At 38.6% G+C, this 144179-nt stretch overlaps 3 protein-coding genes across 7 annotated transcripts in view; 2 read left to right on the top strand and 1 right to left on the bottom strand.

Annotated features, from left to right (window-relative positions):
- LOC134205551 (protein lozenge-like) overlaps positions 1-39880 on the top strand; it is a 187910-nt gene extending 148030 nt beyond the window's left edge. The window contains exons 6-7 of the mRNA XM_062680877.1: positions 38550-38705; positions 38761-39880. Of these exons, the coding sequence (XP_062536861.1) occupies positions 38550-38705; positions 38761-39332 (728 nt within the window). The 3' untranslated portion in view covers positions 39333-39880. The remainder of the gene's footprint in view (positions 1-38549; positions 38706-38760) is intronic.
- Positions 39881-65083: 25203 nt separating this feature from the next.
- On the bottom strand, positions 65084-142969 carry LOC134205549 (neutral ceramidase-like). Of its 5 annotated transcripts, none has more exons than XM_062680874.1 (5): positions 142764-142969; positions 81640-81939; positions 66554-67411; positions 65562-66490; positions 65084-65507 (listed from the first exon to the last, which is right to left on the bottom strand). In XM_062680874.1, the coding sequence occupies exons 2-5, from the start codon at positions 81781-81783 to the stop codon at positions 65330-65332; spliced, it is 2109 nt and encodes a 702-aa protein (XP_062536858.1). In that variant the 5' UTR covers positions 81784-81939; positions 142764-142969; the 3' UTR covers positions 65084-65329. The 5 variants fall into 5 exon arrangements, with proteins under 5 accessions (XP_062536858.1, XP_062536856.1, XP_062536853.1 ...); XM_062680872.1 differs by lacking the exon at positions 142764-142969 and adding an exon at positions 142422-142748; XM_062680869.1 differs by lacking the exon at positions 142764-142969 and adding an exon at positions 137317-137476.
- On the top strand, positions 83873-106070 carry LOC134206764 (uncharacterized). Its single transcript, XM_062682491.1, has 3 exons — positions 83873-84281; positions 84549-85137; positions 105995-106070. The coding sequence occupies exons 1-3, from the start codon at positions 83873-83875 to the stop codon at positions 106068-106070; spliced, it is 1074 nt and encodes a 357-aa protein (XP_062538475.1).
- Positions 142970-144179: the final 1210 nt, after the last annotated feature.

The raw sequence follows: 144179 nt of genomic DNA, 5'->3' as shown, positions 1-144179 counted from the left end.
GAAGACTAAAATATAAGAGTCCTTTGAATGATTTTACTTTACGACCTCCAGGCTGCCGGTGAGAGCGATGACCCATTCTCACCCCCCCAGACCCATTGTCACCCCAGATGGCAGGTATTCATACATGACCAAATTTGGTCATATATGAGTTATTTCAACCAAATCAACGTGGATTGTGCCGATAGGGTGGCAACATGCGAGGGGAGAAATTTCCTCACAGATAGACCACTTGTTGATCGACGTACGGCATTTCTCGGATAGTATAGATGTAAGGTCTTTCAGAAGCCCGAGCATTGACTCGGATCACTATCTTGTATTTGCAAAATTTCGGCGCGACTTTCCAGCATCACGAATTCACGAAACAACAAAACATTGCGTTTCAATATCCAACGCTTATCAGTTGAAGGAGTTGCTGAACAGTACCACCAGAAGCTGGACGAGTGGATAGGAGATGTCACCGATCTGATGACGTCAACAGATCGGGAAAATATCAACGAAGCTGTGACTACAATAGCGCAGGAAGTGTTAGGCACTGCACAGCAACGCCAACGAAATGGTTGGTAAGTGATGAGGAGTGCCAGCGAGTGACGGATGAGAAAAATGCGGCTAAGAGTCGAATACTAATTTAGTGGCTCGTTCCAACAGAGAGCGGTACAGTGTAGCAAGCACAGAAGAGAAACGAATTCACCGCAGAAAAAAGGCAACACGAAGAGAGTGTGTTAGTTGAAGCTGCACGAGCACATAGGCGAGCGATATGCGGAGGTTTGCGCAACTGTCAATGGCGCGTGGTATAAGACTGCACCAGTGCCCACCATGTCCAAAGACCCTAATGGACATAGTCGGCGACGGTCAAGCTGTGGAACGACCAATTATAGAGGGATTACCCTTCTGAATTCGGCGTACAAAATCCTGTCGCGTATCCTGTTTAACAGACTGATACTTCTTGAGGAGTACAACTTGCAGACTCATCATCTGTTCATTGATTTCAAAGCAGCGTACGATTCAGTGAAAAGAAATGAACTGTGCAGATAATGTCCGAACATGGTGTTCCGCGAAACTGATTAGATTGACAGTCAACGCTGGATGGCTCGAAATCAAGTATTCGGATTGGAGACGAAGTGTCAACATCTTGTGACCTAGACGGATTGAAGCAAGATGCACTCGAATTTTTTGTTCAACATTGCACTCGAGGGCGGAAAAAGTTCGGAATTACATATTTGGAAGCTTAGCTCAATTTTTTGTATTTTTTCTAAAAATATATCTATCATACAGTTGGGAACTTTTTCCGTATCATATATCAATCAGATTTTAATTACATTTTGTTTAGAATTTATTACAAGCATTTTAAAATTATCTTCCTATGCTGTGCTGTAGGATCTGTCAAAGTTAACACCGTCGTGTGTCTTCTTCTTATTTTTACTTACCATAACCTGCAGTGTTATTAAAGGAATTTTATACATTTGAACAAAAATGAACATTAATAGGTATTAAACTAATTGATCGACTTAGCATTAGCATTTAGCATTAGCATTTAGCAGTTCGCACAAATTCGTAAGTGGTATGCTCAGGACTATTGTATGAGTTGAGCACCACTTTCATCCGTTACCACAGATATTGATTTGGGACCAATCACTAACTCTTAGATGAAGCAATGCATTCTCCAATAGTCGGATCTGTCCTGGTCACGTCCTGCGAATGCTGAGGAAGGGGAAGTGGTTTGTTGACACCTACTAAGAAAGATGCAGAGAACTCTACGACCTCATAGGTGCCACGGAGGTTTTGTGGATGTGTGGAAGGTTATAACAGTAGGAACTGTTTTGAGAACGTAAACAAGAAAGAACTTAGATAGAAATACAAAGTAGGAAAGGGACGAGCCTAGAATTGAACCCACCTTATACAGAAGCGGTAGCCATTAGACCACGAGGAGTTAAACTAATTGACGACTTACCTATTATTCAAGCCCTTGTTTATTTGAATTATTTAATCTAAAGATTCAAACGCGTGAAATTGATATCTAAAGTAGATTGAATATTTCATTATCATTTAGCATTCAACTAATAACTTATTTCAGAGACGAAATCTGAAAAGTGTTGTATGGCGGACTTTCTAGCGCTGATTCCCTTACAACTTTGTTCAGGTACATTGCTCTAGGTCTAATATTCACCGCGGGAAACGCGCTAGAAGTCCGCCATACAACACTTTTCGGAATTCCACTTCTGGAAAGAGTTATTGACTGAATACTAAATGATAGTGAAATGATAAGTTCAATCCCTGCTTCAAAGACAGAATGCTCTGAAAAAATAATGCATTTCGACTAAGGTGAGGTCTGTATGTGTATAAACAAACAAATCAAACACAATTTTGAATTTCAAATTACTTTATTTCCAACTTTTGACGAAGGAATTAGCTTATTTCGACACGGTTGTTTCATAAGGGCCAATGTCGCAAACGTAAACAATGCCTTTACCTACAAATTGCTCAACAACTAGGATCGTTCTCAGCTAACAACCACTTGGAACTGGTGGCGCTCCACGTTTTCTATCGAACGGAAGTGGAAAAGAAGTTCTATCGCCAGATGTTTCTAATCTTCCTGAAATCAGCAGAAGAAGACAATGGTTACGTTTGCGACTTTCGCCCTTTTGAAACAACAATGTCGATTTGTTTGGTCATTCATATGAGTTGTATAGTTTAAATCGTTTGATACAGATTAGATAACCATGTGCGTAAACTCTTCCCTAGAGTCGGAGGCGGAATAATTGTGGTATTCGAATAAATCGAACAGATTCAGTGTCGAATTTAAAGAACCAATGAACAATGTATTTATTCGACACCCTAAAATTTAACCCCTGATAAATTTATCAAGAGAAACTCGGCTTCGATTCAAAACATCGTCTCTCATTTGTGACCTTCTCACTGCTGTTTATGCAAACGTGAAACAAAAGCACTGTTGGTATATTACATCACCAGCTATAAATGTCGTGATAAAATTAAAATACTATCCAATTTAAGATAAATGACGATATAGCCGAAACGTGTTACAAAAATTATGATGTCCCAAATTATATGCAAGGGGCCCCATCTCCCGCATTATATAAACTGATGCACTTTGCGACTGCATCGGCTTTCTGTTCAGATGGAAAATATGATATTCAAGTGCAAGTTTGCGTTACCTAATGACGGTCTGTGATGGGCAAATCGCTTTCCATCAGCCGAAATCAGATTTTCAATTTCCAACTGGTTTCTAAAAAATTGAAGGCTTCGTTGACAACGCTCCCCGAAGATTGTCAGATATCTCAGGGCCATGCCTATAGGAGACACGATTTATATGTGAATGAAAATTATATTTCTAACATTCAACTTAGGGATATTGTGCCATGCTCAATGAAAGTGCGGGCTCACAACAAGAGTGCAATGGTGCATGCTACTCTTTTATTCCACCGTTCTATCTCGCATCCCTGACCGTTTCCTTCCAAGCTCCAACCTTCACTGGCAGTATAATTGGCATCCTGATGAAGTCTTTCCTATCATGTCCAGTCCTGCCGTATGCAAATATGAGCATGCACCCAACATCATCGTATGGAAGCCCGAATATAGTGGGAGGCTGGTAAAAGTGCCATCAACAGAATTTGTACAAGGGTGATTATCTGATTTTATCCTGTATTTAAAATTAAACAAGTACCATTCCATTACGGCTTTTTGGTAGCAGAGCATGGGATTCTCAACCAGTTGTTCTGGCTTGCTTCATTTAGATGTTTCTAATATAATCCGCCCGTATGGTCTTCTAGTGTAATAAAATTTGTCAATTTGGATCTCATTTATTCAAATTTCATAAACATTCTAGATGTTGATGTGGTTCCCTGAATCACGGATGTACATTTCTTGTGTGTATTCCTATAATATAACTTCATCAAGGAAATCACAAGAAATCCGTAAAGATCTCAAAAGCTTCCAAAGTTTTGTAAAAGTGGGTAAAAACTGATTTAATAAATCTGAAAGATTTCAAGTAGTCCGAATATAATTCGGTCTGAATGGGTTTGATGGGATTCTATCTTAGACGTGTCAATAACTCATTTCAGTGACTGGATTGTAAAATGTCTTGTATGGTTTTCTGTTTTCCTACATCTCTGCCAAACAATTCGTTGTTCGAATTCCACTATAGTTAAAGCGATTAACAAATATTCCAAATGATTTTTTATTTTCAAATTGTTACTGATTTCGACGATGCTTGGTTGAATATAACGCCGATCACCTCAGATAAAAAATACAAAATCGACACTCAAAGACATGAAGCAGGTGTAAGTCATTTCAAATTGACCTCCTCCATACAGATGCTTAACTCGCCTCATTATCAGACTGATGCCCAACACTAGAGAGGTCATGTGCATTATGATTTTCCATGCCGTACCTGCAGCGAGATTCTTTTGATGTTCCGACCTTCAATCGTTCATTTTTTTGTGAAAATCGAGGAGCACAAAAAGGAAGTCAATTATGTACCGTGTAATTTCGTAACAGGAGAAGATAGGTACATCCGCGTGCAGTGTGTCGTGATTGTTTGTTTTCGGCATTAGGCATCCTGCAAGTCGAAGTTAAGACGTTCCAGCATTAAATTCTCATCAAATAGTTTTGCCTCCACTTTGGCAGAGAAGATGGTTGCCTGGCGGTTCCACCGGCAAAAGACGGCGAAACACGGTCGGCAATCACTCCAAACTGTCGATGATAAATGAAAGTATTTCCGAAATCCATTAGCGTATGCTTTGGAATCCTTTTCGTATGATGAAGCGCTCGCGGCTTATCAGAGGGGTAACGAAGTCTACGTGAACAATCTCGGAAATTTAATTTGATTTTGTTAATTAACTCTCAATCTATCTAGGTAGCGTTATGTTAGTGTCGTGAATCAGAGCAAGATTTTCTTGCAGAATTCAAACGACACGGAATTTGAAACCTGTCGATGTCATACCAACACATGCGACGCTACTGGTTTGTCTTTGTGAAGTTGAAAGAAGCAAGTAGACATGATGGTGCCACTGTCCTTGTTAAGGAATTTTATTAAAACTTTGATTAGCTTTTATTTCATATAAGCGTAATTAATTTTGTCCCGGATTGCCTTTTATGGACAAATTATTTCGGTTAATGATGATTGATAGAAAGAGTCGGCTGATTCATTTCTCTGTTAAAAACTAGAAAAATGAAATCAATTAAAGCAAATGTTTTCATGTACAAAATTTCGCCTTTTGTTGTTGCTTGTAGTGGTTAGTGACAAAAAAACAAATAATTTAATTACTTTATGCATTGTTTTATTCGTCGTCACGCTGGGTAGACACCTTTGCGTGGTGTGTTACGGTGTAAGATCTACAACGGTCACATTTGCAGCCAGGCAAATCCTGACCCAACGAATACCTTCCCAATATCCAACCCGTACTTATGAGGGTGTCGAGTCGGGGCCCTCGTTAAAGTACAATATCAACACATCCTTTCCTCCCAAGTTACGGTGAAGATATGTATATGAGTAGTAATCTCATGCTTTTGTGATTTTCATCCTAGATTGAAATCAGACCACACCCATTGATTTCTGATAGCAATCTGAATTAGGATTTCAAAAGAAAACATGAGTATCACTAGTGTTCAATCTACGAAGTACACCGTAAATGCTCAGATAAAATATGTTTGCTTGTAAAATTCAATTAAATTTTATTGAATATCGAATGTTAATTCGTTTGATGGGATAAGGCATTTATCGTCGTTGAATTTTCAAAATTATTTGCTGCTATGCTATGTTTTATTCGTCGTCAATCAGCTTGTAGAACGTTTAATTAAAATAACGTTCAATACCGCTTCATAAGTTTTGTTTGAGGGAATGATATATGTTAGCTTATTATTACATAGTTTAGAATTTCTCCTGTCGATAATCTGACGATTACTACTATGTGCTATTTCTATTTTGAGTATGTTCACTGAAGTCAAAAACATTTCAGTTGTTATTATAAAATGTGAAAACCATTTGCAAATGTAGAAAAAAAAGTGTTAACTATCTTCAGGAATAATTCAAAGAGGAGATCATTATCCAAGAGGAAATTCTCCCAGGAATTCAGTAGGTTATGTTTCATGACGTGGGATACTTCTGTGTGTAGTAATTAAGCTCGTTTTGTCCCAAAGACCTGTGCGCCGATCATATAATCGGCGGCGGCGGCGAGGTGTTCACTTTTGCCTCGGCGGCGGCGGCGTAAACCGGCGTGGATGAAAAAATCAATGACTGGAAAAATCAATTTCGTATACAATCGCCCGTATACAAATCGACTTCAGTGGATTGAAATTGCAATATTCTACGTTTGCCGATCATCAGCGATATCAAATAGTACAATTGTCGGCGACAATAATCAATACCTGATTTTAAAATGTTATTTATGTTAAAATGTTATGATCAACATAAATAAAAATAAATACTAGCTGAGTGAGACTGGGGAACCAAATTTAATATTTTCCAGAAATTTGGTTAAATATGCCAAAAAGTTCTTGGTGAGTCCCTGAAGGAATTTCTGAGGAAACTAGAATTTATTTAGGAATTTTCACAGAATTTCTTATTAAAGTTCATGAGGAATTCCTTCGTAAAATTCTATGAGAATTCTACACAAATTTGGTAATTCCTTTAGTAGAGTTATCATAGCAGGAATTATCGAAATTTATTCAACAATGAACTAATTTCCGATGGAATTCCTAAAATAGTTTTCCAAAGGAATTTCCAAAGGATTTCCTGAAGTAATGTCGGATCAAGTTTAAGGCAATCGGCAAGATTTTTGAAGAAAATTTCGTAAAAAAATTGGGAACTGGATGAATTCCCAAGAAAAATCAGTAGGAACCTTCAGGAAAATTTCAAAAATCCTCACAGACATTTTCAAAGTAATTCCTAACAGAATTTCAAATAAATTTCCGAATAAATTTGTTTTAGAGCTTTATGAATATCTGAAGGACCCTAAAAAACAAAAGAAATAGAGAATGTCGTAGGGAATTCCTGAGGAAAATGTCCAAAAATTCATTTTAAATTAACCTATATCTATTCTGGTGCATTCCGTAGGAAACCGTATTTTATTTCCTATTCCAGGTTGCTCGTTCTTGGGCCGCCAGTCCCAGTCTCCCTGCACACCAGCTGCACGAGCATCTTCCCTGATTGCACTGCCACCGAGTGCGGGTCTCCCCGGAGGCCAACGCCCTCTTCCAGGCTCTCGAAGGTTTTTGCTGGTCTCCAGCATACACAGTACATGTTCAGCCCACTGTAATCTGCCATATTTTATTAGCCTGCATTGGTCTGCATTTTATAAACTTGTACAATCGTGATTCATTCGTTCGTCTGCGCCATTTACTATTCTCCACCGCGCAGTATTTTCTGCTAAAATACTTCGAGAATTCGATACCGTCGTCGGGGGTCTCGTCGTCGGGGGATTCGATATCGTCGTTAATGGATCAAATGGGGGTGAGAATGGGTCACTGTTTCAACTACTACAGAATGATTGTTGAATGGATTGAATGTGTCTGAGGGCAAGAAAACTGAAATATAAGAAACCATCTTGAACGATTTTGCTCTACGACCTCCAGGCTGCCGGTGAGAGCGATGACCCATTTTCATCTCCCAGACCCATTGTCCCGATGACGGTAGTTTGTATCATTTTACCAATGTCATTTGGTCGAATATACCATTTTGCCGAACAGACCATTAGGCCGAAAGTCATTTGGACGAAAGGGTCGTTTGGCCGAAAAGGTCATTTGGCCGAAAAGGTTGTTTCACCGAAAGGGTCGTCCAGCCGAAAGGGTCATTTCCCCGAACGGGTCATTTGGCCGAAAGGGTCATTTGTCCGAAAAGGTCGTTTGGCCGAAGGAGTAATTTGGCTGATTAGGACATTTGGCCGAATAAGACATTTGGCCTAATAGGTCATTGTGCCGAATAGGTTATTTGAAAAATGAGAAATAAGGAATGAGAAGAGAGACGTCTCAATTTTCATTCCTCATTTCTTACTTCTCACTGTAAAAAGTGAGAAGCATGAGGTGAGTAGTAAGACGTCTCTCTACCCACTTCGCACTACTAAGTTTTCACGTCTCACGTCTCACATTCTACAATGAGAAGAGAAAAATAAAGAGTGAGAAGAGAGACGTTTTACTATTCACTTTACTGTGAAAAGTGAGTTGTACGAAGTGGGTAGTGAGACATCTCACTATTCATTTCATGCTTCTCATTTTTTACAGCGAGGAGTGAAAAGAGAGACGTCTCAATTCTCGCTTTTTTCAGGGAACAGAGAGAAACTGAAGTGAGTAGTGAGACGTCTCACTTCTTTTTCTTAATTTTTTTCTTCTCACTGTAGAAGTTGAGGAACGCGAAGTGAATACTGAGACGTCTCACTACTCATTTCGCGTTTCTCATTTTTTTAGTGTGAAGTGAGACGTCTCTCTTCTCACTCCTCATTTCTTTTTTCTCACTGTGAAAAGTGAGTAGTTCGAAGTGGGTAGTGAGACTTATCACTACTTACTTCACGCTTCTCTCTTTTTGCAGTGAGAAGTGAGAAAAGAGGAATGATTTTTTTATGTCTTTATTTGTGTGTTTTTTTAAATATTACATTAAGCTCAACACAAAAGAAATGAGGAATGAGAATTGAGACGTCTCTCTTCTCACTCCTAATTTCTCACTTTTCAAATGTTCTATTCGGCCAAATGACCCTTTCGGCCAAACGACCGTTCCGGCCATATGACCCTTTCGGCCAAATGACCCTTTCAGCCAAATGACTCTTTCGACCAAACGACCCTTTCGGTAAAATAACCCTTTCGGCCAAATTACCCTTTCGGCCACATGACCCGTTCGGCCAAATGACCCGTTCAGCCAAATGACCCGTTCAGCCAAATGACCCGTTCAGCCAAATGACCCGTTCAGTCAAATGACCCGTTCAGCCAAAAAAAACCCGTTCAGCCAGATTGGTTTCGGCCTAATGGTTTGTTCGGCCAAGTGGAATTCGGCCAAACGACCCTTCCCCTTACAGAGTCTGTAGGTAGCGTAGCTTCCTAAAGTAACCAAAGAATTTACTGGAAGAATTTTCAAAGGATTATCCGGAAAAAAATCTCTAGAAATCGCTTAAGGAAGATTTGAAAGAATCCTTAAGGTAATTTCAGGAAAAAATGACAAGGAGCTTTCTCAGGAACATCTAGAGAAATTAAAAAAAATCCAAAAAGTATCTTTCGCTAGAACTTGCCAATTAATTTTCAAATAAATTCCTAAGCAAATTTTCAAAACTTGATGAAATTTCCAAAGTAATCCCTAATTGAATTTCTGTAGGAGTTTTTAGAAAGTTTTTGGAGGAATTCTGAAACAATTTCCTAAGGAACTCCTCAAACATTTTCCGTAGAGATTCCAAAAAAAATTTGTGAAGGATTTTCAGAAGGTGTATCCGTGTTTCTGAACAAAACTTGACGAAATGTCCAAAGGAATTTGTGGAGAAATCTAAGACTATCAGAAGTTCCTTCAGGAGCTACTTTGAAAAATCCTTCAGGAGTTTCTTGGATATTCTTTCTAGAACTTGTTCAAGAATTCTTAAGGAAATTTTGTCCTAGAACTTTGCAAAGTATACCAAAGGAGTTCTTAGAAGAAATTCGAAATTTTCGGATGAATATCTCAACGATTTTCCCTAGGTTTTCCTTAACAAATTTCTGAAAGAATGCGTGGATGAATTTCCGAACTAATTCCTGAGGGAAATTCCACAGAATATCCGAATAACTTTCTGGAATTCTTATCCGAAAGAGTTTTTGTAAAAAATCCAAAGGAATTCCTGGATTTATCTAAAAATTATTTCAGACATACCAGTAGGCATTTCCTCTAAAATTCTGTTAGGAATATATTCATAAATTCCTTCAAAAACACCTTCAGGGCTTCAGACATTTCTTTATGGATTTCTCTGTAAATTCCTTTAGGAATTCTTTGGGGAGGTCTTTTAGAAATATCTTTAAAACCTTTTTTTAGCAGTTCCAACGGGAATAATTTTTGAAAATCGATTCAGGCTGGTGTGGTGTGTATCAGTGGAGAACACTCAACGGCTGCAGGTGTTCATTAACAGATGCCTGCGGTATATAATTCGGGCCTGGTGGCCTCACAACTGGATCTCAAACAACGAGCTACATCGTCGTTGTCACCAGAGGCCGATAACAACAAAAATTCGGGATCGGAAGTGGGGCTGGGTCGGCCACACTCTACGTAGGGGCGGAAACGAAATCTGTAAACAAGCATTAGACTGGAACCTAGCGGGACATCGCAGCAGGGGCAGACCCAGAGGCTCATGGCAGCGAAGCCTCAATAAAGAAATAAAAGAAGTCGACCGAAATCTAACCTGGCAACAGGTTAAAGCGATAGCCGCTCAGGTTGGAGATCTTTCAAGTCGGTGTACAGGATCAGGATCCATAAGTAAGTAAGTTCGAAAATTCATTTGGAAACTCGTACACCCTCCAGGAATTTATTTAAAAACTCCTCCAAAAATTCATTTGAGAACTCCTCACGATTTTTTTTTCTAAATCTAAATTAATTTCTAAAAAAAATCCGCCAAGAATTCCTTTTGATATTTCTCCATAGATTTCTTTAAAAGTTTCTTCGAAAAGCCTCCAAGATTCCCTCGTAGATTTCTTCAGAAATTCTTTCGGAATTTCTTTCCGGAAATCCTTTGAAAAATAATTAGAGAATGAAATAGTTTTCGATTTACTAATTGAATTTTCGAAAGAGTAAAACAAAAAAATAAACAACAAACACTAAAAAGTTACCATAGTATTACTGAAAGAATCTCGGAATTAACTCTTGAAAGCATTTTCGGAGGAATTCCTGCAGGAAGTTCTGGAAGGATTCCCGAAGAATGTTTTAAAGGAACTGCTGGAAGAAGTTCCAAAGAAGTTCCTTGAGAAAATTCCGAAGCAATTCTTAAAGAAATTTCCGAAGGAATTGCTTAAAAAAAGTGTTGATAAATAATTTCCGAAGAAATTCTTTTTAGAATTTCCAGAGGAATTCCTTTTTCGTAGGAATTCCTGATTTTTTTTTTTCGTGTACATTCCATAGGGAATTTCCTAAAGAAATTCGTAAAAGATGTTCTGAAAGAAATCGTAATGGAAATTCTGAAGGAATTTTCGGAGAAAAAAGAATTCCTAAAGTAATTTTCTTTGGTTTTTTTAGAAAAATTTGGAGGAATGTACAAGGAAATATACCAAACGGTTTTGTCAATAATATTCAAACATTGATTTCAAAATAAATAGTTATATTGGACAAAAATCTAGAAAATCATTCACAGTAGGATTTAATTATTTTGCTGAATTGGTTTCTCAAATAAGTCAACTGTGCTCATAACACAAATCAAAAAAGAAAGAAAACTGATTAAATAAGTGGCCTGGTTGATTTTAATTTAAAAAAAAATAGCAAGATAATTAATGTGCTAACTTACCTTGGAATTCCTGAACTGCAATAAATTAACTGCACAAATGCCAGATTCTATAAGAATGGTGGTGCTTTGGGCATGTATCTAAGCCATCACAAAAGCCACATCAAACATAATTTGCGAGTCACCTACAGGTTTATGAGCCCGACTGAATGCCAAATCCAAGGCCTGGCTTAGACGAATTCCAAAGATCAGTTGAACATTTTATGTGTTATTCTGCTTGGTAGACAAAATCCACTAGATAAAGCCGCATGCAAACTCATAAACTAATCAACCAACATATTTCTTGATCCAGCAGACAATGTATTTCTCCACACTGACTTAGAGACACCATCTTGTAAGGTAGATTTGAAATTGAATTCTGACGATTTCCACCTTTTCACCATTTATGAACTATCATAAAACGAGTTTAGTACTATTCCAATTAATTCCACCACGTTGTATTGCTTTACAGATATGTATTTCGTCTTCAACTGTAAGGCCATATTCAGTGTCTTGTACTTTACTCGACTCGACTTAAGTTGATTGATTTTTTTATTGCGATTAGTCATCGGCGTGGCAAAATTATGATCGGCGGCGCGCCGACCCAAAATCGTCGGCGGCGGTGGCGTGAGTAAAACGCACAGGTCTAGTCCCAACGTCTTTTATATCACGGCGGTTCATATTTTTCGCCATTTTATTTATTTTATTTTATTTTATTCTATCGAACAGTAGATTCGAGAGTGCATCACCCTGCTTTAATCCGTCTAAGGTAACAGATGACGTCGATATTTCATCCGCAGCCCTTACACTTGATTTCGATCCATCCAACGTTATACGAATCAGCCGTATCAGTTTCACCGGAAAACCATCTTCAAGCTTAATTTACCATAATTCATTCCGTTTCACTGAATCGTATGCCGCCTTGAAATCAATAAACAGATGATGTGTCTGCAAGTTGTACTCCCGGAATTTATCAAGGATTTGTCTCAGGGTAAACATTTGATCCGTCGTTGATCGGCCCTCACGAAAACCTGCTTGGTATTCGCCGACGAAGGACTCTTCAAGCGATCTCAATTTGTTGAACAGAATACGGGGCATAATTTTGTACGTCGAACTAAGGAGGGTTATTCCTCGGGAATTGGCTCACTCCAGTCTGTGCAGTTTCTTAAAGAGAGGGCAAATGAGGCCGTCCAACCAGCAGGCAGACATTTCCTGGTGCTGCTCACTGCCACGTTTGAGAAGTTCAGCCGGGAACTGGTCCTTCCCCGCAGCCTTATTGTTTTCAGCTCTTTAACAGCTTGTTTAACCTCATCTAATGTAGGCGACTCCACAGCTTGTCCATCGTCGCTAATATTTATTTTGTTTTTTAGAAGTGAAGAATGAGAAGGGAGAAGTGAAAAGTTAGAAGTGATAAGTGAGAAATTCGAAGTCAGAAGAGAGAAATTTGAAGTGAGAAGTGCGAAATAAGAAGTGAGAAGTGAGAAAGGAAAAGCAATAAGTGAAAAATTAAAAGTAAGAAGTGAAAAGTTAGAAGTTAGAAGAGAAAAGTGAGATATAAGAAGTGTAAAGTGAAAAATGAGTAGTGTGAAATAAACAAAGAGAAGTGAGAAGTGAGAAATTCGAAATGAAAAGTTAGATGTGAAAAATTCGAATTATGAAGTGAGTAGTGAGAAATGAAAAGTAATAAGTGGAAAGTGAAAAGTTAGAAGTACAAATTGATAAGTGAGAAATGAGAAGTCAGAAATGAAATATAGAAAGAAGAAAAGGAAAAGAAATAGAAGTGAGAAATTCAAAGTGTGAAGTGAGAAGTGCAAAATAAGAAGTGAGTAGTGGGAAGTTGAAAATTAGAGGCGATAAGTGAGAAGTTAGAAGTGAGAAATTTGAAGTGGTAGTGAGAAGTGAAAAGTGATAAGTGAGAGATGAGAAGTCAGAAGTAAGAGGAATTCTGAATGAGAAGGGTGAAGGGAAAAGTGAAAAATAAATGAGAAGTGTGAAGTGAGTTGTGCGAAGTGAGAAATGCAGAGTGATAATTGAGTTGTGAGGAATGAGTAGAACGAAGTGAAAAGAGAGGACCGAAGACTTAGAAGTAAGAAACGAGATCCTTTCGCATTCCTTCTTTCTCTTTTCTTTTTTCTCCCTTCTATCTTCCTTCTTCTTTATGTCTTATCTCTCCACTCACTTTTCACTACTCAACATCTCGCTTCTCACTTCCCAATTGTCATCTCTCATTTCTCACTCCTTGCTTCTGTTTATGTCACTACTCACATCCTTCTTCTCACTTCGCAACTATCAATTTTCACTTTTCACCACCCACTTCTTGCCACTGACTTCTCACTTCTCATTCCTCACTTTCCACTACTCACATGTTACTGCACACATCTCACTACTCAATACTCACTTCCGTTTTTCAGTACTCGCTTCTCACTACTCTGTACTTATTTCGAACATCCCATTTCTCAGTTCTCGCTGTTCACTATGCACTTCGAACATTTCATTTCTCACTTCTTAGTTCTCGCTGTTCACTATTCACTTCGAACATTTCATTTCTCCCTTTATGTAATAAGGAAACAAATGTTAACTACTCGGCCAAGTATGGATGAGTTCCCTATCTCGATACCCCCTAACTCGATGGTCCCTTAAAAATCGAGTAAGGGAGAGTTCACTATATCACCTTTCCATGCATAAATTGTTCTAAGCCGGCTTAAAAAAAAACAATTTGTTCCGTGACTTTAGAAACGAGTTGATCTGTGAAAATATAATGATTACAGGAATCTAATAAACCTTTTTAAAACATTTGAAACGTCATTGCACAATTGGAATTGTCTGGAATTTTGATTTTTCACCAAGTGTAACATTGGACAATGATGCTTTCAATTGTTATATAATAGCAGCAGTGGATATATTATTTTATAGCGGGATGCATATATACCTTAACATATTTTAAATTTATACATGCATGATTTGAACTGGGTGAAAAAAGAACGAGTATATTATTCCGATATTAACCACAATAGTGATTGTATGTTTCCGTTCTCGCCGCTATACCGCATGGCTCGCATTTTTGTCTCACTCACCGTCACCACTGCTGACCAGGCCAGGGATGCCGATACGGTTCCAGCCTGAAAAAGACTAATTTAATTTTACACCACCACAGCAGCAGCACCTTTGTTTTAACTCGGCTGATCGAACCCATACGCTGGCGTAATGACTTATTCGTGATTGATCGGATCCGTTGTCCGTTGCCTCTCCGGAGCCAATCTTCGATTACATCCCAATGGTTCCTTTGCCTATGCCGCGCACTTGTTCCACCGTCAAAGCACGGCCAATGCCATGGGAGATAGTCGCGGGAAATTGCTGAATGGAATAGTTTTGTTTTTCTCCATTCACTCATCCAGCCAGTTACTACAGCCCCAAGACAGCGAATGGGTCAAATTCATTCATAAAAGTTTGACGCGATATTCTCAAGCAGCAAAGCTAATTCCATTTGGAATTTCTTATTTCGCGCTTGACCGGCGCTGGACGGAACACGCCGCATCAATGGACGGGTATAGATATGGAATGGAGTGCTTGTAACGGCACACCGACTAACAATCCGTTGATTGGATATCATGTTCGACATGTTCAACATGCCGATTACAAACAAAGGATTATGTTCCATTATTAAAATTTTCTATTGAATCAATGGATGGCAATATGTACAACACCATGTTGGTTGTCAAGGTGTCAAAAGGTACAACTTTTACATGTATATCACATGAGGATAGCACCACAATATATGATATACACTACTCAGAGAAGTCAAAGAAATTTCTAAGCCGTAAATTTTCTGGGTCGAATTTGAATGAAAACTTTAAAAAAATCAGTAGTTTTGCTCTGTAGCTGCGTTTTACCACTGAATTGAAAAAGGCCCCAGCCCCATATATGTAGATTACATCTTAAACTATGGTCGTCAGCAAGGTAGTAATTATTCATTGCTTCGTGTAATATACATTTAATTGATTAGTGTTATTGTTCACGTAAATTGTTGTGAGAAAAATTACGTGCGCTTGGTCACACGTACCGCAGTAAAACTACGTAGATACTATATCCATAAGCAAACTATTAACGTCATCTTTTCCGATATTGCTGTTGACTTATGTGAGGTAACTTTCATACCTTAATGGTAAGATATGCGTCTGTAATGCAATATCCGTTCAAGATCTGCGTTCTAATTCCGATTGAATGTAAACAATTTTTCATTAGAATTACCGTAAAAACGAACGGAAGGATTTGGGCCGGTATCGTCTGTTCACGATTACGACTTATACATAAGCATGTTATTAATAATGGAACAGCTCAATATTTGTCATGTTAACCACCTGATATAAAAATTTATGAATGGCAACCTAATATAGAACTCTACTACTGTAGTGAAGAGCTGTACGATGGATTTCTCTCATGCCATTGTAATGATGTGTTGGATAATTGAGGGTTTTTTATTTGGGTTTTCCTGGCACAAGTCGTTAACATATAACTATATGAATCACTTATTTCATTGTTTCAAATATGAATGGATACAACAAATTAATGCAAATGGGCCATGATAAGCAGAAACATTTTTTTTCATCGCGATTTATTTTGTTTACAATTATTAGAGCATCAAGTATTTTCTACAACCCAAATGATGTTGAATAAGGCTACTCTAACTAATACTAAAGTGAACGGACCCTTAATGTGAAACAGTCCAGAATCCAAATAATTTTCACATCGCGTATTCAGAGGCATCTTGTTGAGATAAAGAAGCAACGCATTACTGTCATAGGCAATATGCACACTTTGGTATGATAAGGAGATTGAAGTGCAATAATTCTGTAATTTGATTACTGTAAATATTGTGGTTGTACTGTCTATTTGGTCATTGATATTAGAAGAATGCTATCTCTAACATCCTTTGCTAACTTCTTTCTATTTCACAGAATAGGTATTTGGTTATAGTTGATTGAGATTGCAAATGGCACGTTTGACGGTTTTTTTTAAATTATCAACAGGTGGAAATTCACGGTAGGGAAGGAGGTTCGGTTGTGAGCACCCTTTTGAATTTTGTCCATAACATTGGTTTTAGTTGGTATTTGGCTATATTTTTCTACCAATGGAAAGCTAGACGTACAACCTTACTGCTAGAGAAGAAATTGGTTTGATTTCATCGATTTGAAACATTTTGTTGTTAATTTCGCAAATTTGGAATTTTTGGACATTTCAGTTTTGTGGTTCGGTTGTGGGCACCTTTGAAAACCCGGCTAATGATGAAGAATAACAAATGAAATCCACCCAGTTTCAAAGAAAAAGGGTATTTTATAAGATTAATCCACCTAGTATTGATGATGCCTTTCTCATGCATTGAAGAAGGTTGTTTTCGTTACCTTCACGTAAGAAAGGTAGAAAATTTCACTTTAGGAAGTTGGATTTAACTTTTTCCATCAATTTACATATATTGCATTCATTTATTTACATCGCAGGCAAAACAAAAATATTTTTTTAATTTCGCGTTTTTCTTCTCAATGAGGGGTCCCTATGAATCTAAATAATAATATGTCAACAACTTTGAAAGGCAATGTCTAAAAGGTCAAATTTTAAATGACAATCAATAAGACTGAATTCCCCGTCGGATGCAACTTGTTGCGTGTAAATCGGTCAACGCTTAATTTCAAAAAGCGCATATACAATGCAATTAACTAAATGCCTAAAAAACAAATAAATAACCTATAAAGGTGCCCACAACCGAATTTAGCAGAGTTTCAGGAAAGTGATGAAAACAATTTTCGAGCTAAAATTTTGATGGCAATCGTTATTGAACCACAAAATAGACTAAATTTACCGTATGAATACGCATTAGAACTAACTTTTTTTATTCAATCACACCATTTTATGATACTTTGAAAAAGGTAAAAAAAAAATTCATGTTGATTTTTATGTAGAAAAAAAAATTGTTCATAGTTCAAAGCCCAAGTAACAATTTCAAGACTTCATAGGTTTATTTAAGATTTATAACGGGTTTATCAGAGTTTTGTTCAATTCCACAAGATAAACTTTAATGTCACTTATTGCTATATTCAAAACCGTAATAAAAAGTCTAATAAAACCACAAACGTCAATTGCTTTTTAGGCTTATAAGAGACCTTATCATTATCTTGGGGCGTCTGATAAAACCAACTTTAAAAACAATTATAAAGCTATATCTTTTGGTCATGACTTTGTCTTATAAATAACTATAATAAAACTTCATAGTTTTCAACAGACTTATAATGGCATTGTCCAAGAATATTATGTTTATAGCGGAATCCATGAACTATGACATATCAGATGGCTAAAAACATTTGTTTCATCCAGTTATTCCACTGAATGTTTAGCAAATAAAATGAAACCAGAGATGATGAAAGATTTTTTTAAGGACAATCCTCATGGAATTTAAATTTAAATCTTCTTGCGTTTTCAAGGGCACCTCACTCAACACGAAAGCAACGCACAACTGTCATCTTTTTATTTCGGCTTTGCTGCGTCGCAGCATGCGTGGAATAATAACAATGACAGTTGTGCGCTGCGTCTGTGTTGAGTGGGGTGCCCTTGAAAACGCAAGTGCATTTAATTTTGGATTCCGTGAAGAATGTCTTTATTGTGTTCTTAGAAATACACCCTTATTCTTGTTTACGGACGAACGATACTTTCGAACGAATGCGATTCATTCGAACCGTTTCTCCATTTGATTTTCGAAAGTGCGTTCGTACGTAAACAAGAATATGGGTGATAAATTTGTAAAGATTAATTCCAGGTCAAATATTATTTATCAAAACTAACATGACATAACATTTTCTAGTGAGCAAGCACCTGACATGAGATTTTCAGAATTTCAAGAAATCATTAACGCAGCAAATAATGTATAATCGCGATTAGATGCCCAACTGCTACTTATTAAACCATTTCAATAAAATATATTCTAAATGTCATTCTGTTTCCTATTTTTTCACGAGATATTTTCCTTGTGAAAAGTTTTTTCATGAAATTATTGATTTAATTTATATAAGGCCGATACAAATATTAAAAACCGATTTTGTCTCCCTCCCCCCTCGGATTTTTTTTGCCAAAAAATGATATTTTGAGGGGGCAACAAAATAAAATTCGGATAATTTTGAGGATTTTCAAAACATTCTTTAACAAATCCGAGGAGTTTTTTTATTTTTTTCATTTTAATATTTATTTTTTATTATCCCCCCCCTTGACCTCTCGGAGACTAGTAGGACTCAAAGTCAATTAAATATTTGTAACGGCCTAATCCAATGAGCATTAGGAAGGGACGACCTCAGTTGTTTAGTGGCTACCGCTCCTGCCTTACAAGCCGGAGGTCGTGGGTTCAATTCCAGGCTCGTCCCTTTCCTACTTTGTATTTCTATCTTAGTTCTAATCTATCTATTCCAAAACCTCCCGTGGCACCTATGAGAGGTCGTAGAGTTCAGAATTGTTCAGTAATTATTTCACCAAATTGCAAACGATAGTGCATCGCTCAAGAATACATGATCCGATGTTATATAAATTCTGATAATAGTCTAAGTCAGTAAAAATGATATTTTTGTGTTTGAGACTTTTTAAGACAAGTTTTGGGCTGAGCAACGTATAATGCTGAAAAGGCAATATATCAGAACGAATGAACCATCAGCCCAAAACGTCAGGCCCATATATTAACTGTCAAAAGTTGAGTCAAGTGCCTGCGGTGTTTTGCTAGTGCGTTTGAATCATATTATTCCGTACGTCAAACAAGACCGAAAATGTCGAGGAAGCATTTTCCAACTATTTTTAAATTTCAAATTAAACAATGTTCCTTTCGAATTTTGAGTCGGAAAAAAAAACTGACGCGTTCAATTTGATTAGGCTTCATCGTTCCTTGAAAGAAAATCGAATATCGATTCTTCATTTTAGGACCCAAATTGTGCGAATTTTCCTTTGGTCAACTGTCAAAACCACCGATAATTTGTAAAATTATTCACCGAACAGTTCTGCTGTTGAGATTTCGGTGAAATTTCACAGAAATCTGCGATTTATTTTAAGTGTGTATTGTTATACAATAGTCTAGGCTTGTACCACCCACGAATTTGTGCGAATTGCTTAATGCTAAAGCTAATAATCCAATGAGCATTGAGAAGTTAGTAATATAAACAATATTTTTATCAATGTGTGGTGTGGTTGGTAAAAAATGGTGAAATTTTACATATAAGATGCTTCATTATTTAACTGATATAGCAGTCAACCAGCACAGATTCAACTAGTTCGGGGTAATTCATTTTGAATGTGAATCTGAAACATGAATTTTCTCGGCAGGCCGTTGCAGATTATTTTTATAACATTTTTATAATTGAGTTTCAAATCTTAATATCGTTATACCGCTCATTCTATTTTCTGCAGATTTTGAATTACTACTGACATTACACCCTGAAACTGAGGCATTATCCCCTCGCCATTAAGAAAATAGAAATTTACTGATATCAAGCAATCCATATATGTACATATACATATATAATTTAAAAAAAAACATCAACATTATGTAGACCTAACCGCTCGGATCAATTTCAGATTAATCTAATATCATCGCGATACTACGGAAGCTTATAGTACATACATCGTTACATAATTTGGCCGTTAAATCATATGAAAACAACCCGTTGTGCAAAAGCAGCCATGGCGGTAATATAAAATAATCTGTTGAAAACTTTTAACTAAATCTGCTACCAGACATGAATACCACTGAATTCCACAATGTGTTGTAGATATATTGAATCACCAAATGTTTTTTATGTGAAATGGGATCTAACTTGTGAAAAAAAACATTACGATTTAATTTCCTCCCCAATTTGATTGCCGTAATTAAAGCATCTTTAGGCGGCGCGTTCTATTAAACCATTTTTCTTACCTGATTTCACCAGAAATTCGAACGCGCACAAAAAATTGGTATACATGCGAACGAATTCTGGGGCATCCAATTTTCCTATTATTTTGCAGTTTACATTCGTGTCCATAGGCTAGGAGAACCGGATGAATTCTGTCATCAGAGAAAATGTAGAATCACTAAAATTTAACACGGCAAGGTATAGCCAACGGAATTCAAAATAATTTTTTAAATTGCAAGCTGAATTATTTTTGAAACAGTTTTATTGCACGAGATTAGAAATTCAATAAACATCAAAAAATGTACCTTTTCCGGGATCAATTCAAGAAAAACATTTATTATCATGAACAATCAAATAAATATATGTACAATGTAGATAAGTAATCAAAAGTCTAATCCGGTGCTTCAAATTATTTTCAAATACATATCATTTTGAAATTTTCAAAATTATTTACAGAATTGCATCCCATATCTCGCTGTGTAAATTTTTCCGTGATTGTATTTTTTATTTTTTTGACATTTCTCCTAGCGTATTCCATTTGTTGTGTTATCCGTTCTTTTAATTCTTTTGAATTTTTGATAACAAATCTGGGTCCGCGAAGGGAAAGCTCAATTTTTTGACAGCGGTTTTATGTGAGTTTTATCATCAGCCTGGAACTTGATTTGAAGATGTTCTTAAGAGTGGGCTACTTGGTCAGAAGTTACACTGTTGGCGGTCAAGAGGTTGTCATATCGTTCTTAGTTTTATTGCTACTCTTGGAAATTTGCTCTCCCAAACTGCTAATAGAGTGTAATAAAGTTTGAAATGTTACTTGGGAGTAGAGGTGTCTATCTAGTTTGGTATTCTGCACGAAACATCATGTTTGGATACCGAATGAATGACAGATGTCAGAATAACAGTATCTGCTTTCTGTCAAAAGATACGTGGGGGTGCCCATGTTGCAGGTTTGTTCCGCGAGTCATGTAATAATCATGGAGAAGGACTTTTCTTTTAGTTCAGTATCCCTACTATGGTGAGCTATGAAAATAGTCACCAGTAGGGACTGAAGAGACACAGTTGGTTGCTGGTCGATAATTGACTTCATGTATTCTCGATCACGTCTTAAATAGCTTACACAATCTACATGCTGTATTTGGTAGAAAAGAGACAACTGGAGTGACACTTGTAAAAAGTGCTCATCTTACAATTTTGGTGGCCGGTGGTCTTACCCGTAATGTGTTGGGCTAGACCCTACGTTAGAACGAAAGAGGTAAGAAAGAGAATTCTATAACTGTGGCTCGGGCGCCGCATATGGTTGCAATTTCATAGCTTGCATTTTGGAGTGCATTGATCGAAATAAGTAATTTGAGTATATGATTTATTGACTTGAAGCATGTTACGTATCAGTGGTTCTCAAGTACCATGACATCACCCCTCTTTGGATGAATAATGTAATGCAAATGGAATTATTCAGTTGTCTTCTCCAATCGTCTCTGAGTTAATTATAAAATTATCATATTTATGTATAGCTAAATACCGAATTTCTCACGTCTAACAATGGATTAGACTTTTTACCTATCTCTTTTTTCACTTATTTTTTTCGTTTATTATTTTTTTTAGAGATTAGGCTCAGATTCATAACTTAACACTAAATTTCTTTTTCAATTTGATTTTACAAAAAAAATGTATCATGCCGAATAGTTTTTCTTTAAGAACAATGCTATAATAATATTTAATAATCTAAAAGTTAAGGCATTTTTTTTATTATTTGAAATCAAGTAATTATTATTGTTTAACCTTGACGATATGGAAGTGTTACATTTTTATTATCCTATTTTTATGAACTAGTTGTGCTTCTCTTGTAAGTGTGTTTTCAATTGTTACATTTGGATGATTTTCGCTGATGATTTCGAATGGTCCTGAATACACTTTGTCTAATTTCCTTCTATTTTCGTGTTTTAACCAAACTTTATCTCCTATTGAAATATCTATTGGCCTAGATACCTTTGACTGTGAATCAATTCTATTGTGTTTATATTTCTCAGATAGTTCTCTTGCTTTTTTGTTAATTATTTGTAATTTAAATTTCAATTCTTTTACATATGATTCGTGATTATAAATTGGATCTATACTTATTGTTTCTGAAAATTCTGTGGGTATTCTCGCTTGTTTACCAAAAATCAATTCGAAAGGTGTAAATGAATGTTCTGAATGTGGCGTAGTGTTATAGGTAAATGTATAGAAAATCAACCAATTGTCCCAATCGTCATGTTGATCATTAATGAAATGTCTTAAATATTCATTAAGACAACGATGATTTCTCTCAAGACTTCCCATAGTCTGTGGATGGTAAGCTGTTGAAAATTTGTGTTCTATTTCCAATAATTCACATGTTTTTGAATATTTCATTCTTATATTCAGTTCCCAAATCAGATTTGATTTGCTTTGGACATCCGTATTTAAGAATGCAATGTTCTACCAAGGCTTTTGCCAATGTCTTTGCCTGTTTATCTGGAATTGGTACGGCAATAATGTATTTAGACAGATCACACTGTATGGTTAATGCATATCTGTTTCCTAAGTTCGACTTTGTTAATGGACCGATTGTATCGATAGCAATTATATCGAAACATTTGGTCGGAGTTGTTGTTTTAATAAAGGTTTCATTGGTTTTGACACGATGTTTTATTCTGAATGCACATTTTGCATTGTTTTATATATTTCGCAATAGTTTGCTTCATATTGACCCAATAGTATTTAGACCTAAGTCTATTTAATAATCTGCTCACACCGATATGACCACCCGTAGGAGTATCATGGTTTTCAGAGATTAGTTTTTGAATTGTTTCTTCGTCATTGATAATTTGTGCCGGCACATATAGTATAATTATGACTTCTTTCAATATTGTATTGCATGCTATTTTGAATACCTCTTGTGGTATCAAATTAAATATTTTATCATTGTGCTTCATTGCAACTGTTTTTATTTTTATTTTCTTGGCCATATTCTCAATTGTCTGCAGACATGTTTTCAAATCATTCTCTACGTTTCTATAAAGTAATTTCACTTGTGCAATTACTCTTTTCAGGTTTTTCGTCATAAATTTGATAGTTACATATTCGTCATCTACTTCAAACATTACCTTAGGAAGTTTGAATGCATCTAAGTTATTAACTGAATCATAAGCTTTGAGTTGATCAGTCTCAGTCGCTAATAGATCCGTAGTCATATTGATATTTTGTTGATTTATTAGTTCTTTCTTCATAGTTCGTGTTTGAACTGGTAGGCAAGAAAGAGTTTTGAGTTCATCTGAGTCGACAGTAATGCGTGAAAGAGCATCAGCGCTGACATTTTCTTTGCCTTTCACATACTCTACGTCGAATGTGTACTCTTCTAAATCAAGTCTCATTCAGGTAGCTTTGATGAAGGATTTTTCATCGAAAATAGATACACGAGTGGACGGTGATCAGTTTTCACTGTAAACCGTCTACCGTATATATATGGTCTAAAATAAGTAATCGCCCAATGAATAGCTGCTAATTCTTGTTCGATAGTCGATTTATTTTTTTCTCCTTTCGTAAAACTTTTACTAGCATAAGCAATTGGAAGGTCGATATCTCCGTATGTTTGTGTAAGAGCTGCACCGCAAGCAATTTTGGATGCATCTGTATACAGTACAAATTGTTTTCTAAAATCTGGAAATTTAAGTATTACTGGGGATAAAAGTTTTTGTTTCAGTTGTTCGAATGCTTTTCTACATTCCTTGGTCCATTGAAATTTAATATTTTTCTTTAACAGCGCATTCAAAGGTGCTGCGATGTCTGAGAAGTAAGGTATGAATCTGCGATAATAATTTGCAAATGCGACGAATCTTCTAACTTCGTCCGCGTTTTGTGGTTCTGGGAAATTCGATATTGTTGAATATTTAGACTTGTCAGGCTGAATTCCTTGGCTTGAGATGTGATGTCCCAAATATGTTACATCAGGACAGAAAAATTTGCATTTGCCTGGGTTTAGTTTGAGATTGTATTTTCGAAGTGATTGAAAAACTGTTTCCAAATTTGATAAATGATGATTTATCGAGCATCCTATGACGATAATGTCGTCAATGTAAAGAAAAGCGCATTCCGGAGGGAGACCGCTAAGTGCTATAGTCATCATCCTCTGGAAGCTATTTGGTGATATATTGAGACCAAATGGTAACCTACAGAACTCATAATGACCTGATGTCGTCGAAAACGCTGTATATTGTTTTGAATCATCTTCCAGTTCAATTTGATGGAATCCTGACGCCAAATCGAGCGTAGTGAAATACTTAGCTCTACCCAGCTGATCAAGTATTTCATCTATTCTAGGAAGTGGAAATTTATCGGCAATTATTTTCTTGTTCAGTTGTCTAAAATCGACAACTAAACGCCATTTTTTATCATTATTTGACTTCTTTGGGACCAAAAGAAGTGGAGAATTGTACGGTGATGTAGAATGTTGAATCATTCCATCATCCAATAATTTATTGACTTGTCTGTTTATTTCTTCTTTGTGTATCTCGGGACTCCTGTAGTTTTTTATGTAGACTGGACTGTAGTCATTGAGATTAATTTTTTGTTTATAAAAGTTATTATGGGTTAAAATATCTGTTTGTAATGCGAAGATGTCGTTATATTTTGCACATAATGTTAACAATTTTCCTTAGCAACATCATCAACGTTGACATTGTCTAATTTCAATTCCTCGAATAAATTTCCAATTCTCATATCCTGAGATTGTTTATTAAATGAATAAATGTCATAATCTTGTAGCGGAGTTACATTATTTGGTATCGTGTTTGGAATTTTATAGAATCGCATGTTGTGTTAACCAGTTTAACTATTGGAAATGTTGGACTAATTATCGCATTTGAACAAAATACTCCTGGTTTTATCTCGTGCGAAGTAACTAAGTATTCGCCTTTAAGATTGCTAACGTCAAGTTTTCTGTAGACTTCACAACGAGCAGGTAATACAAGTTCACCTTGAAGATTATCCTCAATAATTAGTTCGAAAGTTTCTGAACCACTGGTTCCTGTTAGTATCCATGTGTTATAGTCAATAACACATTTGAAATTAACAAGAAAATCACGACCCAAAATTCCATCTGTTGGTAAAGGTATGTCGGTTGACACCAGTTGAAATTTTTGTCGTAGTTTGGATCCACTTGGTAATTCTATGTATGTAGATATGGAGCCTAAAGTTTCAATATAATTGGAATTGATCCCGGTAATGTTACATTTGTCATTCAGATTTACTAGCTCGGAGGACTTAATGTTCCCATATTTGATTAATGATATTTCTGCTCCCGAATCAATTAAAAATGTTCTACATTTTTCAGATGCTTCTAGATGTAGAGTTACAAAATTGCTATACGCTGTATGAACAGTAAATACGTTGCTTAAGCTCTGGGCACTAGTTGTGTTAGAGCAACTTGGTTGGATTGCTGTTGATGTTGTTGGGGTGGAAATGGTTGACGAAACCCCAATGAAGTTTGTTGGTTTGTAAGCGTCACTTGTCCAGCAGGGTGCTGCTGATCTTGTAAATTTGATGTATTATAATAAATTCTTGGTGTGTTATTATTAAAGAGACCTCTGTTATTTCCTCGCGTTGATTGTTGGTGAAAATTTCGTTGGTATCTGTGACCTCTGAAATTCCCACGGCCTCTAGAGTATGCTTGACCTCTGGAATATCCTTGGAAATTCATATGGATATTGAAATTTCCTCGACTGTTTCCCCTAAACTGACTGTTTGTGTACCTAGGGTACCTATTATTCCCTGAATTGTTTGTACGGACTTGGAAAACTTTGCATGATGCTGATGGTTCATTTTCTGTTATTTTCTCAATAGCAGACGACAAAGAAGTGAATTGTCCTGCTTTCAACAATATTTTAGTTTCTTCGTTCCGTATACCCGAAGAAAGGGCTTTTACTCCGGCTTTAATAGCCATTCTGGAAGCAGTGTCTACTGGAACGTGCTCATTAATGTAAGCTCGTTCGAGTTCTAATGTAAGTTTTTCAATTTCTTGGGTGAACTTGGTAACTTCACCACTTTGTTTTGTAGCATTCAATTTTGCCACAACAGTTTCTGGTGCGATAGTTCCTTTACATTTTTCATTTAATTTTTGAATAATTTCGTCGACGGCTTGTGGATTATTTCCAACAGCCGATCTTGCTTTTCCCTCTAATCTCGATAGTATTGTGTTAAGAGCGGTTTGCTTATTCCCATCTGTAATTAACGGTTTGCAGGCATTCAAAGCTGCTACTATACTTTCCAGTTTTTCCCCATTGCCATCATAAGTAGGGATAAGGGAGGTAATAATTTTAATAATTTCTATTACACTAGCCATTTTAGAACTTGAATTTTGAAATTGTCTTTTTAATCGAATGCAAAATATTATTGACTGTACAATATTTTTGAGCGTTGGACCCCTTTTAGAATTATGTAATTTCAAATCTATCACGTGAAGTATTTCTAGTGATATGTTTCTACTTGTTTTAACATAATAATTAAATTTAGAAGGATTAATTTTAGTTTCGTATTTCAATAAAAATTCAGTGATAATTTTATATAGGTCGCGCACAATATTTTGTTTGTTTATAAGTGTTTTATGTAGGTATCTACGGTATGGATTTTTAGAAAAATTGGTTTTAATTTTTATCAGGCTTTCAATGTGTTTATCTAATTCATTTTCGATTTCCATAGATTAAGAGAACATTTATTCGTTTGACTCACCAGATGAAGATAAAACTGTTGCCATTGGGTTGTTTTAAAATCGCATCCTACGGCAGCTTCCGTCGTCTTCGTGGAGTGGATACAGTCGATGTGGCTGCTGCTGTCTCAGATTCCGCTTCATCAGACTCACTGTGTAATAACTTCGTTGAGATTGGCCAGTGATTTGGCCGAAAGTTTGTTAGCTCTTTTCCTCTCACGTTTCACTAGCAACTTATACATTGTCAGGAGTAGTTGCACTGCCACTAAACCGATGATTATATTAAGTTTAACATCGTGGCTTAAGTGCAGTTCGGTATGCACTTCTTGATTATTTATAATTGTTAAATCATGATCACCATGATTATTCACTTTCGGTGATGATTTTTCGTTCCCCATTTTAACTGCACTTCCTCAATTGATTCACTTTTGCAACACGAAATTCAGTATGCCATACCGAATATTTGTCCACCTAGTCCCTTTTCTTGGGCTTCCACGTGTGTCATTATGCCCTGACTGTTTGTCACTAATAATCTTCCTGTTATCGTGGGCATAAAATTTAGCACATATGTATGTAATTCTCTGTTTCTCACTGTTGATGCTGTGACAACTGGTTCGAATTTGTTTGCTTCTGTTGATGGTTTCACCGTCACATTTAGTTTGTTACGATTCACTATTTGCACTAAACGTTCTTTTTCTAGTAGGTCGATTAACCTAGTTATATTGCGTTTTGCTTGAAAACTGATTGTTCGCTTGTTAGCGATCGCTTCGTCTAAATCCAATAATATTTGATGCATTGATCGCAATGCCATTTTTCAGGAACACACTATGAATGGTCTTCATTTTTCAGTTCACACTAATCACTGCGCGAGTTCACTTCACCGTTGACGATTTAAAAAAACGCGTATTTGACTTTACCTGAACGGTTCGCCATGTTGCAGGTTTGTTCCGCGAGTCATGTAATAATCATGGAGAAGGACTTTTCTTTTAGTTCAGTATCCCTACTATGGTGAGCTATGAAAATAGTCACCAGTAGGGACTGAAGAGACACAGTTGGTTGCTGGTCGATAATTGACTTCATGTATTCTCGATCACGTCTTAAATAGCTTACACAATCTACATGCTGTATTTGGTAGAAAAGAGACAACTGGAGTGACACTTGTAAAAAGTGCTCATCTTACAATTTTGGTGGCCGGTGGTCTTACCCGTAATGTGTTGGGCTAGACCCTACGTTAGAACGAAAGAGGTAAGAAAGAGAATTCTATAACTGTGGCTCGGGCGCCGCATATGGTTGCAATTTCATAGCTTGCATTTTGGAGTGCATTGATCGAAATAAGTAATTTGAGTATATGATTTATTGACTTGAAGCATGTTACGTATCAGTGGTTCTCAAGTACCATGACACCCACAACCGAATCACCTCCCCTATATATGGTTGCATATTAGTGAAATATCGAACGCAAAAATCATTAAATTTGTAACTGCTTTAACTTTTGATTCCCTAGATGAAATATTTTGAAATTTTCAGAGCAGACGCCTTCACCTTTTCGTTAATAACGGTCATAGCCACATCGTGACATGGTTTCATTTGGCCGTTCTATTTTTCCAAAGGACGATGGTTTTTTTCTAGGGCAAAATGTGTAAGCATTTATCGATAAGATACAGTTCTCAACCATAACCGTTCGGGTTCAACTTGTGAACAATGCCATGCCATATTTTTTCCCATACATTCCATTCCCAATAATGAGATTATCAGTAGAATATGGGAAAATCAAAATAAATTGTATTAAACTGAATATAGTAATGATGCTTCTAAGACAGTCCTGAATTTCCCAATTCAATGTAGGGATTCCAGACATACTAAAGACATTCCAATAAAGAATCTTGGACACCGAAAATAATCATAAAATTCTCAGAGACTTTCGTTAATTTTGAAATCGTGGATTTCGTTGGTTTCAGTAAGGTACACTGGGGGAAGTGGAAAAAGGGGGTAAGTGTAAAAATCGACTTGAAAAATTTCAATTTTACAGATTTTACAGTTTTAACCACACTATAACATTGTGCAAAAATATACTTTAATGCTCACACTAATACTATGTTAAAATCTGTTTTATACATATACCAACACAGTCTCCGCTGGAGCTGTAATTTAATGTTTCGCGAGAAGTTAAGATTTGCATTCATAAAATCAATTCTTACTTGCATAAATTGTTCCTTTTTCCGGTGATTTTGAACCACAGGTGCCCATTATAATACAATTAAACTAGTCACATTTAATTTGTAGTGGTTTTTACCATGAAAGAAAATAATTTAAAGATTTTACACTTACCTGTTACCCTGTTATCGAACACTGCGGGGGGAGCGGAGAATGTTCTGAACAATTTTTTTCTTCCCTCAATGGTTTATTTCGATAGCTGTGAGTCTTAATCTGTTCCTTCTTTGTTATCATTGTGATTTCAGTGGTGATTGGACTAATATAGGGTATCTGTTCCCATATTAATAACAGCCCGTATATTAATCTCAACCGTCGATAAACCAAATAAAAAAATCAATTTAATTACAATTCCTCACATCGTATGTACACAATAATGGATGGAACACATTCTTGAATGTTTGAAATATTATTCAAGATTTTGTTTATGTAATGTTCTAATTCACAAGAATCAAATTATCAAAAAATAAAATGATAAAGCACTTTTTTTCCATTTTCCTACCTCTGAACTGATGGTTTGATGCACTGCTCGATTGCTACTAGCAGATTCATCTGTTTTCACGCCGTTGTTTTCCACTCAATTTCAAGTCAACACAAAAGTATTCTTTCAAAATTCACTTCACAACACATAAAGCACATCACATTTTCACTATAAATATAATTATACTTTAAAAACCAACGCGATTTCCTATAGTTTGATATAGGTTTATTTCGAACAACGTCTAAATTATCCTTGTCCGTATTCCAAACTGTTTACATGGCTTGCCAGGCGGGTGCTAAGGTGTCAAATATTTGTTGCCTCAAATCAAGCGAATGCCGACGGCACTAACACTACGCCGTAGTCTATGAAAAATAAACACTACAGTGAGTGAGAATGTTCTGAAACGCACAAAGTTTGGATAATGCCAGAAACAACTGTTTCTGCTCAGCACAGAATTTTTTCTACCAACATACTTATTTATCTGCATATTTCGCGTACGGAATAAAGTGAAAACACTAAATTTTTTAGATTTGGTGTATTTTTGTTCGTTGCAATCTTTAATTTAACATGTGCTTTCGACACCACTCTCTCTTGTAAAAATGGTAAACAATACAAATTTTCACAAATACCACGACAATTTATGTAAGTATATGAGCATTTTGACATTGGAGTATAAATTTATGCGCCAAATAAGAGGGTACTGTCATACTTGCCAAACTCCATATGAAAAAAAATCGTTGTCCCCCCTCTGTGGCTTGCAGTACTCTCAAGGGTTGCCGACCTAGGTTTATATTTCAAAAATGCTTGAAAGAACTTTCACTGTGAAATTCTACTTTTATGTTTGTAAAATAAGGTATATCGAAAAAATTATCTATTACAAACATAAAATTAAACTGATATGTTGAAAAACTACAACAAAAACTGCAATTTTGTAATTATATTTCAACTCAAATACAAAACATTGACGAATTCGGCATCACTGCAATCATATCGGTACGTATACACACAAGTAATAGTGTGCGTATTTTATGTTGGAAACAGTATTATTGATATAGGTACAAGCATAGGATTAACTGTTTTTGAATGTTATTGAAATAGGTACATGGCGTTGAAATAGGTTTTTTAGCTAAATACTTCTAGAATGTGATAATAATTTCATTTTTGAAGTTGCGAAATTGTTCTCAATTAAAAATTACGTGAGGTGAGCATAATTATTCTCATGTTTCTTGATTATTGGGTGAGAAATCAATGCATTTCATATGCACATTGCCTTATTGTTATTGATATAGGAACAGATACCCTACATAAGAAAATGCCTGATTAATCCACATATCGGTATTGATGCCTTTCACATGTTTTACATATGAAAAAATGTATGAGAAAGATAAAAATAGACAAGTGCATGAAAATAGGTGATAAATTTGTACGTTTATTGCGCACATACAAACAAGCAAACACGCACACACAGACATCATCTCAATTCGTTAAACTGAGTCGATAAGTTTATAACACTGTAAGTCTCATTCTACCTCTAAAAAGTTCATCTTTGGGTCAAACATACAGATTTTACGTACACTTAGTGTTCGAGAAGACAAAACCAGCCATCCCCTAGCTATTCCAACAATTCCTTGGGGATCTAATCCTTTAATGCAATGAAATTATTCAACAAAAGATACTCAGAGCAATTACCGTCTTGATTTTGATCATATATTCATCACAATTGGAGATCGCAGCAAGCTATGCGCGTGGACGGTTGCTTTTAAATTTGCTTTCACGGTTTTTGTTCGTTTTCGCAAGAAATAGATTCGGCTGATGTATATATTTTGCATATGTACTTGAAGAAAAAAGTTTAAGTTATCTGAAGTTTGAGATTTACGAGTTTGGTGACTTTTACTCAAATGTATTCTTATTTGAGCGTGCGAAATCGTTTGTGTAGTTTGAATACGGGGATGTATTTGATGAAAATATGTATGAATGTGTGATAATACCAGGGAAATATGGATCAAAATGAATTGCTCGGAATAGCGCTGGAAGAGTAGTGATTTTTTCGTGGACACTAGTTGTGGTCTTCTCTTTCTCAATTTGGATCAATTTGGTGAGATTGTTTCAATATGTTTTTATATAAATCCAAAACTAAATACGCGCTGTATTTAAAAATCCGGAAGTTTGTTTATTGGATCCTATCCAATTGATAATGGTAGAATAAACAGGCGGGGCTTATTGCAAGTGAAAGTGACCTCGGACTGGACGTGAGTTACCAGGCAGTCTGAAATGGGTCACTGGAGCTGCAGTAGAGCTAACACCTTCTAACTCCCGGGCTAAAGCTGACTTTATTAAAGACAGCTTTCTTCCATAATACCACTGCCGGACAGTGGGGGTTAGATTGAAGACACACACACACACACACACACTCACATATCACTACTCATCACAATTGAAGGTCAATATAACTTGGGTTTTCAACTTACTCCATTCTACTGGGGTAAGTGGGAAAATAACTCCTAAATTTCAAATATGTTTTTAAAAATTTCAAGCGTCTAAAATAGTATGAATTACCGCACAGTTGATGCAAAATAAACTGTTTTTGAGAGCCCATAATGATTGAATGCATTTAGATTATTTAAATTGCTTTTACAATAATTTGAACATGAACTATCGATATTTCCTTTTCCACTTCCCCCAGTGTACCTTAATTCTTTTGAAAATAAACCATCAATTTCTGGACATGATTAAATTCCAAATTAATTTTTGTTTTCATGGGAGTTTCTTTGAAAACGAGCTCGGTGGTCTAGTGACTACCACTTCTGACTTGAAAAGAGATGCAGAAAAGAGAAGTTTTCTGTCGTTCATTTAAACATGATTTGTTTTGGAAATTCATCTAGGATCCCTGGAAGATTTCTCCCGGAGTTCCCCAGAAATCTTTGTGTTCTTTTGAGAATCTTTAGCAGTTCTCCCTCAATAGTTTTAGGATTTCTTCCAGAATCTCTCGGGATTTTTTTTCAATGGAATTGCTCTATAATTTCTTTTCTTTTCGTTTGAAAACTTTGTTTTTTTTTTTCAAAAGAATTCCCCGGATTTTTTCGGATGTTGTTAAAAAAAAATTCTCCCGGACATTCTTCAGAGAAAAAAAACTGTGAAAGCATTCCTGCAGGATTTTGTCAAGAGATTACTGTAGGAAAACTGGTGGAAATTTCAGGAGGATTTTTTCGACTGCAATTATAAATCCCCGAAGGAAATTTTCAGGAGGAAAGTAGTCCAGAAAGAATGACGGTGAAAAAATTTACTACGAAGGGTCTCCTGCCAGCCTTGCGAGCAAATGCGATAAATTGCCCTCATGAGATGGCGAGTTCTATTCCCAATTCGGTCAAGCAGTGGCGCCGGGAGTGGGTGGGGTGGGACAGGTAGGACATGTCCTACACATGAATTTTCCTGGGTGGGACAGTCAAAGCATTGTCCTACCCATGTCTATGGTGAGAACATATGATGTCATTCGATGGTAAGAACTTGTCTGTTAGCAGAAGGTTATTTTAAAGCTAGTCAGAGTCCAAACAATAATCATAGATGTTTTAGGGATCTAAAAACAATAGACTGATTGTTCTTTGTGACCTCAGGCACTTTATAATCCCCAAAGCGCTCAAATATGTCTAAACTTTACTTCTCAGACTCTAAACGTTTTACAGAGGTAAAAGAGAAGTTATTGAAATCTGCGAATATTTTTTTTTAGAAGTCATGAGAAAGTACAATTTTCAGAAGACCACGGGAAAAGTTTTCTTCGAAACTTAATAGATCTATTGAAATTTGAGAAACCAGAAACATACCGAAGTCCGATCTAAATTTGATACGTAAAGGATTCTAACCTCCCGAAGCAGATTTTTTGGCAATCATGCGATTTTTTGGTAGTTTGACTTATATCTAGATCCATAACATTTTCTAAAATCCTAGCAGTTGGCAACATTTGATTATAAAACCATTGAGTATTTTATTCAAATTTCTGTAACCCACGACTTCTTTTTGAAGCTTGTAAAGGGATATTCGATAATCGATAACGGAAAAGCAATATTTGTCCTAAAAATCGAAGAAATTTTCTCAAATTATTTAAATTATCTGGTTGTAAGAACTTTTCAAGTCCTGATTATTTTTAAAATTGATTACATTGTATACATAACTTTCCCATGATGGAATGGATTTAATTTCAACATGGAACAGTTATGCTTGCTTTCAGTGGTAGTACTAAGTATAGTTAGAATGTGCATCGATTCTTCATTCCCAGAATTGTAGCCCAATGCGGAGACAAGCTCAGTGGTCTAGTTGCTATAGTTTCTGCCTATAAGCAGGAGGTCATGGGTTCGATCGCAGGCTTGTCCTTTTCCTATTCTGTATATCTTAGTTCTTTTTGTGTTTCTCGTTCTACCAAAACTATTCCTACCGTTATACAACACTAACAGTTCCATAACCTCCCGTGGCACCGATGAGAGGACATAACTCCTTTCTTAAGTATAGATGTCCCAATTAATAATTCTTTTCCCTCCACCATTCACAAAAACGTGACCAGGGCTGATCTCGACTGTTGAAGAGTGACTTGTTTCCATCCAAGAGATAGTGATTAGTGTTAAGGTGACACGGGAAGCACTAACAATCATCAAATCGTCATCATTTTCATCATTGAATGATTAACTTTTTTTCTACAACAAATATGATTTTGCAGAAGTATCACCCGCGTGTGCTTACTCGCAATCTACATGCTGTTACATTTACAGTTACATTAAACAACTAAAAACCGAAATTCGCCGCTCCAAAGTTGCGAGGTGATAATGCTAGAAAAAGACGAAAGATAGGAGAAATAACACGATGTTTAGTGCCTCCCCGAGTCACCTCAAGTCATAATTTGTATTAACGGATGGAAATGATGCTACTTCCATACAATAGTCTACCCAAGTAACATTTTTAATTTAATAACGATCTTCAAAACCGTAATTTGCTCTTCATGACCTTCATAAAACCAGTATTAAACCAAAATGTTACTAGAGTAGGCTTGTAACACCTGCGAATTTATACGAATCGCTTAATGTTACCTCTAATACCAGACTGTAGCCCAAATCGGCATTTTCCTTTTGTCCTACCCACGACTCGGAACGTGGATGCGCCTCTGCGGTCAAGGATGTTTTCGAGTGGGCTACTTGAGCATACTGCCACTAACCGCAAGTCGAGCACAAGTAGCAAGTAGCTGCAGCATAGTTGTCACACAAAATACATACTCTACTCATGCAAGATGGGCACAGAAAAGCTTTCAATTATTAACTAAGGAAATGCTAATAGAATACAAAGTTGAGCAGCTAGCCAAATAGTTCCAGTTGGAGTGTAGAGCCATTGAAGATGAAGATGGCTACTTTTAGCAATGCCCGGTTAGAACTCAATATATTTACGAAGTCGCTATACCTAAAACATAAACCAACGGTGGGAAGATGAGGCGCTATCCTAAAATAGCAATCGGGAGGGAGCGCTATAATAGGAATAGCGATGAGGACTCCCGTGGAGCTGCTCTTGTAAGCAGGAAAACGTAGAGTCAATTCCAGGTCCGACCTTTTTTTTACTTTGTATTCCTATCTTAGTTCTTTCTGTGTTTCACATTCTACCAAAACGATTCCTATTGTTTAACACTAACAAATCCATTCCGTGCATTCCGTGGCACTTATGGGAGGTCGTAGAGTTCTCTGCATCTCTTTTACGTAGGTGTCCAACTAACCATCCTTCCAGTTCCTCAGTATTTGTAAGGACTTGGCCAGGACAGATCTCAACTATTGAAGAATGCCTTGCTTCCATCTAAGAGATAGTGATTGGTCCCAAATCAATATCTGTGCACAGGTAGTAACGGATGGAAGTGATGCTTCTCTCATACAATAGTCATGGCTTGTACCATCTACGAATTTGTGTGAACTGCTTTAGGACAAGCCTCCCAGAATCCAAAACTAATTTTGCTCGCCGTTCAATACGGAAGCAACGCACAGCTGTCATTTTTATTATTTCGGCTTTGCTGCGTCGCAGCATGCGTGAAAAGGGGCCCCTCAAAAACGCGAGTGAAATTAGCGGAGTGGCGGATTGGAGCATAATACTGACCGAGACCGGATTAAACGATTGCATCGATCCAATCCCAAAAGCTTTTGGAAGTTCGTTAACAGTAAAAGGAAAAACTCATCTATTCCAAAGAATGTGGTGTATGACAACGCTAAAGCGAAAACATCTGCGGAATGTTGTGAACTTTTCGCTAGATTTTTTGAATCCGTATTCAATCAAAGCTCTGCTACCGATGCCGAAGCTGAAGCCGCCTCGCTAGACGTTCCAATGGACTTGATTAGCCTAACAACATTCGTGGTCACCCCTGCAATGGTCATCGCAGCCGCCAAGAAGCTGAAAAGCTATCTGTCTCCGGGTCCAGATAGGATTCCATCTGTTTTATTCTGTCGCTATTCCACTGTTTTTGCCGAGCCCCTCGCTTCTATTTTCTCCCGCTCACTTGATCATTGCATCTTTCCGGAGATTTGGAAGCAATCCTATATGTTTCCTGTGTTCAAAAATGGTGACAGAGGGGAAGTCAGAAACTACAGGCGGATAACTAGCTGCGTCCAAGCTATTCGACATAATCGTTAGTGAGGTGATTCTTAGTAAATCGAAGAATTACATCTCAACAGATCAGCACGGTTTTATGCCAGGAAGGTCGGTAACTACGAACTTGCTAATTTTACTAACAACTGCGTGAATGCCATTGAAAGCAATGCTCAAGTAGATGTTATCTACACCGACTTAAAAGCAGCCTTTAATAAAATCGACCACAGCATGCTGCTGTCCAAACTTTTTCGTCTCGGTAGCTCCACAAAATTTTCATCATGGTTGAGCTCTTACCTAACTGGAAGGAAACTACGAGTGAAAATTGATTTCTGTGTTTCATCGTCCTTCTGTAGTTCTTCTGGTGTACCCCAGGGAAGCAACTTGGGACCATTGTTGTTCACGTTATTCTTCAACGATGTCGCTGCAAAACTTGGACTGGATTGCAAAATCATTTATGCTGACGATCTGAAAATTTATTTGGTGATTCGATCGGCTATCGATTGTCGCCGATTTCAAAGTTTGGTGGATACCTTTTCTGTCTGATGTCATCGGAACCGACTTATTATCAGTATTCCGAAGTGTTCCGTGATGACGTTCCATCGATTGAAGGAGCCAATATTGTTCGATTACCGGATAGACGGCACGATACTTGAAAGAGTTGAGATGGATTCCGATCTTGGAATCAGGCTGAATTCAAAGCTGACATTCAACTCTCATTATACTGCGATTATTTCCAAAGAAAATCGTCAGCTGGGCTTTATTGCTAAAATTGCCAAAGATTTTATCGATCCATATTGCTTCAAGTCTCCGTATTGTGCGCTTGTACGACCTATCCTTGAGACCGCTTCTGTTGTGTGGACGCCAAATGATGTATCGAGGATTAAACGTGTTCAGCGGAGGTTCATTCGGATGTCATTACGCAGTTTGCCTTGGCGTGATCCAATGAACCTTCCAGCATACCCTGAGCGCTGTGAACTGTTTGGTATGAGCACCCTAGAAAGAAGAAGAAGAATGCAGCAGGCAACATTCGTTACCAAGGTACTGAACAACGGAATTGATTCTCCGCAGTTGCTTGCGCTACTGAACTTCCGCGCAATTCAACGTCCTCTCCGGCAATGATCATTGCTACAGAACCGATTCCATCGAACAGCATTCGGCTACAATGAGCCGCTATCGTCGATGATCCGGATATTTAGGTAATTGAAGGAATACGATTTCGATCAAACAACCACTCGCTCAGAAAAATATATTAAGCTCTTTTAGTGGAATGTATTAAACCGTCTAAGACGAATTAAGTACTGTCCATTTAATTCCACTAGTTAATTTTCGTTATCTTTGCAGATACGTATTTCGACCACAACTGTGTGGTCGTCTTCAGTGTCTTGTACTCGACTCTTGAGTCGAGTCGAGTACAAGACACTGAAGACGACCACACAGTTGTGGTCGAAATACGTATCTGCAAAGATAACGAAAAATTAACTAGTGGAAATTAAATGGACAGTACTTAATCTGTCTGAACCACTCGCTTCAAAAATAAGATTTGTCGTTCGTCATTGCTGTAGGAGTAATAATTATTGTTCGTGTGGTATTGCAAAAATGTATATGTTTTTTTATACACATAGTCAGATGGATCAGTTAAATAAATAAATAAATAAATTACGGAAGGCTAGTCCTTAATGCAAATGTCGATGGGGATCATTACGTTCGTTTCCACCAGTTAGGGGAGGGCCACGCCACCCAAACCCCCTGTCCCTTTTGAATACTCTCTTGCATATATCCCGTAAAAGTGAGAATGTTTGTTATCCTCAACATTTGCCATGTTCCCTTCATATTTACATCTATTTTTGGTAGCTACCGACTGGGTTTCACATTCATTATGGTTATAGATATTATGGTTATGGATATAGTATAAAAATGGTTCAATTGTCATGACCATCTCTCGATTTGAAGAATTTTGAGTCACTTCCGTAATGGCTTTTCGTCAAAAATACATTTCGTCCCAAATAATACTCAAAGGAAAGATCACGTCTCAAACTAAAACTTGCAGATTAAACTCGGAAATGGCCATTTAAACTATTTAATTTGCATATGTATCTCTATTTTGTTTCTCTTTCGATTTGCCGCCGTTCTTGTTTAATCGCTCGACGCACGATATCAACAAGGACCACACAAAATAACATTTGTTTTATTCTTATTTTCAGACTATAGTAACGCAACTGACTGGCCAAATGGACTGAACTCTTCTTCAACGGCCGCATATGTTAGCAACTATTCACCAATTCAAACAACTCCTCCTTCGTATGGCGGTTACGAACCCTGTCCGATGGCAGAGCATCCCAATTATAATCTCCCTGCAGGTATGTTGAGACTTGGGTTGCATCAATATAATCCGTCATTAATCGTAATTCGCAGTTCTTCCAGATACCGCCCAAACGTACCAGGATTATTATAGCATTCCACCGGCCACGGGTGCAACCCCTCATCAAGCCATGTCCCATGGCTATGTAGCGAAATCGACTGATCTGGATGCGTCCTACGGTCCGTATAGTCAATGGGCCAACGGATACGGAAGCTACCAGTACAATGCACCCTGCCCACCGCCTTTGCCACCTCCACAACCGCAGTACCCATCCACGGCGCCCGCCATGGTGCTTTGCCCGCAAATGTTCAGCACAGTGAATCAGAATCAAATTCACGTGCACCTGCACGGGACGGGCAGTGAGAAGTTGGAACAGTACCTGGGCACGGAAAACGGATTCAGCATCAATTCGATCTCCTCCGGTGGCATAAGGCCATCGGTACCGGGGATTGAGATTGGCATCGGGACCCACGAGAGTAGCTTAGTTAGTAACGATGGCAGCCACCAAGCGCAACAATCACAACAGCAGCCTCCACAGCATTCAGCCGGCGAAGTCAGCGAACAGCAGGACACCCGGGAAGAGTCGGTGACTGGTGATCCCAGCAGTGTTTGGCGACCTTACTGATGTTACGAGTTTTAAAAGCAAGTTGAACTTGAACGTACGACGATGCTTTATGGAGATTTGCTGGAAGCACAACAGAGGCACATAGACCAACCAATCGCTCAATTCTTTTATCCCGAATATGAGAATCGTACTCTCTATCTTAATGTAGTTAATTTAGATCAATGAATGTTTATTATAAAAATAATGTCGTCAGATAGTTGTAATATGTTTACAAAAATTATTGTAGATTATGTTATTCTCAGAAATGTTACGTTCGATTACGCACAGACAAGATTTCAAAAATGCATTTAGAAAACAACATTGAAGCTCCTGAGCAGATGATGTAATAATTCAAAAGTTCCAAATAAGTTGTCTTGTATTATACAGAAACTGAACAAATAATGATTTGAGACCGGAAATGAAAATGGATTCCAAATGGCATGAGAATGCTACTTCGATATTTAGGAACCGATGCTTCTAGTTTTTTCTGTTATTGTAGAAATCAATCCCATAACTTAAGTAAATAAACTCGTTGTTTTTTGCTCGGGGTAACGCAAAATAATCGTTAAATGGAAATATGAATGATAATATTTTAATTCCGAACAAGTAGTTATCCTTATTTATCCGAAAAGAGAAAAACATATTGATGCCTATTGAAATAAATGTGTATATCCCGGCATAACCTTTGAAACCCCTTGGCCGATTTCAATGGAATGTGGAGCATGGATCTCTAAGGGATTATTAATATGAGGATGGAGAAAGTTATGAAAAGTTATAGTGAGAAAAAAAGGGATACAAGATACGACCGCCAGACGTAAAACTGATTGTCAGATAATTATTTTGCTTATTGCTTTTTTCTACACCTCCTCTTAACTCTTAAGCGATGCTTAACCATACGCTTAAACCTGGTTTAAGCACTAAGCCTAGGTGAAGAAATCGGCCCTTAGAGTGATTGAAGTTTTGAGATTTTCGCTCCCCTATGCTTGAACGATAACATTTGCTGTTTTGATGAACCTCCTAAATTTTTAACTGAATTGGTTGTATTGTAACAGAGTACGAGCAGTTTGAAGTTTGTATGGAAATTACTATAGAAATCGCCCCGTATGTGAAAGATCGTTTCGTGGAGCGGCCCATTAACTATTTAGGGGGAGATCCCCCAGCGCTGGACACCTCCCAATACCGGACACTTCTTAAAGCGAGGCACTTGCAGAGGTCCCTCCTTCATCTTCTTCTTCTTATTGGTATTACACTGGGACATTACCGCCTCGCTGCTTAGTGTTCATTTAGCACTTCAACAGTTGTTAACCGCGAGGTTTCTAAGGCAAGTTACCATTTTTGCATTCGTATATCATGAGGCTAACACAACACGATGATACTTTTATGCCCAGGGAAGTCGAGATAATTTTCAAGCCGAAAATTATCTAGACCGGCACCGGGAATCGAACCCAGCCACCCTCAGCATGGTCTTGCTTTATAGTCGGGCATCTTACCGCTAGGCTAAGGAGCGCCCCTACTTCATCTGATTTGCATTGAATCAACAATATTAAAATCAATCTAATTCATTCTGATTATGTGGAGATGGTCCATGCTAACTATATCTATAAGGTACACTGGGGGAAGTGGAAAAAGGGGGTAAGTGTAAAAAGCGACTCGAAAAATTGGAATTGTACATACTTTACAGTTTTTACCACATCATAACATTATGCAAGAATATACTTTGATGCTCACACTAATACTATGTTGAAATTTATATAATACATACACTAACGCGGTTAACGCTGGAACTGTAATTTTAGGTTTCGCGAAAAGTTGATTTTTGCATTCATAAAATCAATTCCTATTTGCACCAATTGTCATTTTTTTCAAGTGAATTTATATCACAGGTGACCGTTACAATACAATTAAACTAATCCCATTCAATTGGTAGTGGTTTGTACCAAGAAAGCAAATAATTCAAAGATTTTACACTTACCCCAGGTATCAAACACTGCGAGGAAGTGGATAATGTTCTAATTACGCAATTTTTTTCTTCCCTCCAGGGCTTATTTCGATAGCTGTGAATCTTAATATATTCCTTCTTTGTTATCATTGCGATTACAGTGGTGATTGGACTAATATAAATGAGAAAATGGCTGATTAATCCACCTATCGGTATTAATGCCTTTCACATGTTTTACATATGAAAACAATGTATAAGAAAGTTAAAAATAGCACTGATAGGTAAATATATTGTATAATTTACATTCATTTTTATTCATAACAAGTTTCGCCATTGAATGCAATTTTTTTGCGAACAAATTGGTTAAGGACAAGACATTAAGAATAGCTGATAAATTTCTACGTGCTTTGCGCACACACATACATACAAATACGCACATACAGACATCATCTCAATTCGTTAAAATTAGTTGATTAGTTTATAACCCTGTAAGTCCCATTTTTCCTCTAAAAAGTTTGTCTTTGGGGCGAACATATAGATTTTACCTACACTTAGTGTTCGAGAAGGCCAAACCAGCCCTCCCCTAGCTATTACGAGAATTCCTTGAGGATATATTCCGTTAAGATGATGAAATTATTCCACAAAACATACTCAGAGCAATTATCGTATTGATTTTAGTTATATGTAACTACTCATCACTATGGAAGGTCAAGGTAACATGGGTTTTCCACTTACCCCATCCCACTAGGGTAAGTGGAAAAACAACTCCTAATTTTAAAATCTATTTCCATAAATTTCAAGCGACCAAAATGGTATTAATTACCGCACAGTTGGTGCAAAATTGACTGTTTTTGATAGCCCATTTTGATTGAACTCATTTAGATCATTTAAACTGGTTTTACACTAATTCAAACATGCACTATCGATTTTTCCTTTTCCACTTCCCCCAGTGTACCTTATATCTATATACATACAAATGAATTTCTGTCTGTCTGTGCCTTATAGACTCGGAAACTACTGAACCGATCGACGTGAAAATTTGTATGTGGAGGTTTTTGGGGCCGGGGAAGGTTCTTAAGATGGTTCGAGACCCCTCCCCGCTTTGGAAAGGGGGGCTCCCATACAAATGAAACACCAATTTCTTCATAACTCGAGATCTAATCAGAAAATAAATCAATTTTAGGCGAAACGAAGTTCGTCGGGTCTGCTAGTTTTAAATAATGATCATGATTTGTTAGATGTACCATGTAATTGTGGTGCAAAATCAATGTCTGTGCACTCCATATTTTTTTACACGATTGGTATTCTTTAATTTTCCGGTTAACCTGATTTTTTACAGTTAGATACCACCTGTATTTTTATTTTTTATTTTTGTGTTTATTTTCATGGGGCTAACTCATAGTTTCATTAACGCTAAAAGTAATCAACTAAAAACCACCCGTGTAAAAAAAGAAATAGGTGTATTCGATAGTTGTTTCTCACGTCCAGACATTGAGATTTTTCATAGCAATTCTTCACACCTGTTTTGTTACACTTACTTCAATTCAATTATTTTTTCTTGCTCAGAAAGCCTCAGAAATTTTTGCAGAAACAAAAATTGAAGAGAAAATTGAAAAAGGAGGAAATATGGATTAGGATGTAAAAAAAATGGCTGTCAAGTATTGTCTTTACTCATTAGGGTGGCTCAAATTAGTATGGGAAAAACTTTTTTCAATTTTTTAGATGGGCCGCCCTCTTATTCGGTTCTATTTGATGCCCTGATGCTCTGGACAAAATTTTAGCCAAATCGGTCAACGTTTGGGCGGTGCTAAGCTAGTTGGAAGTTTATATGCAAAAATGTATGCAGAAACATCAAAAAACAGTGATTTGCAGTTGGACGGCACTATTTACGATCAAGAACTATGATACTCATTCAGATCTTGTAGAATTAAATACAGAATGTTAAATATCTTGGCTGTGCATATGCACAGCATATGTTTCGAAATGGACAAATTGATATGAAATTTGCGAAAAAGAATCCACGTGTCTTGGAGGGACTCGAACCCTCAACCTCCTACTCTCTAGATAGGCGTGATAACCCCTACACAACAAGACCACTTAAAGGTCACGTTTGCGGAAAAGCCATCAGAATCCGAGTACCAACCTCCACCGCGGTTAGCTCTCTTTTTTGCAAATTGAATATCTTTCGGATGCTTGATTTGTCCAATCTCCACATTTGCTTTACTGTTGTATATCCACAGCCAAGCGAGTGCACATTGTTTATTAAACGAGAGGATCGCACTCCATGCCCCCCAGCAACGGACTGGGCGGGACGGTATAGAATGCGAATTCAATCGCACTCTGCTGTGCCAAAGGCTTGCTTGGCTAAAGCATTTGATGAGTTTGATTGCCTTTGCGTAAACGGTCGCGTGTACTCAGACGACTAATGACGGTGAAAGACCGACACTTGATTACAATTAATTGCATATTATTCGGCAACTCGGCCGTACGAAAACCAGAAAAAGAAGAGCTAACCGCGGTGGAGGTTGGTACTCGGATTCTGATGGCTTTTCCGCAAACGTGACCTTTAAGTGGTCTGTTGTGTAGGGGTTATCACGCCTATCTAGAGAGTAGGAGGTTGAGGGTTCGAGTCCCTCCAAGACACGTGGATTCGATTTTCGCAAATTTCATATCAATTTGTGCATTTCGAAACATATGCTGTGCATATGCACAGCCAAGATATTTAACAAAAAAATGGTTTTCGTACGGCCGAGTTGCCGAATAATATGTAATTAATTTAATACAGAATGTTATGTTGAAAACCGCGAGAAGATTAGTGTTTGCCCGACGAATTTATAGCATTTCTCTGAAGTGTGGTTTGAGCAAATTTTGTTTCTTTTACCTTTGAAAAGAAATAAATTCACCCCTACAACACTCCAGTAAAATGCTAATATCTTTGCCTAATAAACTCTAATCTTCTCGCGGTTTTCAGCATAACATTCTGTATTTAATTCTACAAGATCTGAATGAGTATCATAGTTCTTGATCGTAAATAGTGCCGTCCAACTGCAAATCACTGTTTTTGGATGTTTCTGCATACATTTTTGCATATAAACTTCCAACGAGTTTAGCACCGCCCAAACGTTGACCGATTTGGCTAAAATTTTGTCCAGAGCATCAAATAGAACCGAATAAGAGGGCGGCCCATCAAAAAATTTGAAAAAGTGTTTTTTGAGCCACCCTATTACTCATGTAACAGGAACTTGGTCACATTTGATTTGAACATGATGCAATAGTGTCCGGTACTAGGAGATTTTTTTTTAGAATCGTGAATTTTTTCCCCAAAATTAATCGTCGAAAAACGTGTTCAAATGATCAAATACAGTTTGTATGAATCATCAATGGTAATATTTTGTGTATAAGGTAGAAAATGAAACATAATCCGGATAGTTAGTTATTTGACGTACGACTACGACTATCTTTTCTATATTGGGTTACACTTTACGATTGCGAAAATCGGGGACCGTCACGAAAATATGATAGACTTTAAACTTGAATATCTCAGCCGTTTATCGGTGGATTTTAAATTTTTTGGACCATTCGATCAAGGATGAGTCAACGCTTCTTTGTATTTATTTGAAAATACTATTTTTAACTATTTATTATCAATAATTGAAAAAAAGTTTAGAAATATGTAAACCAATTAATCACGTACATGCATCACTAGCACAGACATAAACAATCAATCACTTGCGGATGTGGATCTTATCCTCATCCTCAGTTTGAACAAGATTTCACGCAGAGCAGATGCATTAAAGCAATCACAGCGGAGCGGACACAGCATCACGTACACAGATAAAAATATGTTGTGATTTTAAATGTATTTTCATGCACATATTTGGAGCATGCAAATAAACGTAACATTCAATCGATCTCACTATTCTTTTAAATCGAAATAAATGTAAACGGTGCTTGCTCGTAAAATTCAATCAAATAACCTAGAATATCGAATGTTAATTCGTTTGATGGGATAAACTGCAATTTTACACATCGTTGAATTTTCAAAATTATTTGCTGTGTAGGCGCTGGTAACATTTTCAATGGAAATCCATCGCATTGGTGGTGGTGCTCGGTGTGTTGCTGCAGATCATTCAATCTCAACGAACCAGCATTAACCAGCTATAAAAATTGCACTGTCGCAATCCTGCACCACCGCGCCAGTGGCGATGCTGAAAATTTATTACAAATTGTGGTGCCAATTAGTTGGAAAGGCGCATTGGGAAAAGAAAATTGGTTCTTCTCAGGACCAACATTTTATGGAAAGAAAGAGTTGATGCGAAAATGGACTTTTTAGGTGGCATCGGGTTTGGCGTGGTAGCTTGGTTCTTCTTCTTCTTCTTCTTATTGGCATTACATCCCCACACTGGGACAGAGCCGCCTCGCAGCTTAGTGTTCATTGAGCACTTCCACAGTTATTAACTGCGAGGTTTCTAAGCCAAGTTACCATTTCTGCATTCGTATATCATGAGGCTAACACGATGATACTTTTATGCCCAGGGAAGTCGAGACGATTTCCAATCCGAAAATTGCCTAGACCGGCACCGGGAATCGAACCCAGCCACCCCTCAGCATGGTCTTGCTTTGTAGCCGCGCGTCTTACAGCACGGCTAAGGAGGGCCTTGGGAGGGTAGCTTGGTTGCTGTTAGTGATTCCATCCATTCAAATTTATTGCATCATCTCCCTCCGACGCGCTATCAAATTTGCTAGTTACGATTGAGTTTTGCACTTTAAAGAAAGTTTGTTTTGGATAGTCGGATCAATCTTCATTTTTATAAAATGGTGGCTTTTGTATAAAACCAATGAAAACGCCACCACAGTGGCTATCTACAGTAACCACCCATCGGCGAACATCGCTCGGACAGACAGATGCCAAGAGAAAAATGAAGAATCTTTGTTTTGAGTCAAATTTCTGTTGTAATTCTTTGCAACAGTACACATCTCAGATAACCAACAGCTCATAACCAAATCCAGAATCTTGCGAGAAAACTTATAGGGTTCTTAGAATTTGCCATTCTCCGAACGGTCCTTGTCTGCGGTATCCCGGTTAAAATGGCTCGCGCGCGTCGAAAAGCAGCTTTCTTATATCTAATGAAGTAATTCCATTCGCCCCGCCTCTTCATTAATCGTTATGAGTGCACATTATATTTATACCTATAACAGATCACAAAAGGGGGGGGGGGCAAACGGGCTTAATTTATTGAATACAAGAAAGCTGCTTTCCGGCGCGCGCGAGCCATTTTGATCGGGATTCCGCAAAGAGCGGTTGAACAAGATTTGATGCAGCGGAGCGGACACAGCAGCACGAAGGCATGGGTAGCACCAGTAGCAATGCTGAAAATTTATTCAAATAGTGGAGGCTTAGCGAAAAATCATCGAGTGGCTGTAGGACAATTTCAACGCAAGATTCCGAAAAGCATTTGGATACAGTTAGTTATTGGAAAGGCACATGGGGAAAAGAAAATTGGGTTGATTGCAAAAATGGACTTTTCCGGTGGCATCGGCGTTTGGCGTGGTAGCTTGGTTGCTGTGAGTGATTCCATCCATTCAAACAAATTTATTGCATCATCTATGCCATCGAGCGCTTGTGATTCTGTTACCGAAGAGTAGCTTTCTGCCATTGCAAAACGATTAGGTTTTGCACTTGGAAGAAAATTTATCTCGGATTGACCTTCTTCTGTATAAAATGGTGGTTCTTAAAAAACTGATTTCAATTCTAATGACTAACAGAAACAAAACCATACAATCTTGCCAGAAAATTTCACTTTCCGCCGATGACAGCCAAATCGAATGTTTTTCCTGAAAATCCTGAAAAGAACTATGTAAAATTCAGTGGCGTTTCCCTAACCTCAATCTACCTGTGCACTGACTTTAAATTTAAGGAATTGGTGTGCGGAGATGCCTAGAATAACTAGATTTTGATTAGAATAAGCAACTCTGATTTTTTTTTTAACTAATTTTATTTACTAATTATCTAATACATGCATTCATCTCTTAGACTAGGTGTTCCGTGTTTTCTTAACACTATCATCCTTATTTGCTATGTTATTGACGAATCCAAGAGATAAAAAGAAGAAGACATGCGATGGTGAGAAACAACAAAATCGTTCATGGCGAAGTATACGGCGGTGATTTTAAAACGCCCGTATAAAATTCTAAAGGTATTCTAATTAAAAACTAATGAACACATTATTCCAAAAAAAAATTTTTTTCTTGTAATGCACCTAAAATATAGATTTCCATTTTTCTCGCACTTTACATTGATTAGTTTTTAATTAGAATTGGTTTTTAATTTTATACGGACATTTTAAAATCGCCGCCGTATACTTCGCCATGAACGATTTTGTTGTTTCTCACCATCGCATGTCTTCTTCTTTTTATCACTTGGATTTGTCAATATTTTTAGTTATTATTAATACATTTCAATTGCCTCTGGCAGTTAGAATTTTTCCTCTGGTTGAATTGAACCATGTAGGAATTACAATGTTTTCAACTTAAACTAATCTTAACCTATTTTATACTAAGGGTACAAGGAATTAATCGTTGCAATAGAAGGGGCCCTCCTTAGCCGTGCGGTAAGACGCGCGGCTACAAAGCAAGACCATGCTGAGGGTGGCTGGGTTCGATTCCTGGTGCCGGTCTAGGCAATTTTCGGATTGGAAATTATCTCGACTTCCCTGGGCATAAAAGTATCATCGTGTTAGCCTCATGATATACGAATGCAAAAATGGTAACTTGGCTTAGAAACCTCGCAGTTAATAACTGTGGAAGTGCTTAATGAACACTAAGCTGCGAGGCGGCTCTGTCCCAGTGGGGGATGTAATGCCAATGAAGAAGAGAAGAAGAATAGAAGATTGCAACGATTTTTGTCTAAAATTGGAAATTATTTTGGACATTTGTTGCAATGTCTCAATATTAGAAATTCTATGAAGTTCATTGGTACTATACCACGGAGGCAACTTCAGAATCATTTTCAAAATTTTATTTTGAATCCTCTGGAGTGCCTTCTTTCTGGTATTGCAGCAACTAGTCCATATTGGCACAGCATACAACATGGCAGGTCTAAAAATTTGTTTGTAAATCAAAAGTTTGTTCTTAAGACAAAGTTTTGATTTTCTGTTTATAAGTGTTTATAAGTAAGTTTATACATTTGGCTTGAAGGCCTTCAATGTGATTTTTAAAAGTTAATTTTTGATCTAGCAGAAGTCCTAGATATTTAGCTTCGCTAGACCAATTAATTGGAACCCCATTCATAGTGACAATATGTCTGCTAGAAGGTTTCAAATAAGAAGCTCTCGGCTTATGTGGGAAAATTATAAGCTGAGTTTTGGAAGCATTCGGGGAAATTTTCCATTTTTCCAAGTAAGTGGAGAAAATATCCAAACTTTTTTGCAATCTACTACAAATGACACGAAGGCTACGCCCTTTGGCTGAGAGACCTGTGTCATCTGCAAACAAAGATTTTTGACACCCTTGTGGTAAATCAGGTAAGTCAGAAGTAAAAATGTTATACAAAATGGGCCCCAGTATGCTGCCTTGGGGGACACCAGCCCTTACAGGTAATCTATCAGATTTAGAATTCTGATAGTTTACCTGCAGTGAGTGATCTGATAAATAATTTTGGATCAGTTTAATAATGTACAGAGGAAAATTAAAATTCATCAATTTTACAATCAAACCTTCATGCCAAACACTGTCAAATGCTTTCTCTATATCAAGAAGAGCAACTCCAGTCGAATATCCTTCAGATTTGTTGAGCCGAATTAAGTTCGTAACTCTTAATAACTGATGAGTGGTTGAATGCCCATGACGAAAACCAAATTGCTCATCAGCAAAAATAGAATTGTCATTAATATGAACCATCATTCTATTTAAAATAATCTTTTCAAACAGTTTGCTTATAGAAGAAAGCAAACTGATTGGGCGATAACTAGAAGCCTCAGCTGGATTTTTGTCCGGCTTCAAAATTGGAACAACTTTGGCGTTTTTCCATTTATCTGGAAAGTATGCCAATTGAAAACATTTGTTAAATAAATTAACCAAAAAGAATAAAGAGCTCTCAGAAAGTTTTTTGATAAGTATGTAGAAAATACCATCATCACTCGGGGCTTTCATATTTTTAAATTTTCTAGTAATAGATCTCACTTCATCCAAATTAGTTCCCAACGAATGGTCAAAAACATTATCTTGATTGAAAATGTCTTCAAAGCTTCGTGTAACCTGATCCTCAATTGGACTAGTGAGACCTAGACTAAAATTATGGGCACTCTCGAACTGCTGAGCAAGTTTTTGAGCCTTTTCGCCATTTGTTAATAAAATTTTATTTCCCTCTTTAAGCGCTGGAATTGGCTTTTGAGGTTTTTTAAGAATTTTCGTTAATTTTCAAAAGGGTTTCGAACTGGGATCCAACTTCGAGACATTATTCTCAAAGTTGGTATTTCTCAGAATAGCGAAACGTTTTCTAATTTCATTTTGCAAATCTCGCCAAATAACTTTCAAAGCGGGATCGCGAGTTCTTTGGTATTGCCTTCGCCTCACATTTTTAAGACGGATCAGTAGCTGAAGATCGTCGTCAATAATAATGGAGTTGAATTTAACTTCACATTTCGGAATTGCAATGCCTCTGGCTTCGACAATTAAATTTGTCAAAGATACGAGAGCATTATCAATATCACTTTTGGTATCGAGAGGAATATCAACATCAAAATTCCTATCGATATACGTTTTATATAAATCCCAATCAGCCCTATGATAATTGAAAGTAGAGCTGATTGGATTATAAATGGCTTCTTGTGAGATTTCAAATGTCACAGGAAGGTGATCAGTGTCAAAGTCAGCATGAGTTACCAATTGGCCACACCGCTGACTTGAATCCGTTAAACCCAAATCAATTGTCGAAGGATTTCGAGTGGATGAAAAACAAATTGGGCCATTGGGATATTGAATAGTATAATATCCCGCAGAACAATCTTCAAATAATTTAAATAAAATTTTGCCGTTGGAATTGCTTTGAGCATTATTCCATGAGCGGTGTTTGGCATTGAAGTCACCAATTACGAAGAATTTTGATTTGTTGTGAGTCAGAATTTGAAGATCAGCTTTCAACAAATTCTTTTGCTGCCCATTGCATTGAAAAGGCAAATAGGCTGCAATGAAGGAAAATTGACCAAAATTTGTTTCAACAGAAACTCCCAAGGTTTCAAAAACTTTGGTTTCAAACGAAGAAAATAAGTTATGTTTGATACGACGATCATTTCTGTAGATAAAATAATTTGGATCTCTTTTAATGGAGAGTCCGGGCTTTAAATAAGTTTCTGTTATAATGGCAATATGCACATTATGAACTGTTAGGAAGTTGAATAATTCATCTTCCTTACCCTTTAAAGAGCGGGCATTCCAATTTAGAACTTTCACACAATTATTTAGGGTAGAATACGGCATTGGCAGGGTGCGACGGTTGTTGGCACCCTCAACAATATTTGCGTTTTCCAGCAAACATACACTATTTATGAACATAATTATGATTCAATCACACAATTTCATCTCTAAGCTTTCTTTTGAATAAGTTGTTTGTGTAAAAGTAGCAAGATTTGATGTGTTAATCACCGAAACAAATTTGCACGTACGAAATCCTTGCTATTATTGCATTGCCAAAGAAAGCAGCGCACGAAAAGCAAACTGTTACTTACTTTTTTGGATCGCCTGTTTCTCCTCTTCATTGCGTATGACACGACAAATTAAGTACGTAAACTACTTTTTACACTTTATCAACACTTGATTATCACCACAAAGAGCAAATTTATGCAATATTTGCTCTATTTTTCACTAAATAAAATCGGGACTGTTCGTTTTCTTTGACAGCAGCACACTTCGGAATAGAGCGAGAGAATGTGTTTGTGAGCATATCAAACACACGCTAAAAAGATACCACGCACAATTCTATGTGATTTTATTTCAGCAAAAATACGAACGAAATATCCGGCGATGGCATTTTTTTTTTTAAATTTTAAAATGCTTCAGATTTGTACGCAGACCATGAATTATATCAAAAGTGATAACCACACCATAGTATTTTAACCCTTATGTGGCTGACAGGACCGTTTTCCATTTGCAACTTCAATACTTTCCAAGCTCTTAAAAACAATCATAACCATTCCCGTTCCTACATAGCGCATTTCATTCAACCATAAATAATTGCCTACTTTTAGGGTATTATCTATTATTCAACTGTGAAACGTAGTGTAAGAATGGGGTGGCTCCAGCGGCTGGATAGGACAGTGCTGCCCATTATTCATATATGAAGACTCACGAGGTGGAATATATTGTTAATATACTATACTACCAGAATCGACGAGCTTCGTTTCACCTAACAATGATTAATTATATATTTTTTACATTATTTAAAAGACGATTAAGTATTCGAAATTTGCAAATTTTGATTCCATTTTGTGGATTAATTTTCGATTAAAGCAGAAATTTATATTTCATTTGTATAGGAGCCCCCCTTCCAGAAGAGGAGGGGTCTAATATCATCATAAGAACCTTCATCGTTCCCAAAAACCTCTACATACAAATGTTCATGCCGTTTTCTAGTCTATAAGGGCAGACAGACAAAAATTCATTCTTATGTGTATAGATTTGGTTTTACGTAGTTTACGTCGAGTGGTCGTGTCTTGTACACAACCACCATGATTTTTTTGATGAAACAAACATATCATGTAAGGACCGCAAAGAGCAAGTTGTATATTTGAAACTGGTTGATAGACTTTTGCTTACGACTCTAAGGCATTACAAAAGACAAAAGATGTAAATCTTGGCAGCGGACAAAAAGCATTTAAGTTCCCTTCTCCAAAATGGCCAACATTATTCAAATAGGTTGAAAATGGTGAAAGTTATGATAATATCAATATCTGGGTACACGGGTACCCTATCTGCCATTCACGTCTGTTTTTTGTTAGCCGCATAAGGGTTAAATTTGTTTTACAATGTGTTTAAATGCTTTTGCCTATATGTCTACATCACATAAAATTGATGCCAAGGCTAAAAATCCATGTTTTGTTTTAAGCCAATTTGATAAACAATAAAGTTTGTTCCAGAATTGAGTGAAGCGAGATGAGCGTGCGGCCGATTAATATGAATGAATTTTACTACTGGAGGATATAAACAACCAGCATTTGGCACCAATACATTACCAGTTTTCTACTTCCATGACTAGTTGCTAAAGGGAGCAAACTCATTGCTGATAATAGAAATTGCTATGCCAATAGAAGAAACGTTGACCTGTTACTTTATATTAAATTTACTGAGTTTGTGGTAAAAGCTGTTATATTTAGTGAACACCAATCATCAAAGAAAGAGCATACAAATGTATACCAGTTGAACTATACCTGTGTTTTAGTGTATTTATTCATTATTTTTATCATTCTATTTGGCGAATGTCTTAGACTGCCAAGAATAGGTATTTTCCCCTAGATCCATTAAAACGGAGTCCGATAACATTTTTTTGTGTGTACTTTATAACAACCTGAACAGCTTCAGGAATGGTATTTGCTTTGAACATTGCATCAATCATGTGATGCAATTGTTCAGTTAAAAAATCAAAATCGGAAGCAGTCATGCTACCTGAATCGGCAACATGAACGTTATTTTCCTTTAGGACATGGGTATAAACCTCATTTTGAGAAGAGAAATTTTGTCTACCAGCAGCGATGTTTGCATACGTAGGTACATTGGAAAAATTGGAATTTACTGAAGTGCTTGCTACCCGTTGACGAGCGGCAAAATTTGTTTGTGAATTGTGGTGGGTATGAATTGCTCGACCGGTAACCGGTTTCGAAATTTGAGCGTTTAAAAAATGTCTACCCGGCGAATCTGGGATCCGATTGGAATTTCCCGTCATCAATTTTGCACGGGAATTCAAGGGCATTCTCAGAAATTGGATTTATGATTGCCCCCACAATTTGCGCACTTAAATTTATTGGAATCTTCTCTCACAGGACATGCGTCCTTGGCGTGAGAGGTTCCACCACAAATCATGCATTTAGCATCCATGTGATAATGTTTGGTTCCATGACCCCATTTTTGGCACTTACGGCACTGGGTGGGGTTTTGGAAATTTCCCCCAGGCCTGCGGAAATGTTCCCATGTAACACGGACATGAGACATAATACAGGCCTTTTCCAAACTTTTCATATTATTTAGTTCACTTTTGTTAAAATGAACTAAATAAAATTCTTGAAATGCCCTCTGGGAAGTACCAGAGTGGGATTTCTTTTCATCTTGATTACTTGGACTGGTGAAAATCCAAGTAATTGAGAAATTTCAATTTTAATCTCATCCAGTGATTTATCATCACTGGGGAGACCTTCAAGACGACTTTGAACAATCGCTCAGTTTTGTCGTCGTATGTGATGAATTTACGGCGCTTCTCAGTTAAATACGATAGTCAAAGTCCCGACAAAACGCGGCAGTCACCCTTCCTGAAATGAAACCTTGATCCCCTGAAGGTTACTCAAAATCTCATTCCGGAAGCCAGAAAACTCGGCAACAGATACCACAATTGGCGGAATCCTTTGCTTTTTCGCATGAATCGAATCACCTGGGCTAGAGGTCTATTCGATTTGTTCAATTTCATCATTAATCAAATCGAACTGATTGCTCAGTTCGATTGGAGAAGAATTATTTCCGATATTAGAGTTAGAAGGAATATCTGAATTCTCCAGCTTCCTTCGATTTTTTCCGCGCTTTGGCAGGACGGTCTTGAAACCTTGTTTCTTTGAAGGAAGTGGAGAATTCAGAGACTTCTTCCTCTTGTTTTTATTAATGCTCATGGCTGAGCGTGGAGACGTGACCTTCTAAGAGGTTTTTCCCAGAACGGTGTCCCTGCAGGATTACCACCGCTTGTCGGAATTTTACTTCCGCAAACGGGTCCAACGTAAAACGAAGGCACGGGTCCTTGCAAAGATCGTAACGGGATCAGTGGGTACAAATAGCGCTAAGAAGCATCGTTGAAATTAAAATAGCTTCGGGTAGTATTAAAAACTTCCTTCCGCAGAGAGAGAAAGAACCGCACAGCACGAAAGCACGATGCGGTCTGAAGCGACTCTGATAATTTTCTTTTCCATTCGGGCTGTCCAAATTTTAAAAATTTTCACTTTTTGGGTCAGTGCACAGGTAAAAAGTGAGGTTACGAGACGCCACTGGTAAAATTAATTCTTGAAGTTCTCACTTTTCCACGTACATTCCTCAATCATCCAACTGGGAGCAACTATTCGGCTTCTTGATTTAGTTGACCCCCGAGCGGTTTGCTCAATGTTAATAAAGAGACGCAAATTATTATGGCAAATACCATCCATTTCGTATAGCTACGTAATCCTATGTCATAGGAGGATAGGGAGGTCATTCTAAAGTTTCAAATTTGGGACCGTGACGAAAGGGGTCAGGAAGTACAAGCCAATAACTCAGCCGTTTTTCGAATGATTCCGGAGATTTTGGTATGAATCGATCAGTAAACTCTCTTAGATTCTATACAACTATTGTTAACAATTGATTAATTGCATTTAACTATTGAAAAAAAGGCTCCCTCAGACCTGAGCTATTTCATAGTCGCGACGGCGGCAACCAGTCGTCGCGATTATATCGTTCGGTCGCTGCAGACAATGCTCCATTTACGCTTCCATACCTACGACGCGACGACAGAGTCGCGGTCGCAAAGCGATGGAATCGCGTCGCGTGGGTCGTGTGGCCGTGTGTTTGGAGAAACCTTAAAATGTTGATGATCAAGTTTCGTATCCACTATCGCACTATACGTAATTCGTCATCAGGCAGTCGTGACGGTAAGGCGCGTACCCCAAAACGCCACCGTATGGGCTGCGGATCCGGCGACTGACGAGGGCACAATAGTAGGATTCGTCAAATTTCATGACATAAATCGATAACTCGAAAACCACCATTGCTAGAGTTTTGACGTCTTCAGAAAAAATGATCTACAAGAAGAGATCTATTTTTGATGTAAGTTGCCTTAAGGTGGCCCTTGGGTGATTTTTTTATAAATGTATTTTTTTAACCTTTCGAGCTAGGAATCATATTATTCTACAATGTTGTAGAGAATTTAATTCTAAGCATTTTTGCTTAATAAACGTTTATTTTATCTCATAAAGGTAATGTTTTATGACAAAATTAGGGTGGTCCCGAAAAAAAAGTTTTTACTTCTACTTTCATCAATTCAATTTTTTTTTCAAAAACTGTCTTAGCATCGCTTTTTGGCCTTTGGATGGCGCATCTTTTCGTTACATAAGATGGTTGATAGCTGCATGTTCAAGCATATTATAAGTGATATTTTTCTGAGCACTTTACTGCAGCTAGTAGCAAATATTAACAAAAATTTCAATCGTATTCCGAAAGTACACATGCAGGCCCATCAAATCCATGGTATTTCATTTGTCCATCTTTTTCCACTTTTGTTTGATGATAGTATTAGTTTTTCATGAAAAATTAGAAATTCAATGTGAAACACATATCATCTTTTAGATTTTCGCAATATTTGGTAGAATATAAGACAGGAGCACCGTCGTCGACCAGAGATCGTACAGACTGAACATTTAACGCCTAGACAAAGGGGACAGGACACATAACACCCAGTGGACAGGTGGAGAATTTTTCTACTACGAAAATTTTCCTTCTTACCGAGGCGGGAATCGAGCCCATGATCCATAGCCCATGCGTCTAGACGATTGACGTCGCTAACCGCACGGCCACAAAGCCCACAACGAATCGTTCTCTATCTAAAATATTTAAATCAACTCGTGTGGAAAAGTTTGAAGTTTGAATATACGAACTACTGGACCAATTTTCAAGGTGTTCTCATGAAATAAATGCTAAGGGTCTCTCTCATTTGGAGATTTAAACTGCAATTAAACTTAACAGTGACATTTCAATAATTATCGAATAACCCTGCTCGCAGAGCAAGATTACTTTTGACAGATATCGAATCATTTTTCATCGATGTTTATTGGAATTGCTGGGTAGCACCAGCCATTCATAGACTGGATGACTGATTTAATTCTCCAAATGAGACAGACCCTAAGAGCGCTACTTTTGTGGTGAAATCTTCTTCTTATTGGCATTACATCCCCACACTGGGACAGAGCCGCCTCGCAGCTTAGTGTTCATTGAGCACTTCCACAGTTATTAACTGCGAGGTTTCTAAGCCAGGTTACCATTTTTGCATTTGTATATCATGAGGCTAGCACGATGATACTTTTATGCCCAGGGAAGTCGAGACAATTTCCAATCCGAAAATTGACTAGACCGGCACCGGGAATCGAACCCAGCCACCCTCAGCATGGTTTTGCTTTGTAGCCGCGCGTTTTACCGCACGGCTAAGGAGCGAAACCATAAAATTCCAGTTTATTTTTAATGGTTGATTCGCAGAATTATTTCATTTTCGCAGTTTCTAAGTGAGGGTCGCCAATGACTACATGTGATTCCATGAACATTGATAATCGGTCCAGTTGTTAAAAAATATGTTAAAAAACATTTTTTCAAAACTATTTGATTTTTTCGACTATCCTAGATTGAAATTAATGCATCGGACAATATAAAAAGTGAGTTTAAAAATAATAATGAAAACTAAAAAAAAACAAAAGTGGACAAACATGGACAAATGAAATACCATGGATTTGATGGGCCTGCATGTATTCTTTTTGAATAAGATTGAAATTTTTGCTAATATTTGCTACTAGCTGCAGTAGAATGCTCAGAAAAATATAACTTTTTCATGAAAAAACGCTTATAATATGCTTGAACATGAAGCTGTCAACCATCTTATGTAACCAAAAGCTATCCAAAGGCCAAGAAGCGATGCTAAGACAGCTTAAAATGAATGTAGAAGCAAAAAACTTTTTTTTTTGGGGCCACCCTATCTAGATTTAGTATTTTTGTCATAAAACATTACCTTTATGAGATAAAATAAACGTTTATTAAGCAAAAAATATTAGAACTAAATTCTCTACAATTATGTGGAATAATATGATCTCCTACCTCAAAAGGTTAAAAAAATACATTTCCAAAAAAAATCACCAAAGGGCCCCTAATGGCAACTTACATCAAAAATAGATCTCTTCTTTTACAAGGCGAACCGGTCCAGGGCCGAAAACCTCATTAATAAAGATATTAATAAACATAATAATAATAATAATAATAATAATAATGGCGCTTGAACCTAGCTATTTAGCACTGTAAAGAATTAAATAACTTTACAGAACCCGTAGCTTCCGGGAATGAAAGCACACCCAAATATGGAGTTACGCTCAAGAACAATACCACCCATGCGATTGCCCGAGGAGGGAGCCCCTACTGGAGCTGGTCCTGGAACGGGGGACAGAGCGAGCGGCCAGCGGCTAGAGGAAGGAGAGGTGCAACAGCGACCCTCTAGTCATCGGGCTCAGCCCGTGCCGACAAGGCAAAACAGAAACGGCAGCAGAAGAAATCACCAAGGCAATGCTGCACCTGCTGATGTTGCTGTGGTTGATCGACGTCAATCACTCACGTTAGCGGGCCGCCGACGGCAACGGATCATGTGGACAAGGGAGATGAATCAGTACGTGATCCGTTGCTACTACGTTTGCACCAGGATGGAGACGGATATGTCCGGCAGACCGGCGATGCTGGAGATGTTCAATGAGAGGTTCCTCGGTTTGCACCCCAGCTTGACCAGAACAAGTTGTACACACGCCAGAGAGCTATTATGTCACATAATATGCTGACTCCAGAAGACGTAGAGTACATCAAGCGGGAAGTGCAGAGGGAATTAGGAGAGGAGGAGGAGGCAAGATCGAGCGATACGTCGAGAAGGAGTTCTGTTGGGTTGGATGCATCAATCGCAAGTAACCGTCGCGATTCGATTGCACCCGCCGCTCCATGACCAACAGTGGAATTGCAACGACAGCAATTGAAGGACGAACTAGCTAATCATATGGGCACAGCAGTTACACAGTTCCGATGTCCCGACACCGAATACCCATAAATTGTTATATTCCTATCGGTTGACGAGTGCAGTAAGCATCCTTGATCATCAGGATATTTTGCCACAGTACTTGGAGACCGTGAAGAACCTTGAGGAGCTGCAATTTATCGTGTATTCGGCTGCAGTGGCTGTTGTAAGAACGTTGGGATTGCGAACGCGCCCGCAAGGTGAGAGTGATGGACGCGCACGCCCCAAAGCACGAAAACCCGCGTGGATGCGACGTCTGGAGACCCGCATCGCCACACTGCGGTCAAAGGTTGGTCGATTAACACAGTACAAGCAGGGGAATCGATCAACCAGGCTAGTTCGGAATGTTGCTGAAATTGTGAAACCCACAGAACTCCGTGATCTCACCGAGGCGAACATAACTGAGATCCTCGACACCCATGTACAGCAGTTGAGTGCTCTTGCTAAACGACTGCGACGTTATGGAGAATGTTCGAAGAGGAAGGAGCAAAATCGAATGTTCAACATCAACGAAAGGGAGTTCTACAACCACATCCGAAACGACAAAGCCGACTTTGGCGAGGGCCTTCCGGAGATTGGAGAAGTCACGCAGTTTTGGTCCAATCTGATGGGAGAACCCGTCATACACAACGGCGACGGGGTGTGGATGGCAGAAGAAGAGCAATATTGTGGTGGAATTGGAGACATGACCGCTATCAACGTGACCGCCCAAGACATACGTGAGGCTACTCGGTATACCAGGAATTGGGCTGCACCAGGACCCGATTTTGTGCATAATTTCTGGTATAAAAACTCACAACGGTCCACGGGCGGATGGCGGAATGCTTCAACACGGTACTAGATAACCCCGGGCAGCTACCGGAATTCATCACTAGGGGTGTCACTTATCTTCTGCCGAAGGATCGGAACACTTTGAACCCAGCCAAGTACAGACCAATAACGTGCCTTTCGAGTCTGTACAAAGTGCTGTCATCGGTAATAGCGAGGAGGGTGCAGAACCATTGCGACGTCAACAACCTGATGACCGAGGAACAAAAAGGTTGTCGACGTAACACACGAGGCTGCAAGGATCAGGTCATCATTGATGCAGTCGTTGTTGGGCAGGCCACCCACAAGCAAAGAAACCTGAGCATGGCGTATATCGACTATAAAAGGCATACGACTCAGTACCTCACTCGTACCTTCTTAAGGTACTGCAGTTGTATAAGATAGACGGTAACGTCATCAGGGTAATGCAGCACGCTATGGGGATGTGGAGCACATCCCTACACATTACCGACGGAGAAAAGGTGTTACGGTCCAGGACTCTCAGCATCAGGAGGGGCATATTCCAAGGCGATACCTTTATCTATGGTTTTGCCTTGCCATGAACCCTCTTAGCAGAGCACTCAACCAACACAACTATGGCTATCATTTGAAGAGTGGGGAAAGGAGTACAAACATTACCCACACCTTCTTTATGGACGACTTGAAGCTGTTTGCGGAATCTGTGGAGAAGCTGCACCAATTTCTGCGGCTTGTAACGGTATTCAGCAACGACATCCGGATGGAGTTTGGTATCGATAAATGTCGATCCATACATCTACACCGGGGTCACCTGGTGGATGCCGACAGTTTCCGCGTCAACGAACAGGAGGAGATTCGAAACATGGTTGAAGGCGAAACGTACAAGTTCCTAGGTTTCCTGCAACTGAAAGGAATTCGCCATACGACGATCAAGAAAGAGCTGCAGGAAAAGTTCTTGCATCGTGTCAACGGTATTTTGAAGAGCCTCTTGGCGGCCGGCAACAAGGTGAAGGCGATAAACACGTTTGCTGTGCCCTTGTTGACATACAGTTTCGGGGTGGTGAAGTGGACCAAGACTGACTTGGAGGCGTTAGAACGAGCAGTACGAGTGGCGTTCACTAAGCATCGCATGCGCCATCCAAAATCGTCCATTGAGAGAGTCACCCTGCCACGTACAGTAGGAGGAAGAGGCGTCACCGATATACAAACACTATGTGTTTCCCAGATCCAGCAGTTGCGAAGATACTTCGTGGAAAGCCAGAACCGCCACGAAATCTATCGCGCTGTGTGTGAAGCTGACCACGGATTCAGTGCCCTGCATCTGGCGCAGGAGGACTATCAGCTGAATTGCGGCATCAAATCTGTCGACGAGATGATCGCATCGTGGAAGCAGAAGGAGTTACATGGGACGCACCCCCATCAACTGGAGCTGGAATATATCGACAAAGCGGCGTCGAATACGTGGCTGGTGCGGGGTGAACTCCTCTCGGAAACAGAAGGATTCATGGTAGCCATCCAGGACCGGGTAATTGCGACGAAGAACTATCGGCACTATATATTGCACGAAAACGTGGAGGACCGCTGCAGGAAGTGCAATTCAGTAGGAGAGACGATCGAACATATCGTGTCCGGGTGTTCAGCCTTAGCTGATTCAGCCTATCTCGGTCGTCATAACGAAGTAGCCAAGATTGTGCACCAACAGCTTGCTTTAAAGCACAACTTGGTTAACCAGTTTGTCGCCTACTACAAATATGTGCCTGTCCCGGTTCTGGAAAATAGTTTCGTGAAGCTGTACTGGGATCGCGAGATCATAACGGATGTCCTCATTCGTGCCAATCGGCCCGATATTGTGGTCTACGACAAAAGGATGAAGCGGGTAATCCTCATCGACATTGCTGTACCGCTAGACCATAATGTCCAAACAACATTCTCCAACAAGATAACGAAGTACCACGACTTGGCGGAGGAGTTGAAGCAGATGTGGCACCTGGAGGACGTGCGTATAATTCCGGTTGTTATCTCAGCAACCGGAATCGTCCCGAAATCTCTTCTGAGATCCTTAGGAGAGCTGGAACTATCTTATAACCTCCATAGCATCCAAAAGACAGTGGTTCTTGGAACTTGCAGCATCGTAAGAAGATTCCTGAACCACCATAACTAATACATCCGGTGCAAACGTTTATTATAGGATTTTAAGTCAACCGGCGAATGAGATCCACAGAGCCTAATCCCCTTTGGCATTCAGATTGCCCGGGGTAGGTGAAAATTCCCAGCACGCTTGCTGAGGAAGTGCCAAAACTCTATAATAATAAGATCTCTTCTTGTAGATAATTTCTACTGAAGACATCAAAGCTCTAGCATTGATGGTTTTCGAGTTATCGATTTATGTCGTGAAATTTGACGAATCCGACCATTGTGGAGGGTTTGGTGGAGGAGCTGGGAATCGAACCCATAACCATTCGCTTATAAGGCGAACGTGTAGCCAACTACGTTACGGAACCCCCCTACAAACTACTAAATGATCCAATTCCGATTACTAAAGGATCGATAACACCCTTGAGTACCAAGACATTTAGGAGAAATATCTGTGTCCCATCCCTGAATGTAAGATCAGCAAGGAGTGACACTAACCTTCTTAGCAATGATACCTTTTCACTCACCCCCTGAAAATGGAACGGTTGGTACGGCTGTCCTCGTTTCTTCCTTTCGTTTATTCAAAACTTTTCGTAATTCATGTTATTTATTACTGCATTATCTGATTGCTGATAAGTTATGAATGAATCACATACAGTGCACAGTGGGGAAAATGCGACCCAAAAAGGTACCTATTTATTGCGGCTACTTGCTGCGCCGGAAAAATACCTTTCCTAAAGGGAAAATCCACGACAAATCGAATGGTGCTATTGTCGTTCGCCGGAAATTATGGGAACTGGCCGTTTTGCCCCATTTACCCCAAAAAATCATATTTTTTCTATGACAGCTACCGATTTTAAGATTGCGGCTAACTATTTCTATGTTTTCTGATGCTAATCAAATAGAAAATACAAATGGTATAAATTCCGGCCTTGGAACATGACTGGAAGTGGCCATTTTGCCCCATTAAACTTCGATTTTTTTATGACTGTTACAATTTTAAGTCGATTGTGGTTAATTATTTCTATGTTTTCTGATGCTAATTTGAAAGAAAATACAATTGTCATATATTTCGGCCTCAAATCACGACTGGAAGTGGACGTTTTGCCCTATTTACTTCTTAAAATCTATTGCGGCCAGCTAATTCTAGGTTTTCTGATGCTTAAAGTAGCCTTACACCTCAGGAAGATTTTTCGCTCTTCTCAGTAATTAAAATGGAAATAGTAAGGCGCAATGGATTTCAAATAGTAGCTGTGCTAGAAAAAAAAATATTTTTAGAGGCAAATGGGGCAAAACGGCCACTTGCAGTCATGATCCAAGGCTTGAATATGTAACAACCGTATTTTCTTACAAATTAGCATTAGAAACATAGAAATACCTAGCCCCAATTGATTTGAAATCGTGGTGGTCAAACAAAACATTATTTTTTCTTGAAAATGAGGCATATTGACCATTTTTAGTCACGATTTCAAGTTTGTAGTTTGAATTTGCATTAAGAATCATAAAAATAATTAGCCAAAATCGATTTTAAGTCTAAGCGATCATATGATAAATTGACTTTTAGAGGTAAAGGGGGCAAACCATCCATTGCTAGTGACAGTCCAAGGCCGGATTATATACAATTTAGACCATTCGTATTTTCTACTAAATACGCATCAGGAAACATGGAAATAGTCAGCCGCAATTCATTTTAAACTGTAGCTTTCATAGAAAAATATGATTTCAGGGGTAACAGGGGCAAAACGGGCACTTCCAGTTATGGTATAAGGTCGGAATAGATATCCTTCGTATTTTCTACTGACTAGCATCAGCAAACATATAAATAGTTAGCCGAAATCGATTTCAAATTGTAGTTGTCATAGAAAACTACGATTTTCGTGGGTGAATGGGGCAAAATAGTCACTTCCAGTAATTTTTCAAGACCGGAATTCATACCATTCGTATTTTCTACTAACTAAGCATCAGAAAACATAGAAATAGACAGCCGCAATTGATTCTGAATCGGAGCTGTCATAGCAAAAATACGATTCCAGGGGTAAATGGGGCAAAACAGCCACTTCCAGTCATGGTTTAAGGTCGGAATGAATTCCACTCGTATTTTCTACTTAATTAGCATCAGAAAACATAAAAATAGTTAGCCGCAATTGACTTTAAATTATAGCTGTCGTAGTAAAAATATGATTTTAAGGAGTAAATGGGGCAAAACGGCCAATTCCCATAATTTCCGGTGCATGAAAATAGCACCTTTCGATTTGTCGTGGATTTTCCCTTTAGGAAAGGTATTTTTCCGGCGCAGCAAGTAGCCGCAATAAATAGGTACCTTTTTGGGTCGCATTTTCCCCACTGTGCAGTGGTTGGTTTCCTACCCGCCACTGCACTATGGTCCAGGATACAGATTTACGCGGAAAGATGCATTCACGCCAAAACCATATTTTTTAGAAAAAACTGTTGTTCTACAAAATTGTTCGAAATAGTAAAGCCATCATTATGGTGCAACCAAAAAATGAAAATATTTTTTTATTTCTCGGAATATTGACATGTTATAATTTACAAAGTTGTAGCGCAGCTTATTCCATCAGGAGTTCCTTTTTTAAATGATTTTTAATTTTCTAGTTTTCTTCATTTAAACTATTTGAAATCTAGCATTTCCTTTCCATTTGTGTCTAACATTACTTCAATCCATTTTAGGTTTAAAGTAAGATAAGGAACCTAGTAATAATGCTGCTTTGCGTATGTAAAAAAATTCTCCTTATAATATTCTCAAACCTGGAATCATCAGGGTTTTGTTTCATCAATAATCCACTTTATGTTATTGGTCGACGGTACAGCAGCAGTGCCTTTCTCTGCTTTGTTCTCTCCGAGGCAGCCAAGTTGGTTGCGACGAGACGGACGCAATGAGAAAACAGAACTGTGCAATAAAAATCCTATTCGACTAAATGCTGATGTCATATTAGAAATTTGGAGACAGTACTCGTCGATAGCAAATCCTTCCGCACGCGATGGCATATGAGTTAGAAGTCAAACCACCTTCCTTTTTGCCAGTGGAGATATATCAGCTTCCACACTTCCTCCCCCTTCATACGAGAGCTTGGCAGAAGGAAGGTCGTGTGATAGATGCCATCACAAATATTGCCCTCCGCTCGCTTTCAAATCTACTTCTATAAAAACATTCTTCATGCCTGCCGTATCCTAACGGAACTATCAATTCTATACTTTCGCCTCTAATGCTATCATGAACATGTACGTCCAAGTTTGGAAGATGATATTAGCATTTCCATATCATTGTAAATCCACTTAGAATTTCAGTAGAAGGATCTTCAATAAAAAAGGATATTTTCCTCAATTTCGACTAAATAAGTCATAGTTGTTTATATATTAACTGCAATAGCAGTTATTCTTGGACTTAAGCTCCATAAATACCATTTTTTCATATTGAAATATTTGCGTTTGTTTCACTTACCCACTTACCCCACTGCACTTTACGTAGTTTAGAAATCCGAAAAAAGAATACACAAAATGGTGCCTCATCAAGCGTCATAAGAGTCGAGTGTGAACTGAACTCGGTAAAAGTATTACCGTAAGCTCATATTTTGTTCACTGAGAACCCGGTATTTTCTCTGACAACTTTAATCAGAATTTGTTGAATAGGGTAGCTCGGTATTCTTTTTTACCGACATCCTGTAAATTTGATTGATTGTCAGTCCGTAGAATTTATTACAAAAATCAGTATTTTTATTCGAAATTCACTGACCTCTCGGTTCAAATAAAAATGTTTACCGGGTAAAATCGGTAAAAAATATTACCGAGCAGAAGTTCTCGATTTAAATGTGTAGTCTGCTAAAAGAATCGAAGTCAATTGACACCTTCCACAATCGCAACAATAAGTAAAATTATTCTTTTTTTTATTGAACAATAAACACTATTTTTGATAAAACCATACAAATCTATATTGTATTCATATTAATTGCACTCTACAGATATCATTAAATGACTAGTATTTTTGGCTCCACTTTGTAACTACCAGATAATACTGGCAAAACTCTGACCAACTTGTGTATTAAACGTTTCTTCTCATAGGCCTTCCGCTTTATCACATATTTATCAGTTACTGTCATCCATCCCTTCTTTACTTCACTCCACGATGAACGTTTTTGTCGAACCTGTATAAGGGTATACACCGCCCAGAATGTATCGATAGTAGCCAAAATGCCTGATTCGATAGGTTCCCAGTTTTACGTCCGGTCCAATTTCCCACGAGAACGCAATGTCACTGAATCCAAGAATAGTCGACTGCCGTTCCCATTTGAACCTGTAAAAAACATTTTTTTAATACACATTTCTAACATACAAACAATTTCTATACTTTGTCTCCCAGTTAGCATCCGTCGCTATTATCGTCCAATTTCCATCAATCTGTTTCTGTTCAACCGTGAAATAAGTCTTATCATGCATCAAATTGTTCCTCGGATTGCCAGTTATAAAAGTTGCGCAAACTGTATCTCCACGTTCGTATGTATTCAGGGGTTGCACTTTAACTGAGCCGAATTCGCGCCCAATAGGATGACCATCGAAGATAACTCCGGTCATCAGTGAAATTTGCTTATCATCTTGATATGGAGGAGACGGACCTTCATCTAACGTTTCGTTTTTGACAATGGCACTTATCATTTTCTTATATTGTTGAATGTAGATGGTTAACGTGTGTGGCCCAAATAAGGTAGAAGCACCTTCATATCGTTGGATCTCGTACTCTTCAGGGGTGGCAATGTAACTGGAATACATGTTGGATAGCCCAGCCACCACAACTTGCAGTTCTTTACCACCAGCGGCTACTGATGCTCTGGAGATTTCATTCCGTATTCTCCTGCCTGACATTGTGGTGAATTCACCGGGGACGGCAGCTATTGCAAAGTCTCCAATTAGCAAAATTTGCGTCGGAACTATTTTTGGTTGCCAATCGTAAGGGAACTTGGCCCTACCTGTAGCCAACAGAATTGGCTTAGGTGCTTGACATTCTTTATCGTCGGGCGTTGGTTCAGCAATAAAGTCACGAACGGTATTCCACAGAGCATTGTCGGTTATGGTACCCTGCTGGAAGTCAAATGCACCTGGCCCGTCAGTGGTTCCAGCAGCAAAGCTGTAACCCATCGCCGGATAGCATCCTCGGACCTGCTCGAACTCGCGTGTTTTAGGATTGAAGTATACGGTCTCAGCTTTTGTCATATCGATGAATTGATGTACAAAGGCTATAGGACCGGTTACTTCTCTTCCACCAGATTGGCTTAGTAGATGCTGCAAATATAGAAATATGTAAGTTTTTTTTTCGATTAAGGTTACTCATAACGAACAACTCACCGACGCTGCTCCATATATCCTAGTCGCGATGATTTTAGTGCTTTCAAACATATCCTTCCCAGGACCGGAAGCGAAGCAAGCTCCTGCTCCGGTTGGACATGATGATGTCAGTAAATCACATGGAAGGCCAGTTTTTTCGCATTTTGGGCCCATGATGTTTGGTGAAACATCTCCTAGGTTGGTTGACGCAAAAGCTCCCACAAAGTCACCTCGACCCACCAAACTGTTTTTGTTCCGTTCCTGCTCGAGCAGAACTGATGCATACCCTACGTTATCACTCGATACGTAACGGTTTGTGTTATTCATCGATGTAGGGTGGACGGCAAACCAATTGATGGCTCCAAACACCACGTTGTTTTTGTTGACCATTCTCATTTGAACCAGCCGTTTGTCAACATTATCTTTGTACTGAGCTTTCTCTTCTTCCGGGTTGTTCTCGTAGGCACTGGGACTCCTGTTGATATTTGCTTCCGCCACATCGATTTCCGACACGTAAACCCTAGCATCGATCATGTTATTGTGGGCCCTGATAATACTCTGCGCAATACCTCTAACCAGCGCATTGAACGTTTCAGAAACGAATCCCAATGAAGTCATATCATACAACAGGTACATCAGAAAGCCTCCAGGGGTACTGTGGGTATGCGATCCACTAATGGCCACATTATTAATGGTGTAGATATCGCCGTACTTTTTCTGCAGAACCGCCAAAACGTCACGTTTCACAGCGTGGCCCATCATTCCAGCGTCTACGCTGACGAAGACGGCTCGTTTACCACCTTCTTCGAAGATGAAAGCTCTTGAAAACTGTCTCAGATGAATTCCATATCCTCGCTGTGATAGCTGCGCATATCCCATCTGTGGAAGTGAAAATTTGAAAGAGAAAAGCTGTTTTAAAATTGTGCATTTTTAAGTTCATTTTATCAATGACGACCTTCAGATACGATTCAAAATGATTATCGATTCCTGTGTTGCAATGCGCTGTAACATTCCCTAACCTATAACGCATCTCCATTTCTACAGTCTACTTACAGAACTGTCAACTTGGTCACAGCCCCGTCTGCAGTTTGAGCCATTACTTGACGTGTCCGACCGTCTGTTCCAAGAATCACTCACAACATCCGTTCTCAAACCATTGCGTTGCGTTGATTTTTTTTAAATAATTAGTACTGAATCATTCTCCGCCCCACCTCTTCCCACTCACTTCTGCTAGCGATTGTTGGGATTGTTGAATTGATCTACAAGTTGTCTGGCCATATTCCAGTTCCTACGAGTAACAGTACGGATTTGGTTGACGCCACTGGAGTTCAGAAGAATAAAATGGTTCGGAGTGAGCGCTTCAATTGATGTTCTCGATCGGGGTGGTTGTTAAGGGCTAGAAGTTCACTATGGATTTGGCTGTCAACAGGCTTTCAAAATCCGGGTTACAACTATTGCTGTCACGAGACGCTCTGCTGTCACGAGTCATCAAAGTGTGATTAAAATCTCATTTGGTAGTCGAAATTTTGAAGATCTTCACTAAATCAAGCTTGATTACCTTAATTTCATCTTGTGGTTCTCGGTTGGCCCTTTGAATGGGCAGCCTCCAGATGTATTGCCTAACAGTGAGGCACGTAGACAAGGCGATTCGGCGTTTGACACAGCATCCTAGGATACAGCTTTTATTAGCTGCGTCCCACTCGAACCTGAGTAGGCCTAAAATAATCCAAGCCGACGAACGAAAACGGCCGCGTCATGGCAGCCATGTGCAACTTTGGTAGGGTACTCATTCTTTGGATTACCTACTGGGATTCCTTTGTGGACCCTGTCGTTACTTGGCGAACTGTACTCAGGTTTGAAATATAAAGTTGGCGCCTTTCTTTGTGCACCGATATGTGGTTGGTGCGCAAGCATCGCCAATGGTACCAGTCAACGATCAGCTTGGTGAAGAGGTAATGACGTGGCAAGATAATCATATCCAGCTTTCCACGCTCGCCATAATGGAGCATGCTATTAAAAGATTGACATTACCTGCTTCCAGACACTGAACTGAAATTATCGTCAAAGCAAGCGTTGATGCTCTTCGTCGCCAACGACAACCCAAAATTTGTTATTTTTCGACAACAATCTACTCGAGTATCCAACTTCACCATTTTCACATTTATCATATAAATACATTTTGATTTTTAATTCTTTATTTCAGATATCTTAATTTAGGCATAGCAGCAATAACAGTTCGAGGTTATTCTTAAAATTACTTTCGGATTCCCTTGCCCGTCGAGCTCGCTGATAAGTGATAGTCAGGAAAAGTTTTCTGGATTCTGAATTTCACTATCACACGACAGATCATCATTGAAGTAAAGATCCTATATTATATTTACGTAAGAATGTTTTGTTGCTTTTCTTTGAAATTACTTTCGACCCCGGGAGATCTACTCAGACCAAGAAGGAGAACTACCTAAGCACCAAACTGCTGGTTTTATTCCTACGTGACTTTTATAACCGTAGTCTGTCGACAGACTACGGTGGGCTGGTCACAATGTTCGTATGCCGGAAGAACGTCAAGCGAAGATAATATTTAGTAGGGAACCCGAAAGAGGCCGCAGGCTTCGTGGAAGGCCGCGTACACGATGGCTTTTTGCAGTTGAAGAGGATCTGAGGGCGCTTAATGTTCAGGGCGACTGGAAGCGATTGGCACAGGATCGAGTCCAGTGGAGAAGGATACTCCATTCAGCGTAGGTTCATCGAAGAGCTGTAGCCCATCAAGTATCAAGTAAGTAAGACTTTTATAACCAGGAACAAAAGAACGGTTCTTTCGGACGGGGGCAAACTAGAGACGATGTTGTTCAGTTGGTAGTAGACTGGCCCAGGAAACAAAAAGTTGTGTAATTCCACGGGGCACCCCCCAGGATTGTGTCTTTGGGTGAGAAAATCAATCTCTGAAAATTTTAGCTCAATCGCTTGTTGCATAAGCTGGCGCATTTGATTTGAAGTTTGTATGGGGATTTCAGCCAAAATGTATAGGAAAATACACCTCCGTCACTCATTCGATCTGGAAATTGGTTCTGATTGCTCGATTGACCTCAGAATTGCAAAAACGGCAGTTGGTATGCTACAGAACAATTTCACAGAACATTGTATGATGATTAAATGAACTTTATATAGGTTTTGGCTGATGTGATTCGATCAAAAATCCAAAATTCACAAATCAGCTCCTAATAAATCAACCGAAAACTATATAAAAGTTCATTTAATCATCATGCAATGTTCTGTGAAATTGTTCTGTAGCATACCAACTGCCGTTTTTGCAATTCTGAGGTCAATCGAGCAATCAGAACCAATTTCCAGATCGAATGAGTGACGGAGGTGTATTTTCCTATACATTTTGGCTGAAATCCCCATACAAACTTCAAATCAAATGCGCCAGCTTATGCAACAAGCGATTGAGCTGAAATTTTCAGAGATTGATTTTCTCACCCAAAGACACAATTCTGGGGGGTGCCCCGTGGAATTCGACAACATTTTTTTCTCCCCATACTAATCTGGGCCAGTCTAGTTGGTAGTTAAAAATAAAAAGGTTAGAATATTGTTTTTTTATCAGATATCTTTTCATCTACTTATTAATCTACAATCGTCTAGAACGCATGTGCTAGGGAATGTGGGTTCGATTCCCGCCCCGATAAGGCGGAAAATTTTCGTGATCGTAAAATTCTCCACTGGTTCACTGGGTGTTATGTGTCCTGTCCGTTGTCTCATGCTAGGTTTTTTTTCTTTATTTAAGTGATTTTTTAATTTTAAAATTAAGTTCATTACTGTCTCATGCTAGTGTTAAGTGTTCAGTCTGTACGACCTTTGGTCGAAGACGATGTTCCTGTCTTTTTTTAATTCATCTGTTATTCCCTTACAAAATTGTGTTCTAAACGAGCCCTGTCAAATGCGGCACATGTCGCCACTCTGATGTATAGGGCTGTTTTTTCTACAACATTTTACACATTTTTTTCTGAATTTCAACTCTATTACTTCTTCTGGGCACACGGACGCTTGCACTATGTCCAAGGGCTTAACCACTCCTCCCCGCGGCCTCTGCGAGTTTGGAGGCCTGCCTAGGACGTGGTGGAGCTTGGCAGCGGGCTCTGATAAACCTCTACAAAAAGCTACTTGTCAACACGTACAGGAGCCCAAGAGTTCCAATTGGCACATCAGGATCAATGCCAGCGAGATCCTGATTATGGCGTTCTGGCCGCGTATTAACGGACCTTGTCTTGGATATCGTAATTTTGTGAAAGCGAGGGCTGCCAGTCTTACATTCTACTCTCTTAGTAGAGCCAGGTGAATGACTCGAAACGGCTTGTGGGCTAATAGCTAGGTTGTCTTCTGTCCCCTAAAACCGTGGCGGGCCTTGTGGCACGCTGTCCAATTCTGCCACCAAGCTTGGCCTGCTGAGTGGAAATAACCATGAGATCATTAAAGGCGACTACTTCACTGCACTGCAACTAGCAGCACCGGAGTCTCCTCAGCAGTGAAGGGGTATACCATATTAGCATCAGTAAGGAACTGAAACAGAACCTTCAGATGCTCCGCCAGGCTGTTCGAATCGCAAGGACAAGAACAGGATGCGTTTATCAGGCGGGTGATGGTAAGAGAGAAGGCCGACAAAGGTGCTCAAACCGATGCCTTTTCCTTCCTTGGAGGAGCGACCATGGCCCAAAAGGCTATTGATTTCGCCCTGACGGCTAATAAAAGAAAAGACTGCGACGGCTCAGGCAGCAATCCGGCGAAAACGCTCAGAGCAAAGCCAAACGACGTGCGACCATGAAGGCCAAACGTCGTCTGGACGGAACAGATCGGGGTGCAGAGAAGCCCGAAGGGCGTCGACCCGAGAAGGTGACTCCTCGGCCCAAAAAGGCGAAAGGCACCAACCAGGCGCAAGTCACCGAGCCGCAAGAGGGTACCAGCCGGCCTGTGCCATCGGCTCAACCCGAGTAGACGAAAATAGCTAAATGATATCAAATGTTGATAAGACAGCAAAATGAGATATGGACATGATTGCTATAAGAGATAAAAGATCAGGCGACAATATCAATATTTTGCACTAGAATATCATGAGGATATCAAGATATGTTATTTGTAATAAGTGGTCATCAAGTGCCATTAGTTTGTTCTTATCCATAGCATATCTTGATATTTAAATGATATTTCGGTGCAAATTTTTGATATTGTGGCCTGTTCTTTTATCTCTTATATCAATCAAGTCCATATTATGTTTTGTTATTCTGTTCATAGCTTCTACCCGGGAAGGGACCAAAATTCCCTGGCAGCTGGGACCCCCAAAGAAATCTAAGGACAGAGGCGAGGCCTTGTTGGTGAAAACTAATAAGGTTCTCTCACAAATTACGTAACGCTAAATTTGATGATTTTGGACCCCCACCCTTCCCCTCGTAACACTTTTGGTATGGAAGGTTTAATTTTTTGTATGGATCGTAACGCTCGGCCTGACCCCTTCTCTCTCCCTACAGCGTTACGTAATTTGTGAAAGGCCCCTAAGGTGAAGTACTCTTTATGCCTTTATGGCACGCAGGTAGCCTGCCTTAGGTTACCGGTTGCAGAAGCCAAAAAGGTAATGAAGCGAGGGAAGTTGAAAATCGGCTGGTCAGTATGACCAATGAGCAAACTCCAGCCGCCTTCAGTGGACAGGTGCTATCGGTGCTTAGAGATGCGACACAAGTCCTACAACTGTAAGGGCCCAGACCGTAGCAACCCGTGTTGTCGTTGTGGTGAGGAAGGGCACAAGGCGCAGAAATGCAATAAGGCACCATAGTGCCTCATCTGCACCAGCAAAAAGCAAGCATGTAACCACGTTATGGGTGGATCTTCGTGTCCCATCGGAGAGAAAAATAAGAATAAGCCGTGCAAATAATACAGTTGTATCTCAGAGATGCATCCTGAACAGAACATGAGCCAAGAGCGTGCCTTGGTGTTCTTAGTTTTGAACTCTGAACACTGTTCAGTGTGCACTGGGTTAGTACGCAAGCAAAACGCATGCTTGATTTCTATCCGTTAGATGCCCACGTGTTCAATTACCAGCCGAAAAATGTGTAGCATGCCATCGCTTGAATTTGTTTTCCTAGGATACAAGTTGCTAAGTTGGGTCAGTGCTCTTGAACAGTGTGCTGTGTTCAAAACGTTTTGAACACGAACACCTGTTCTCGTGTTCAGATGCATCTCTGCTATATCTTAACCACAGCAGCTGCTGTGGTAGTCGGTCTCGGAGTCGAGGACCGATGTTGCCCTCCTGTCTGACCGGACCAACGTTCCTGTTGATAAAGGCAATTGGGGGGCGGACGGGTCCAGGATGGCGGCTATTTGCACTACGGGACGGTACCCGATCCAAGAGGTAGTACACTGCACTGCTGAGGGTGTCGCGATAGCCAAGATCAATGGTGTGTTCTATAGTAGCTGCTGTGCCCTACCAAGAAGGCCATTAGAACAGTTCAACCATATGATTGATAGGCTATCGTCTGACCTAGTCGTAAGCCGGTCGTCATAGCAGGAGATTTTAACGCTTGGGCTGTGCAGTGGGGCAGCCGCTGCACCAATCAAGCGTTACTAGAGGGGCTAGCAAAGCTCGACGCAGTGCTAATCAATGATGGTTCCGCTAGCACGTTCAGAAGGAACGTTCAGTCCTGGTCTGGCACCAGAATACTTGGACTGGAGAGAGGACGAGGGTTACACCCATTGTGATCATCTAGCAGTTCGCTTCAAGATCAACTATAGCGTGCAACATCCGAGGTCCGCGGATCCCCGTCAGGTTTGTGGGTGGAGAACCAATCACTTCGACAGCGAAGTTTTCACCGTGGCCCTGGGACTGAAAACCAACACTGAAGGTCTAAGCGAGGATGCGTTGGTGGCTACCTTATAATGCGCGTGCGATGCCAACATGCGGAGAAAAGCCCTGCCAAGAAATGGAAGACGCCCGGTATACTGGTGGAGTCCCGAGATTGCGGCGCTTCGATCAACCTGCCTCAAGGCTAGACGAAGGATGCAACGTGCCCACACCGATGATGAAAGAGCGGAGCGCCGTGAAGTGTTTTGAGCTACGAAACTGGCCTTTAGCAAGGCCATCAAGAGCAATTAGAAAGCGTGTTTCGACAACCTATGCGGAGGAGCCAACGCGAATCCGTGGGGTGAAGCCTACAGGATAGCGATGGCCAAGACCACAGGGGCTCTTCACCAAGCAAACATTCCCCGGATAGGTTTTTATTTCTTACCAGACTAAGGCCGGAGTGGCCTGTGCTGCACATAAAAGTTTTCTCCATTCAGCTCGGTCCATGGCTGCACTTCGCAAACCACGCAGTCTGCGGAGGGTCCGCAAATCGTCCTCCACCTGATCGATCCACCTTGCCCGCTGTGCATCTCGCCTTCTTGTTCCCGTCGGATCGTTGTCAAGAACCATTTTCACCAGATTACTGTCCGACATTCTGGCTACGTGCCCGGCCCACCGCAGTCTTCCGATTTTCGTGGTGTGAACGATGGATGCTTCTCCCAGCAGCTGTTGCAACTCGTGGTTCATTCGCCTTCTCCACGTACCGTCCGCCATCTGCACCCCACCATAGATGGTACGCAACACTTTTCTTTCGAAAACTCCCAGTGCGCGTTGGTCCTCCACAAGCATCGTCCAGGTCTCGTGTCCGTAGAGAACTACCGGTCTAATAAGCGTTTTGTAGATAGTCAGTTTGGTACGGCGGTGAACTCTATTCGATCGGAGCGTCTTGCGGAGTCCAAAGTATGTACGATTTCCAGCCACTATGCGTCTCCGAATTTCTCTGCTGGTATCGTTATCGGCGGTCACCAGTGAGACCAAGTACACGAATTCTTCAACCACCTCGATTTCGTCACCACCGATAGAAACTCGTGGTGGGTGGAAACATTGACCTCTCTTGAGCCTCTTCTTATCATGTACTGCGTCTTCGACGTGTTGATGACTAGTCCAATCCGTTTAGCTTCGCTTTTCAGTCTGATGTAGGCTTCCTCCATCCTCTCAAAGTTACGTGCCATGATATCAATGTCCGTTTACGTGCATTAGCTGTCATAGCTGGTCCCGATCGATTGTTTCATATGCGACTTTGAAGTCGATAAATAGATGGTGTGTGGGCACGTTGTATTCGCGGCATTTCTGCAATACCTGACGTATGGCGAACACCTGGTTTGTGGTAGAGCGTTCACCCATAAATCCCGCCTGGTACTGCCCCACGAACTCTCTTGCAATTGGTGTTAGTCAGCGGCATAAAATTTGGGAGAGTAATTTGTAGGCGGCGTTCAGCAATGTGAATGCGCGGTGGTTGCTACAATCCAGCTAATCGCCCTTTTTGTAGATGGGACACACGACACTTTCCATCCACTCCTGCGGCAGAACCTCATCCTCCCAAACCTTGGTAATTACCCAGTGCAGCGCTCTAGCCAGTGCCTCATCGCCATGTTTAAACAGCTCTCCTGGTAGTTGGTCAACTCCAGGGGCTTCAACTTCTTCAACTTCTCATAGAACTTTCGTGCGTTATTAGTGCGGTACAGTTCCTCCGTCTCTTCACGGTCTCGATCTTCTTGCTGGCGCTTTTTTCTCCGGAAAATCGAGTTTTGTCTGTTCTGCGCCCGTTTGTATCGTGCCTCGTTCGCCCTCGTGCGGTGTTGCAGCAATCTCACCCATGCTGCGTTCTTCTCCTCAACTTACTGCTCACATTCGCCGTCATACCAGTCGTTTCTCTGATCCGGAGCCACCGTACCTAATGCAGCGGCTGCGGTGCTTCCAATGGCGGATCGAATATCTCTCCAGCCATCTTCAAGAGACGCTGCGCCTAGCTGCTCTTCCGTTGGGAGCGCCAGCTGCTGCGCGTAGTCTTGGGCTAGTCTACCGTCTTGTAGCCGCCCAATGTTAAGCCGCGGCGGACGACTCCGAAGCGTGTTGTACACCGTCGAGAGTTTTGAGCGCGGACATACTGCAACGAGGTAGTGGTCGGATTCAATATTCGCACTGCGGTAAGTGCGTACGTTCGTGATATCGGAGAAGAATTTACCGTCGATTAGCACGTGGTCGATTTGGTTTTTCGTTACTTGATTAGGTGATTTCCATGTTGCCTTGTGGATATTATTTCGGGGGAAGAAAGTGCTTCGGACTACCATTCCGCGGGAGGCTGCAACGTTTATGCAGCGTTGGCCGTTGTCGTTCGATACGGTATGCAGACAATCCGGTCCGATGACCGGTCGATACATTTCCTCCCTTCCTACCTGAGCGTTCATGCGTTCACCGATGACGATTTTGACGCCCCGCAGTGGGCATCCATCGTATGTCTGCTCCAGCTGTGCATAGAACGCTTCTTTCTCGTCGTCGGGTCTCCCTTCGTGTGGACAGTGCACGTTGATGATGCTATAGTTGAAGAAACGGCCTTTTATCCTCAGCTTGCACATCCTTGCGTTGATTGGCTGCCAACCAATCACGCGTTGGCGCATCTTTCCCAGCTCGTTGGTGGTACCACAGCTTTGGTAGAAGGTAGCCGCTCGATGCCCGCTTTTCCACACTTTCTGTCCTATCCAGCAGATTTCCTGCAGCGCTACGACATCGAAGTTGCGGGGATGTAATTCATCGTAGATTATCCTGTCGCCGGCTGCGAAGCCTAGCGACTTGCAGTTCCATGTTCCAAGCTTCCAATCGTGATCCTTTATTCGTCGCCTAGGTCGTTGCCGATTGTATCGAGTCGTATTATCTTCTATGTCCTTCGTAATAGTTGTTTTTAAAGGCGGCTTAATGGACCTGCGCAAACCTCCTGTCTCGTCGGAGGGCCGCCGTGTCAGGGCTGTTTAGCGTCCCACCTAACACCAGGACTTGGGCTTGTGCGCTTTGAGCGGCACACGGTTGCTTTGGCGGAGCCTACTTGCGGATACATGCAGCTTTTTATAGAGGTTTAACAGGGCCCACTGTCAAACCCCACCACATCCTAGGCTGGCGCCTATCCCCGGATAGGTTGGCGAGGATTATCGAGGTACTCTTCCCGTCCCTGACCTCATATACCGCAAGGCAATATTGGCAATAGGCGCATATACCAATCTGCCGTAAAGGTACGACGGGCAAGTAGTTGGAGAGGATCATCCTCAACAGGTTGACCTCGTACGGTCTGTCAAGCAATCAGTTTGGTTTGCGTAAGGTTAAGTCAACGTTGGACGCCGTTAAGTCGGTGGTATATAGGCCCCCGAGATAGCGATCCAACAGAAAAGGCAAAATTTTCGATACTGTGTGTTAGTGACAATTTATGTGAAGAACCTCTTCAATAGCGCAAATTTGGATGTCATCATGCTCTCTGTCGTAGCCAAGCAAATCCGACATTCGATATGCTTTTTTACCGATGAAAACAAGCGTAGAACACGTCCTCACGCTTCAAGAATAGAACACTGAATGATGCGCAAACGCATTTTCATCATCATGCCGATTCGACTCGAACGAGAATACGTTTTCTCTTTCTAACTTATTCTCTTTGTTGTCGATAGACGCTTTTGCTCTCTTTCGTTCCATTTCCGCCAAAATTGATGACAGCAAGCTTAAATCCCACCTTCATTTCGAACCTTGTGTTTACACTCTTATAAGGAAATGACAAATACCTTCCAAAAAATCAAACAATCTGATCCATAATCATTTGGATAATTCACGTCCAGTATATTCCCCACACTCTCATCAGGGACAGAAAAAGTCATTTCAACTACACTCAAACAGCTGACATCCAACACACAATCAAGTTGCTAGTCCTTCCCGAATTTGAATGTGCGAATGAATAGGACGGCATGTGCACGAACAGCAGCAAACGACGACTCTCGGTGTCAGCGTTGTTTTGTGCGGTGTCAAAATGAATCTTCAGCTTGGCACATTGATATTCAATTTGAAATCTCAAAATATGAATATCACTTCATACTGCGGTGCATGGATTCAACATTTTGAAGTCAGATTCCTAAAATATATGCATCTGTTTAGTATCTAAAGTAAAATAATCATCATTTATCGGTGCAAATCAACCGCATTTCAAAATATTCATTTCTGCTCCGGTAGATATTCATTTTTTATGCTCGATTATCAATCAGCTATTGAGGATGGGCGGTAAATTTGGTATGGAAGTTTGACAGCATGCTGCGAGATGTTCGTGCCTGCATTGCCGAGCGTCTGATCAAAACAAACACGAATCAATGACGAAGCTACCTACTGAGCATCGATGCAACTGATAGTAAAACGAAGATTTCCGTCCTTGGCTCTCATTACACCAGCTTATCCTGACGGTGGGGCAATACCGGATTTTGGAAAGCTATTTCCAGAACCGTGTGCCATTATGTACGACGGGGTCCTGAAACTAAAGTTCCTTCCTGGTGTTAAGATCGTCGGCTTCGCCGATGACGTAATGTTAGAGGTCTACGGGAAGTCAATTCCCGAGGTAGAACTGGCTTCAGCACATGCGATCAGCATGGTGGCAGATTGGATGAGCGCTAGAGGCCTGATGCTCGTTCAACATAAGACGGAGAAGGTTATCGTCAACAACTGTAAGTCGGTACAACATGCAGTGATTCATGTGGGTGGAGTCGCGATCACATCGAAGCTGAGTTTAAAGCTCCTTTTGGACGTAAAAGACAACAAGCTGATGTCGACTACGCGTGCAAGAGGGCTTCGACTGCTGTTTTGGCATCATCGATGATGATGTCCAACAGTTCCGAGGTATGTGTCAGTAGACGTAGGCTACTGGCAGGCGTTGCCGTATCTATTCTTAAGTACAGCTGCCCGTCCTGATTGAGAGCACTGCGGGTAACGGGGGTACAGCACGTACTGCTTGATGTGTGTCAGAGTGATATCTGCCAGCCCCACGATATCACACGATGCAGCCTGCGTGATGGCGAGTATAATGCAAGTACGCCAGGACGCCAAGGACGCCAGATGTCAGCACGAGTGGGATAAGTTTTGCAAAGGCTTACTAACATATCGACCTTCCTTGGACTGTAACTCCGAAAATACTGGAAATTTTGCAAAGAAACTCACGCAGTGTGAATAACACATGCTGAAGCAGTCGTACACAAAATTTTATTACAATCAACCCATGAGGCGAAATGTTATCGAACTTTGAATGTGACTCAATTTGATTTCGTACACCCTTTATTCAGAATTTCAAAATAAAATCTTTTACATAGTCCTTCGTTCAATTGGCGGTCGTGTTTCGGATACAACCTTCTACTTTTCTTTGACAACGTGCAATTTTCCCCTCCAATTTCTTATTTGATTATAATAATTCTAATCAAATTTGACTTCGACGAAAATTGGCATTTGTTATCTGGATAAATCCGTGAAAAATTAAGTAAAAACTCAAAGGTGCAGCCCAATCGGGTTGTACGCAAAGGTGACGTAGGACTACACTGCCGCTAACCGCAAGTCGAGCACATCTGTATATGGGGCTCCATATACAGATGTGCTCGACTTGCGGTTAGCGGCAGTACATAGCTATTCGAAATTGATAGTATTTGCCATAATAATTTGTGTCGTTTTATTAACATTGAGGAAACTGCTCGGAGGCTAACTGAATCAAGAAGTCGAATAGCTGTTCCCAGTTGGATGGACTTTGAGTCTCTAACCGTGGAAATAACATGACTCAATGGCCGCTGAAGCCACTCGACTGGCTTTCAGTCGGGGACATCACAATCCTTACTTTGCCACGAACGCTTACATCGAAGACCAAACGTTGCATATAAATATATTTGTGTTTGGTTTCACGCCACTTCTGATTCTGCTTATTTCTCCTTTATTTCGGCCATTTTTGAGGATGGTGTCCTCCAAAAAGGTCTTTATGCATACAAAAGAAGGTTGATCCGACAATCCGATATGAACTTTCTTTAAAGTGCAAAACTCAATCGTAACTAGTAAATTTGATAGCGCGGTGGAGGGAGATGATGCAATTAATTTGAACGGGTGGAATCACTAACAGCAACCAAGCTACCACGCTAAACCCGATGCCGCCGAAACAATCCATTTTCGCAATTAACTCTTTCTTTCCATCAAATACTGGTCCTGAGAAGAACCAATTTTCTTTTCCCAATGCGTCTTTCCAATAACTAACTGCATCCAAACGCTTGACAGCACCTTGCGTTGAAATTGTCCGACCGCCTTCGTGCTGCTGTGTCCGCTCCGCTGCATCGAATGTCGTACCGAATCCCGATCAAAACGGCTCGCGCGCGCCAAATAGCAGCTTTCTTGTATTTAATAAATTAAGCCTGTTAGCCCCGCCCCTTTGTGATCTAATATGGGTGTTAATAAAATGTGCACTCATAACGATTAATGAAGGGGCGGGGCTAATGGAATTACTTCATTAGATATAAGAAAGCTGCTTTTTGACGCGCGCGAGCCATTTTGATCGAGATTCCGCAGCAGACAACGGACCTTTCGGAGAATGACAAATTCTAAGAATCTTATGAAATTTTCTCGCAAGATTCTGGATTTGGTTATGAGATGTAGTTTATCTTAGATGTGTATTGTTACGAGGAATAACAGCAGAAATTTCACTCAAGACGAAGTTTCTCCATATTACCAATTATTATCTCTTGCCATCTGTCTGTCCGAGCGACGTTCACCGATGGGTGGTTGCTGTAGAAAGTTTCCACTGAGGTGGCGTCTTCATTGATTTTATACAAAAGAAGGTTGATTCGACTATCCGAAATAAACTTTCTTTCAAGTACAAAACTCAATCGTAAATAGCGAATTTGATAGCGCGTCGGAGGAAGATGATGTAGTGAATTTTAATGGATGGAATCACTAACAGCAACCAAACTACCACGCCAAATCCGATGCCACCGAAACAGTCCATTTTCGCAATTAACTCTTTCTTTTCGTAAAATGTTGGTCCTGAGAAGAACCAATTTTCTTTTCCCAATGTTCCTTTCCAACTAACTGACACCACAATTTGTAATAAATTTTCAGCATCGACACTGGCGGTGCGGGATCGCCACAGTGCTATTTTTATGGTCAACCTTTTCTTCATATGAAATTCTGGTTCGTTGATGTTGAATGATCTGCAGCAACACGTCGAGTACCACCACCAATGCGATGGATTTCCTTTGAAAATGTCATTAGCGCCTCCGTGATGCTGTGTCCGCTCCGCTGCGATCGCTTTGATGCGTCTGCTCTGCGTAAAATCTTGTTCAAACTGAGGATTAGATCCAAACCCGCAAGTGATTGATTTTTGATGTCTGTGCTAGTGATGCATGTACGTGATTGGTTGGTTGACCTATTTCTAAATTTTTATATCAATTTTCGATAATAAATAGTTAAAATTCAGTATTTTCATATAAATACAAAGAAGCGTTGACTCACCCTTGATCGAATGGTCCAAAAAAATTGAAAATCCATGGAGACACGGCTTAGATATTAAGGTTTAAAGTCTATCATATTTTCGTGACGGTCCCCGATTTTCGCAATCGTGAAGTGTACCCCAATATAGAAAACACAGACGTAGTCCTACGTCAAAACGAGCTACTTTTGCTCGGATTGGTTTGATACTGTTTGGCAGTAGGTAAGTTTATGCGATCCAAATATCAAATGCAGCATCACGCTCTAAATCGATTTTTGTTTGATCGTTCTGATTTGCTCCACAATTTATCATTTTTTATATTTTAAAGATTTTTAAACTTTTTTCCCAGGAGTTTTCATCTCTTCTTTTAGACATATAACCACATATAATCACGGATCCCAAAACGAATCGACTGGTGAAAAATCAAGTTAGATTGTGACCGTCTACAGCCAATTTGTTTTATTTTTGCCTATCTATATGTATAGATAACTGGCGTCGATGAGGAAAAGAAATGTGTAATGCATCATTGGAAAAGACCACGACAATCCTCATAGTTAACTTACGTATAATTTATTTACAGGGACTTTGAAGAAGCCTGAACGAACACTCGTTCAAAATTTCTCAATTTCAATTAAAAAGTGAAGAGGGCGAGGGGGTGTATAGGAAATAATCAAATGTATACTACACCCAATCGATCTTCTATTGTAGAACAAATTTGAAAAATACCGTTGAAACATGAAGTGCCATACTCACAAACGTTATCTCCACCGGTGGTCCTGTGCAGTCGGCTCTTCCCACTCCGATTCGATAGGCACTGGCCAGGTTCGACGTCATCATGATGCTAACCAGAAGTACGTACGCACAACATGTCCAGCAAAGGTGTTGAATATTTATCATATTCACTACTATTCGACGGCTATCAGCAGGACGATGCCGAATGATTACCAAGTTGGTTGATGGGCTGACCTTGTTCGTCGTCGCTCGAGCGTCACTTCCGTTCTGAGCTGTGGCTCAGATCACAATGGCATCGTTTTCGTTCTGCGGGTCGGGTATCTGCGAAAAGAAAGAGACGAATCGAATGGGGAAGGTGAGTACATATCAAAATTACTGATTAGCATTGGGTATTGAGCAAACATGGGCAGTTCAAGTGAGCATCACCAGCAGACAGAGCTGATCCACGACAAACCGAAAAGGAAATGTCATCGCTCATCATCGGATGGAACTCACACGCCGCACCGGTCGTAAATGTGTGAGCAGAATCTGATTGCATTTCGTGATTGGAATGTGCAAACAGGAAGTTAGTTGTTGTTTAGAATATAGAACTGCAGTAAGTAGCCGGACTGTATGATGTACTTTGAAAGATTAATTATGTCGACAAGCGTTGTCACGCAGTCTAAGCGGTGTAATTTACAAAATAACGGTAGTATTCATCAATAGCGCAAAAAAGGTGATGCAAAACTAATATGCAAACTGTCGAAGTGACCCCACTATGAGTTCGTTAACAGTTTCCAACCAGTACCAATCATCTGCGTCTGGAAAATAAAAGATGCAGAACAACGAACGTACAAGGAAGTGTGCGAAGCGAACGGAATCTGTGCAAAAACATTGTCCATACACGCTGGCAAATAGCAGAACCAATTTGTCACTTCTCTATTTACTCCGTCGGCTTACGTTGCTCAACGAAGCGGTTTTATTACTGGTCTCTTATGAAATGACCATGGCACAGAAGTTGAGAGTACACCGAACCTTATATTGATTTAAGAAATCAGTAATGGATATGTTAAATTTGCAAAACTACTTGTTGGGCACTCATTCATCAAGCTGATACTTCAGTGGCAAGTGGCATTTAAAATCACTGATTATATTTTGCCACTTATTATATTAGCAAACACAATTGAAAACGAGCATGAGACCGAACAATTTGAAGTTGCTACTCCATGATTGACTAGAACTTGCAAAACTGGAGAAACAGGGAACCAAATGAACGAGGCTTGGAATTAGCTATCCATCAACGTTAGTGTAAAGTTATTGCTATTCAGCGATTCCACGGGAAAAGAATAGAGTTGAAAAAAAAAGTTGTCCAATTTTGCTCAAAATCGCTTGGTATGTTCTTCATCGAAAATAATTAGACCCGTATTTTTTTTATTTTTTTATTAGGGTGACCATGTTCGATATAGGGTTACCAGAAAAATCGATATTTTTCGAAATTTTTTATTTTTAAAAAATCATAACTTTTGAACCACTGGATCGATTTGCAATATTTTTTATGGATAGAAAGCTTATTACTTCTAGTTCTTACTAAAAACTTTGGTTTGATGTATTGGAGTACTCAAATTTGCTAAAATGGTCAAAATATTTGTTTTTTAAGATTTTTTAAATGTTGGACCACAACGACTATATATTTTTATATTTTTTTATGAAAATTCAAATATTTTTACATAACATATCAAAAAATTAGAAATGTTCATCGAGCCGTTTTTGAGTTACATTTTTTTGAAAATTTTAAGTTTTCTGCGTGTATGGGCAATGAACATGGAATGAACGTTATTCTCCACTATTTCAAATAGCTCAAATTAAATCAAAAGTATGAAAATGTTATTCAAGAGTGTTTGTTTGGTCTCGTTTATTAGAAGAATTTACGAATCGCAATAGTTGAAAATAATTCAATCGGAATAGTCTGGTGTTGTTATTGATGACTTCATTCTCCAAAATCGGCAAAGCAATATGTCGTTTTTCAAAAAGGTTGGTTTTCAGCAATCCATACAATAGGTTACCTGCTTTGTTTATATGTTTTCAATATTTTTGATGCAGGTAATTCATTGTATTTTCTTTTTTGATTATGATTCATCTGTCTCCTTTTCCTTGTTCACACTTCCTAAATGATACCCAAAGGGACTATTTAAAGTGGTCTATAAGATAAAGTATATGTCAGTCAAGAAAATCAGTGAAATTGTCCAGTTGCCTTACTGAAGAAACGTTTAATACAATGAAGCAAGAATGCTCAAATTGCCATGTTTGGAGTAATTGTTACAGGAAACTTACTCCTAAACTGTATGATTATGCAGCGGAAAGGAGAATAAAATTGGATAAAAGCTGTTCCTACATTTGTAATACCTGCTATTGCCGACTTTATCGCATTATCAAGAAAGGAAACGAGCCAGCAGCTCCAAGTGCAGTTAATATAGAATGTGAAAATCAAGAACTCACCGTTTCTGAACCATCGAAACTTGATGATCTCGCCGTTGCCGGACCATCAGGCACCAATAATTTCGCCTTGGCGGGACCATCTAGAGTGAACAATTTCGCCGCACCAGCAAACATCAATAATGGTGGTTTCGAAATAATCGATCCCAATGCCGCTGGATCATCGGAAATTGACGCTGTTCCTAGTGTTGGTAAGTAGAATAATCTCTTCTTTTTGTTCATTCAGACATCATGATTTGCTACGTTATACTAGTTGTACTCGACTAGTTATACTAGTTGTATTCAGAAAATTGAAAAAACATCAGTTCCGTATAATCTTACCTAATCCGACCTAGTAGCTCAATTTGTAGAGCAGTTGCCTATCATGCAACAAAATAGAATAATCGAATACAATATGTATTACATTATATGAAGAAACATGCTCCTAACTAATAGTTATTTTTCCATCTTGTTTTCAGAATCTTTGTTTTCTTTGGAATCAACGAGTGCTGAATCAATTGGTAGCGCTGGTGCCCAGAAACCCGGAGACGGTCAGGAAATTCTTCAACAAATGAAGGCAAAATTTGATGAAATATCTGACAGAAACGATCGATATAGGATTCTAACTTCCCTTCCCAAATCCTGGACTGCATACAAAATGATGCAAGAATTCGGTGTTTCGCAACGAACTGCTCAACGTGCAAAGAAATTACAGATTGAAAAAGGTTTTATGAGCACACCGGAGACCAGAGTAAATATGTTGTCTTTGAGCGATGATACTCTAACTGTAGTTAGGGACTTTTATAATAGTGACGAGATAAGCAGAGCATGTCCTGGGAAAAGGGATTTCGTTATTGGAAATATGGCAGGAGAAAAAGTGCATGTACAGCGCAGGTTACTTTTATGTAACCTTCGTGAAATTTATTCAATTTTCAAAGAGCAATATTTTACTTTTAAAATTGGATTTTCAATGTTTTCCAGCAGCCGCCCAAAAAAATGTATTCTAGCTGGTTCAAGTGGAACGCATACTGTCTGCGTATGCATTTATCATCAGAATGTTAAATTAATGTTTAAAACCCTTAAGGACAAGAAACTTATTCATAACCATTTAAAAACGTATCATGACTTGTTTTTAAAATACTTTGTGAAAATCCTACAGAGAAATGTTGGTTGAAAACCTGTGATCATTGCCCGGGTACGCAGACACTAGAGAATGACCTGATGAATTCTCTTGAAAATGTCGATTCCTTAGAATTTAAACAATGGAGGCAAACAGATCGTTGTCATTTAAATTCAATGCGAATGGATGCAGAAGAGTATGTGGAAACATTTTTAGAAAAATTAAGCGAATTATCTCCGCATAATTTTATTGCAGAGCAACAAGGAAACTACTTAAAACAACTTAAAATTAATTTGGAAGCAACTGATTGCATTATAATTGCCACTTGCCATGGAAAAGGGCCTTGTAACGCTTTAGGAGGTGTTCTAAAGCGAAACGCTTCAAAAGCAAGTTTACAAGGCCATCATATTACAACTGCGTACGAACTTTACTCTTGGGCTGTTTCTAAAGTACATTCCAAAATGTATTACGAGTTTTTCTCCGAAAAAGATTACAATGCAATGGAAAAGAAAATAAAGAACCGTTATACTCGTGTAAAACAAATCTCTGGGACACAATCGTTTCATTACTTTAAGCCACAAAATGAAAATTACATTATCGTGAAACGGTTTTCGTTTTCAGATGAAGAAAAGTGTGTTAAATTGTAAGAATTTTGCTATGTAATATTTTTTTTGATGAATTATGAAAAATAAAAGTAATAAAATTAAATGCTGAGTTTTAATTGAAGGTAATCAGAGAAAACCATTGCTTGTAGTCTAAAGCTTAGAGATTTGAGCTTCTGATAATAGCGCTGATAATAATACCAATGGAAAGCATTCATTACACAAAGAATTTCAGCGTAGATTTCATTGGTCGGAAAAATTGTGTTTTTTGGACTTCAAAATTGATTTTTCAACTTCACTAAATATAAAAAAAATCTACACGCTAAAAAAATATATTCTAGTTTCAGTTCGGTTCACTCAAAATGACCCTTTTGTGGAATAATTCAAAATAGTTAAGTTTACTCAGTCGTGGTTTACGCTACCACTCAAATTCGGCATGAGTGCCTCTGCAACCCTTATGAGCACTCATGCTTAATTAGGACGCTAACGGACCATTGTGGTTCCAGTTAAAGCGTAAACCATGGTTGATTAAACTCTAGCAATGTTGGTCTCTGCTTTTAAACAATGTGAGGGTGATTTATAGTTCTTACATTTAATGGGGTCAGAATTGGACAAGCCTCCCCTACTTTTGATAGGTACATTACTTCACAAATAAAACTAGATTAGTAAACATGGTTATCATGAATTTATTAGGAATAAGTTTGATAACTTCAACAGAATGATTCCCGCAGTTATTTTGAAGTGATGGAAAATTATGTTCATTCCATGTGTGTATGTTCAGAAAACTTGAAATTTTCAAAAAAATGTAACACAAAAACGGCTCGATGAACATTTCTAATTTTTTAATATGTTAAGTAAAAATATTTGAATTTTCATAAAAAATATAAAAATATATAGTCGTTTAGCAACCCTATAACCAGAGACCGGCGGAGTGAAAAACTGTCGAAATGGCAACGTATGAAAATGCATGAAATCGTGAAAATGATAATGGCAGCACTTGAACTTTTTGCTTGCGTCTTATGGGTGCAAAAAGTAAACAAGTCGAAATGGAACCGCTTTTGACGGATCGATTGGAAACAAGATGGCGTCTTCGCCGATCTCTTATTCTAGTATTTCTATAGTCGTTGTGGTCCAACATTTAAAAAATCTTAAAAAACGAATATTTTGACCATTTTAGCAAATTTGAGTACGCCAATACACCAAACCAAAAATTTTAGTAAGAACTAGAAGTAATAAGCTTTCTATACATAAATATTGCAAATCGATCCAGTGGTTCAAAAGTTATGATTTTTTAAAAATAAAAAAATTCGAAAAATAGCGATTTTTCTGGTAACTCTATATCGAACATGGTCACCCTAATAAAAAAATAAAAAAAAATACGGGTCTAATTATTTTCGATGAAGAACATACCAAGCGATTTTGAGCAAAATTGGACAACTTTTTTTTTCAACTCTATTCTTTTCCCGTGGAATCGCTGTATTAGGAAACGAGATCACCTGTGCCTCTACACGATTGTCTTGAGATAAATTATTATATTGGAATTAGTCTAGAGTCCCTTCGGTTATGGTGGTGATGAAGCGATCAATGGCATGTGCTTATTTTTCGCTAATCAAAGACGAATTTACTTTTTAGCAAGCCGGGACCAATCCAATTCAACTGGTGCACAAAATCCATAGCACGATCCGAGGCTCTAAGTGGCCTGTAGTACATAACAGTTCTCCATTCCAACTGGTACATATGGTAGATGTACCAGTCGTTGTTATAGCACCAGTTCACTATGGGGCGGCTCCATACAAGTAGGTGGCCGAAAACATTTCCATTTCATTTCAGCAATATTTCACACTGTCTAAAATATGTAAAATACTTGTTTTCCAGATCATTATTGCTTCTAAGGTCTCCAAACTTCTTGGAATACATCCCTTCAATCTCCATCGAATATATCCCTTTTATCTACGAACGTAACATGCACACAACAATCTATAGATATGTATTTTATTGAAGCACAGACCTGTTCGAATTAGAAAAATGTATGTTGTTTTTGTGTGTATTGAGTTGTACATATGTTCTAAGTTGCCCAAGCACTCCGCGGAATACAGGCCTTTGCATCTACAGGCGTAGCAGGTTGTCTTTGAAGGATTTTTAAAATTGGATCAGATTCTTAACCCTCAAATCAAGTAAAGGGAATACAATATAAAGCTCTATGAAAGCTATACTAACTCCTACTAACTATACTAATAAAAGCTTTAAGATGTACAAGTATACTGCAACAACATTTATTTAATTATTATGTACATGAACATCCTCAACAAAGCCATCATTTATTTCTTCAAGATCGATTAAAATTGATTTTTCTCTGTACTCGAATCTGTTGTACTGCAGGAACTTTCAGTCACTAAAAAACTTTGAACATTTTCTGGATATTCCAGATTAGATTTATTTTGAAGTCGGTTACCTAAGTTGAGGGAGCTCATCAAAGGATCCATCGAGTTCATAGCACGAATGAAAACGTCATGTAAATTATCCTCTCAGCTTTCCTGGCATGATGAGTCCAATTTTTTAAGTGCTTAAAGTCTGTTGACACTCAGTTGCTTCTTCAGTCAGCATTCCAAGTGGTGCTGTTGAATGAATTATTATATCATATATTATAGGACTTTATGCACCGTATCAGAAATTTTATACCAATCATACAGCTGCAAATATAACCGGTAGGTTGCTTTACAATAACTGTCTAGCTTTTCAGGATTGCTTGGCTCTTGGCGGTTTATCGTGATCACAATGTTCCAGAACCGGTGTATTAGCTCTTCGTGGACATCTAATGCTTTACTTAACACCTTACCTTTACCTAATTTGGATTTGAAAACGCTCGTCGACAAATCTTTCCAGTTGTACTTGATCCTGCTCCGCCTTACCTTGGTTGATCGACCACCAAAGCTATCATAAAGCCTTTTCTCTATAAATTGTTTTCTTTACAGGTACACTTTCTTTAACATCTTTGGCTCTGGCTCAGCATAATTCCACAGCAAAGCTTTGGCAGATATATTCCTTTTTCAACACGATCTACCTGACGTCCCTCGTGAGCTTTACATACTTCAATGAGTTGCCAATAATTCATGCTTCACCAAACACTACGTACAAATTCTTCACGCGATTTACCTTCGCAATCACAGCTCATGATTTACTCAGATAGAAATTTATAAATGCTGTTTATTTATTTCACCTAGGTACATACCAATATTTTGCGACAGATTTTCCTAGGTACAGACATTTCCGTTTCTTGCATGTACATATTGTTTTTATATTAATATCAAAACTTTACATTACATTAAGCTATCGTGTACACGGCCTACCACGAAGCCTACGGCGCTTTCCGTGTTATCAACTCTTTCTATTTTAACTGTTCTTGATGCTCTTTTGGCATATGGATGAAATTGGTATCTAGTCCATCGCAGTCTGGCGTGTATTTTAGGAATACCCATTTTCAATGTTTCAAAATTATTGATTTTTTTTTCGAAAAAGTGATCGGAATCGCAGATTTGCAGACATAAGCAGCTGGATTTTGTTTTAATGCCTTCTGGGAGGACCAAAGAAAGACGTAGGGGTAGTAACTAAGCGAAACTTTGAGAAACTTCTTTTGTATGGAACTTTTTGTACGAATTTTTTTTTTGTTTTCGTCTGGTCGTATTTGGATGTTTAACTTCCTATTTTCCCACAAGTTACCCGTTCTTTGAAAGTCCACGAAACAAGCTTTCAGAAACTTTTTGAAGAGTTGGAAAAAAGCTACTGAAGCCTGTAGAGGTGTGAGAATGCCTTTTCGAATTTAGTTCAGTTCGGTAAAATGAACGGTCACCCGAGGACTAACTGCGCGAATTGAGAGTAAGAAGAGAGAGCGTAGGTTAAAGGTGATGTTACCGAATAGGAGAAATATAGTGGTTGTATACTTTGGATTGTGAACTGGAAAACAAGTGTTTTAATAAACCTCCCACCGAAATAAGGACTTAACAAAGCCGATGATATTGGCAGTTGAATAAAGTATTGATTTTTCAAAAACTAAAATCTGTCTGGTTCTGATGCCTATATCTTGATAACCATGTGGCTTCGAGTGCTGATATTCTGGGGTTTAATGCTCCAAAACATTAGCATTTCTTATCAGTGAACCATATTCATATGAGACGACAACACCTTTAGTCTACTCCAAATCAAACAAACTACAAATGTAAAAAATGATTTTGTGTAATTCTGGCGTCCTTTGCACCAGTTGTCGCACTAGTGGTCCCATTATGGCCAATCCCATAAGAAAACAATGGGATTTGCCATAATAGGAACCAACATTAGGAATAGTGCCATAACTAGTACATGCGTTCCATGATAGGAAGCAGTTTTGGGTATTATCACGAATTTTAATGCGGTTTTCACATTTGTTCTAAGGGGTCGTACACTTATTGTGTAAGCAATTTGTCTGGGTTTTTCGAACCCCCCTCCCCCTTGTAAGATTTTCATACAAATGATTTTTTATTTATATGGAGCGTAAGATATTGACCGACCCCACCTCCCCCCATAAGTGCTTACGTAATATGTGTACGGCCCCTAAGGGGTAGGAAAGGAAACCTTTCGCTTGACATATAAGCACAACCCTCATGCCTTTCATTTATATTTAAAAAATAGTTGTTCTCAACTAAGGCGACGATTGGTACACCCACCCTAGTTGCTGTTCCATCTAGTTGATCCGCCTTGCTCGCTGCACACCTCGACTTCCTGTAGACTCGCACTGCGTTGGGGATCAGGATCATCATTAGATGCTCTAAAGATTATATATTTCCAGAGGTCTCCATTCTAAGAGACAATATATTTGCTTAAATAGAAATAAAATCCTTTGATAAGATGAAATGGTGATGCCTGGGAGTGTCGGGCTAATGGACATTTTATAGATGATCAAATGTTGTTATGGTATGTTTTTGACGCTATTAGAGTCATCAATTTACTCTTCAAGTATGCTATAAAACCATAATGAATATCTCACATTGCATTGTTTGCATTTCCTACGACATTTGGTGATTATTGCGACGAAAATAAAAGTTTACCATTTTTTTTGTATTTTTCAGTCATATTTGGCCGGAGTTCTGCCAAATTGCACCAAGCGCCAATGACAAAATCCCACTTTTGCCAAAGTTTTCGTGTAACAGATTTAATGGATCACAAATCGCATCGGACTTCACTCAACACCATAACTGAGGATCCTACATCCTACAACTAATGTATGCATGAATCGACATGAAATAGATTCCGTTTTCCTTTTGCGAACAAAATATCACAAGTCAGTCAAAAAGCCGCTTGTTGCGGTTTGGCTGAACCCCGACTATTTGATATAACTGTAACTTAACAAGGTGCAAATTGTAGCTAACAATTTCATACGCAGAACAAAGAACAAGTTATTGACTTTTTAATAAATTTTAATTAATTATTAAACTGTCGAATTTCAAGCGAATGTAAGTTATGTTCAGCCAAAAACAGCCAAAATCACATGAGAAAAGATTAAAATTGCACTTTAGGTAAATGAATTTCATTTTTTCCCTAGATTTACATATATTGCAATTAAAAAAACTCATTAATCACCCTATCGGTAATGGCGCCTTTCTCGTTCATTATATAAAAAAATAATTTGGCCATAAACTTTGATCACATAGTCCGATTTGACCAATTTTTAACAGAAGGCAATAGGATTCCGTCGAATGCAACTTGTTGCAAGCAAATCGATCAACATTTATTTCCAAAAAGTATGTATAATAACTAGACATGCCCAATAAATAAAAATATTAATTAAACTCATTATTTCTATCAATTATGTCTAAATAATTATAAAAACTGCTTGAAAACGCCATTAAAAATAAGTTAGGGGACAACTACAGCAGCATTGATTGAGTTGTCATTAAAATGAGGGTGCCCACAACCGAATTTCGCAGCCTTTTTGGAATGTGAAGAAAAAAATTTCGCTCTCAAATTTTGATGGCAATCGTTATTGATTCTCTGAATAGATTGAATTTAATTTATTTTTTCAATTGAATCACTTTAATTTATGACACGTTGAAAAAGGTTAAAAAACTAGAGTAGAGATGTATAGTAGTAAGTAGAGATGTCTATTTGGTTTGATATTGAGCACAAAACACCTTGTCACTATAGCAAACAAATGACGGTTGTCAGAATGACAGCATCTGATATCTGTCAAAAGATACGTAGGGGTGCCCTTAAGCGAACGGTGCCCACAACCGAACCTCTTCCCCTACTGATATCATCCATACGAATAAATTTTTGCAGCATCTCCCTCCAACGCGTGCTTTTTATTCTGCTACGGACGGCATTCTTCTGCGGTCGCCAAGCGATTAAATTTCACTTTGATCCAAAATCTTCCAAGCTTAACCTTCCCTTGTATAGAATGAGAAGAACCACGGTGGGTTGAATGGCCCGTAACTCATATCAGTTGAAGGAAAACAAATTATCGAGCAATCTCGGACCTGAAGAATTAGTTATCAAGAAGCGAAACGGATCGGATGTTACGATTGAATCAACCGAAACAGGAAGAACGTTTCATCGTAACGTATCCCATATTAAGCCGTTACTACGACCCCAAACCGTAGTAGAAGACTTGAAGGTAGAAGAGCAATGTTTAAGCTCATGTTTAAGCCCTCTTTTTTACAATTTCTACGTCAGAGACATTGATGAACCTCTCATGCCAAATTGCTCGTTAAGACAGATTGCAGATGATTGTTTTGCATCCTTTTCGGAGCCAACCGCAATTGAACCGCAAGGATCGTTGCAAGATACTCCGCACTATTTGTCTACTTGGGCTGTAAAGCTGGGTATCGCATTTTTTCTGGAAAACGGGACCTTCTAAACGGGATAAGGAAAGCATTTGAGTGTTTTATCAAAACGGCCATTCACATTCACCATGGATTGGGTCCCTTCTCATTGATCGATCCCGGGAGATGAGAAAGCCGGTTTCTTTGACTAAGGTGGGCCAATCGGAAAGGTGGGTACGATCGGAAAATAACCTTCGATGATTTTTTCATATTTTTTTGCCAGGAAACCTTGAACAGCTGGCAACATAAATGGACAAATGCGGTTTTGGATAGATGGCTGTATTCAATTCGCCCGAAGGTATCAAAGTGTCCTTAGTTTAAAAAAGTCAGTAGGGTTGTGTATAAGACACGACCGCAAGGTTGCCGTTGGACAACATAAGGCATTCGGTGTGATTGATCTATCTGTTCGATTGTGCCCGATTGGACCAAAAGGCCCGTAACTTACATCGATCTGATGTCCGTGTTGGGAATGCATTTACAAGATTGGATGGTTTTGAAATTTGACAAGTATTGAAATTTTCAGTATTTTATCGTAATCTTGAGTTTCAATGAAATTACAAATTGCTGGAGAGTTTTTGAGTCGATTGATATGTAAATCTTCAAAACCCATCCAAAGATGAGTGCGCTATTAAGGTTTAAAATCTTACATGATTTCGTGACGGTCCCCAATTTTAGATTCTGATTTGACACCCAGTACCTTCGGGTAAGACGTTGTCAAACGTCAAAAATGAATATGGGACGAGACTTCAATCGAACCATGTGTCGTCTAATGTCCATTCACTACACTTCAAATACACATATTTTCAGAGTGGGGCTCTAGGAAGGACATACCTGTGTTTGCAGTGACGATTATCAAGACATCGATCATATCGTGTGGGCGTAAGAAAAGCATCGTGGCCCCAGATCTGTGCTAACTAAACATCTCCGGGTCCGAGAGAAGCAACCAAAGCCTATAAGGGAAGTGTTGTCCAGCCTTGATCTCGAGTACATATCCCTCGTCTACCATTTTTTTTAAAGTTGTTATTGTAAGACTGTAATCATAGTCTGCCCATCCTCTTGTCTGTCGTACCCCATTACGAATGTCTTCCTTTTGTTGTCTATTTCTATGTCTGTCGTTAATCCTTTCCGTATGTTTTCCCCTGGTTGTTGTAACCCTTGAAAAAGTTTGTTTGTCCAGTTACAGATGTGAAACGCCGCAAAGAATGTCAACTTTGTGAACATTGGCATCGTAATGACTTAAGTACTCTGAAATCCCTTCCGTTCTTACTATTTTATAGTCTTTCGGTTCTATAAAACAAACTGTATAAGAATCAAGAAATGTATTATTAAACTTGATTTTGGCTCCGTAACGCTTTATGGCAAATGAACCTTCCAAATAAACGAAAGATTCAAAATAATAATAAATAAATTAAATGTGTAGTTATTCATTCTCATTTTATTCAAAAATCTTTCGTAACGATATAACTAGAATAACCTTAAATAAGCTTAATTCTTGAAAAAAAAGAACATGGAAACAAAGATGTTTTAGTTAGGGGCCGTACACATATTACGTAAGCACCTATGGGGGGAGGGGGGTCGGTCAATATCTTACGCTCCATATAAATAAAAAATCATTTGTGTGAAAAAAATCTTACAAGGGGTGAGGGGGGGTCGAAAAACCCAGAAAAAAATGCTTACGTAATAAGTGTACGACCCCTTATTTACGAGTCATGGGAACCGAGAAAGATAATTTTATTTAACCGATTCAATCCGGATTTTTTTTTCGTCGTATTTCAACATAAATTTTGGACATTCTGCTTCAAAAACGTATGCAAATCATGAAAAAGTAGAAATATAGGGTAAAATATTTTTTTTCAGATCTTCTAGGGCTTCCAAACCTTCCTTGAGTTCAGATCTTGATAATCTACATAAACAACAAAGCGTTTTACGGGGCCTCAATCCTTATTTGAAGTTGGCATTGCTACTTGAGACATAATTAAACTATTTTTTATCAAATCGCAGTGTTACCAAAACATAAACGGTACTCCAAACTATTCTTGAGTTCAGATCTTGGAGGTCTACAAGATCAACAGAGCAGTTCATAGGTTCCCGAGCTTGTGTAATAGTTGGAGGAGCCCCATGGAACATTATTACAGTAGTATATACAAAATACAAGACTCCCAGAATATCTACGGTACTCCAAACAATTCTTGAGTTCAGATCTTGGAGGCCTACAAGACCAACAGAGTGATTGATAGGTTCCTGAGCTTGTGTGTTAGTTGTAAAACCCCATGGGACGTGATTATGTCAATATATAAAAACATCCACATTCCCAGAATATCTACGGTACTCCAGACCTTTCTTGAGTTCAGATATTGAAGTTCTACAACACCAACAGAGTGATTCATAGGGTCCTGAGCTTGTACGTTAGTTGGAGCAACTCCTTGGGACATCATTACACAAGAATATGCAAATCACAGCATTCCCAGAGTTCGTGGGGTAATCCAAATCATTCTTGAGTTCAGATACTGGAGGTCTTCAAGACCATCAGAGTGATTCATTGATTTCCGAGCTTGTGTGTTAGCTGGAGAAGCCTCATGGAACATCATTACACCAGTATATACAAAATACAATATTCACAGAGTATCTACGGTACTCCAAATCATTCTTGAATTCAGATCTTGGGGGTCTACAAGACCAACAGAGTGATTCAAAGGCAACTCAGCTTATGTGTTAGTTGTAAAAACCCCATGAGACATCATTACACCAGTATATTAAAATTGAAACAATCCAAGAATATCCACGGTACTCCAAACGATGTTTGAGTTCAGATATTGTAGGTCTACGAGGCCAACAGAGTGATCCAGACAGGATCCTGAGCGTGTGTGTCAGTTGTAGAAACCCCATGGGACATCAATATACCAGTATATACAAATCATAACATTCCCGGAATATTTACGGCGCCATACATGAGTTCAGATATTGGAGGTCTAAAAGACCAACATACCCAAGTAACATTTTAAGTTTTATAACGCTCTTGAAGACCATAATCTACTCTACAAGAGTGTGATAAAACCAGCATAAAACCAAACCGGGGGCCCTCCTTAGCCGTGCGGTAAGACGCGCGGCTACAAAGCAATACCATGCTGAGGGTGGCTGGGTTCGATTCCCGGTGCCGGTCTAGACAATTTTCGGATTGGAAATTGTCTCGACATCCCTGGGCATAAAAGTATCATCGTGTTAGCCTCATGATATACGAATGCAAAAATGGTAACCTGGCTTAGACACCTCGCAGTTAATAACTGTGGAAGTGCTTAATGAACACTAAGCTGCGAGGCGGCTTTGTCCCAGTGTGGGGATGTAATGCCAGTAAGAAGAAGATAAAACCAAAATGTTACTAGGGTAGTGATTCTTGGATTCTGAAGCTTGTTTGTTAGTTGGAGAACCATCAAGGAACATCATTACACCATTCTATGAAAATCTTCGACTTCGAGTCGGGTCAAGTACGAGACACTGAAGACGGCCTTACTGTTGAGGTCGAAATACGTATCTGTCAAGATACAATTAAGTGGTGGAATTCAATGGGATTGTATTAACTCGTCTTATGACAAGTGAAGACATTCCACTAAAAAGCTCAAAATAATTTTCTTATAAAAATCTTGTTAGTTGGAATCGCTCAAATGGACATCATTACGTACACAATACGTAAGTACGAAAAAAAAAATGTTATTGTGATCACAAACATCGCATCCACAATTTTTACGTTCCTTTTATCATCTATAGTGCTATAGAGGGGCCCTCCTTAGCCGTGCGGTAAGACGCGCGGCTACAAAGCATGACCATGCTGAGGGAGGCTGGGTTCGATTCCCGGTGCCGGTCTAGGCAATTTTCGGATTGGAAATTGTCTCGACTTCCCTGGGCATAAAAGTATCATCGTGCTAGCCTCATGATATACAAATGCAAAAATGGTAACCTGGCTTAGAAACCTCGCAGTTAATAACTGTGGAAGTGCTTAATGAACACTAAGCTGCGAGGCGGCTCTGTCCCAGTGTGGGGATGTAATGCCAATAAGAAGAAGAAGAAGAAGTGTTATAGAATAAAGATTGGTACCACGGCGTCCCTTGATGACCGGCTGGGCTATACATGTGAATTATTGCTACTCCATAATCGATCAGAATTAGAGTAAGTTGCACCCTGAAGGCGTTGGTACTCTCATACTTACTTGTTTCATACTTATTATACATATTATATATTTTATACGATATGTTTACCATTTCTATACGTATTGAAACCACCACCATCATGAGATGACAGTCTAACCAATAAATGAGGATTGCGTACCAAGAACTGAATAAAGCTCGCAATACATTCAATCGACAATATAATTGGTTTCAGTATTGCACGGAAGTGGATGTTACTAAGACTAACATTTATATGTAAGAGTAATAATAATATAATGAGTAATGAATAATATCACAAAATTTCATTTCAAATGCTTTTCTCCATACTTATCCCAAAATGAATTAAATGTAATAGCTAAATCATGTTGCTAAAAAAATCTCTCTCTCAGTTCCTCTGCAACCATTTGATGTGATTCTGCGAGATCGTCAACAGAAGGCGTTTCAGTAAAACTTTCGAATCGACATGCAGGGTGTCGACTCAAATTTGAGAATGAAATTCCCTGACTTTCCCTGACTTTCCAGACCATTTCTCGAAAAATTCCAGGTATGAAAAATGTTTTTTTTTTAATTCCTAGAAGCATATGAAAATCTTTGCATGTTTGATTCCTGTCCATATGAGTTTCTGAGTTACTGTAAGCCTAATCACTTCTGAAGCAGAACATTAAGGATATGTACAATTTAATAGGTAATTCTAGTCGTTCACAAAGAATCAAGTAAATGCGCAGAACTCCTGAAAGGTTTTCATATTTCACATGTTTCCAAAATTTGCTCCAATAATGTTATAAACTTTCTGGTGCAATTATCCACCATTGGGAATTCACACGGACTCTCTGGAGTCACAATGTACCTCCAAGACTACTGACACGACTTTTTGAACAATCGTGGGAGCTTCTAGAAATCCTTCTAATTCCGTTAAAAAAATTTACGGGTTAAGTATTTTTGTGGACATCGAGAAACCTCCATTGGCTCTTAGAAATACTTACGGAGTAAGAATTCTTATTCACTCTCTGTGGAGTAAATGGACTTCTAAAAATAGTCAAGGACGCTGCAATCTTCCAGATAATCAAGAATTCAAGCCCTACAAGCTCACATACATCCATGCAACACTTACAGCCTAGAAAAACATTCTAACCATGTAATACTTTAAATATTTTGGTCTGCATACACTCAGGTCGTTTAATATTTGTCGATTGGGGCCTTAGCCAATGGCCCCATGGAAAAATATCAAAAAAATGGTCATGTTTGTAAAGAAGTGGCATAACTAGTCTCATATGCTAAGGGGAGCTACACTTACTCAATTTATTTTATCGATTTTTAGTTGTTTGCCAAAAGTGAATCGATGGTCTTGAAATTCCAGCAATGTTTTATTTATAAAAAAGTTCAACTACTTTCAACTAGATGGCAATGAAACTTTATAAGGAACATCTAATGGAGTTTTTTTTATAGAACTCTTTTAACATATTTGAAGATTCTTTGGCATATTTTGTGTATGAATGCTTCAACGAAGACATTTGAATTCAAATTTGAGTAAACACCATACAATCTACAAAGTTTTTGGAGCGGAGCTTTGAAAAAAATCTTCTAAACATCCATCAAGGAGTTCCAGGATTAAACTATTGAGCGAGTTCTTGGAAATCCTCTGGACTTTTTTTATGTTTCAGTGAGAATTCTGAAGTAATTTAGAAAATTATCTGAGGGGAATAATTGTTTTCACAAAATATACTAAAGCATTTTCACTGAAGTAATTTTTGGACAAATTTCTGAAAGAGTAACCAGAATATTTCCTGATAAAATTGTTTCACAAACATCAAAAGCAACGAATGTTAAACTGAAACATTACCATTGACAACAACATTATCCTCCTCTTGCGTCCGAGTATGGTTATGGAGTATCGAGCAAACGTTTCATTGCGACTATCGCCACCTACGTACATGAGGTAGATCATATGATGCTTTAATCCACTGTCATTCTCTATACATGACTAGTAATTTGACCACCTAAGGACGTAAGGATCGACCCATCATCAAATGAAAGTTCACAAAATGTTTTCAAAACCTTACATACAGAATCTTGTTTGCAGATGATGCCGATGTAGAGTGGGTCTTCAAAGGTCTTCAAAGATAGTATTCGGCGTTTTTTTTTCAACAAGCCATTAACCTTCTGTCTGTGCTCAAAAAAACTTACATTATCTGTGCTCTGGGGTCAAATTGACCCCATATTGAAATTGCTATAACTTTTTTATTGTTTGGCCGATTTTGGATTTTTGGGGCTGTTTCGAAAGATAATTTAATCATCTTTCAGGTTATAACCAAAGATTGACAGAGATTGGCGGGTACATCGCGGGGAGGGGTTTTAGTGAACAAGGATACAAAAACAGTGATTTTTTATGATTATTTTACTTATATCCGAAAATAAAACCCATTTTGAACTGCACCTTTCTTAAAAAGGTTATGCATGAAGGCGTTTGTTTTACCATGAGGCGTTGATAAGTTTAGAACTTGGCCGCCAGGTGGGGTTATATTTGAATTCATTATTTTAGATTACTCAAGCTATTCCGATATATAGAATTCTCCTCAGTGTAAATATTCTTATCGCACAAATCTAAAACAAAAATAAAATGGCGTCTTGATCAAAGGTTGTCTAGTGGGAATGGACTGTCTTGTGACGGAAGTAATAATTGGGAATTTTACAAATAGGCGGCAAAGTGGCTGATCTTTAGTTACGCATGTAGACCCAATAGCCTTAATTGCAGGGTTTTCTTGGATGGCCTAAAACATATTCTATGAGCACATTCTATTATTTGCAGCATCGCTGGAGCAGGTTGAATACAAAGAAAACTTTTGATGAACTCTACCACAACATTCATGTTTGCCAAAAATGCTACAAACCAAAATACACCAGATCTCACATGGAACAATATACTCAAATATAACAGCTCACTAGCGCCGCATCTTGGAAGAAGTGCTCATTATATTGAGCACCGCTTTGTAGTCCTGGGCATCCTGAACAATGTTGCCGAATACAACTTGGGTGTAGGTATGAGGGATCTCAAGCTAAAGCAATATTTCAAATATGCAAGAGTATTGCAAGTACACTAGCGCCGCCTATTTGTAAATTTCCTAATTATTTATTCCGTCACATGACAGTCTATTCCCACTAGACGAAATTTGTTGAAGACGTCATCTTCAAAAATTTCAAATTTGTGCGATAAGAATATTTACAATGAGGAAAATTACTTGAGTAGTCTAAAATAATGAATTCAAATATACCGCCATCTAGCGACCAAGCTCTAAACTAATCAATGCCTCATGTCAAAGTACAGGCTGTCCTACATAACCTTTTTGAAAAGGTGCAGTTCAAAATTGGTAGGATTTTCAGATATAAGTAAAATAAGCACTGTTTTTGTACCATTTTTTACGAAAACCCCTCCCCGCGATGTACCCCACATATAGTCAATCTTTAGTAACGACCTGAAAGATGATTAAATTACCTTTCGAAACAGCCTCAAAAATCCAAAATTGGCCAAACATTAAAAAAGTTATAGCAATTTAAATTTGGGGTCAATTTGACCCCAGAGCACAGACAACGTAAGTTTTTTGAAAAAAGTACACTGTAACGCATATTTCAAAGATTTTAAAAGCGAATTTGCACCTAGCAGACAGATCTCGGCGAGTTTTACCAAACTACCAAAAATTAGGAGAATCGATTGAAAACTAAAAAAATGGCAGCCACTCAAAATGGCCTGGGGTCATATTGACCCCAGAGCACAGACAAAAGGTTAAATATCTAGCTGTTGGTTGAGGGTTGATCATTATTGATGATTATTTGTGGATTGGTTCTGAACTAAGGCACATTTCAGCCATTTGATTCAGTTTAGACTGCTTAGACTAGATAATTTTCGAAAAATTGGGCGCTGCGTTTTTATCAAAAGGTAATATGATATATTAGAGTTGGTTACTAATCAGCAATTTAAATTTATCAAGATAGATCGCATTTCTTCCAATATCCCAATATCAGACTCTCGCGATTGATGATTAAGTATTTGAACGAACTTTCAAAACTTTTATTGTTTAAAGGGAACATGACTCTAAGGTTACTGATGAGAAAACTGCAAAAAAAATCAAAACGACGCTGACACAAAACCACTCAAACTAAATAATCTAAAATATTAAAGGAGACTTAAAAAAGTTGGTATCAGACCTCAACAGTGACCATTTGAACAACATGGCCTTGGAACCTGTGTTATTGCTTAGGGATTAATAGAAAAAAAACTCGATTACAATGGGGTACATGGAATAAGCCCGGAGTAAACTTTTAGTCTAGATACTGCCAACGGTCACACAAAAAAAGCTTTATAGCTTGATGGTGAAAATGGTTGTCGACTGTAACTGCCTCGGAGTATTGTTTTGTTTATCGGCTATGCAGTCTGATTACCAGCTAAAACGCTATATTAATTCTGATCCGAAGTTTCGGTTCTTTAATAATTGAATGGTTCAGCGTTTCTTTGTCATAAGTGTTTAGCATATTGCTCGAAATAAAAAACATCACTATAAATTTTCAATATTGGGTTTTGTGATTTTTTCCCTGATCTCATTCGAAATTCCATGACTTTCCCTGACATTCCAGGTCCAAATTGAAATTCCCTGACTTTCCAGGTTTTTCCAGGTAGTCGACACCCTGGACATGTTAAGCTCTGGTGCACTGCTGCTAACATGCAGCACACTAGGAGTAAACTTTTTGAAAGCAGTGTACCAAAAGGAATCAATAGTTAAGTTTCTCAATAATAATCTTCTTCATCGAAAAAATATTTAGTAGACTAACAGGTAACAGGTCATTGTATTTTTTTTTCGAGAAATGCTCTCATTATTGATGAAATTTGTGTAAGGTGGTTATTCACAAATTGCGTGACGAATAATAAAAAAAAACTAGAGGTTCATTACAAGAAGTGGCGAAGGGGAGAGGGGTGTTGAAAATAGTAATTGTACGTACTATATCGATCTTCCCTAGATGTCCTTCACCATACAATTTTTTGGCGGTAAATTCATGCTAGACCATCGTACATCTTCTTGTTGATCGATTTGAATACAAAGAATTGAACTCATGGACAATTTGTATTGTCGTACATGTTCAACGAATTCTACAATGTGTCTATAATGGTGTAACGAAGTCCAGTAGAGCTTTTCCAACTCATAAAAATAAATTGGATGACGTAGATCTTCATGTTGATCGATTTGAGTATTGAGATCTGTACTCATGGACAGTTTGGAGTGTCGTCGATGTTCAACGAGTTCTGTAATGTATCTATAATGGCGTATCGAAGTCCCGTGGAGCTATTTCCACTCATAGAAATAGTGGAGACCTCAAAGATCTTCGTGTTGATCGATTTGAATATTGTGATCTGAGCTCAAAGACAGTTTGGAGTGTCGTAGATGTCGAGCGAATTCTGTGGCGTGTCTCTAATAGTGTAACCAAATCCCGTGGAGCTATTACAACTCATAAAAATAGTTGAGACATCGAAGATCTCTATGTGGATCGTTTTGAATATTCTGATCTGTACTCATGAATAGTTTGGAGTGCCATAGATGTCGAACGAACTCTGGTGTGCCTGTAATGGTGTTACGAGGTATCGCGGAGCTATTCCACCTCATAAAACTAGTGGGGACATCGAAGACCTGCATGTTGATCGATTTGAATATTAGGATCTGATCTCAAGGAGAGTTTGGAATGTCGTAGATATCGAAAGAATTCTGTGGTGTGTCTGTAATGATGTTACGAGGTATCCTGGAGCTATTCCAACTCATAAAACTAGTGGGGACTTCAAAGATCTGCATGTTGATCGATTTGAATATTAGGATCTGTACTCAAGGATAGTTTGGAGTGTCGTAGGTGGCGAACTAATTCTGTGGAGTGTCTGTTATGGTGTTACGAGGTATCCTGGAGCTCTTCCAACTCATAAAATCAGTGGGGACATCGAAGACCTGCATGTTGATCGATTTGAACATTAGGAACTGTACTCAAGGATAGTTTGGAGTGTCGTAAGTGTCGAACGAATTCTGTGGAGTGTGTAATGGTGTTACGAGGTATCCTGGAGCTATTCCACCTCATAAAAATAGTGGGACATCGAAGATCTTCATATCGATCGATCTTAATATTAGGATCTGTACTCAAGGAGAGTTTGGAGTGTCGTAGATATCGAACGAATTCTGTGGTGTGTCTGTAATGATGTTACGAGGTATCCTGGAGCTATTCCAACTCATAAAACTAGTGGGGACATCGAAGATCTGCATGTTGATCGATTTGAATATTAGGATCTGTACTCAAGGATAGTTTGGAGTGTCGTAGGTGTCGAACTTATTCTGTGGAGTGTCTGTTATGGTGCTACGAGGTATCCTGGAGCTATTCCAACTCATAAAACTAGTGGGGACATCAAAGATCTGCATGTTGATCGATTTGAATATTAGGATCTGTACTCAAGGATAGTTTGGAGTGCCGTAGATGCCGAACGAATTCTGTGGTGTGTCTGTAATGGTGTAATGAAGAACCGTGGAGCTGTCCCAACTCATAAAAATAGTGGGGACATCGTAGATCTTTTTGTTGACCGATTTGAATATTAAGATCTGAGTTCAAGAACTGTTTGGAGTATCTTAGTTATTGAAAAAGATCTGTTATACTGCAGGATAGGTGGAAGATATTATCATAAAGCATTTCAATTTCAATTATTTAATCAGAATGTGGTAAAAAAATGGTGTTGATTCCTTAGAACATCAAAATTAGAACTCAAGGATAGTTTGGATGCTCTAGATCATCCTAGTGACCATAACCTGACCTGGGCAATATTTTTCCTGGATGGTACAGTTAATTTTGAACATTTTTGCTGAAGAAAGCAAGGCTCTATCTCTTAAAACTGATTTTTGTCTTGGGTCATATATGACCCATCCGGATTGAATCGGTATCTGCCAACCTAATTCTATTGAGCAACTTTTAAAAGCACAAATGCACCGTCTAAGACGAGTTTAGTACTTTCCATTTAATCCCACTACGTTTTGTTATCTTTGCAGATACTTATTTCGAACTCAACTGTGACTTCGTCTTCAGTGTCTCGTACTTGACTCGACCTGAAGAAAACGATTTACATTGCGCTAGGTGCGCTAATTACCTTATTCTTTAGGTAGAAACTTGAAGAGCCAAGAGCTGCCGTTTCCCTGATCCTTATTCAATAGCGCTGTTTGTACCTGTCGGTAGATTTTCAAACTCTCAGCTACATCAAGTTTCAATGGGAAAAGGACAATTATATTTGATGCCGTAATTGGGTGATTTTCCTTATGCACATTCTCTGCTACCTAAGATCTAAATTCGTAATGTAATCCCATGACGGAGAACTACTTCACATTTCGTGGCAACTACTACAAACAGACGAAGGGAGCACCGATAGGAAATCCGCTATTACCGTTTTTGTGCGAACTGTTCATGGCGAATCTGGAGAACAAACTACAGGAACAAGGAATACTACCCGAGAAATGGTGGAGATACGTCGATGACATCTTCAGCATCATCATCAGAAAGGGGTTTTAGAAGCGATGAAAAACGTGCATTAGGACATCAAATTTACATTCGAGGAGGAAAAAGAAGGTAAACTACCTTTCTTGGATCTACTGGTCATCAGGGAAGCAAATACTGCATTAGGCCTTGAAATCTACAGGAAGCCCACGAAGACCATGAGAGTCACCCCATATACATCGAACCTTTCGTATCAACATAAAATGGTAGCATTTCACCACATGATCCACAGGATGCAGACAATACCCCTGAGCGAAGACGAAAAAACGAAGGAACTACAACACGTCTTGAAAACAGCGAAGATCAACGGATACCAGGAGAGAACTATACGAGCGATCATCAACAAGAAGGAAAGGACCTACCGAAATCTACCGACAGGTACAAACAGCGCTGTTGAATAAGCATCAGGGAAACGGCAGTTCTTGACTTTTCAAGTTTCTACCTAAGCAATAAGGTAATTAGTTGTATAGATAAATAAAGTAGGCAAATAAACTATAAAGCAAGACTATGCTGAGGGTGGCTGGGTTTAATTCCCGGTGCCGGTCTAGGCAATTTTCGGATTGGAAATTGTCTCGACTTCCCTGGGCATAAAAATATAATCGTGTTAGCCTCATGATATACGAATGCAAAAATGGTAACATGGTTTAGAAACCTCGCAGTTAATAATTGTGGAAGTGCTTAATGAACACTAAGTCGCGAGGCGGCTCTGTCCCAGTGTGGGATTACGTCCCCAATAAGAAGAAGAAGAAGAAAAGTATCATCGAGTTAGCCTCATGATATACGAATGCAAAAATGGTACCTTGGCTTATAAACTTCACGGTTAATAACTGTGGAAGTGCTAAATGAAGAAGCTGCGAGGCGGCAATATCCCAGCAGAGGATGTAATGCTAATAAGAAGAAGAAGTTTCGCTCGGTAGAGTCCCATTGAACATTGGCCAAATCGAACTACGGGCTCAGAAGTTATGTCCAAAACACTATTTTTACATGTGAATCACGAAAATCTCAACCAAACATTTTTCGCCATTCTCGAAAATGCCAAATTGACAAAAAAGGCACCAACAGCACTAGATAGACTATTTGGAGTGTTTTTGCCTTTCTCGTATACAAAGTATACGTAAAGGCTATATGTTCGCTCCAAAATTGAACTTTTTATAGGGGGCCCGGAGACCCATAGTGTTATATACCAATCGACTCAGTTCGACGAATTGAGGTGATGTCTGTGTGTGTGTCTGTGCGCACCAACCCAAAAAAAATGTCACTCTTTTTTTAGGCGCTTATCCTTAACTGATTTACGCGCAACAAAATGCATTCGACGCAGGATATTCTCCCATTGTTTCCTATTGAAAATTGGCCAGATCGGACTATGGGCTCAAGAGTAATGTCCAAAAAACTATTTTTATAATGCAAGAGAAAGGCACCATCACTGCTAGGTGGATTAATCAGGGTTTTGTTTTATAGGTTCTAATTACTGAATTTAGAAGGACCAAAATTCGAAACTGTGACTACTGTGAAACGCGAAAAATACCGTTCAAAACGCCCAATTGCTCCAAATAAACGCATCAACAGAGAAGCTTTCACAATATGGAATAAACACATTTTCTAAAAAACATATAAACATAATATCTTCATCTGTAGCACAACAATCAACATCAACCTGCTTAAATTGTGCATTGCTCAATCGGACGACTATTGGAAGTATGCACGCGAGTAGATACATGCCAATGAGATTGCATACGATTTATTATGCTTACTGCAGAGGCGCATGCATTGAATACGTCCGAGGTGCTACCGTCTGTAAGTGACGACGACCTAGCCCCCAAAAACAATCACGGCACACGTTCACAAATTGAACCGGTCCCGCTCAATGTGAATATGCTTATCGTAAGGCTAAGGTGTTTCAAACTTTTCCATTTATTTCTTTAGATAGTATGTTTTTCGCTGATGAATAATATTATTATTAAAATTCAGTTGGACAAACTTTGTAGATAAATTTCACCTTTCGACAATATCTCAGAAATGCGCCCAATGACAGCCGATAAAAATAATTATGTAACATATAAAAACATTTAAAGCTTTAATTAATACCTGACTGCACCACCCTGACACAGTATTCAAAGCACAACAACCCCCAGCACTATAATGCTATTTCTAACACTGTCATTTGCCTCCCGCAAATGCGGCTAGCGGACGGTCAGCGGCATTTTATCAGTTTTCAAGTTCTCTTTCTCTTTTCGTTGTGGAGAAGCTTTTTTTGCTACTTGCGCTTCACAGCCACCTTGACCTTGAGCGAACGGTTAACGATTTTAACGGGAATATAGTTCAAAACGAATTGATAACTGAATCGACAGCACTTCTAAAAATAGGAAGAAAGTTGTGAGACGTGTCATATATTTCCAAATATTTCTACAGATGATATTTGTAATAGGAATAGTAAATAGTAGTAGATGTTGAGAAACTTTCAATGTATACTAAACGATTCAAACTCTATATAATAATTTATCTGGTAGGATATGATGAAAACAATCAAAATATCATTTTGCACCACCTTCCCTTAATCGCTCGTTAAAAATGTTAATATGGTAAGCAATATATCAAACAGTATTAATGTTCCACTGTAAGTGGGGTATACTGCATTTGCTTGGACGATTTTGATTCTTCACCAGACAACAAACGCTACGTATCACGCCATGCTGGAGTGATCTTTGAGTAAAACTGCCTTTTTTAACATTGCTTCCGATGACCAAGTGCGAAACGGTGCCACTATAATCTGTAGAGAAAAGGGGCGAAATGCTGCTAACATCTTGTAAGTAGGTACAGTTTTATTTTTACCTCATGCGAAACAGAACAGACAGTTGATGCTATTTCAAAATAGCAGAAAATCGTTATTGAGAAATACACTTGTTAGTAAGAATTAGGTTAGAATCTATAATTCTGGACCAACATTTGAAAAGGGCGTAAGAGCCAAAATTTATTCCTTCTGATTCTTCGTCCACATATAAAGCTTTATATGCAGACGAAGAATCAGAAGGAATAAATTTTGGCTGTTACGCCTTTTTCAAATGTTGGTCTAGTATTACAAATAGAGAACAATTTATAGGTACATACTAGGGTGTTTCAAAAAATCGATTTTGCTCCACAGTGCTCATCTGATTCTTTACCATGTTCTGGTGTCCTCTGAAATTTGAGCTCATTTGGATTAAAACTGATTTAGCACAAGTCGTTTCAAGTTTGCATGCAAATTAGTATGGGAAATTTATTTTTCATTATACTGTTAATGACGTAAGCGCAGGTTAAAAGAAAACCTACATAGCTAAAAGGGATACTCAACAGCTTTCACCCAACGAAAACCGCATGTTGATTAATCGTCCCAATAATTAGAAATCGATTTTAAGACAGGTTGCGAATCTTTAGTCATGATCGTTAAACTTCTTTGAGGGCATCACTGAAATGTGCAGTGCAACATAGTAGCCTGAATTTGTGTGTGCTATCTTTCGCGCCACGAGCAGCAATGTTGCCTGTTGATAAGTTATGCAATTAGCTCCAGAAAATCACGGTATATATTAAATTCGATTACTTATTATTGGAACGATTAATTGAGATGCGGTTTTCACTGAGTGAAAGCTGTTGAGTATTCCTTTTAGCTATGTAGGTTTTCTTTTAACATGCACTTGATGGGGATGCGTCATTAACAGTATAATGAAAAAATAAATTTCCCCATACTAATTTGCATGCAAACTTGAAACGGCTTGTGCTAAATCAGTTTTAATCCAAATGAGCTCAAATTTTCAGAGGACACTCAGAACATGGTAAAGAATCAGATGAGCACTGTGAAGCAAAATCGATTTTTTGAACCACCCTAGTACATACGCCTTTCACTTTTGTATGAAAGCGCTACACACATCGCAGCAATCGTAAGTTTCGCAAAGGCGTTTTGATTCGCAAATTCGTTAGACGTTTCATACTAATGTGGAATACTTTTATTTATACTTTCTCAACGCTTTTTTCCACCCACCATTTTCAGGCTTGTTACAGAAAAAGCATTCGGCCACGGGTGCATTATGGAACATTTTCTCCTACCGGCATTGATGTTTGCAAAATTGTACCAGAGGTTGGACGATGTGCTCAAGGGAACAGATAAAGCGGAAATTTTTCGCTTTTATTGATAGCCATAGTGCTCGAAGGTAAATTCGATGGTAAAATTACCTTTGACTGTGCTTCGAGGAGAACCGGTCTAGGACCGAAAACCTCGTTAATAAAGACAATAACAATAATAACCTTTGACTTTGTTGTGTACTGTAAAAATAAATGAGTACCTACATATCTAGATTCTGGAATTTATAAGAAAAATTATTTATTTTTTAAACCAAAACAGTATTTTTTTTATTTCTTTCTGTTTGGTAGGCACTTTTTGTGATATGGAAATGCTAATATCATCTTCCAAACTTAGACGCACATGTTCATGATAGGATTAGAGGCGAAAGTATAGAATTGATAGTTCCGTTAGGATACGACAGGCATGAAGAATGTTTTTATAGAATTCGATTTGAAAGCGAGCGGAGGGCAATATTTGTGATGGCACATATCACACGACCTTCCTTCTGCCAAGCTCCCTTATGAAGGGGGAGGGAAGAATATCAGTGTGGAAGCTGATATATCTCCACTGGCAAAAGGAAGGTGGTTTGATTTGCTCATATGCCATCGCGTGCGGAAGGATTTTCTATCGACGAGTGCTGTCTCCAAATTTCTAATATGACACCAGCATTTAGTCGAATAGGATTTTTATTGCACAGTTCTGTTTTCTTATTGCGTCCGTCTCGTCGCAACCAACTTGGCTGCCTCGGAGAGAACAAAGCACATTAATTTCATAAAATCATTAATTTAGTGTACTACCCTTGGTGGGGGCATCCATCAATTCAGCTGTTATTGGTCGACGGTACAGCAGCAGTGCCTTTCTCTGCTTTGCTAAAGCTAAAGCTAAATCAACAAAAATGACAGTTGTGTGCCGCCTCCGTATCGAGTGGTGTGCCCCCGAAAACGCGAGCACTTTGAAACTTGGATTCCGTGAGGAGTGTCCTTAACCACAACTGTGCCGTGATCTACTGTGGTATTCTGCAGTACAGAATCTACACATAATCTATTTTTAGACTTTCGTTATTATCATTGCCGGTCCATCTCATTGTTAGTCCATTGTGTCAATTTGTGCATGGGTATAATGAATCCAATTGTCGTTGCATTGTTCGGTTCCCATTTATCCGGGAACGTTGGCGAAATGTCTCCGAGAAGAACAATTTCTCAGTCGTCATCAGGCAGCTGTGTCGGTAAGACGTGCACCCCCAGAACGCCACCGTTTGAGCTGCACACCTCCGGCGACAGACAAGGGCTTGGTGGAACGATCAAGGCATGAACGATCAAGGCCCTACGACAACCTAGAACGTCATGAACACGGTGAAGTTACGAAAGGAAAAAAATCAGGTGTATTGGCAGCGGATAACATTGTTTGAAAAAGATTTTTATTCAAACGTATCTGTAGAGTTACTGTGATGTACAATAAACTATTTTTTAAGTTCCTTGGACGTCACAGGCCATACAAACATTCCATGAGTGTAGGACTTGAAATCTACAGGTGCTAGAAAATCGTTTTTCAGCACTGAAAGATTCAATATGCATTCAGTTATATATATTACACCTCCCAGGAGGTCAACGGATATCGTAAAATGATTTTAAGATATTCTGGGCAATCCATACTATCCTTGAGTTCGGGGCTGTTTTGAAACTCTTTTCGGTACGCAAAGCTTCAATATCCGTTCAATTATATCCATTACACTTCCCGGGGATATCCGTGACTATCGTGAAATAGTTTTGAGGTATTCTTGACACTCCAAAATGTCTTTGAGATCGGGATTCAAGATCTACAGCTGTAAAAAAATCTTTTGAAATGTTGGTGCTGGTTTATTCAAGTGTAATAATCAAATACAAATAGTAACATTGAGAAAATTTGAAATGTTGGTGAAAATGTATTGGAGCTTTGAGTGACGGATACCCAAAGTAATCATTAGCACTATATTTTGCCTTTTCGGCAATATAAAGATATATAGGCTAGGCTCCATAAGCCAGTATAAAACATGTTTGCACTGTGACAGCGTTATTATCGCACGTACGGATTTTTAAAATGCTTACGGTTAGCTGGAAAATGTACTGCTGTGCCTGTATATCACATGTTCTGAACTCAATGACGGTTTTGATGACCTAGGATATCCCAAAATCATCTAAACACGTCCCTTGATTTTCAGGAATGTATATATTAGAGTGGAGCGTCATGGTCATTTTTTCAAATCAATGGTTTTTCGAAGCCATTCTGGGTCCTGATCAACTGTGCAGAATTTGGGACCGATTCGTTGCTTCCTCGCTTTCCGCATCGCGTTTGAAGTTTGTATGGAAATTAGTATGGGAGAACGTATAATTTTGCATTTCTACTACTAGAGGTTTCAGTTCATCGTAAACCAAGTGGGACATTACGTTAAAGTATAACCCAAAGGATGCCGAAAAATTTTGCTGAAGAAGACACGTTGCTGGAACGTCCACGAAAAAAGTTATAACGCTTCGAAGATTGAGTGTTCAAACCATATGCAAAAAGTCATTTATTCTGCCTGCACTGCCGTACTACGTGGAGCAATAATTTTACTGAGTGTTATTTCAAAATTATTGATTTTATAAGATTTTGGAGCTAATGGGAGATATTCGGAATGATTTCACAAAGTAAAAATTCCGACTAGAAGGAAAATGGGTTTTGCCCTCTGACAATTACAGGTTGTCCGGTAGTGCTGCACGGGAAAAAATCCGGAGCCAAAAAGTGCCAAAATGAGTCATGATTTCAAGAAAAATGTGTGTTTTTATGTTATGAAAATACACCATGAAAAAAGGTCATGAAATCATGACTTATTTTGCCATAACGCAAGCTTGGCGTTACGTTTTCGATATTTTATGACGAAATCTGGCAAAATGAGTCATGATATCATGAGTATGGACTCCGAGACCATGAACTGAAGTCATGAAAACAGAATCATACTTCATGAATCTGGAATCTACCATTTATGGTTCAGATGTTTTTAACGAAAAGTGTAAATTTGGGTCATGATATCGAGACGTATGCACACTGAAACCATGAACTAAGGTCATGATCTTAGATACATATTTCATGCATCTGGCATCTGTCATTTATGATTCCAGGGTGTCAGTTCAAATCTCAGAATATAAATCATGAGTTGAAATCATGCATAACTGACTAGCTGACAGCTAAAACAGCTAAGAGGGAACAGAGAAGTACAGAAATTATTTTCAAGCAAATCTGATTCAAAATGCATTTTGTAATCCATTACCACTCAATCTATTTCAACAAATTCCTCCAAACACTTCTGCTTCTTATTGTACATTTTCCATGATTTAGTTTAGGCAGAACCAGAAATTATTTTCAAATATCCGAACTATATATCTATTTGAGCCTGCGTAATCATGGAAATTATAGTTATTATGAATTTAAAACAACTGTGAAATTGATTTTGTGTTTTATTTTCATGCTCCAGATAGTTTATGCTTTTGGCTTGTATTGATTAAATTAAGATAATTGATGCCAGTTTGTTCAAAACAGTAATGGATCCAAACCACAGAGCTGAGAATAACACCCATAGAATGTACATCGGCATCAACCGAATCAATCGTCAATCATCAATTTGTTTCGCAGAAATTTCGATCTCCATATTTCTTTGCCCGCTTCCGGAAGAAATTAGATCGCATTCAGCGATCTATGGCAAAGAAGATCAGTGTATATATATAAACTTCCCTAACAACGTAATCGCTAGAAGATTTTACGGATCGGGGATCGGCAACATGACAACTTCATGCCAGGTAAGCATGAAAAAAATGATAAGACAAACCAAAAATCGCACTTCTTCGATGTAGCGGAAGTCGTGATAGGACTTGAACGGTCGATTTAATGTAAAACGCTTCCACTAGTTCTGGCTTATTAGGCGGATATCAGCTCATATTTACAATGCTTAAGGCAAACAAATAAAACCAAAATATTTTGATAATCACATTAACAACGGAACAATTTCCACTCCGACGGCACTCTGAATCACGAAAACTTAGCACGTGAAATTAACATGACTTAAACACATGATTGTAAATTTTCTTCTTTTTTCAATATAACGTATTCAATATAAATATTAAAACTTAAAATTCATTCAAACTTATCTGGATCGGTATACTTAGCAGTAAATATTTAAAATAAAGCAGGAACGAGCACGAGTAAGCTTCCTGGGTACAGTTCAGCGTCGCCGTGTCATAGTTGGATTTCGGAACAGCATATATCAATCGGAATTCTTGCGGCGTACCCCGCTAGAATTGGTCCGCAGCTACCAGATTGGATCCGTGAATAGAATAGTCAGAATTGCGGACAGCAGCACCTCGATGCAAGCACGAGCAGGATCAATTCTGTAAACATTCTCTGAATTTGTCGGTTTAGTTCGATACTTCTGTATAATGGATGAACAACGGGAGAATGACCGTGAAGCCCAGGTATAACCAATCGTAGTGGCGTAGGTCTGAGTCAGGTCAGGGCGGGTACATGTACTGCTTGTCCACTCGGAAGCCTCGCATACAAGCACCGCATTCGCCAGTTTTCCAGAAGAGTCCGACCATATGTAGTATAGTCCAGGGCACTCTTCCATTGTTATCTGCATACACATAAACCGATAAAAATCGCGGATCCAAAATTATTCATATTTTCTTATAACTATTGAACTATTTAATTATTTTTTAAAAAATGACGAAAACACGACCCGAAAACATCTGCAAGGGACGCCTTGACAGAAATGAAATGAGAAAAAATTGACACGTTTGCGTAACGCTGATATTTTTGACGTATTTTCATGACTCTATGTCATGTTTTCATTACTCTTGGTCATGATTCCATGACTCATAGTCATGTTTCCAAGACTCAGTGTCATTTTTCATGACTCAGCTGCATGATTTCATGACTCAGAGTCATGAAAACATGACTCAATATAATATTTTATTTTTGAAAATGCGGCTTGCTTTTTGATAACGCTTTTGGCAAGTATGAACTAAATTCAAGAAAAAATGCAATTTTTCATCATGCTAATACGTCGTTTGGGTCATGATATCATGAATTGTAGTCATGATATCATGACCCAACCAGTTTTATTAAATCATGACTTTTTATTCATAAATTCGGTTGCGGATTTTTACCCGTGTGGCAGAAACATTGATTTCTTGCATATGATTTAAACAATCAATTTTCGAAACATAATAACATTTTTGTAGACCTTTCAGCTGCGCACCTTCTTCTGCAAAGTGTTTCGGAGGCTATATGCTAACGTATTGAGTCACGTAATTGATGATAAATTGAAGCCGCTAAGAGCAAAAATGTTAAAAAGTACGTTTTCTCATACTAATCTCCATGTAAATTTAAAACGCTATGCGGCATGCGAGGTCGCAACTAATCAAGCCCGTATTTTGCACAGTTGATTGGGGTCCCAAAATGATTCGTAAAAACCTTGATCTCACTTAATCGGACGAAGTTTGCGTTTTTCCAAATATACTCTATTACCAATACAGTCCACTCTGGCTGAGTTGAAGAGACAATGCAGTAGCGCCGCGGTGTCACAAAAGGCAAGCAATGTAGTGAAGAGACCAGGGTAGAAATATTTCACAGTCAATGCAGTGAAAAACGTGGATCTCAGTATAATCTGCAGTCGCCTTCATCGCCGCCGTGGTGAGTGCGACTGGGTGCAGCCGAAAAATCATTTCCAACACCGACAGTTCAATTTCGCATTCAGCCACTCACAAGTCGCTCTGACAGGCTGCTCAGTTCGCGCCTTACCGTATGACTGTGAGTGGCCCATTTAAACGCGTGGTGAATTTTTTCAATTTGCCGGGTGATTGTGTACATTTTGCTGTGGTAAATTTCATCTTCGCGGCGCAGTGGGTGATGTGAGTTCTGTTGTTTACTTTTCTGCCTCTCCGGGAATGTGAGGTTGATTTCAAAGCAGGAAGAAAATAAAAACATGATATAAAAAAACATCACCTTCATCCGGTGCTGCCGAAAATTTACAACCCTGGAAGAGACATTCCGAGGGGTGCTTAAACGTATAATTCAGTATGCAACATAACATTTCAAAATGATATGCTAGAAATCATCCCATGGCCCCATTTTGATAGGCGAGTTAAAAAAAAATGTAATTCAAATTTTCAAAAATTGTAAAATTAGTGTAATTTTCGCAATTACGCACCCCTTGGTTGTGTTTTTAGGCTTTAGTTGCCTTTTGTGACGCAAGATGGTGTTAATGTGCTGTCTCTTGCCTAATATATCGGGATTTACGAAGTGGACTATATTGTTAATATACTATATTTGGGTTTTCCATACAACTGCGCCCCACTCTAGTATATATATCCATAGGATGCATACATATCCAAACTAGAAGCGACGAAAAAAGCTGTAGATCGCAAGTTCTGAACTCAAGAACGATTTGGATAACCCAGGATGTCCCAAAACCAACTTACCATATCTCCTGGAATATGTTATGGACATGCTTGAATACATATCCAAGTGTCTAGTGACGAGAAAAGCTAGTGTCGCAGCTGTAGATCGCAAGTTCGGAACTCAAGGACAGTTTGGATGGTATCCCCAGGGTATCCCAAAACTGCCTAACCATGTTTTCTGATCTTCATGAATATGTTGTGGATATGGTTAAATACATATCCTAGCTTGGAGCGACGAAAAAAGTCTTCAAAAAAGTGACTTCAAGGATAGTTTGGATAACCCAGGATATCCCAAAACCATCTAACCATGTCTCTTGATCTTCACAAATATATCATGGATATAGTTAAATACATATCCAAGCTTGAAGCGACGAAAAAAGCTAGAGTGGTGGCTGTAGATCGCAAGTTCTGAACTCAAGAACGGTTTGGATGACCCGGGATACCACAAAACCATCTTACCATGTCTCATGGTCTTCTGGAGTATGTCATGGACATGGTTGAATACATATCCAAGCTTAGAGTGACGGAAAAAAGCTTGCATTGAAACTGTAGATCGCATGTTCCGGACTCAAGGACAGTTTGGATGATCTAGTACATCCCGAAAAAATATTTTTCAACTTGTTTTGTCAGTTCTCCATTATAAATCACGAAAACAAAAAAGAAAAATTTGGGCCTGAAAGGGTTAAAACAGTAAATATTAATGTAATTTCAATGTTGCGTTATAAAAGAGTTTGGTGACATAGGGTAGGTGCACCGGTTTTGGCTAGTTAGTCCTAATATCACGACAATATCGATTTCAACGATATTTTCTCAGTAAACAACTGATGTTTGGACATTAGATGGTGGTTTGAGTAGGCGTAATACAAAAACCTTTTAGTTTTGATGTGAATTAAGTAGGAACCTATAAAAATTAAAAAATATTTTCTAAAACTAGGTGATAATGTACAATATCCAGCTTTCCACGATCGCCATAATGGCGGAAGCTATAAAAAATTTGACATTAACTGCTTCCCGACACTGAACTGAAATTTTAGCTGAGCAAGCGATGATTTTCTTCGTCACTAATGACATCCCAAAGTTTGTTATTTTCTATCAACAAGGACATCACGACAATTGAAACTTATTATGCTTACGTGCTTACCATTCCAATTAGATTTGAATAAATTTCAATTAATATGATATTTTGTTTCAGATAACATACATATAATAACTTTCCAGAGGGTCGGGGAAACCTGTATGAACGTCTTTGGAGCGAAGCATGCATCCAGCAGCTTTCTGATGTTTTAAATTCAATTGCTCGATACTCCAAAATGAAGCAAAAATTCACGGAGAACACGTCTGAAAAAAGGGCGGTGGATGTAAAAAATATAAAGAATGTGTTCCGGTGTGGCCGGTTGGCTGATCCTTCTCAAGAATACATACCAGCTGTCGATCGATCAACGGCTATATTCTCAGATAATAAAAACCGAATTAGTACCGTTGAACTTCGAAAAAGCACAAATCTACGTTTTACATAGGGCCCTTGTTCAACTACATTCAAATTAACCCATATGGGGAACATTCGTGTCTCTGTTAACGCACTGTTAACGGGTTTTAGATAGATAGAATACTGTTTCCCAGTTTCATGACTGACTTATTTTATAATTAATTTTCTGTTTATTGTTACAATCGTAATTCATTGCTTGAGTCACAACCTTGTACAGCCTATGCCCCAAGTTTTCTTTTTAAATATTTGCAATTAATTTTCATATCTGATTTCCTTTTATTTGAGCCATGGCCGAAGCCTAAGCCCAATCAACGGAAGCCCAACTAAAAAGTGGCATTTATATAACTATCCCAATCAGCGAATCATGGCCGCATTTCCAACAAAGTACGAAAGGGTTAATCTAGTGTGATCAAAATTTACAGTTTGGATCAATTATCAACCAAATAAATTAACAATCAAATAATTTTCAATTACATGAATATTTCTCGGTTTTTTTTATCGATTTGTATCCAGTACTGAATAAGTACCAAAAGTACTGAAGACATAGAAGCAAACTTTCTGCAATTTAAACGATTACAGTTACAATTCTTTTGGTAGGTTTATGCCAATTCCGTCTAACCAGAGGAACCAGTACCTTCAACCGGATGACAGATATATTTAAGATGCAAATAACTTGATATTAGGTTGATATCACTATTTTTTGTACCGAAATTTTCAGTAACAGTCTATTGGAATAATAGATATTGGCTTGTTTGGTGAGCATGGTGATAGCTCATAGGTGAGCATGCGGAAGCTTCCGTCTCTTACAAAGCGACGTGTGTAAGATCAGTAGTACATATGTACTTTTTAGAATGGCTTCAATATGTCTGAAATAAAAAATTGGATTTAGAATGTATGAATGAAATAATTATTCAAAAGAAAAGGTGAAAATGATGAAACTCAATCCTTCAGTAAATCGTTTTGTTGATAGAAAAATAACAAGTTTGAGTCGTCGTTAACAACGAAACACGTCAATGCTTGCTATATGAAAATTCCAGTTCAGTGTCGGGAAGCAGTTAATGTCAAACTTTTTATAGCATCCGCCGTTATGGCGATCGTGGAAGGCTGGATAGTGTTCCTCAGTTGGGTTAACGGTTATTTCTTCTTCTTCTTCTTCAATGGCTCTACATTCCAACTGCAACTTGCCCTGCTTTTCAACTTATTGTTCTATTAACATTTCCTCTGTTATTAATCGCCATCTCTGGATCGGCAAACCTACGCCTTTGCTCGCAAGGTTTGGTACCCCAAATGATGATTTAGCCTTGAGTAAAACAAAAATTATATTGTGCTGTTGATTCCTATGAACTGTACAGTTCAGCATAAATATTAGGATGCCAATGGAATGTATGGGAAAAATGTGACCAATCGAATTTCAGCAAGTGCTCAAAAGCTTTATCTCCTGAAAAAAAAGTCCGCATGCAAAATATCAGCTTAATCGAACTTCTTTAATGCAACGTACACACCAGTCAAGCAGTTCGACGAACATTGACTCCACCCCCGAGAAAACGCTTCGGTTGCTGCTTTGTTGGAACGTGTGTGAAGTTGTTCGAACAACCATTTGACAGTTGGCGGCTCGGTTGGAAAAAATTAAAACGGTTTGATTTTGGTTTGAGTTGTCGGGGGTGGAGTCAAGGTTCGCCGAACATGTTTGAGCATTTGTAGTGAAGTTGCACAAACCCCCATATATTTTTTGATGGTTGATGCTCAAGTTAGCGCTCCGGTCGTTCGTGTGTGATATTGTTGGTCGAATAAATTGATTGTTCGTGCCGCTGTTGGTAGAACTTGATGGATGTTGGAACAAACGAGAGGTGGAGTCAATGTTGGTCAAACTGCTTGACCGTGTGTACGTTCCATAAGAGTTTGACCAAAGTGGTTAAAGTTTGACTTGGTATAGGAGGTATAGGAATATAGGAAAATTTCGAAATTGGATTTTTATTTTTGATGCCATATGTTTTTTGAGAAAAAAATGACTTTTTGGGACTTTGTGACTTTTTGGGACTTGGGAAGTCTCAAAGTCATATTTTTTTATATAACACCAGATCTTGACGATTCATGCATTTCTAAGACATTTGGCATCAATTATAAAAATCTGATTTCGAAATTTTTCTGTAAGCCGCCCTCACATGTAAAATTTTCGCATTTGAAAAAAGTCAAACTTTGACCGCTTTGGTCGAAGCCCGATTAAGCGACTTTTTCGAGGAGATGAAACTTTTAAGCACTACCCGCTCGCTCATCTATAGATTCTACTATCTATAGTTTGAACTAAAATCAGGGGTATAGCAAAAGTCAAAATCACCGAAGCAAACATAAAATACATACCTAAATGTGTTTACTCTTTTATTCGTTGACTTACACAGATTTATGACTTAAAAATGATTTATTCCTCTGAGTCGTGTATAGTGCACTCACGTACACGCCAAAAAAAACGAGTCATTTACAGGAGTTAACCCCGTTGAAACTCATGGAAAAAGGTCAACTGAATTAAGCGTGCACAAACCGAGAATGTCACACGCCCATTAAATTCCACTCAATTCATGTTTAACTTTTACTCAATTTAGTAAATTCGCGTCATATGCCAAAAAATGAGTAAATTAATTTTATGAATTGGGTAGTAAATAGTCATATTATTTATGAATGCAGAAAAGATAAATTGAGTGAAAATTTTAAGTTGTCATCTAAGTGAGGACATAAAGAATAGTTACTTTGAAAATCATTCTTCCTAAAATTTGAATTAATCTGCAATAACCGGAAATCGTTGTGGATATTAAAGGTAAGTTGTATTAAGAATAAACTAGAAGTATCCCAATAAAGCTAAAAACATGTTTTATTCTCTTGATATTGCAGCCCAAAGGAGTATAGAAGCCACTTTATGGAGGACCAGTTGGTGTGTTAATTTTCTACTGAAGGTAAGTAAAATCAATAAATATGGCACTGCTCCCATAATCAATTACCGATTGTGACAATTCCAGAAGACTAGCGAACCACCACTGATCGCAGAGATATAGCCACCAGTACGACAACGGAAAAGAGTTTTTGCGTGCCACCGGTGTCGTTAAGAGGAGCTCTCAGGTCTTCTTGCTGGGGGACAGGACAAAGAATGGATACAGAACGGACAAATACACCAAGTATAAAATTAAATATGTTTTTGATGCAATCCCATAGATGGAGACGTTTTGTAATATTTTTGTTTCAATAAATGACAAAGATTCCTCTTTTCCTACAGTTTGGTTTCAATATTATTGAATCAGGTGAAACTGCAAAAATTAAAAAAATATTTTTAGCCAAATTTGAGTGAAAAGTAATCAATATTACATTTTTCTTCGATGATGAATTTGAGTAGATTGTAGTCATTTTTTGACATCATCCGGTCTTTACTCAAAAATGAGTAAACCATGGTTTACTCAATTTTTGACTTGTTCCACTTTTACTGAAAATGAGTGGTTTTCCACTCAATTTTGAGTGGTTTCAAACGGGCGTGCAGAATGCCCAAAACAGTCAGAATTTCCAAAAATATCAAATTCATGTTTACTACGGTGCATCTGTATGGGGTTGACAGCTGCGCTATATCCCTGACTAAAATGTATCGTGGTTTGAACTTGTTTTTAATTGCAGTTATGTTCTTGTGCTGTCCGCTAGGGGTGATGGTTGCGCCTAGCTAGAGCATTTTGTTTACATTTCCAATATGGAAAAATTGCAATTTTCATTTCGATAATTTAGACGATTTTCACACGTTTAGAGTTACTAATCTAATGCGAAAAGATGAATAGTAAAACATATTTGCTTTTCTATAAGTTTCCTCAGCGTTTCATGCATGCAATTAATATTATATTTAGGAGCTGCTGCCAGTAGTTCAAACCATGTTACGAATCAACGTTATGTAATTATTAAGTAGATTGAGAGTTCGACTGCTAATGTTTGAGTATTTTTGTGGTTTTTGGCTTTTCAGTCTGTGGGTTTTTTAGAACAACCGTTTAAGATCTGTCCCTCTGTCTGCAAAACTTTCGCACTTGTATATAAGTTGGAAAAAAATAATGAGGGTTGTATCAAAGATATGACCGCAAATTGAACGTCGAACTACGTATAATGGGATAGGGGATACAAAATGTAGGAAATTTACTGTTAAAGTTCAATTACAACATTGGCTGGCGAAATTGAATTTTTCAATAGCTTAATGCGTTGAATCAATTTTCAATAGTTGTATAGAATCTTAGAGAGTTTACTGATCGATTCATACCAAAATCTCCGGAATCCTTTAAAAAACCACTGAGTTATTGGCGCATACTTCCTGACCTCTTTTCGTGTCGGTCCCAAATTTAAAACTTTGGAATGACCCCCCTATCTTACCGAAGGACGTAATTCTAAGTCAAAACTGATTCGGATAGGCGGCCCCCACCGATGGGGTTCGATAAAACGCTTTGTTCTCGCTCATTTTATGTTGGGGACCATATTTTTTTCGCACAGCTGTGTAAAACAAGTTGAAATGCATCATCTGAACTGGTGCTCCCATGGGTTGTAGCTCCCCGGATCAATTCATTGTCGTAACAGCTACCGAAAAACGTGTAGAGTGTATACAGACATGATAAGTGAGAGATTACCTCATTCTCCTTTGGATTCAAACCCTGCATCGAAAGCAAACACATTTTCATCAATAGACAAGAAAACTGAAGCGGAAAGACGATTTATTGATTACTAGTCGACCCGGCAGACGTTGTCTTGCATAGTAGGCGAAAATTCGCGTTGTGAACTGCCCAGCCCATGCCAGAATCCTAATTTTAGTTTTTCATGATTTGCTTAACCTCTAGCGTGATTTTCCCATGAGGAAATATCTTATTAACCCGTCGGAAACTATAAAGAATATAACTGCTGAAGGAATGAATATAATCCATCCAGCCGTTTTCGAGTTATGCGGATACGAACACAGACCATTTCATTGAACACAGTCATCGAACACAGTCGACCCGGCAGACGTTGTCCTGCATAGTAGGCGAGAATGTGCATTCCGAACTGCCCATGCAAAGTTCGCATAGGAAAAACAATTTTAGTTTTTCATGATTTGCTCAACTTTACTCGTAGTTTTTACATTAGGGAATATTATATAAACCCGTCGGAAACTATAACGAATGATTCTGCGGAAGAAATGAAAAAAATCCATCCAGCCGTTTTCGAGTTAGGCGGATACGAACACAGACCATTTCATTTTTATATATAAGATTGTTCCAACTATGAGCATAGCTGGTGCTATGGCCACGATCGGTACACCTACCCTATGTGTACGTTGTATTTTCGAAGTTCAGCGCGATATGCTAAACTTCCAAGATTTTCAAGATTTTTTTAATTGAGTCTGACAATCAACAGTGTGAATTAGATGATAAGGTATCAGCACAGGTGTCAATATTGGATGGTGCGAAATATTAGGAAGCGGAACAAGGTAGGAGTAGAACATGGACACCACATAGTGTTAATGGGTATGAAGTATTATCAATGGAATCTTTTGAGATTTGTCAAACGCAAACTGTTCTGCTCGAAGGATCGTTAAGTTTGTGACACAGTTTTCATGGTCGAGTGAGTGGCTATTCTGCACGAGTTAAAACATTGTTTTAAAGTTGAATCTCTTAACTTTTTAACATGATGTTGTTATTTCGATTCCAGAAGTGGCCAGATCAGTACTACCTTGAATTTCCCCCACTTATTTTTCTGGAGCTCACTTAGAATCAAATCTCTTTCTTCATCTTCTCTTTCACTAGAAGGCATTCGTGGATCTGAATTCATTTCAGATGCAAACAGATGGAAAATATTTTCGCAACAAAATTTCTGAGACAACGCTTTGCAACGGTTTGACGGGCGTTAGTTCAAGTGTTATGTAAAAAACTGAAGTCCTTCAAAAATATTTTATGGATTCGAGGATGCAATTCAAAATATTTAAATATACAAAATCCGTCAAATATTTTATCTCGTTTCATTGTCTCAGGCGATTCCTTGTCTTATTTAAAGTCACAAAGAACCCATATTTTTTAGAAATGATTAACTATATTCATAATCAAAAACAAAAAAATAGTTCTGAAGTGTGAACAGACCTGAAAAATGTAAATGTTGTGCCAAATAAAATTGCTCCAAGCCATTTTTAGCACTAAATTTTAAAAACAATGAATCGCCTACTTTGAGCATGCTTACAGCCGCACACTAGGAGTAAACATTTTGGAATCAGTATGGCGAAATGCATCTAATGTTCGATTTTTCAAAATTAAGCATCTTCATCGGAAAACTATTTGGTAGGCGTCGTAGCGGACACCTTCCTACATAACCGGTACCAAATAGTTTTTCATAAAAAGTTCCTAATTTTGAGAAAAACCGCATTAGATGTCTTTCGCCATACAAATGTCTGGCGGTTAACTCATGCTGGCTATTTGGTGCATATACTATTACGCCTGGGTAGAAAATCAGCCACTGCCAATAATTCATTGGTCGGAGTTCTGCCAAATCGCACCAAGCGCCAATGAAAAATTACAAATTTTCTTGCACAAGTTTTATTGTAGCTATCATCCCGAAGGACGTAATCCTACGTTAAATCTCAAACTTGTTTGAAAAGCAGATGTTTTAATATACGGATGGTTTCATTATTAGTGGATGATCCCCAAACCGATTACCTTATTCATGTTTGGTCTACCTGATGACAGTTTGGATGTCGTTTCCATCACTTTATATGGCTTCTCAATTGGTGTTCTGAGCTATTGAAATTTATGCATCACAGCTCGCCTGACGGACATGGAATGCGATTGATTATTGCTCTTCGTCGTAGTAGTGGTGCACTCAAGGTATGACAACATGATGCAGCAACACATCCAGCACTTATCACGATCGACTCGGTACAATCACCTTGCCACTTCACTTTATTTTCTGGCACGCTTCATACAACTGGCACTGAACAAACCAAACCTCGGTAGGCGAACAAACAATTTGAATTTGGTTGGCTGTCTTCACCTGCAGCGTGTAGCGCCGTTGATGTTGTACTTATTTATGAATCAATCGTCGCCGTAGCTCACCACCCCGACAGAATTACCATATTGTGACCATAAGTAAGTTGATACAACCATTGAAAATATCTTGGCGCTATTTATTGATCCTTAAGATCATGCCTTCTTAACGTTCAACTAGTGAGAGTTTTCTATCAAAAGATCATTGTTGCTCCTCAGATGTTGCACTTGTATTACACCTTCCAACTGCACTCTCGCTCTTGGAAACCCCTTTTTTGCATCAAACCAATAATGCGACACTGTTGCATAACTCTATTTACTTTTACTTTTTCATTTTGTCTCGGACATTACTCCGAAACGCACGCAGCAAGAATTGGGTCATCCTTCATCCCAAAACATTGAATGTTTTATCATTGGGCACGTATGTGCGAAACAGTGAACACAAATCACACAAATCCGAAACGGGTTGGAACTTGAACTTGTCACCGACAATTGCATTGATCCAAAAATCAACACGTCCACAAGCTGTCTACGTGAGCTTACTTTCGATACTGAGGGAGCTCTGTGCGATGGACTACTCGCAAACGCAGGTTTTCCAGTTCGCAGTTTGGAAACTGAGTCGCGTAAATATGAGAGCTTTCGATTGTCTGCTCCGAAATGTTGTCGCCGCTTATTCTATGGCTCTTGATGGTACCGTTGCACAGTGTTTTCTAACCCAGGAATTCGTGATCGAAAATGTTTTGGCTATGAAAAGTTGATTTTAGAGGCTCAGTGACTTCGGAGAAAAGTTTCAGTATGTTAAGCTCCATATTCCAGAAAAAAATTTTTTTTTGACTAATCCCCCTAAAAGTGAGATGGAAATTCTCTTTCCTCCAATTATGAAGATACATCATTGGTGTCTTCGAAAAAGTTGTAGAAAAAGTTTGTACGAAAAATTTTGCTATATAAACTTTATTTCTATCTGCTATAGAAGTCGAGATATGGGTCGTTATTTATGAACGACCACCAAAAAACAGGTTTTTCACGATAATTTCGTCAATATATTTTTTAGATTTTTCAAATGTTCTACAAAGATCTCCGTCGTGACAAAAAAACATGAACCTTTTGAAGACAGTTTCTTCTTATTTTCAATATTGATGAAGTTATCGACGATTTTTTGTTCAAAAATGAGCATTTTGACATTAATTGCATACATGTAGGGGCAAAATGGGGCAGAATTTTAATTAGGAGATTGAAAGTATAACTCATGCACTAACGGTTGCATTGCAACATATATGTGACTTAGCTTTCCGTAAGTACCGTATGGATATGTTTTCTTCTTCTTCTTGTTATATATAAAAAATGAATTGGTCTGTATTCCGCATAACTAAGAAACGGCTGGGTTCAAATTTCTTCATCACAATTTCCTATGGGCTTACATAATATTTTCTTATGTAAAAGTCACGACTTGAACTGAAAAAATATGAAAAATTCACATTATAATTTGTATGGGTGTTTCGTATAGGCAGATCACAACACGCATTCTCACCTACTGTGCAAGATAACGTCTGCCGGGTCATCTAGTTCATGATAATAACACTTACGCCAGACCTATGTCTTGTTTTAATGTCCAAATTTTGAAAAAGATTATCGAATCGACGGATATTTTACACAGAAATACCAATATATCGGGATATTGGTATTTCCAGAGAATTCTAAATGAAAAGAAATAAACAAAAAATTTTGGAACACTTTTCTGTTGACCTGTTTTGCAATATGGTGATGTTTTACACGTAGCAAACCGGCTTTTTATTATTCTGGGATATTTCGAAAAGTAAATAGGTAAAACAAGTACCTTCGAATTGCTTTCATAAAATTATATTTAAACTTATGATGTTTGAGGCGTCGCTAACCATAGTTTCCATTCAATAAAGATTACTGATTTACCCGATACTGCATTTCCTCTTATCAGCATTCCTGGCTGTATGGTGATTTCTAAAATAATACAATTTGCCCAAATACACTGGGGTCGCTTTTAACGTGACTTTTTGATGATTTTTTTTTAAATACGCGTTGTTTCTTCCCGCGGAATTTGAAATTCATGTCAGTTCTGTAAAACATCCATCCATAATCATTTAGAAAATTTTGTATTTGGCTAAATCATAGGTCTGGCTTAAGTGTAAAGACTAAAGATGACCCTGCAGACGTTGTCCTGCACAGTAGGCGAGAATGCGATCTACCTTTTTAAAATTTCCATATAAATTTTATTTTCAATTTTTCATATTATTTCCAATTTTGGTCGAGATTCTTACATTAGAAAATATTCTGTAAATCCGTCGGACATGTTGATAAACAAATTTGCTGAAGAAATGAAGAAAATCTATCCAGCCGTTTCTTAGTTATGCACAATACAGGCCAATTCATTTTTTATATATAACAAGAAGAAGAAGAAAAAGATGTTCATACGGCACTTATGTCAAGCTATGTCACATATATGTTGCAATGCAACCATCAGAGCATGAGTTATACTTTCAATTACTTAAATAAAATTCTGCCCCATTTTGCCCCTACATGTATGCAGTTAATGTCAAAATGCCCATTTTTGAACCGAAAATCGTCAATAACTCCGTCAATATTGAAAATAAGAAGAAACTGTCTTCGAAAGGTTCATGTTTTTTATCGCGACGGACATCTTTGTAGAACATTTGAAAAATCTAAAAAATATATTGACGAAAGTATCGTGAAAAACCTGTTTTTTGGTGGTCGTTTATAAATAACGACCCATATCTCGACTTCTATAGCAGATAGAAATAAAATTTATATAGCAAAATTTTTCGTAGAAACTTTTTCTACAACTTTCTCGAAGACACCAATGATGTATCTTCATAATTGAAGGAAAGAGAATTTCCATCTCACTTTTAGGGGGATTAGTCAAAAAAAAATTTTTTTACAGAATATGGAGCTTAACATACTGAAACTTTTCTCCGAAGTCACTGAGACTCTAAAATCAACTTTTCATGGCCAAAACATTTTCGATCACAAATTCCTGGGTTAGAAAACACTGTGCGTTGAAAGGTGTTGAATTTAAATTCCAACTGGTTTTCAATGCATTATTTTGTATCGGTCAGATTATATCATGGATCGAAAAGTGCATCCGAAACGAGCTTTCTCTCACGCTTTGGCTTCTCTTCATTGGTCTCTTCAGTTTGTCATGCTTTTTACTAGCTGGTCAACTTGCTCACAAAATATCACAGATGTAAGCAAGTAGGTGCTATTGACCAGCAAGATTTATGTTCTGCTCGAAGGTGTTTATTCAACTCAGAGCATATAGCAACTGTCATCTCGTGTTTATACTTCCTGCTTTGAGCTGTATTATTTTTATATGAATGTTTGCATGACAAGGTTAGGTTCGCCCTTTGCCTGTGTCTTACATAATACAAGGAAAACAGGTACAACATTTTTTATTGACCATCTCAATTCATTGTCGTTTTCCTTCTAGAATAAGAACTTCCGTGATTCAATATTTGCGATACTGCAGTGAGTGACTACGCTGACTAAGCGTTTTTTTAATTAAAGCTTATAGGAGGATACTTCTTGAAATAGTCTTCTAAATTCTAAATAATATTTGGGGCGAACATCCAGCCTCCAACATCTAATATGCAAAGTGAAAAATAGTAATTCTGACACGAAATCTTCGACCGGTCAGGGCCAGCGTGCATAGAAAACAATATTGGGACAAACCTCCCCTTAGTTAGAACTCAAAATGTTGCAAGTAAAGATGTAAGTACATGTAAAGTGAAAGTAATGGTTTTTTTTTCGCATTTATACCTAAAAGCGGGGCGCAATTGTATGGAAGAACGCAAACTTTTATTTTTTGGTACCTCGATACACTGTGCAGAAGATGCTTCCGCCTCCGCTCTCCACATCGTACTTGAAGTTTGTATTATAAGAAAATTAGTATGGGAAAGCTTTTTTTTGCAATCTTGCTCCGGGAGATTTTAATTGATTGTAAATCGCACAACTCGATACTTTAGTACACCCAACCGGGTATACCACGTTAGGCATAAGGACGATAGGCATGATGGACGTTAGCCATAACGGACGTTAGGCATAATGTACGTTAGCCGTTAGGCATAATGGACGTTATGCATAAAATGACCCAAAGAACAGCCTATGACATAAAGAAGGCAGAATTATGCCAAACGTCCATTATGCCTAACGTCCATTATGCCTAACGTCCATTATGCCTAACGTACTTATGCCTAACGTCCTAACGTAATTGTAAACTTTTATCATCAATATCACTAATGCGAAGTCTAAGCACTACTAACAGCACCTAAATGACGATGTGGCAGGCAACGGTATGGCATCTAACCTGGGAGCACGCACGCAGGACATACGTCTTCCGGCTCCGGATCTGCAGGAAATCCAGGAGAAGATCGACCGGCTGAAAAACTTCAAAGCCTCTGGGGTGGACCAACCACCAGGACAGTTGTTCAAATACGGTGGTGAGGCACTGGCTAAAGCGCTGCATTGGGTAATTAACAAGGTTTGGGAGGATGAAGTTCTGCCGCATGAGTGGATGGAAGGTGTCCCATCTACAAGAAGGGCGATAAGCTGGGTTGTAGCAAATATCTATATACTCTATCTATATCAAAAATACTCTCTCAAATTTGATGCCAAACTGCAGGAGAGTTCGTGCTCACATATCATCTATTTGTCGACTTCAAAGCCGCATATGATACAATCGATTGGGATCAGCTATGGCGGCTAATGCACGAAAACGGATTTGCCGATAAACAGATACGGTTGAATAAAGCACCGATGGAACGGGTGATGTGCGTAGCTTATTTTGTAGCTCGCCGTACCAAACTGACTATACCTACAAAACGCTCATTAAACCGGTAGTCCTCTATGGACACGAGACCTAGACGATTCTCGTGGAGGACCAACGCGCACTGGAAGTTTTCGAAAGGAAAGTGCTGCGTACCATCTATGATGGGGTGCAGATAGCGGACGGTACGTGAAGGAGGCGAATGAACCACGAGTTGCATCAGCTGTTGGGAAAACGATCCATCGTTCACAACGCGAAAATCAGAAGACTGCGGTGGGCCGGGCACGTAGCCAGAATGTCGATCAGTAATCCGGTGAAAATGGTTCTCGATAACGATCTGACGGGAACAAGCGGGCAAGGAGGATCGATCAGGTGGAGGACGATTTGCGGACCCACCGCAGGCAGACTGCGTGGTTGTCGACGTGCAGCCATGGACCGTGCTGAATGGAGAAGACTTTTGTGTACTGGACAGGCCACTGTCAAACCATTTTCGACCTGATAACAGTTTCAAATAAACGTTCAGTTCGGCTGGGCTAAACGGAATTTGGCTAGATGACTCTCAGCTTAAAGACCAGTATTGACTTAAAAAGTAGAGAGATTTTCTGCAAAATGAGCTATCCGGCTGAACAACTTTTGGAAAAATGATCCATTCGACAGAACGAAACTTTTAGCAGATAATGCCATATAGCTGAAATGGTTGTTTTGCAGACTGTACATTTTTGGGCCAAATGGCTCTTTCTGTCAAATGACCATTCTTACCAAATTGCATTGTTGGTCAAATGATCTATTTGGCCAAACGACTTTTTCGGCCGAACGGCATTTTCAGTCAAATGACTTGTTAGGGCAAAAAACTTTTTCTGGCAAATGACAATTTCGGCCGAATGCTCCTTTTGGCTGTATGTCGCTCTCGGCCAAATTGCATTTTCTGTCAAACTATTTTCGACCTGATAACAGTTTCAAACAAACAAAACAACTCTAGTTCGGCTGAGCTGAACGGAATTTGACTAGATGACTCTCAGCTTAAAGATCAGTATCGACTTACAAAGTAGAGAGGTTACGGAATTTTGCTCAATGGTCATTTGACAAAAAGGCCATGTCGCTAAACGGGTGGCCATTTTTGACCATATTATGCGTTCAGTAATTAACATTTGATCGTATGTCATATGACATTTTCGGCCAAATGGCAAACCACATTTTCGGCCAACCGATCGTTTCAGCCAGACGACCTGTTAAGGCAAACGGCAAACCGGTTCAGCCGTCTGTCACTTTCGGCCAATGGAAGAAGTTTCTGTAGAAATTTTAAGAAATTCCTTTAAATTTTTGAACAATTTTCCGTTGAAAACCAAAGATTTTTGTTGTTGAAATCTCCCGCGGATATCCCGAAGAAGTTTCTAGTTTAACGTTGTCTATGTCAAAATAGTCGTCTTAATTGATCTAGATCAGCGGTTCTCAACCTGTTTCTTGAGAGGTACCCCTTCGAACTTTTGCATGATTTGAGGTACCCCCTCTCGAAAGCAGGCTTCCAATCCTCTTGAAAACATAATTCCGAGCCCTTTGAAGGGAAGCTCCTTTAAGCTTTTGAGTCCCTTTAGAGTAGGCTTCCGCGCCTCTTTATTAGAGGCTTCTGAGCCTCTTGTTGAGAGGCTTCCGAGCCTCTTGAAGGCGGTTTTCGAGCCACTTAAAATAAAGCTTCCGTTGCATCTTGAAAGAACGCTTCTGAGTCTCTTGGTAGTATGCTTCCAAGCCTATTGAAAGAAGAATTCTGTGCTTCTTGAAGCGAGGCTTCCGAGTCACTTGGAAGTAGACAAAAAAAAAATAAAAAAATTAACAAGAAAAAACAATAGACTTCCGAGCCTCTTGAAAGCAGGCTTACGAGCCTCTTGAAAGAAGGCAACCTAACCACTTGAAAGGAGGCTTCCGAACCTCTTGAAAAGAGGCTTCCGAGCCTCTCGAAAGGAGCCTTCCGAACCTCTTGGAAAAAGGCTTCAGAGCCTCTTGAAAGGAGGCTTTTGAGCCTCTTGCAAGAAGGCTTCCAAGCATCTTGAAAGGAGGTTTTTGAGTCTCTAGAAAAGAAGGCTTTTGAGCCTCTAGAAAAGAAGGCTTTTGAGCTTCTTGAAAGGAGGCTTCCGAGCCTCTTGAAAGAAGGCTTCCGAGCCTCTTGGAAGGATGCTTCCGAGCCTCTTGAAAGAATCCTTCCAAGCTTCTTGGAAAGAGGCTTCGGGGCCTCTTGAAAGGAGGTTTTTGAGCCTCTTGAAAAGAAGCTTTCGAGCCTCTAGAAAGGCTTTTGAAAGGAGCCTTCCGAGCCTCTTGAAAGGAGCCTTCCGAGCCTCTTGAGAGGAGGCTTCCGAGCCTCTTGAGAGGAGGCTTCCGAGCCTCTTGAGAGGAGGCTTCAGGCCTCTTGAGAGGGAGGCTTCTGAGGCCTCTTGGAGAGGAGGCTCTGAGCCTCTTGAGAGGAGGCTTCCAGGCCTCTTGAGGAGGAGGCTTCCGAGCCTCTTGAGAGGAGGCTTCCGAGCCTCTTGAGAGGAGGCTTCTGAGCCTCTTGAGGAGGAGGCTTCCAGGCCTCTTGGAGGAGGCTGAGCCTCTTGAGAGGAGGCTTCTCCAAGCCTCTTGAGAGGAGGCTTCCAGGCCTCTTGAGAGGAGGCCTGAGCCTCTTGAGAGGAGGCTTCCAGAGCCTCTTGAGAGGAGGCTTCCTGAGCCTCTTGAGGAGGAGGCTTGAGGCCTCTTGAGAGGAGGCTTCCGGGCCTCTTGGAGAGGAGGCATCCACGCCTCTTGAGAGGAGGCTTCTGAGCCTCTTGAGAGGAGGCCTGAGCCTCTTGAGGAGGGCTTCCAGGCCTCTTGAGAGGAGGCTTCTGAGCCTCTTGAGAGGAGGCTTCTGAGGCCTCTTGAGGAGGCTTCCGAGCCTCTTGAGAGGAGGCTTCCGAGCCTCTTGAGAGGAGGCTCCCGAGCCTCTTGAGAGGAGGCTTCCGAGCCTCTTGAGAGGAGGCTTCCGAGCCTCTTGAGAGGAGGCTTCCGAGCCTCTTGAGAGGAGGCTTCCGAGCCTCTTGAGAGGAGGCTTCCGAGCCTCTTGAGAGGAGGCTTCCGAGCCTCTTGAGAGGAGGCTTCCGAGCCTCTTGAGAGGAGGCTTCCGAGCCTCTTGAGGGGAGGCTTCCGAGCCTCTTGAGAGGAGGCTTCCGAGGCCTCTTGAGGAGGAGGCTTGAGGCCTCTTGAGAGGAGGCTTCCGAGCCTCTTGAGAGGAGGCTTCCGAGCCTCTTGAGAGGAGGCTTCCGAGCCTCTTGAGAGGAGGCTTCCGAGCCTCTCGAGAGGAGGCTTCCGAGCCTCTCGAGAGGAGGCTTCCGAGCCTCTCGAGAGGAGGCTTCCGAGCCTCTTGAGAGGAGGCTTCCGAGCCTCTCGAGAGGAGGCTTCCGAGCCTCTCGAGAGGAGGCTTCCGAACCTCTTGAAAGGAGGCTTCCGAACCTCTTGAAAGAAGGCTTCCGAACCTCTTGAAAGGAGGCTTCCGAACCTCTTGAAAGGAAGCTTCCGAACCTCTTGAAAGGAAGCTTCCGAGCCTCTTGAAAGAAGGCAGCCAAACCACTTGAAATGAGGCTTCCAAGCCTCTTGAAAGGAAGCCTTCGAGCTGCTTGGAATACATTGTGCTTGTTGTTGAAGGCAGGATTCAATTGTGATTTATTGATCGCATGACATATTATGTACAATATAAATTTTTGAAATATAAAATACACAATTATCAAAACTTTATCAATGAATTTTGATTGAAATTGTAATATGTCTGCCATTACGCATTTTTGTCCGAGGTACCTCCTAGGGCCAGCAAAGGTACCCCCAGGGGTACATGTACCACAGGTTGAGAACCGCTGATCTAGATTGAGAAAGTCACCGTTAAAGCATCCCTCCAACCAGTCACAAGCTTTTTCACAATGAAGAATTTTCTGTGTTATGAAGAATACTCAATAGAAACTCAACGGGAACTTTCCGCTGATATTTTTCTGTTGAATTTGGATTTGAATTTTTTGTTTCTCACGTAGAATCCGAAAAACTTTTCGCAGAAATTCAAAACAAGTTTCCTTGGGAAATCCAATGAGCTGCTCTTGGTCAAGCCAAAGAATTATCGAAACTTCGAAGTAGTTCCCGTGGAAAATATGAAAATAATTTCTTAATGAATGTTCTGGACAAACTTTAGGAATTTTATGGGGAAGTTGATTAGAATCCGGCGAAATTCAAAAGATCCGTCCGTCAATGTCTAGAAAATATCGAAAATGATCATTTCATCCGAATGATACTTTTGGCCGAATGTACATTTCGGCCAAATGGCGTTTTCTACCAAACGACCATTTCGACTAAAGGGCATATTCGGCCAACCTATTTTTTCAGCCAAATGAACTGTTCGATCAAACTACATTTACCAAATGGACTATTTGGTCAAACGACATATTCCTTCAGATAACTTTCAGCTAAATTCCGACCCTTTTCCGTTCAAAAATTCAATTTCAACGAAAAATTCTTCGAATTTCAACGGGAATTTCAACGAGGGTTTCTTCTCAGTTTCTCGAAGTTTTAACAAGAAGTTGTATGGAATTTTCAAGAAAATCATTGGTATCGCCACGAAAAATTCTCTGGAGTTTCACGTTTATGGAATCAATCTGAAATTTTCACTGAACCTTCGAAATTTCCCCTGAAAATTCTGCGGGCTTCTTCAAATTAGAATCGGCGTGGAAAATTATAGATCAGCGACGTGAAAAATTTCAAACGGCGGCGGCGGGGCACACCTCTACCTAGGCCGGACCGAAAATTTAACTTAAGGGGTTGAGGAACCGTTACTTTTGACGTAGGACTAACGTCTGGTTGTCATTTATATTTTTGGAAATCGAGAGCGTTACTCTGAAAGAGAAAGTTCCGAACGTTACTAGCGCCGTCATCTTTCGATGGATTTTGAAGATTTAAGCCTAGTACGCCGCTCTTACGGAATGGGTTTACGGAAAATTTGATCAAATTACCACGGTAAATTTGACAGCTGATTCAGTATGGGAGAAATGTCACTTTTCCTTACGGAATAATGGTACGGAATATTTTTCCGTAAGGAAAAGTGACAGCTCCATTTACTTTACCCAGCAGGCGTTATTAGCGTTACGAAATTGTCTCTACTTTTCAACTCCGTACTGCTTACGGAATATCAGTAGCGGAATCATTCCGTACCTTTCCGTGTCTCATCTTCTTGCACAGTACTTTTCAGCAGCGTACTAGCCTTTATATATCAATCGACTCGGACACTCTCCAGCAATTTGTTAATTTAATTGAATGTTTTCAAAGCCAATAAAAATTCCATGTATTACAAATCACGTACATTCCTAACACGGACATCAGGATGCTGTATGTGACGGGCCTTCGGACCCACCGCAAGATTTTCTTTGTGTACTTTGTATAATAGAATAATGTAATATGTGATGTGATATCTGGGAGTTGACGACTGAAGTTTTGCTATTAAGATTGAATTTGTTCGGCGATGGCAGTCTTAATAAGTAGCAAATACTTCGTATTATAAAGTATAAAGTATTTGCTACTTATTAGGACTGCTATCGACGAAAAAAATCAATTGTAATAATGTATAATGTGCCTGCCGTATGTGAATCATTCCAGTTTGTGACAGCAGCGCGTACTGACGTGCTTTTTGCTCGCGCATTTTTTTCTCATTCGTTCGCTGTGTTTACGTACACAGCATGCAGTCGCCAGCATGAGAATATGCATGAAAGAAGAGGACGCATTTTTTGTCATTCTATGCTTGATGATGGTCAGATGCAGTGGTGACAATTGTAATTGATGCAATCGCTCGGAATTCACGGCTAGAGGCCGATGATGGCTGAATTTGCGATGGCAGCGGTGGTGGATGAAGAAGAATAAAATTAGCCCAGAGAAATATGGTCCGCTCATATCTTTGTTTGGCGATAAGATGAATATTATGTTCAATGAAATGGAAAAGAAATGGATAACTGGACAGTTCTCTTAAAATAGCACCTTTTTCCCAAGTCTTAAAATTTCATTGGGCTAGAATTTTTAAAATTTAAATAATATCATCAATAAGAAATCTATAAATGCCCTACATTTGCTTGAGTAAGTAAGGGCCTAATAGTAAGAAACAAAGCAATTCTGATTATGTCTTTAACCTTCTGTCTGTGCTCAAAAAAAACTTACGTTGTCTGTGCTCTGGGGTCAAATTGACCCCAAATTGAAATTGCTATAACTTTTTTAATGTCAGGCCAATTTTGGATTTTTTGGGCTGTTTCGATTGACTATAGATGGGCGGATACATCGCGGGGAGGGGTTTTAGTGAACAAGGGTACAAAACAGTGATTTTGCATGATTACTTTACTTATATCCGAAAATCCTACCCATTTTGAACTGCAACTTTTTTAAAAAGGCTGTGCAGGAAGGCATGTGCTTTGGCATGAGGTGTTGATAAGTTCAGAACTCGGCCGCCAGGTGGTGGTATATTTGAATTCATTATTTTAAACTACTCAAGATATCCCGGTATATAGAATTCTCCTCAGTGTAAATATTCTTATCGCACAAATTAAAAAATGGGAAGAAGTGCTCATTATATTGAGCACCGCTTTGTAGTGCTAGACATCCTGAACAATGTTGCCGAATACAACTTGGGTGTAGGTATGAGGGATCTCAAGCAAAGCAATATTTCATATATGCCAGAATATTGCAAATACACTAGCGCCGCCTATTTGTAAATTTCCTTATTATTTATTCCGTCACATGACAGTCTATTCCCACCAGACGAACTTTGTTACAGACGTCATCTTTACAAATTTCAAAATTGTGCGATAAGAATATTTGCAATGAGGAAAATTCCATATATCGGAGTTACTTGAGTAGTCTAAAATAATGAATTCAAATATACCACCACCTAGCGACCAAGCGCTAAACTAATCAATGCCTCATGTCAAAGCAGACGCCTTCCTGCATAAACTTTTTGAAAAGGTGCGGTTCAAAATGGGTAGGATTTTCAGATATAATAAAATAAGCATAAAAAATCACTGTTTTGTACCCTTTTTTACGAAAACCCCTCCCCGCAATGTACCCGCCTATACCAATAGTCAATCTTTGGTAACGACCTGAAAGATGATTAAATTATCTTTCGAAACAGCCCCAAAAATCCAAAATTGGCTAAACATTAAAATAGTTATAGCAATTTCAATTTGGGGTCAATTTGACCCCAGAGCACAGACAACGTAAGTTTTTTGAAAAAAAGACGCTGTAGCGCATATTTTCATAATTCTTCAAGCGGATTTTTTACCAGCTACCAAAAATTAGGAGAATCGGTTGGAAACTAAAAAAATGGCAGCCACTCAAAGTGGTCTGGGGTCATATTGACCCCAGAGCACAGACAAAAGGTTAATTATTAGTTTATTATTTCTACGTCATGTTTAAAACATTATTCATTGCTCGTTTTTGTGACACATAGTGGAGAGGAAGTTTAACATACGTAACCTATACAAAGAGATAGATACTTGGCATGCCCAGCAAAGTAGTTCGTAATCACAATTGCTATAATTTGGTGAGTAAACCACGTGTCCATCTCATTCTGTTGGAAAAATGTTCTTTTGATAATAAAATAAATATAATAAATAATAAATGGACATGGAGGTTTTCTTATTCTTTTCAGGGATGCTTATTATTATTATTATTATTATCTTTATTATAGAGGCTTTCAGCCCTAGGCAGGGCTCACCTCCTATTTCAAGGGTACTCTTCCTATCATTTATTGTTCACACAATAACTAATTAGTTCATTATAAAATTCACTTCCAACCATAATTCGTTAATGAATGGTTAACCGGAAACATAATCGACCAAATGGGCACTTGAATGCTTGAGCAATCCAAAATACCAAAAAAAAATGTGATTTTAAAATCTACCTTTTAGAAGTCAAAACCAAGTACATTCCTATTATATTCATGCATGTTTTAAGTTTCTATGTAGGTTGATTCAACCCTAGCTGACAAAAGGAGTCATCACTCCATACTTATCTTACAAAAATTCTTTTCAGTTTGTGATAATTGCAGCTTGATGCTCCACAAGCATTTATTCCTTCACATTATGTGGCTATATTCAACAAACTGTTTGTTTTGAGAAGTTGAGAAAAACCTGAACTGAACATTTCCTGGATCGCTCTAGGATTCCAACACAGTCAACTTCACTCCTGGTGTGTTAATAGTCGCTCATTGTACATACCACTCAGCAACAAAAAGTCGCGCATTAATCCGTGTGATAACTAATCACCGGTGCACAGTATAGTAGAGTAGTGTTCTATTCAATTGCCTGCCACTTGAGTCACACTGACCTGCTGGCACTTGACTGAACTGAAATTACTTACCAGGTCATAACAACTTTCAAATGCTTACACGGCTCACATAGGAGGCAATAATTGGCACCCGGCTCAGACAGTCAAGTTCATTCATATTGGCAAAATGTATGAAAAATTGTTGTTGATGAGGAGTATGATCTTGAGGTCGTAAGTGGGAAATGGCGTTGCCTTCAGTGCGGTAATGACACGGATGATTTAATTTATTAGATCTCTTTTCACGCGAATGGATGATGAGTTTGTGCGTTGTTCTGTTGGAGCGCAAATAGTTACACTCCACCATAAGGCACAAAATAATAAAATAATTCTAAGCTCTGGAATAATACTAATATTATCAGAATAATTCATCTCACTTTCTCCATGAAAACCCAATTTGAAAAAAAAAACACATTCTTGAAAATTGTTCATCCTCCAAGTTACCTTTCAAGTGCTGTCTTTCAACAAATTACTTGAAATCGCATAATATTTCCATAAGATGAAGTGGCTTCAACACAGTGTTCAACCATATGGCCTTCGTGAATGCTACAATATGCAACACTTCAACGTGGAAGCACGTTTTCCTTGCAATCCTTAAGTTGATGAGCGCTTTTCAACACACTCAGATCGTCGAACGCCAGTTACGATCGCAAAAAGAACGCTTCGAACACGAACCACAAACACGCGGCTTGACAACAATCCAGTTGGGTTAATTAGAGAGATAAAACCAAGCCATCGATTTACCTACCTTAAACCGGCCGGAAAGCTTGCACTCTTAGTTTCAAAAACAGTTAATAAGTACCGAATTACAGTATGTAAGTTACACGCGTTGGGATATAAAACTTTTTTAAGCAGAACGCAAGAAATCAGTAGACACGTCTTAAGTTCGTCAAGCTCGATTAGAACTAATCGGTTCCCTGATGGTGAAGTTGATTATATGGGAATCCTCTTGGATACTTGAGAAATGGAATCATGCAGCGGACTTTTGTCTTATCAACACGTACTAGTGACTGATATGAGCATCGAGTAAAGAATGATGAACCAAGGAAAGAATGCATTACATGGTTTCTCAAGCTTTCAACTGACCTTTCCTCTGATTTTTTTTATTTAATTTGGATATTTCTATTTTTTAAGACATTCGAGCTACAAACGATCATTTTTTTTGGCTGAGTACATCCGTTGTCGTCATAGGTTCAGCTGCGACCGAAATGTATATGCTTGACCGTGTTTCGAATTTCAATTGGCTACAGAAGCAATTAAAATTCTGCCAATAAATTTTGTTCTTATTATGGGCGGGAGACGCTAGCGAATTTCGTTGTGCAGACATTCTATTTTATTCGATTACGCAGACAAGACTATGACGCAACACATAGACATTATACGTACAAAAATACACATTTGAGTACAGTCTGATTCAGAATTTATGGGTAAGTGAAATGTTTGGAATTAGTTATAATAATTATATTAATAAAGTTTCAAAATTTAAAACAATTTCAAAATTTCAAAATTTCAAAATTTCAAAATTTCAAAATTTCAAAATTTCAAAATTTCAATATTTCAAAATTTCAAAATTTCAAAATTTCAAAATTTCAAAATTTCAAAATTTCAAAATTTCAAAATTTCAAAATTTCAAAATTTCAAAATTTCAAAATTTCAAAATTTCAAAATTTCAAAATTTCAAAATTTCAAAATTTCAAAATTTCAAAATTTCAAAATTTCAAAATTTCAAAATTTCAAAATTTCAAAATTTCAAAATTTCAAAATTTCAAAATTTCAAAATTCAAAATTTCAAAATTTCAAAATTTCAAAATTTCAAAATTTCAAAATTTCAAAATTTCAAAATTTCAAAATTTCAAAATTTCAAAATTTCAAAAATTTCAAAATTTCAAAATTTCAAAATTTCAAAATTTCAAAATTTCAAAATTTCAAAATTTCAAAATTTCAAAATTTCAAAATTTCAAAATTACAAAATTTCAAAATTTTAAAATTTCAAAATTTCAAAATTTCAAAATTTCAAAATTTCAAAATTTCAAAATTTCAAAATTTCAAAATTTTAAAATTTTAAAATTTTAAAATTTCAAAATTTCAAAATTTTAATATTTTTAAATTTCAAAATTTCAAAATTTTAAAATTTCATTTCTAACTTTTTTTTAGCTCCAAGGACCAAAAACAACCAAAAACAAATTGCGTAAAAAGCGACCTCAGTGCACCCCGTATAGTCCATACAGGGTGTTTGTTTCCTGAGTGTGCATATTTTGGGGGCAGCTTGGGGACTCCAAAACATGAAAAAGTTCCCATGAAACATAGGATGAGTTATTCAAAATTCTATGTTTTTTTTTTTGTCAACTTTACCAACCTCTGTCTCATTAACCATTGATCGTATAATCTCAGTCAGCACACAGAACGAAAGCTTAAAGTCTTTTTGAGCTTCGTTGATCTTATGTTGATAAAAGTGGTTTTAAGTACAGTAATTATGCAAACATTCGAAAAAGTGTCAAAAATAACGTGCTTTTTTCTTATAATTTAGTGATTTTTTCATCAATACATTCGATATTATGAAAAAATTTCGTCTACAAAACATTCTTATGCTTCTTTGCTTCCAAAATGTCTTTTGGTGGAACATTGTATAATTTGTAGTTCCGTAATTCCCAATTTAAAATAATTAAGAAAAATCATCGAACAGCAATTTTCATCGCGATGTTTGCTTCAAAATGTTGGTTGGCAACCCTACCTGTTTGGGCGTTCGTTGCCTGCACGTGGTGCGATCGTTTGTAAACACCATGCATGCCACTAATGCCGTGCAGAAGTGAGGTTCAAAAAACAATGGATCAGCTGATAGAAAAATTGGTTATTTTTTAACCAGGGCGTAAATTAAAAAAAAAATCGCACGTTTGTGTGATTAACTTTGAAGAGCGTAAGTGTTAAATTTGCAAACTATCCACGCTGTCTGATGTAAGGCTTATCTGTTAAAAGCGGCCATAATTTATTTACAGATAATGCTTTTTCATCAGTAATTAACTATCATTTTTATTCTGTTTTCGCCCAAATCGGATGATACCTTGATAATAAAATCCGACACATGTAGGCAAACGATTGACGAATGACTTCGTGTTTGACTTGTTTGCTTCTGGTAGGGTGGAAAATTTTCATTCAGTTGTAGTCGTCCTGCGGTGACGATATGGCACGATTTGTTTATGCGGATGCTTTACTTTTTTGGAATTATTTTAATTTCAGTGATTCCGGGTCATGGACATTTTAGTGTATTCTTAAACTAAACAAAATGGTATTTATGGGAATCCGATTAAGAGTTGTCCGTGGGTACTTTCGGGAGGAGTGATGCATGAGAATTCGACTAATCAATTTATTTTTGAAATTTCTATGATTTTATGGGATTTTTTGGGCTCTGCACAATTTTTGTGAATTCGCTTTTTAGAAATACTATTGAATCTCCTAAGAGTCTTTGTGGGTTTTGGGAATCCAGGTGCATGTGGATAGATTTATAAGACTCTGGATGGATTCTGGAGAAACCTGCGTGGATTCGTAAAAATCCGGCAACAATGAGTTTTTGGGGACATTTTCATTTTTAAATTTCCGCGTTCAAAAATTTCTAAAGAATTCTAAGGAATCCCGGAGGATTCTAAGGAATCCCGGATTGTATGTTGAATTCGATCAAAAGATTTCCCACGTGCGTGGATGAGAGAGTGAGTAAGAAATTGAGCGAGTATGTGAGTGAATGTGCAAGTGAGTGAGTTAGTGAATAAGTGAGTGAGCAAGTGAGTGAGCTAGCGAACGATTGAATTGAAGATAATTGTTCATCAGAGTATGAATAAATAATTAAACGAACGTGATAAATCAATTAATGAAGATATAATCGTATGAGAGGAGTGAGTAAATAAGTGAGTGAGTAAGTGAGTGATTGAGTAAGTAAGTAAGAAAGATAGTGAGTGAATGGGTAAATAAGTGTGGTTATTAAGTCAGTGAATAAATGAGTATGTGATGAGTTAATAAGATGGATAGAAAAATTTGAGAGTGTGAAAAAGTGAAAAAAAAGGGTAACGAGTATTTGAGTGAGTATGACTAGTTAATCAATAAGTGAAGAGGTAAGCGTGTGAAGCAGTGAGTGATTGATTGGGTGAGTGAGCAAATGAATAAGTGATTAAGTGAGTGAGTGACTGGGAAGTGAGTTAGAGATAGAACAAATGAATTATTGTTAGATTAAGAATTTAGATTAAGTGTGTTAGGTTGAAGATAGATCAAGAGATTACGGACGAATTAATCAATAGGTGAGTAAGTGACTAAGTGAGTATGCGAGATAGTGGATGGGTAGATGAATAAGTGATTCAGTGAGCGAGTAAGCAAATGTAAAAGTATATTAGTGGGCAAGTAAGTTAATTAGGGACCTTTCCCATATAACGTAACGCCATAGGGGTGGGAGGGGGTCAGGCCAAGCGTTACGATCCATAAAATATAATTAAACCTTTCATACAAAAAGTGTTACGAGGGGGAGGGTGGGTGTCCAAAATCATCATTTTTTTGCGTTTCGTGATTTGTGAAAGAACCCTTAGTGGAATAACGAGCAAATATGTGTAAGTTAGTGACTGAGTGAGAATGTGATTCATTGAAAAAGTGAAAGAGTTTAAGGTTATATAAGTGAATTAGTAAGAGAATCAGTTAGTGAGTAGATGAGAAAAAGTGTGAGCGAATATGTGAATGTATAATAAAGTGAGTGAGTAAATGTTTAAGATTGAAAAATAATAAATGGGTTATTTTTTACTAAACCATTCAATCATCGCATTGATTTCAACTTCTGTTCTGAGGCATCATTATTTTTCGTTAATTTGTCTACCAACTGACCGAGAAGAAACACAGTTGATGTTCTCCGTGGTGTCAATTTGCTCCAAAGATAAAAAGATCCAAAACCCCATAAAAAATTGATTTTTGATAAAGTCATTTTTTACGCAGTTTTTATTCCACGCGGATTTTAGAATTTATGCAGTTTTCGGGATATACGTGGTTTTGATTTACACGGAACGTACCACACGAGTGGTACGTTCCGTGTAAATCAACCGACTTCAGTGTACTTTTTTATTCGACTCAGTCATATTTAACTTGACGTTTCAATTCTTTGTATGATAATTTTGATTTTTATCCTATTATTTTATATTATTATTTTGGAGCCATCCACAAATCACAACCTTTCTGGCAACCCTTTAGTATCTTTACAAATAATAACATAAAGACTTGTACTGTGTTGGATTTATAAAATAATTTAACATTAAAGTTGTAAATAATCGACAGTCACGATATATTCCTTGGAGTCGTTAACAAACATATCCCGTCAAAAAAATCCATCTATTTAATCGATTCCTTAAATAATTTTAAGTAAACTTTCCAAAAGAACGCCTATTTTTTGAAACCTTGAACTATTTTGGGAAGATTCATGAATTACGTAAAGCAAAAATTGGCCATTTTCATCCCCCTCCCCCTGTGTCACACATTTTGTATGCGGTATCTAAAATCTTTGTATGTATTGTCAAACTTTGGGCAAACCTTCCCTTTTAATATTTACGTAATTTATGGATGCTTCCTTTTAAATGTGAAACAAAAGAATAAAAAAGTGTTGAAATTGAGTTTTGGCCTAACATTTGTCTGATTTTGTATCAAACATTTGGGTAAATCTTCAGGCATATTCACACTGCAGAATCACTTTTTCAAATTTTTGTTTTCGATTTTCTTGGGGAAAGTTGACTATAAATAAGCCAAAGAATGGACTGAGATAATAAAACAAGATATTTTATTTGGCGGGAAAGGTCAATAATTGACAATTATTATGCGACAGAAAAAAAAACTCACCTGACTTTGTTTGTCAAAAATCAACAGCACCTATCTTGGTCACAATTTTTCAGCAACTTGTCTATAGTGTTCTTCACACTGTCACGTTTTTTTCATAGCAACATTTTCAATCTCTTATCGCATGTGCAACAACCAAACTTTTTAGCTTCCCAATTTGAATTTGCGAAGATACAGAAAAGCGTTCGGATAATATCAATTGATGATTGATTTACAAAAAGTTCAAATACGTAGCACCTTCGGCAGCTTGGTCATATTGATTGTAAAAAATTTAAACTCAATATGTAGCGCAATGCGTCCTCAATAGTTTATTAACTCCTGGCTTAACACTTAGTTTCCACTCACTTCCTTCTACATACGAAGCTGGATAATCTCGGCATTCGTCGTCTCTTCAACATGCCACACCAGAATCAACCGTAAAAACAACAACAAATATATCTTTGTCTGGCTTGAGTGACGCTTCTAAACGCTATGTTCCGCGTGCTTACAACCCGAGTCGACGAACGAAACTGAATCGAATCAATCATCGCGGAGTATTATGATGTGAACAAAAAAGTACTGTCTCTACAGAAACTCTTAGCACGACACCCGGCAGCGACGCGCAAAGACAGGGAAACAGACAGCAATCAGAGAACGGTACACGCTGCCTCACGATCACGATGGTTCTAGCCGCTGTAGAATACATATGACTCGTCGTCTCCTGCCCATTTCACTAAGCGTGTATGCGAGCTCGGCGTAGTGAATGGATATACATGACATGAATCATATGTTCGAGCATTGAACCGGCATTCAACTGTGCTCTCTTTGGTCAAAACAAAAGCCGAAAGGGAGAATAATAACAAACAAACTTACCGAATCGTGCATAAAAATCAAAGAGAGCGTAATGATAGTTGAGAGAGAGGTTAAAGCATTGGTGGAATAAATCCCGCCATTATTATATGTAGTGTTGCTGCCATCTGGTATTCGAAAGATGAACTTGAAAACCTTACAGCTTTTCCAAGAGTATATTGAAGCTTGAAGTAGTGGGAAAACGCTCTCACACTATCAAAACATATAACCTCATATAACTACATCTGTTTTACTCAATATTTACGTTAATACTGAGAATTCATTTAATAGATGGATATTACTTGTTTACCTTAACCCTTTATAAGGCAGACGAATCTAAACAATAAATTAACAAAAACAACAATAGGACACAATGTTGACATGGTATTAAACTCAAATGTATGTTTGTTATACATTAAACAGTTCAGAAACATTGAAAAATTGGTGGCAATATAGTTGCCACTGCCCGCTCAAATTGACATTTCAATTTTTTTATGGCTCAAATTCATCTGGGGTGTTACTAGGAAGCAAATAAAGTCACTACATGTGAAATAATAAGTAGAGCTCTTGTTAATAAATAGAAAAACATATTATTTGTTGGTGGCAATATAGTTGCCACTGCCTTATAAAGGGTTAAGGTTAAACTTATCTTATTTTATAGAAGGTTACGGGCATCTGCGACACTTGGGGGAGGCGGACCCAGGTAGTGTAGGTTTTGGATCACCACACTCGACCCACTGAAACCAACTCCTTCTTCTCCAGTCAGATCCCCGATCCGCAATTAAGCAATACATCGGGAGTTAACTATTAGGCATTCCCGCTCCCACTGGACGTATACTACGTGCACGTATGCGCCTCACCAACACTAACTCTCCGTGTACCACCTGTGCACAAAAGGATCACTTACCTACCTGGTTCACGGTGCAGCCAACA

This window comes from Armigeres subalbatus, chromosome 1, assembly GCF_024139115.2.
Source record: "Armigeres subalbatus isolate Guangzhou_Male chromosome 1, GZ_Asu_2, whole genome shotgun sequence".
NCBI classification, from domain to species: domain Eukaryota; kingdom Metazoa; phylum Arthropoda; class Insecta; order Diptera; family Culicidae; genus Armigeres; species Armigeres subalbatus.
This window is presented reverse-complemented; position numbering and strand designations above follow the sequence as displayed.

Bases quoted from the DNA above. Each gene is read 5' to 3' on its own strand.
- LOC134205549 (XM_062680874.1), bottom strand. From the start codon at position 81,783: ATGATAAATATTCAACACCTTTGCTGGACATGTTGTGCGTACGTACTT. The intron at 66,491-66,553 runs GTGAGTTGTTCG...CTATATTTGCAG, and splicing joins GGATATATGGAGCAGCGTCG to CATCTACTAAGCCAATCTGG. The intron at 65,508-65,561 runs GTATAGAAATTG...TGTTTTTTACAG, and splicing joins GATGCTAACTGGGAGACAAA to GTTCAAATGGGAACGGCAGT.
- LOC134206764 (XM_062682491.1), top strand. From the start codon at position 83,873: ATGAAGCAAGAATGCTCAAATTGCCATGTTTGGAGTAATTGTTACAGG. The intron at 84,282-84,548 runs GTAAGTAGAATA...TCTTGTTTTCAG, and splicing joins TGACGCTGTTCCTAGTGTTG to AATCTTTGTTTTCTTTGGAA. The intron at 85,138-105,994 runs GTTTAAAACCCT...CTTCATCTGTAG, and splicing joins CATCAGAATGTTAAATTAAT to CACAACAATCAACATCAACC.